The 132,901-nt window shown below is 43.6% G+C and overlaps 1 protein-coding gene across 6 annotated transcripts; it reads right to left on the bottom strand.

Annotated features, from left to right (window-relative positions):
* Positions 1-25,463: 25,463 nt before the first annotated feature.
* LOC108941962 (tyrosine-protein phosphatase non-receptor type 4-like) lies at positions 25,464-119,493 on the bottom strand. 6 transcript variants are annotated; one of them, XM_029247428.1, is made up of 30 exons: positions 118,584-119,493; positions 114,001-114,144; positions 113,495-113,616; positions 113,298-113,383; positions 92,714-92,868; positions 81,311-81,418; positions 80,469-80,511; positions 80,301-80,379; positions 77,733-77,777; positions 77,585-77,637; positions 72,160-72,280; positions 70,668-70,755; positions 64,530-64,618; positions 62,778-62,841; positions 60,541-60,713; positions 60,012-60,080; positions 51,755-51,889; positions 51,520-51,678; positions 42,082-42,241; positions 41,357-41,440; positions 41,209-41,265; positions 39,858-40,014; positions 39,597-39,763; positions 38,530-38,620; positions 36,182-36,243; positions 35,909-36,055; positions 34,165-34,293; positions 33,911-34,059; positions 29,888-30,023; positions 25,464-27,091 (listed from the first exon to the last, which is right to left on the bottom strand). In XM_029247428.1, exons 5-30 carry the CDS (start codon positions 92,849-92,851, stop codon positions 27,014-27,016), a joined length of 2,781 nt encoding a protein of 926 aa, XP_029103261.1. In that variant the 5' UTR covers positions 92,852-92,868; positions 113,298-113,383; positions 113,495-113,616; positions 114,001-114,144; positions 118,584-119,493; the 3' UTR covers positions 25,464-27,013. The 6 variants fall into 6 exon arrangements, with proteins under 6 accessions (XP_029103261.1, XP_029103262.1, XP_029103263.1 ...); XM_029247429.1 differs by having other exon boundaries at positions 113,298-113,616; XM_029247430.1 differs by lacking the exons at positions 114,001-114,144; positions 118,584-119,493 and having other exon boundaries at positions 113,495-113,792.
* Positions 119,494-132,901: the final 13,408 nt, after the last annotated feature.

Raw genomic sequence — 132,901 nt, 5'->3', positions numbered from 1 at the left:
TGTGTTTCGAAAGGCCGCCTGTGTCTGCAGCCTTGTTGTTCTTACCACCATACCAGAAGCTTGTGGCCACTGGGGTGACATACCTACACTGAACAACCTTTGTGTTGCATTCTGCTTAAGGTCATTTTTTTTTCCATTTTTTTGTGTTTTGGCTTTGTTATTTAGTCATTCCAGCTGCAATACTAGGGAAAGCACAGTACCTCCTAACTCATTTCAGGAGTCATAAAAATGAAGTGTGTGAAGCATTGTGTACCATTTTGTGCATTTCAAGCATTCTTAGTAACCAATAATTGCAAACTATTTATGTGAAACACAGAAACAGTTTGGCAAATTACCCTAAACTGACAGACATCCAAGGCCACAATTCCTTTTGTTGGTGTGCCACAATATTTGTTTGTATTCCATTCAGTGTATTCTTCTCAAACCAGACCTTTGAGTTTTGGCAGTTGTATATGACATTATGTGTACAAGTGTATTGTTTACCTGCTGATAAGCAGCCCATAGCACTAAACCAGATAATGACATTGAGGAGGGGAGAGGGGTAAAAAACCTAAATGGAGACATTTTGACTGTTTGGGCCAGGAATGTTTATTATGTAAGTTTCCATACTTTTTGTTGCTTGCAAAGCATGCAGACACATGGGAAAATTATTCAGCTATATAAATGTGTAAATGATTGTAAATCATTAACACCGTAAGCTGCTTTAGAGAAAAAACATCAGTTACATTTCTTCTTCTTCTTCTTCTTCTTATTATTATTATTATTATTATTGTTCTTTATTATTATTATAAAATAATAATATGTTGTTTCACTTCTGGTATTAACTTGACATAACTCAATAGTTGTGATTGGTCTGTTGTGGTTTAACTGTGAGCACTGTGAGTGTATGTCTGTGATTGCAATGCTGTGTGTTTTGTTGTCTCATTTCAGGATCACATGAAACACACACTTGCTGAAGCCACTTGTCCCAAGCAGGGTTGCGGTGAGCCTGAACCTAATCTGGCAAAATCCCAGGGGGAGGGGACACCAGTTGTCACAAGGTACCCCAAGTGGAACTCAAACCCCAGACCCCCCAGAGAGCAGGACCTGGCCAAACCCGCTGTGCCACCGCACCCCTCCTATCACATGAAACATGTTTACATAAGCTGAATGACATAAGGGCAAAGTGTAAGTGTTAATTTTGTAAGCCTACTGTGTTAGAAAAGGTTGTATATTTTTTTTACAGCTCTTTCACACCCACCTCTCTCCCGATCTCCTAACAGCTGCATGTTAGGAAGCAGGTGTATTGGTGGTTATAGCTGCTACCTTGTACTCAAAGGACCTATATTTGTATCCCATCTTCTACTGTTGTACCCTTAACCAAGATACCTGGCCTGAAGAGCTTCAGTAAAAATGACCCAACTGTATAACTACATTGTAAGTTGCTGAACTTTGTAAGTCACTTTGGAGAAAAGTGTCAGCTAAATAAACAATTAACTGATTTGTTGTTATATGTACCTTTTTTATCCCAGTTATATGTTGCTTTGGAGAGGATCATCTGCTAAATTAAAACATATCATTGTATTATTCCTTCATTAGTACGTACTGTATTGTTCACCAGTATGCACGTTTTTTCCTCTGGTGTGGGTAAGATGCATATGTTTTCATGTCAGTATAAACATTTATCAAGATTATGTGTGAGGGGGCTATGTCTTGAAATCTCTGCTCCTACTGTAATACCCTTGGGCAAGGTACTTACCCTGAACTGATATAGTAAAAAAAAATAAAAATCCAACTGTAAAAAAGAGTAAATAGTTGTGAACAGCTCAACATGCAAACCTAACACTGTAAGTTGTTGTGGATAACAGTATCAGCTAATTAATGGGTAATAACTGTGAATAGAGCTAATATTGGGAATACTTTGGATATACTGTATAATAATGTACAGTATTAGAGAATGAGTACACTAGTTCCTCAGGTTACAAACATTGAAGTTACACATTTTCAGAGATACAAACTTTCCCCACTTTATGCATTTTTCATTTTTAGTGACTGTGAGCTACATTAAAATTAAAACTGATTTCAAATGACTGAAAATAAAATACCACCACAAACCTCTATTCAATGTTGACTGTTGACCATTTTATGCCTTAAACATTTTAAAAATTTTCCACATCTTGTTAGTGATCAAAAAAAAAACTGAGGAACGCTGAAAATACTATGGAAGCAAGTTGAATTCTTTTTTGGGTGCTTTTTCCAGGAAGTAAATGGCTTTTTGTGGTAACACATTTTTGAAAATAAACAAGTGAAGAAAAAAAAAATAAACCAAAAAAATGTTGATGGATTTTTCACAGTAACTTACCTTCATGACATCAGGACCTAGTGTAACTATAACTGTTTCTAGAAAGATTACACTTTGCTTTTACAGGCTTTTTGAGTTACAGCTAAGAAGTTCCTGGTTTAATACCTGTCCCATCCTCTCTGTCACTCCGCTGCATGTCTCTGACCACTTCTTCATTTCCTTTAAACCCTGCCTTACCACTAATTCCTCGCCTCTTTCTACACCCGTTGTCACCTTCTGCAGCAACTTAAAATCTCTCTCACCTTCCTGCTTTGCCTCTGCTACGCTGTCTGCTCTCCCTTCTGCTGCACAATTCTCGGATCTATCAACTGATGATGCCACTAACATTTTCCTCTTTGCCCTATCTTCCACCCTGGTCTTCTTGATCAGCACACTCCAGTGCCACCCCATTACTGATTGATACGTTATGAGCTAACGGGACCAAACTCCGGGCTGCAGAGTGAAGATGGCGTAAATCCAAGACTCGCTTGGACCTGGATGCCTACCAGTCACTCTTAGCTGCTTTTCACTTTGCTGTTTCTTCAGCTAAAACCTCCATCTACCGCAACAAAATACAGTCTGAATCTAAAAAACCACACAGACTCTTTGCCACCTTCTCATCCCTTGTGTGTCCTCTACCACCTCCTCCTCCTTCTTCTGTCATTGGTGATGACTTTGCTTTGTTTTTCAGAGATAAAGTCAAAACAATCACTAACAAGTTCTCAGCATCACCCTGCCCAGTTCGCACTGGACCTCTCCTGCAAAGCTATCCTCTCCAAATTCAATCCGCTCTCCGAATCTGAAATCTCTGACCTCCTGATATCATGCAGAGCCACCACCTGCTCGCTTGATCCAATCCCATCGTCACTCCTACAGAACATTTCCCCACAATTCTCCCCCTTCATCTCTAAGATCATCAGCTCCTCGCTCTTCTCTGGCTGTTTCCCAGCTGCCTTCAAAACTGCTCTCATTTCATTTCTGTTAAAGAAATGAAGAAGGCCCAGCAGAGGTTGTACTTCCTTCGTCAGCTGAGGAAGTTCAACCTGCCACAGGAGCTACTGATGCAATTCTTCTCTGCAGTCATTGAGTCCGTCCTCTGCACCTCTATAACTGTCTGGTTCGGCTCAGCTACGAAGTCAGACATCAGAAGACTGCAGCGGATAGTTCGGACTGCTGGAAGAATCATCGGCACATCTCCCCCAGCTCTCCAAGAACTGCACTCGTCCAGAGTCAGTAAAAGGGCGAGCAAAATCATTCTAGACCCCTCACATCCAGGCCACTTCCTCTTCGAACCCTTGCCATCTGGCCGGCGCTACAGAGCACTGAGCACCAGGACAGCCAGGCATAAGAAAAGTTTCTTTCCTCAGGCCATCTACCTCATGAACACCTAAATCTCTCCCCTAGAGAGTAAACCGTGCAATACATATTGCTATTTATATTTATATTTATAACTATTTATCACATTTCTCTTACTCACACTCCCTTACATTTGTATCTAGTGACTATTTTTGTATATTCGGTACTTTATATTTTTAAATATTTTTTATCCCTTGCTCACATACTCTATCTTTTCACCTGTCTTGTCACTGTCATTCTGTCTGTGCTGTGGTAGTTCCTGTCACCAAGACAAATTCCTTGTATGTGCGAACATACTTGGCAATAAAGCTCGTTCTGATTCTGATTCTGATTCTGATTCTGAAACCCTCCCTTGATCCCAGTCTGGTCCAAAATTACAGACTGGTCTCCCTCCTCTCCTTCCTGTCTAAAACTATAGAGTGGGCAGCCTGTGATCAACTGTCTGATTTCCTCACCTGGAACCATCTCCTTGATGGATATCAGTCTGGTTTCAAAGTTGGTCACTCCACTGAGATGGCCCTTCTGGCGGTGTCTGATGCTTTCCAAGCCGCTAAAGCTGCCTCCCTCTACTCAACTTCAAGTTCAAGTTGTTTTTATTGTCATTCCTCTATACAGCTTGTGTACAGTGGAGCGAAATGTTGTTTCTTCGGAGACCATGATGCAACACAGAACATAGTACAAGACAGTAAATAAATACACAGGACAGGACATGGACATGGGTACGGCTGCGAGCTGTAGGCATTTGTGGTGTAGTGTACTGCTGGGTTAACTGTTTGACTGTGCCAGGTGAGCGTTGGGATGCAGCAGGGTGTTGAGTAGACTGACTGCCTCAGGGAAGAAACTGTTGCGGAGTCTGCTGGCGGTAGCATGGATGCTCTTGTACATCCTGCCAGATGGCAACAGGGCGAAGAGTCTATGCGGATGCAGCAGTTATTGTATGAGGAGTCGATGGTGGGAAGAGGAACTCCAATGATCTTTTCCGCTGTTCTTACCACTCGCTGTAGGGTCTTGCAGTCAGAGACTGTGTAGTTCCATACCACACGGTGAGACAGCTGGTCAAGACGCTCTCTATCGTCCCTCTGTAGAAAGTAGTGAGGATGGGACAGGAGAGTTTGGCTCTCTTCAGCCTCTGTAAGAAGTGGAGATGCTGCTGGGCCTTCTTGGCTAGGCAGGTGGTGTTCAGAGTCCAGGAGAGGTCCTCCGTCATGTGCACACCAAGAAACTTGGAGCTTTTGACTCTGTCCACAGTTGTTCCATTGATGTGCAGAGGTGAGTGGTCTACTCAGGTCCTCCTGAAGTCAATAATGATCTCTTTAGTCTTATCAACATTTAGAGACAGATTGTTGTCTTTACACCATTGTGCAAGCTGGTTTACCTCCTCTCTGTATGTTGACTCATAATTGTTGCTGATGAGGCCCACAACTGTAGTGTTGTCAGCAAAACTTGATGATATGATTTGAACTGTTCTTTGCAGCACAGTCATGAGTCAGTAGGGTAAACAGCAGTGGACTGAGCACATAGCCCTGTGGAGCACCGGTGTTCAGTGTGGTAGTGCTGGAGGTGGCGTTGCCGATCCTGACGGACTGTGGTCACCCAGTTAAAAAGTCCAGGATCCAGTTGCAGAGGGAGGTAGTCAGACCCAGCAGGCTCAGCTTTGTAATCAATTTCTGATGGATGATTGTGTTGGATGCTGAACTGAAGTCAGTGAACAGCATCTTTACATAGTTGTTCTTTTTGTCCAGATGGATCAGGGAAAGGTGGATGGAGCAGATATGGCATCTTCTGTTTAACGGTTGAGACACTAGGCATACTGGAATGGGTCCAGTGTGGTTGGAAGACTGCTCTTTATGTGTTTCATGACTAGCCGCTCGAAGCACTTCATGATGATAGGCGTGAGTGCAACCAGTCGGTAGTCATTCAGAGGGGAACCGATGATTTCTTTGGCACAGGGATGATTGTGGTCATCTTGAAGGACACAGGGACAACTTCCTGGCTCAGGGAAATGTTGAAGATGTCCGTGAAGACATCTGCAAGCTGAACAGCACCTTCCATGAGTAGCCAGCCAGGTATGTTGTCAGGACCCACAGCTTTCTGTGGGTTGACTCTGGAAAGAGTCTTTCTGACATCATCTGCAGACAGACAAAGTACCCGGTCGGGGAGAGTTGGGGTGGCCTTACCTGCTGGTATTTTGTTCTGTGCTTCGAACCATGCGTAGAAATCATTCAACACGTCTGGGAGTGAGGTGTTGCCATCACAGACAAGTGATGTATCTTTGTAGTCTGTGACAGCCTGAATGCCTTGCCACATGCGCTTTGTGTCCTTGGAGTTTAGAAAATGACGGTGGATTCTTCCTGCATAGTTGTGCTTCGCCTCTCTGATAACCCGGGACAGATTGGCCCTTGCTGTGTGGTACGCTGCCTTGTCACCAGACCTCAAGGCAGTGTCTCGGGTTTTCAGCAGTGAGCGCATCTCAGTAGTCATTCTCGGTCCTCATCCTCCTCAATCTGTCTGCAGCATTCGACACAGTCAACCACCGTACTACTCTCCTCTCTTAGTCAGCTTGGGATCAAAGGAGTGGCAATAAGAGGGTTTGAGTCCTACCTATCTGACATATCCTATCAAGTGGTCTGGTGGAGTGCTCGTTCTTCTTCTCTGCCTCTTTTAACCGGTGTCCCGCAGGGCTCGGTATTGGGTCCTCTTCTCTTCTCAATCTACACCTCCTTCCTTGGTCTGGTCATAGCCTCCCATGGATTCAAATACCACTGCTATGCTGATGATACCCAGCTCTTCCTCTCCTTTCCACCTGGTGCGTCAGACATTTCCTCATGCATTGCTGCCTGCTTGTCAGACATCTCTGCATGGATGGCTGATCACCACCTCGAACTCAACCTCTCTATCACTTTAAGCATTCGCATTCTCACTCTCACGTTCTGAGTTGTCTGGCTGTCTACTGGTATTATTGTTATTGCTGTTACTGTTTTTTATTGTCATTGCTATTAGCATTACTCACTGTCATTGTCATTGTTTTGTTTGTACAGTATTTGTATTGTCTCTGTCTTGTCCATAGTCTGTGGAGAAACAATCAAGAAGAATTTCACGATACTTGTACACGGTACTTGTACCTATGACAATAAACTTAAAACTTGAAACAAAACAGAGATTCTTCACCTCCCAGCTGGCCTGTCCTCCTGTCACGATATATCAATCAAACTGGACGACACTCCCTTTGCCTACCTCCTCAGCTAAGAGTCTGGGAGTAACGACTGACACGAGTCTGTCTTTCTCTCAGCACATCGAAGCCACAACCCGGTCCTGCAGATACATCCTGCATAATATTCGTAGAATCCGTCCCTATCTCATAATTGACTCTGGACTACTGCAACACTCTCCTGTGTGGCCTTCCTGCTACTGCCATCAAACTTCTGCAGCTGACACAGAATGTTGCGCTGCACGACTTGTGTTTGATTTTCCAAAGCGTTCCCATGTATCTCCTCTACTCATTTTTCTGCACTGGCTTCCTATAGCTACTGGGATCGAATTCAACACCCTGATTGTTATCATCTACAAATACATCAATCACAAGCTACGTGGATGGGCTGTGTAAGATTCCGCAATCCGGTGAGTTGACGGCACTCCTTTTATACTTGGTCAGTCTGATTTACGGAAGTTACAGTCGCTTGGCTTGATGGCATGGGCGTGACAATAGGCATTATGAGTTGAGTAATGAGCATTTTATCATTTCATTATTTATATTTATTGTGATGAATACTGTGACTGTGTTTTTTTAAATGGTAGCTTATTTAAGGCTAAATAACTAAACTCAGATAACTAAATTATAAGTTCAACAAACCACCGTCAAGCGCTGGGGTTGAGGAAAGTCGCCCCCCCGGTGAGTGCCACTTTCCCGGGCAGGTCGGACGACATGCTCGACAACGTGGAGCAGCGCGCCTCGTCTATGGACAGCCACGGATCCGTAACGGAAGTGAGCGAACCCGCCGACGCGAATTCGCCCACAGAGCAAGATTCCGCCACTTTCGTGGAGAAAGCGCCCAACCTGCAAGTACTCCCAACGAGAGTTCTGAAAGAGCGGCGCAGCGGACCAAAATCCGCAAAATGAGAGGGCTGCGATATGAGAAGCAGCCAGTTTTACGAGCATCGCGGTGGGCTTGGAGTGCGGCGAACCGGCAGAGGCGAGAGCGGCAAGCAGGGCGACTTTGCCGGGTCCTTCGCCGGCAGATGGCCGAGCAGCAAGAGTTGCGGCGAGACGGCTGGGGGCGCGATAGGGGTGTTCGCCCCCGACAACGGAGCTGGGGCAGCGCGGAGCAGCTGTGGAGAGCTGGCGTGAAGGTCCCATGGAAGCCGGTCAGCTGCAGGGAGCGCGAAGTGGTCGGTGAGAGCCGTATTGAGTCCAAGGCTGGGCGGAGAAGGGACAAGGATGGCCGTCTTGACCCCCGAGCACGCTGCCATGGCGGGCTGCTGCAAGTGTCCTCGCCCTGACCACCACCGTTAAGTGCCCAGGACCTACACTCCTGACCGGAGGCATGGGAGTACAGCGCCGGACATTGGGACACTTGTTGGGCAGGCAGGAGCGGGGATACTGCTATTCTTTTGACGGGGGGCTATAACGACCCGTGTTACTGGTATTTAGGTGGGAAGATGCTTTGTGTAAATAGTTGTATTGTGGGTAACTTGTAAATAGCCTGTGTAACCACTGGGGGCACTTCAGGGGAAAATGATGGGGTGACTGTGCCTAGGAGTGTAGGAGAAAGAGTCTGGGAGTGGGCTGGGAAGGCTGGTTGTAAGTCCTGAATGAAACAGGGTTCTCAGATCGAGAGCATTATTTCCCTTCTGCTGGTGTTCAAATAACTCGTTCATTATGAATATTGTCTCTGTGTCCTTTGCCCCATTCAAATCCACAGCACACCACAGTATGTTGTTTTACTTGGGTGAAAATGAGCACAAAGATTGCTTAATGTTGTGTCTTTGCAGGCACCTTGGAATAAAATTTGTTCATCGTAGAACACTTACATTTATTTGCTGAGGCACATTCTGTCAGGGTGTAAGGTTAGTTTGGGGCAGGGGCACTATACTTGACGCTAGGATCAAGTTCTTAGATGTTTAGCAGGTGTGTTTGAGAGTAAGCGGCAAGTTGTGAATTCTCTGCCTTTTGGCAGTTTAGCTAGAGCAATTGGCTTTGTGCAGGCAGGACAGAGTAGCACTATGCAAGGGCAGACGTGCCCTGGTAGGTGGGGTAACGCATGGGACTGGAAGCTGTTGGCTGGTGTGGGCAAGCAGCTCCAGGTTCCACAGGTCATTGCTGTTACTTTGCTGCAGCCAGACATGATGTTATATTCGGAGGGTGAGAGTCCTGTGTACTTTGTAGAGTTAACAGTGCCATTCGAGGATGCTATTGGGGAAACATACGAGCAGAAACTGTTAAAGTATTGCTGATCTGGTGGCAGAGGCAAGGGATCGTGGTTGGCGGGCTCATGTGAGGCCAGTAGAGGTTAGTGTTAGAGGGTTTGTGACTAAATCAGCTACAGTATTGTAGGGGGAGTTTGATATTAAGGGCCTCTCATTAAAGGCAGCGGTGAAGGAGCTGTCTGAGGCAGCTGAGAAGGCAAGTCAGTGGTTGTGGTTGAAAAGAGAGCAGGGTAGTTAGGGTTACAGGCTGGAGGGAGGTGTGTGATGGTGGAAAATTAGTGGCAGGTGGTGAGTAATGGGAGGCAGCTGATGATAATTAAGGAGGCGTGGCCTTGTTAAGTAGGATAGTTTAAATTTGTGGAGTGGCACATTAGCAGTTGGTTTGGTGACATGTATGGAGGAAAGGTTAGAAGGTATGTATATCGCTGTGGTTTAACTGGTTGAGTTAGTGGGGTTGCAGTATTTGTTGAAGGTGAAAGGTATCGAATTTGTGTGAAGGGGGGTGTGTCTGGGATGCCAGATTGCACTGTTGAGCCTTCCGGAGGTGTGGTAGGCCTAATTCAACGAAACTGACAAAGGGAGGTGCCCACTTGATAACCTCAGTGAAAAACTCATGTTGGTACCCAGTGGGTGTGGTTTTGTTGGTTTGATTGGTGAGTAATGCTTGGTCTGTTGATTTGGCTTTGTTGGGTTTGGTTGATGGTTTTTTTGTGTTGGTGGTTAGCCCTGGGTTTTTTTTTTTTTTTTTTGTGGATCAGATGTGGTTTGTTGGTTGGGTTTTTGTTAGTGGGTGTGGTTTCATGGAGGGCTTGGTTTACTAGCTTGGTTTTCTGGTGGTATGGGTTGATGGTTCTGAGTTGATGTGTTAGACTTGGTCTGCTTGGTTTGATGGTTAGTTTTTGTGTTTTGTGCAAGTACACTTGGTTGGTTTCTGCTGGTGGTTGTGACTTGGTCTGTAGGTTTTACTTTGTTGTTTGGTTATTGTTAGTGGGTTGGCTGGATGGTTGATCTGTTGGGTTAGGATTGCTTTAGGTGTTTTGTTGGTGGGTGTGGTTTGGTGCTTTAGGCTTGGTTTGGTTATTTGTCAGTGGGTTAGCTCTGGTTTGTTTTTGGGATTAGTTTTGGTTTGGTGGGTGGGTTAGGTCAGTTAAGCATCTTGATTTCAAGGCATGAAGATGTATGTTGGCTATGCTGAGTGTTTTTTCTCTGTGGTTTCAGGGTTGGTGGTTGGACTGGGTCCTTGAAAAATACACACAGGGTACAACATGTTTTTCTGTGTATCCTGAATGAATGTAGCTAACACTTCTCTCCAAAGTGACTTAGGGTATTGAGGTTACAATTATTTACCCATTTATACAGCTGTGTAATTTTTACTGGAGCAATTTAGGGTAAGTACCTTGCTCAAGGGTACTATAGCCAGAGGTGAGGCTCAAACTGGCAACCTTTGGGTCTAAAGGGAGTAGCTCTAACCACTACACTACCAGCCGTCCCCTTTCTAAAAACAGGAACGAACGAACGAACGAACGAACGAACACACGCGCGGGTTGCGGTGAGCCGGAGCTTAACACGTGGTGTAAGGCGACACACCCAGGACGGGATGCCAGTCCATCACAAGGCACCCCAAGTGGGACTTGAACCCCTGACTTACCAGAGAGCAGGACCCAGCCAAACCTGAAGTGCCACTGCACCCCCAGTCTGTATTCAGTAGGTCCAAATTATTTCTGATAAAATTCCTGGGTAAAGATAGGATCTCAATGAAGGTAAAGATCTTAACAGTCTTGGATGGCATGAAGCTGACAGGAAACCTGGAACTAATTTTTTAGCAAGGTAAGCCTCACTGCAGAGATTCTAACATAGAAATCCTCTAGACTAAGTTCAGGGATATTTTACAGTGAAAGGCAAATGTATGTTCTGATTAACTTAGGGGCGGGGGGGAAAAAACATCTGTCTCACCCCTCTGGATGGTTCTGACCCCCCAATCTCAAGTCCTCTATCAGGGGCCCGGGAGTTTGAAGGTTTGGGGCAATATCTTTGCTGTTCCTTGTATTGAGCTCTGGTGGTGTTCTTGGGATCTTTTGGAGCCATTTTCCAGCCTGGGTGTCACTGCTCTAAAAGCTCCCACTGTCACTGGAACTATTTTCCAACTCCACTTGTCAGTCTAGATTTGGATTCCTACAGGATCTTAGCCCTGTCATTCCCAACCACCTTCTGTGGTGTTTCCCACTTGAACCTGGGAAGTTCCAACCCATAATCAGTGCAGATGTTCCTATAAGCTATCCTAGCCACTTGGTTGTGCTGTTCAATGTATGCTGTATGTTTCCACCTGTACCTTGCACCCTGCCACTAGGTGTTGGATTATCTCTGGGGCTTCTTTGCAGAGTCAACACTTTGGGTCTTATGGTAGATCCCTGCTTCTATTGATCTTGCGCTTAGATCCTGCTCCTGTGCTGCTATGATTTTGCCTCAGTGCAGCCCTTCTAGCCATTCTAGGATTTCTGAATGTCAGCCACCGCTGCTATCTGCTGATGGTACCTTTCATGGAGGGGTTTGTCCTGACATGGCACTTTTGTTGATTCTTTAACTACCTGCCCTGTCTGGGACATTCCCAGGTCACCCTTAAGAGCCAATTTCTGAGATTTTTCTGGATGTTCTATGTTTCATCCAGGATTGTGGCCTTGGCACTCACTAAGCCTTGGCCCCCTTCCTTCTGACTGGCGTACAGGCAGTCCCTGGGTTATGAATGTCCGACTTGCGTACAACCCATAGTTATGAACCACCCCCTTACTGATCGGAAGTTTTATTTTTTTTTTGTCACCCTTAAGTAACAATCAAATAAAAACTTCATAATAAACCTATTATATTCAAACTTTGAGTTACGTGCAATGGTTTGTAATAACAAACGAGTGCAACTTTACGACTCGCATCAACACATTGCACGTCTACAGTTGTTTGTCGGTTTGTGGGCGAGGCGTGTCAGTCCAAGGTAGGACAAAGACTTCCTTCTTTTTAATTGGACCACGGCTTTAATTTTTTTTGTTTTTACATTCCTAACCATGGCAGCAAAGCGTAAATACGATGCAAGTGATGGTGATGCATTCATGAAAAGAGAAACAATCACGATTGTTATTTCCACTTTAGTTTCAGTGATTGGAAAAAGGTGAAACACCAACGAACTTTGAAAAAGCGAACATTAGTTTCGCATGTGCGTGTGCACACTCACGCACACATTTTCGGAACCACTTGTCCCATACAGGGTCGCGGGGAACCGGAGCCTACCCGGTAACACAGGGCATAAGGCCAGAGGGGGAGGGGACACACCCAGGACAGGACACCAGTCCATTGCAAGGCACCCCAAGCGGGACTTGAACCCCAGACCCACTGGAGAGCAGGACCCGGTCCAACCCACTGCGCCACCACGCCCCCCATGTGCACACTCTTTCTGTTATAAATACTGTAGTTGTCATGACCATGCCCCACACATCAACCGGCAGCTTCAACTGGAGTATTCTAAAATAAAAGACCCTAACTCAAACCTACTTCTCAAACCTACCTTGCTTTGCTCTTCCAAATTTTGTTCCTTATTGTTCCCCAATCCCATCCCGTCCACGTTCCTTTGATAACGACTGCTTGCCTTGTCCCTCGACCCTGATTTCAGATCCTCACCTCTGTTCAGTTCGCCAATCGAATGACAATTTGCCCATCCTTGACCACAAGAACACGTCTAGTCTTTTGATTCTGAATGAAGTCTTGCACTTGGGTCCAGCCTCCTCAGTGTCCTCTGTCCATCATGACAGTAGTAACATTTATCATCTTTCTATGTCTCTCTATAAATACTGTAGTTAAATTTATTATAGTGATCATTATTATTACTGTACTGTTAAAGATGTTTGTGTATTCAGAAGTGTTTAATGTTTTTTTTTATGCATAGAAAGGTACATGATATACTATATATTTTGACAAACTCACGTTAGATATCCACCCTATCTACCTGTTCCAACTTGCATCAAAAGCTGACTTGACATACTCTGGACACAGAACTCGTTCATAATTCAGATGGAGTCCTCCATCCACCATGAGGAGTTTCCAGGTCCTGATACCAGTAGCATGTATTTCCTGCATTGGCCAGCTCACTATACCCGCTAGGTACCTGATGACTGGTAGGGCATAGGTGTTGTTTGTTTGGATCTTGTTATTCACATTGAGCTGGCTTTTCAGGACCTGCCTCAGTCTCCAGAAGCATTTGGCTGTTGCTGTCTTTCTTGGAAGGGGATGCAGCGGGTTTAGCCTGTGCCTGCTCTCTGGTGGGTCTGGGGTTCGAGTCCTGCTTGGGGTGCCTTGTGGCGGACTGATGTTCCGTCCTGGGTGTGTCCCCTCTGCCTCCAGCCTTATGCCCTGTGCTGCTGGGTTAGGCTCTGGCTTGTCGCAACACTGCTCGGGACAGGCGATTTCAGTCCATGTGTATGTCTGTCTTGTCTTTTCATCATGGTTCCAGTATGACTGAGATCCCCAGGTATTTGTAGCTGTCTTGTATGTCTGCTGTATTGCCTTCTGGTATTTAAATCCCTTCAGTCTTAATTATCTTTCCTCTTTTCACTGTCATGTGGCTACACTTCTCCAGATCAAAGGACATCCCTATGTCCTGGCTGTAGAGCCTTGAGAGGTGGATCAGTGACATGATGTCTCATTCTTGGCATACAGCTTGATGTCATCGATGTACGGGTGGTGGCTGACAGTAACAATTTCTGAATCGATACCCATATCCACTCTTTGTGATTATCTGGTTGAGGGGATTCAAGCCTATGCAGAACAGCAGCAGGGATAGTGCATCTCCTTGGTATATTCCGCAAGTGATAGTAACTTCACCAAATAAAGCTTTCCCCCCCCGCCACTACTCTGGCATTGTATTTGCTTGCTTGTGTATCTTTATATTGTTTTAAAAAAATGGTAGGAGGGTATCGGGATTTGTCTGTTTTATGCACCTACTTGAACGATGAACCTTAGTGCAGCAAATGGAAGGTAACAAACTTGGTTTACTTGAGTCACATGTCTGCAGCTATGTCTTTCTCTTGATATAATGCATAAATTGTACTTTTGCTGAAATGTATGTCACTTTGGACAAAAGTGTCTGCTAAATGAATAAATGTAAACATAAACTTGTGCTATTGCCTTGAAGTTGGCTCTGTCATTTTCCACAGTTCCACTGAATTCCGGATGAAGTTCATTATTGTTCTGTTGACCTTGTGTAGTTCCAGGCATTCCAGGATCCGTGTGTGGCATTGAGTCATAGCCTTTCTTCTAGTCAATCCAGGCAGTGCTCGGTTTCTGTCGGGACTTGCAGTCTTGGGAGACTGTTCTGTGTACCAGTAGCTGGTGTTTTGCTCATGCAGCTTGGTGACTATGATTTCTGATAGAAGCTTCCATTTTGTTAAGAGGCAGGTTATTGATCGGTAGTTTGATGCCCACATTTCCTTATGTGGGTCTTTCATGATTAGCACCATCTGCCTTCTGTTAGCCAGTCAGGATGGAAGCCTGTGGACAGGTTCATCTGCGGTGCTACATTTATTGAGTACTGTTACGCTCTTCAACCAGTAGGCCCTGGTGCTGTCCAGTTTGTCATCTTAGTGACACACTAGTGGATGTCCTTGGTTGTAATGGTAACTGCTTTCTGTTTTTGGAGATTGTGGTATTAGGGGGGTGCGGTGGCGCAGTGGGTTGGACCGCAGTCCTGCTCTCCAGTGGGTCTGGGGTTCGAGTCCTGCTTGGGGTGCCTTGCGGCAGACTGGCGTCCCATCCTGGGTGTGTCCCTTTCCCCCTCCAGCCTTGCGCCCTGTGTTGCCGGGTAGGCTCCGTGACCCCGTATGGGACAAGCGGTTCTGAAAGTGTGTGTGTGTGTTTGTGAGTGAGATTGTGGTGTTCTGCTCTTAGGTCTGCTAACCACTGGGCATTGGTTTTTTGTGTGTGTGTGTGTGTGTGTGTGTGTGTATATATATATATATGACTCGTTCTCCATTATGCTCTTCCAGTACTCTTCAATTTCAGCTTTTGACAGACCTGATGTCTGGATGTTCCTGCGCTGTAGTTGGAAGTACACATTGGATAAAGCTTTGAACACAGCATTTCTCCTTTTGGCCTCTGCTTCTCTGGTGAGTCTTGTATACAGTGCAGTGAGCTTTTGTTTTGCGTCTTCAGGGCCTCAGCTATGGACATTCCCTTGTAATTCTTCAGCACCCGATGCTTATTCTTGATCTTAACACCACTGTGTACTTGAACCAGTTTACTGATGTCCTTGGTGTGGTGCCTTTATCTTGGCCTCCAGCCTTAGTCTCCATAGGGAGGTACTGCTTGTCATTGGATTCCTTCCTGATGTTAGCCAAGCATCTCAAGGGTCACTGTTGCTACCAGGTAATTGGGTTCTGTGATGATAGTGGTGGAGATATTGAGCACTGCTGCATTAACATCTGCTAGCATAGTATTTGATGTTTTCTCCTTATCCTGCTTTGGTAGTCTCTCAGAGCTCACTGGTAGCTATCTCAGCTATGATTTTCCTTCTGATATCAGCCACTGTACCAGGCAAGGTCTGTGGTTTATGCAAGGTTAGTGTACTGTCCCTAGAGTATTCCAGTGAAGTTTGTAGGGGACTAGAAGGTTCATTGTGGTATGTTATTTCTTTCAGCCTATCCATCTCCAATTGTGATAGTAACTTCCTCTTGAAAATGTTGAGATGCTATCTATCAGTTGTTTTGCAGTTAGTGTTTATGTACTGTAGGTCTTTGTCAGCCACAATTCCCATACGTGCTTTATGTAGCCTCTCTACTTGGGCTTGCTGTTGTAGTAGCACTTCATTAATTCCAGGCTCTCTGTTCTAGTCAATGAGAGGTCTGTTCCTGTTCCCCCCTTTATACTAGAGTGTCCTGGGCCCCCAACATCTGGCACAGACCTTGTTAAGCTGGCGGATGTCTAAGTTGGTATGACACAGCCTGTTCTTGTACCTCTGATCTAGAGGTACGCAGTTGTAGCGTTAGCAGTCTTATCAAAGGACCCTTGCTGGTGGGTGGGTCAGACCAGGATTGAAACCCTAGTCTCCAAGGTGTTACAACCACTTCACCATACAGCTGTCTCTATATGTAGTTATATATATATATATATATATATATATATATATATATATATATATTACATTACACATACACACACAAGCTGCTTGTCCTGAGCGGGGTTGCAGCAAGTCAGAGCCTAACCCAACAACAGAGGATGCAAGGCGGGAGGGGGGGGGACACCCAGGACAGGATGCCAGTCTGTCGCAGGGCACCCCAAACGGGACTCGAACCCCAGACCTACTAGAGAGCAGGCACAGGCCAAACCTGCCGCGCCCCCATTAGTAATAATAATATATCAAGAATAATATTGACTCTGTGGTGGTGCAGTGGGTAGTGATGCCATCCCACAGTGCTTTGGCTGTTAAGGTGTAGGTTTGAATTCAGCTCTGTCTATGTGATTTGTCCATATCCTCCCTGTATCAATGTGGATTTCCTCTGGGAACTCCAGCTTTCTCCCACTGTCTGAAGATATGTTGCAGGTTAGAGGGATAAAAATTTTTTTTTTTTTTTCCTCTCTCCCCCCCCCCCCCCTTCTCTCCTCTCTCTCTCTCCCCCCCTGCCACCTGGGTGATTTTTCAGATTAGTGTGGATCCATGGAGAAATTTTAGACTGGTGTATATACAATGGACAATTGGAACTGGGGAAAAGCATGTGAAAATGTGCAAGCTGCCTGTGTTTGACAATCAAGTGACAAGTCAGAGACCAGGTTGTGCTGTGTTGCGAGATCCAAGACAGCCAAGTGCTTGAATATTCAACGTTCTGTAATTGATTAGTCCGACAAGCGTAGTCTTAAGTTTGTGCTTGCATTATATCCCGCAAAAAATGGCTGCAAGAATTTTAGATCGCCAAGATGATGTGTGAGTGAAAGAAATTGAATCGACAAACTAAATCGGATGGAATTGGTTAGCTTAAGTATAAACAATCGAGACTGGAGATGATGATAGTATGGACTGCATGTTGGGTGAGCACATTTGCAAGATCAACCTGCTGGGGAAAGAGCTACAATTCTTGTAAAGGTATTTGACAATCGTGTGACAGCAGTAAACACCAGAATGATAAACAATACTGTGCCTGGTGTAACAGTGAGTGAGTCCATGTATGGAATCCATCCCATGTTCAAGAGTGTCAAAACCAGACCGGAGATGGGTAAAGCAATTGTTTCAGTGGATGAGAGGGCAAGATATTTGGAAGTAGAACATAATGAATAAAATATGAATTGTTATACCATTAATTTTTTTTCTCACCCGTTACACTGACCTACAACTATGAAAATGTGCATTGATATTTTGTATGATGAAAGTATGTGTGGGGGGGCATGGTGGTGTGGTGGGTTCAGCTGGTGTCTGTTGTGTGGTCTGGGGTTCAAGCTCTGCTTGGGGTGCCTTGGGACAGGCTAGCATCCTGTACTGGGTGTGTCCCCTACACTTTCAGCCATAGAAGCTCTGTGAAGTTGTCTCCCCCCCAAAACAGCAGAAATGAAGAAAACCTTCTGATTCGTTAGTGCTGCACTTGTGCCATAAAAATTAGAATTTGTGCCGTTGCAGATTTTGAGATATTAACATTTATTTTTTTCGGAAGTGACATCACTCCAGCCCCCCTACAGTGCTGCAGAAACTCGAATTCGGGCTCATTCGTTTGTGCTACTTTCGTGCCATTCAGACCGCAGTTCTTTTACTTTTTCAGATATAAAGGATAGTATTTCACATGATGTCATCTAGAACCACCAAAGTGGCCCCCCTACAGCACAAATAAATACATATTTCTGGACCAGTGCTACATTTGTGCCATTCACACTGTGGTCTTCTCTCTAACTTTTTTCAAATATAAACGGTGGCGCAGTGGGTTGGACCACAGTCCTGCTCTCCGGTGGGTCTGGGGTTCGAGTCCCGCTTGGGGTGCCTTGCGATGGACTGGCGTCCCGTCCTGGGTGTGTCCCCTCCCCCTCCAGCCTTATGCCCTGAGTTGCCGGGTTAGGCTCCGGTTCCCCGCGACCCTGTATGGGACAAGCGGTTCTGAAATTCTGAAAAATAAACAATGGTATTTCATGTGACATGAAGTCTGGAACTGTGAAGTTTTCCCCCATCCCCAAAAAGGCGCAAATAAAGACAAACATATTAGGCAAGTGCTACATTTGTGCTGTTCGAAACACCATCCCATCTCTTACTTTTGGAAATAATGGAGGTTTACACTGGAAGTGATGTCACCACCCCCCTTATAATGCCGCAGACACTCGAATTCGGGCTCATTTAGTACTACGTTTCAGAATCAGAACGAGCTTTATTGCCAAGTATGTTCACACATAGAAGGAATTTGTCTTGGTGACAAACTTCCACAGCACAGACAGAATGATAGTGACAAGACAGATGAGAAAGGATATGTGAATGAAGGATAAAAACATATAAAAATATAAAGTACCCAACATACAAAAATAGTCACTAGACATTGTACATATGTACAGGTATGTTCTATACAAATGCAAGGGAGTGTGAGTAAGAGATATGATGTGATAAATAGAAATATAAATAGCATTGTGTATTGCATTGGTTTACTCTCTAGGGGGGATTTAGCTATTCATGAGAAGTTTTCCTCAGGCCATCTTTCTTGTGCCTGGCTGTCCTGGTGCTCAGTGCTCTGTAGCGCCAGCCAGATGGCAATGCTTCGAAAAGGAAGTGGCCAGGATGTGAGGGGTCTAGAATGATTTTGCTGGCCCTTTTACTGACTCTGAACAAGTGCAGTTCTTGGAGAGCTGAGAGGGATGTGCCGAAGTTCGGACTGCTGGAAGAATCAATCTGCTGTAATCTTCTGATGTCTGATTTCGTAGCCGAGCTGAACCAGACAGTTAGAGGTGCAGAGGATAGACTGGATGACTGCGGAGTAGAATTGCATCAGTAGCTCCTGTGGCAGGTTGAACTTCCTCAGCTGGCAAAGGAAGTACAACCTCTGCTGGGCCTTCTTCACAATGGAGTCTATGTGGAACTCCTACTTCAGGTCCTGTGAGATGGTGGTGCCCAGGAACCTGAATGACTCCACTGTTGCCACAGTGCTGTTCATGATGGTAAGTGGGGATAATGCTGAGGTGTTTCTCCTAAAGTCCACAATCATCTCCACTGTTTTGAGCATGTTCAGCTCCAGGGTATGACTGCACCAGACAGCCAGCTCTTGGACCTCCTGTCTGTAAGCAGATTCCTCACCATCCCGGATGAGGCCAATAAGTGTGGCGTCATCTGCAAACTTCAGGAGTTTGACAGAGGGGTCTTTGGCGGTGCAGTCGTTGGTGTACGGGGAGAAGAGCAGTGGGGAGAGAACACATCCCTGGGGGGGGTGCCAGTACTGATTGTGCAAGTATTGGATGAACATTTTCCCAGCCTCACTAGCTGCTGCCTGTCAGGAAGTTGGTGATCCACCGACAAATGGAGGAGGGCACAGAGTTGGGTTAATTTGAAGAGGAGGAGGTGTGGGATGATGGTGTTGAAGGTCAAACTGAAGTCCACAAACAGGATCCTCACATAAGTCCCTGGTTTGTCCAGATGTTGCAGGATGTAGTGCAGTCCCATGTTGACTGCATCATCCACAGACCTGTTTGCTCAATAAGCAAACTGCAGGGGGTCCAGCAAGGGTCCAGTGATGTCCTTCAGGTAGGCCAACACCAGTCTTTCAAATGACTTCATGACCACAGATGTTAAGGCGACAGGTCTGTAGTCATTCAGTCCTGTGATTTTGGGTTTCTTCGGAATGGGGATGATGGTGGAGCATTTGAAGCAGGAAGGAACTTCGCACATCTCCAGTGATCTGTTGAAGATCTTTGTGAAGATAGGGGCCAGCTGGTCAGCACAGGTTTTTAGGTAGGCTGGTGAGACACTGTCTGGGCCTGGTGCTTTCCTCGTCTATTTGCGAAAGACCCGACACACCTCTTCTTCACAGATCAAAAGTGCAGGAGGGAGGAAGGTGGGGGTTACTGGAGGTGTTAATTGATGCGTGGAGAGAGGGTCAGAATGGGTGTGGGGTGTGAGACAGGGTTTATCTGCAATAAAACGCATTCAAATCGTCAGCCAGTTGTTGAATTGACCCGGTGCTGGGGGATGGTGTCTTGTAATTGATGTCTTTCAGGCCTTTCCACACTAATGCAGGATTGTTGCCTGAAAACTTTCCTCAGCTTTTCAGTGTAGTTTCTCTTAGCCACTTTGATCTCCTTTGCCAGTGTGTTTTTGGCCTGTTTATGCAAGACTCTGTCCCCATTCTTGTAGGCCTCGTCTTTGGCTTGACGAAGCTGTCTGAGTTTTGCAGTGAACCACGGTTTATCATTGTTGTATGTTAAACGAGTCCTGGTGGGGATGCACATATCCTCACAGAAGCTGATGTATGATGTTAGTCTGTGAGCTCATCTAGATTGGTAGCAGCAGCCTCAAACACTCCAATCGGTGCACTCGAAGCAGGCTTGTAAGTCCTGCTCTTCTTCCTCAGTCCATCTTTTAACAGTCCTTATTACAGGTTTAGCTGATTTCAGTTTCTGCCTGTAGGTCAGTATAAGATGAACCAGACAGTGATCAGAGAGCCCCAAAGCTGCCCATGGGACAGAGCGATATGCATCCTTTGTTATGGTGTAACAGTGATCCAGTATGTTACGGTCTCTGGTAGGACATGTAACATGCTGTCTGTATTTGGGCAGTTCACGTTTGTGGCGATTTGTGTCATCTGAACGGGGGTTCAATCTTTTACTTTTTTTTAAAAACTTAAAAGGATATATTACACACATCACTGTGGTATTTCAGGTTAGTAATAATGACATGTTATTTCTGGTGATATTCACAACATGGATTATGATTTCCTGTTCATATACTGCCTTTTACCTGTCCCACTTCACTCACCGGTCCATGTTGTGGTCAAACACGACGGAAAAGCTGCTGCTATTCAATGAACAGTTCTGATTCATCCAGGTAAACACCACGAGTGAAGAAAAAAAATTGTACAGTTAGGCAAGGTTTTTTAATGAACAAAAGAATTCTGAACATGTACCAATTCACTGCAGTGCTTCCAGCATCCTGTGTACACAACATGTGTGTTCTGTGAAACAACGCTGACTTAACAGAAAACATAAAGAAATAAACGTGCTGGAAAATGGCTCATTTACATTTATTTAGCAGATGCTTTTCTCCAAAGCGACTTCCAAGGAACTCTAGTGTTATCAGCCTACACACCTTATTCACTTCGTAAAGTTGTATTTTTCATTGTCATGCCTGTAATTTTAACTAAAAGTTTATAGGGAGATGTGACCGTTGAAGTTGAATAACTTCAAAACAGGAGCGAGAGAACAAGCAATTTTACAGCACGTGTTTTTTTTTTTTTTTCATGTTTTCTGTTAAGTTGGCATTGTTTCACAGAACAACATCTGTACACAGGATGCTGGAAACATTGCAGTGACTTTGTATATGTTCAGAGTTCTGCTCATTAAAAAAATAAGTTGCCTGTACAGCCCCCCCCCCCCCCCTTCATTGTATCGATCTGGATGAATCAATACTGTTCATTGAACAGCAGCAACTTTTCCGTCGTGTTCAACCACAATATGGACCGGTGAGTAAAGTGGGACAGGTAAAAGGCAGTACTATTATTATACTGATGAAGTCAGCATATCCATAATGTTATGAATAGTCAGAAATAACATGTCATATAATCACTAATACCAAAAAAAAAAAAAAAAAAAACTGCAGTGATGTCACATCCCTTTATATTTGAAAAAGTAAGAGATGGAACCACCATTCAAACGGCACAAGTCGCCACAAACGTAGCACTAATGGAAGAGTCCAAATTCGAGTCTGCGGCATTTTATGGGGCTGGTGATTATCACCTCCAGTGTAAACAACCTCCATTGTCTCCAAAAGTAAGAGGTAGGACGGTGTTTCGAATGGCACAAATATAGCACTAATGAAATATGTTTGTCTTAGTTGTGCTGTTTGTAAGATCAGGAAACTTCATGGATGCAGGTGATGTCACGTGAAATGCTCTCCTTCAAATTTTTTTAAAAAAAAAAAGGGGGGGAGAGGACCGCGGCAGTTTACTCGGCACAAATGTAGTACTAACGAAAATTATGTATTTCTTTCTGTAGGCCGCTTGCCGGGGGGGCAACTTCACGGTTCCGGGTGACGTTGCGTGAAATACTATCCTTTGTATCTGAAAAAGAGAGAGGACCAAACGACAAATGTATCAGTATCCCCAGGTTGAGTGTCTGCAGCATTGTAGGAGGGCTGGAGGGATGTCACATACCATGAAAACAACCTTTATCTCCAGTACCAAAGGAGATGGAACCGTGTTTTGAACGGCGCAAACGAATGAGCCTGACTTCGAATTTCTACAGTGTTGTAGGGAGGCTGCAGTGACATCGCTTCTGAAAATAAATGTTATCTCAAATTTGCAATGGCACAAATTTTAATTTTTTTTCAGCACAAAGTAGCACTAACGAATCAAGGCTTTCTTCATTTGTGCTGTTTGGAGGGAGGCCAACTTAACGGAGCTGGCCATGCAACCCTGTGTTGTCGGGTAAGGCTTCGGCTTGCCGCGACTCTGCTCGGTACAAGTGGTTGCTGATGGGTGGATGGAAGGAAGGAAGGAAACTGTACCAGGAGAAAGCTCGACTATTTGTGGCTCTGCAAAGAGGGACTTGACCTTCTCCCAAGAAATGTTTGCTGAAGATTGCAGAAAGAAGGGAAAAGTTGCCAAACTAAAGATTGGTTGGGGATTGCCACCTGTGTAAATTAATGACAAGTGAAGACTGCTCTACCCTGTTGCTTTTTTTTTTCTTCCTAGAAATGCTGGAGTTGAAATACTTCTGTGCAAACAAGAAAAAAATGTCTTGAATGTTGAACTTAACGTCAACAAGTGTCACTTCAATAAAGTTTTCAGGGGGTGGAAATTTGAAAGCAGCAAATGCAGACAGTCTTGTACATACACAAGGAGTAGTGAACTGGTGTAGACAGTGTCTAAGTGTTCAATTTTACAAATACTACTTTTGTACATGAACAGACAGTACCTTTTTTCCTGTTTTAACATGGTATGTTCTTGATTCCACCCCCTGTGAATACCTGTTAAGATTTCAAAGTGAAAATTCCCAATGTACATGTTTTATTTTAATCTTCAGTTTCAGATATTTTTGGTTTCAGTATGACCCATTTCACTCATGAAAACTATATTTGAACAGTTGAGTACACTTTTGTGGAAATTTGTCCTAAAAATTCTCAATGCTTGTCTGAAATAGCCTCATGTTCCCTCTCAGGGCTTCTGAAATCAAAATTTTCCCTGGGGGGAGGGTGCCCCCTGGTAGCCTTAGCATTGCTGTGACATTCTTTGCCCCGTCTGAGTCCAAACCTATGGTCATTAGTCAAGAACTCAATTAGCAGCTATATTCAAGTATTTAGATGGTGCTTTTTAATATATATAATTTTATAATTCTGAATGATTGTTTTGGGGATGATTTCCTGAAACTGGTTACAGAACAGCCAAAAAACAGCGTACGGAAACACCTTCAGCACCACCCTCATTCAAAGACCTCATACAAAGGAAAATTTTAAACCAAAATAAATGACCATGGATTATTTTAGCACAGTCCTGAAGCAGAAATAACATTTTACTTTACACAACATTGTAACTAAACTGCCATAGTATTGCCCTTATTTACAATGAAAACATAGTGGGGCTACTTCGCAGCTCCTTCTCATGGCCCCGATTGAAGGTTAAGCCACAGATTAAAAGGGTTATTTCACTGAGCCCCTTTCAAATCTGCTCTTTATATATATATATATATATATATATATATTCACAGAAAAGTGTTACTTATCTTTTCACAAGTGGTATTTAAAAATATTTCTTCCTCACAGAATCCAACAGTCAAGTTTCTGTAAAGCCTCCAAAAGTCTCTAATATATGAAACATTGATACATTCAGTGCTTGAACAGCATGACACCAAAGTTTTTGTATGTCCTTTTACAAAGGGTCTATCATATAGTTTCCCAAGAACATTTCAATTATTAGAAGCCATTGATAAAATCTATTGATGTTACAAAGTGTGCAGACTGAGAAATATGCCTCTTACTCCTAACAAATCGTACTGGAGCCAAACAACCACATTCATGGTCATTTAAACAGGATATGTATGTATATATATATATCTAAATTGACCAATGAGATGCCAGGACATACACTCTGCCTCCAGGCCATTCCTGAACATCTAGTATAAGCAGCATCTATAAACACAAAATTGTTCTCTGCAGACAAAAAACTGTCATTAATAAACAGCATCGTAAACATGTTCCAAGCACTTTCAACAACCCCATGAAATGATTCATAAATTAGGCAAACATTTCAATACTATATCAAGACTTGTGGCCCATGAGTTTTGGCAAAGGCAGCCTGTTCAAGATACCCAACAGACAACACGTGAGAGGAGAAGCGCTTCAGCTCTGTGTGGTACAATACAAAAGGTTATGAAGACAAAGACACATTCTTATGGTAAAGTGGAGGGGGTACATAGTAAGCATTATACATCTCAGAACAATTATTTTCTATTAAAAATGCTATTTCCCTTTGTTATTTGGAAGCACCAAAGAGAGGAACTGGTCAGTACTGCAAAAAATTAAAATAGCACAAATAAATCACATATTTATGGAGATACACTCCACAGTGTAACAATGGACATATTAAAGTTTTTTTCAGTTTTAGCTGTTGAAATGCAGTTGTTCTTCCAAAGATCACAAAACAGTGATGGGACTGGGAAAAGTAGTAGCATTTAGATTTATAGTCAGCTCCTGGTGGAAGAACATTCTACCCAGATCAAGACATGGCAGCAGTTTGGCAAAACAAATCAACACACACCTAGAAGGTTCCATTATAAGTAGGTTTTCCCAAGACCTACAGGAGCGCCATAAAAAAATGCAATTCTACATTGACGCTTTTAACCCCCCCCCCCAATTATTGCCTTTGAAGGCATTCTGACAGATCATTGGTTGAGAGGTGCCAAATCTTGAAACCACCACTCAGGAAAAATGTTCATAAAAGGACTGCTGGCTATGTAGAAAGTCAATTCAGCCCCAGGTTCGAGGGATATATATTAAGGTGTGCAGGGTGTATGTTTAGAAATGGAACCACAGAGGGCACTTCATGACAGTAAATATGTTTTCAAATCTTTTAAATTGCTTCCTCATTGCATCAAGGGGAAAAGAAATTTTTTTTTTTTTATATATAAAAATAACATTTAAACTGACACAGCACTTTTCATTTTTATTTTAAAGATTTCTTCTTACTATACAACATTGTATTTACATTACTTAATTTACAGAAAAATAAGTGGCACTGTGTCATTCAAATTCTTCCCTCTAGTTGCCCTTTTTTTAACAAATAGTAGCGTTAAGTAAAATGTCCTTGTATTTCTCCCCATGACAACATGAGAGGCAGTGAAGGCCACACAGCTAGCTGCAAAGTGCTGTCCATTCCCATGAAGAAATGTGTTGATTACAAAAGGTCTTTTTTTCCTTAAATACAAAATCCCATAGCAAATATATAGCCTTTGCTCTCCCAACACTCAGCTAATTAAACACAGCAGGTTGCTGAACATCCAAGATGAAGAATACTGTTGGTCCTGTAGAAGCCAGTCCTCTGATATAGAGTCACCTCTTAGCTGTTTGAAGAACTGTTTTCACAGAGGGTATGGTATGCAACTAATATGGGAGCACGTCCTTAAAATACTGCATCTTGGTTGAGCAACGGCTAATGGGTAGGAACCTGGTGCTTAGGGGACAGGGATACAGTTACAGCGGAACCATGCTCTGTGCTCACAGCACAGAAATCTAAAGCTCAGTATGTTGGCCAAATATTCAGCAGGATGGGAAATAAATAATTCACTCCTCCTTTGTCAGAGCCCACTCCAAAAATCAATAACATAATGTTACTGTATTAAAACTTCAGTGTACTTCTGGTGTAGTATGGTTGAAAGGGACATCCTAATAATGTATAAAACTATTCTATAATCTGAACTTAAACCCAGTAATCAACACATAAAACTTTTTGTGAAAGAAATACAAGTTTCATTCAACTTTCTATTGTATGCTATTAAAAAAAGTACAATTCTTCTAAAAGAGGAAAAAACTTAAATATAGAAAAAAAATCTACAAATTCATAAATTAGGCATCTAGATTTACCAGTACTTTGCTTTAAAAACCATCTTAAAACACATGATGGGTAATAACTGGAACAAGGTAAAGTGCTTACCCCCATTTCCACTACTGTATTTTAACAAAATAAATCAGTAGATTCGCTACTAGCAAGTAGCGTCACCTTCAGCTCAGTGGCCATAGCCCCCAGTTGGTTGGTAATCTGGGCTTCACATGTCATGAAAACCTAAATACCTTCCGACAGAAAACTGCTTATTTTATAGATTCTGACTTAAAAAATAGATCTGGTGGACTTAGGGTTGGCAAAAGAGGGACAACTAGTCATAATTAGTAATTGTAGTCCCATGAGTCTGCCCCTTAACTTATTGCACTACAAAGCAATCTCCTTCCTTACTGTGTTTTTGTTTACCCTGACACTTGTCTCCTGTACTACTGACCATACTATGATTTTTGTTTTTTATTTCAAAATAAAGTGCAACAGTGCAAAGTTTTCTCTGAAGATCCAGTGCAAAGGCTCCCTCCATTTGTTGTGGTCTCCTTGAGAAGTTCTGAGCCGGTTGTGGTGGAGAACATGCCATCAGGGTGCCTGGGGCTCAAAGTTTGAAGGCCAGCCCACCTTCCAGGGGAGCTCTGTCAACATCAAGCCTAACCCCTTTCCTGCTTCACTCCTGGTGTGTAGACTTGAGCAGCCCCTCCTCATACACCTTCAGAATGGCCTCACAGACAAACCTGTATTGGCTCTGGAAAGGGCCAAGAGAAACACACAGGGCATCGTGGAACAGTATGAGTTCCTGGTAGACATTAATGACTTATTTATAGCTTATCTTCTAATGTTTTTTCCTTATTCATTATCAATGACCACGTATCCAGTGTCTGGATTTTTGTGATACTGTAAACACGGTTTGACAGCCAGCTGAAAACAGAGCTATAGAGCTTTTACTCCAGTGAGGGAAATACTGCAGTAACAAAGGAGAAGAGCTGTGTCTTTTTAATATCTTTAATAAATATTTTACTGCACTTTTAAGAAAACTAATGTTTTAAACTATTTCTGGTTGGTTTGTGTTTTCAACTGTCTGGTTATTATTTTGAAGAAGTTTAATTAAAAGCACATTGTGACTAAAAGGCTCAGTCTTTGCAGCTGAAATGGAGCACTGTACACGGTTACTCAGGTCCGTATAGTGCAGAAACTTCAGCAGGACCTGAAATGAACAGTTGATGCTTAAAAACCTATCAGCGTTTCTAAATTTGAACACAATTCGGCGTGGAAAAGTGGGCGAAAATTCCTTCACAGTAATGTTAAGGGCTAATACGAATTATAGGAAGCGTCCGGTTGCAGTCACTGCAGCTAAACGTGCTGCAAAAAGTTGAGTGTAAAGGAGAAATTACTTTTTCATATAGTGCACTTAGTGCATTGTACATTAAATAAACAAAATAAGTAAATAAACAAAACTCCAGTTAGGTGACTGTGGCACACCAAGGTGGATGGGGAGGGGAGCGGGGAGAGGCTCAGGGGTGCTGCAGCTGGGACTAATTAAGGATCCTATTTCTTCCCAAGTGTCTGACAGTAAGGGGAAGGAACAGAGATGGAGAGCACGAGCACGAGCACGGATATGAACACGAAGAACAAGAGAATGACCCCCAGCCCCATTCCCGAACGACCCCGGAGAATCCCCTCCATACCCACTCCCCCTTTTCCTCCCCCCCAATCGAGAGTAGTGTCGATCTCACTCGAATAAAACTGACACAAGAGCAACGTAATTGCGGTCTCTGGCATTGTCTGTGTTACAGTGACCTTTATCAAATATTAGGTTTTGGTTGAATAGCTAAAAACATTGTGTTAAAAAATTTCAATAAGAGTAAATCATAAGGGGGCGTGGTGGCGCAGTGGGTTGGATGGAGTCCTGCTCTTCAGTGGGTCTGGGGTTCGAGTCCCGCTTGGGGTGCCTTGTGACGGACTGGCGTCCCGTCCTGGGTGTGTCCCCTCCCCCTCCGTCCTTACGCCCTCTGTTGCCGGGTAGGCTCTGGTTCCCCATGACCCCGTATGGGATGAGCGGTTCTGAAAATGTGTGTGTGTGTGTGTGTGTGTGTGTGTAAATCATAAATGCAAAAAATATATTTTCTCCACAGCACTGTAAATGCATTTTACTCATTTTAAATACACACACACACACACACACACACATACTCACCGAGTACTTCATTAGAAAGACTATACTAATACTAGGTACAGAAACTTATTGAAACGATGATTGATTGGTATTATCGGGCCCAAAGTGTGCCAAGAAAACACTCCCCAGACCATTACACCATCACTACCAGCCTGGATTGTTGACCCAAGGCATGTTAGGCCCATGGATTCATGTTGTTGATGCCAAATTCTGACCCTACCATCTGTGTGCCTCAGCAGAAATCGAGATTCATCAGACCAGGCTACATTTTTACAGTTTTCAACTGTCCAGTTTCGGTGAGCCTGTGGCTACTGTAGCCTCAACTTTCTGTGCTTGGCTGACAGGAGTGGAACCCAACATGATCTTTTGCTTTTGTAATTAATCTACCTCAGCGTTCGATGTGTTGTGCATTCTGGGATGCTTTTCTGCTCACCACAGTTGTAAAAGGTGGTTACCTGAGTTACCGTAGCCCTTCTGTCAGCTCTGACCATTCTCCTCTGACCTCTGTCATCAACAAGGTGTTTCCATCCACATAACTGCCACTCACTGGATGTTTTTTGTTTTCTGCACCATTCTCAGTAAACTCTAGAAACTGTTGTGTGTGAAAATTCCAGGAGATCAGAATTATTCAAACCAGCTCATCTGGCACAAACAGTCATACCCTGGTGAAAATCACTGAGATCACATTCCTACACACCATTCTGGTGTTTGATTTAAACATTAACTGAAGCTCCTGACTTGTATCTGCATGATTTTATGCATTGTGGTGGTGTCACATGACTGGCTGATTCAATAATTGCATGAATAAGCAGGTGTACAGGTTTTCCGCAATAAAGTGCTCGGTGAGTGTCTGTGTATATCTGTTTTAAAAACCGTTTTAAAATCATTTTAAAAACCTGCCATTAGCTACCATATTATATGAGGGGATAGGGAGCTGGAATTTTTTAATCAACTCTTTTTCAAACTGTTGTGGAAGTACTGACTGAGTAATGGGGAGAAAAGCCGTTGTACTGAACCATAAGCCACTGTAGAGGTTTTTCATTGTACGAGTATACAAAACACATAATGAAGATAGCAGGTAGCATGATGCTTAAGGGTGCAACTCCATTTTACAGCATGCAGAAAATGATAACTCAGTGCCGTATCCCAAGAACAAGCGTTAAAATAATCATGAGTATTTCACCACTTCAAATGGCAAAATAGCTGCATAACTAAGCAGAGAGTTGGCCTCTTGCCATGTGCTTAGATACTTTGCAGACTTTTCTTGATGTACTCTGAAAATACACCTAGAGAAACAATAACTTTTCATGCCTTTCCTGGAAAATGCTAGAAGACCATTTAGGCTTAGATACAACAAGCTGTACTTACAGGGGTCTGAATCATCATTGCCCTCTGATCCCTCATTGTTCTCACGATGTCTAGTGGATAAACAGGCTGACTGCATTCAATCAAGCACATCGCTGTTTCCATGGTGATAAGTACTCCGGTCCGGCCAATCCCTGCGCTGAGAGACACAAGAGGAGAAAGAGAGAGCTGCTGATGATGCCAGGATGCGGTAGTGGGCTGGCAGTGAACAAGGGCACAGGACCAAGGGTTGGCCAACAGCACAGAGGTGGCTGTGGGTGGGGGGTTCACATGAGCATTTGGGGAAACAGAAGGCAACATGCAACCTTAAGATCTGGCTGCAGGATGAAGAGACAGGCTCTGTCTTCAAACAGCACATTTACACTTATTTATGTAGCAGACACTTTTCTCCAAAGTGACTTCCAATGAACTCTATGTAGTGTTATCAGCCCACACACACCTTATTCATAAAGGTGACTTACACTGCTAGATACACTACTTACAATGGGTCACTCATCCATACATTAGTGAAACACACTCTATGGGTGAACCTGAACAGCATGCCTTTGGACTGTGGGAGGAAACCAGAGCACCCAGAGGAAATCCACACAGACACAACATGCAAACTCCACACACACTGAGCAGGGATTGAACCCATGTCCTCTTGCACCACTCAGGCACTGTAAGACAGCAGTGCTACTCACTGTCCCACCATGCTGCCTTGTTGTACCAGCACTTCGCAAGCGCTTTCCACCACTATCAGCCACCAACCAGGGAGGAAATCATTCAGCACTATTGAGGATGATCTCACATTTAGAGCAGGCTGGAAGTGCCTGTTACGCAACATTATTCCGCCTCCTTCACACTTGCGTGCTGGAAGGTTTTCATGTAAAAGAACATTACGCCTCAATCCTGCACTCACATAAACACTCATTACTAAATAACTCTTGAAATGAGATGGGTGTGCACACCCGCTGGAGTACCCTTAAGTAAGGTATTCACCCTGCTTCTCCAGTAAAAATTAGCCAGCTGCATTAATGGATAAAAATGTTGCTTTGTGAAAGGTTTCAGCTAAACAATTAAATGCATCCGATTGTGGTGTCTTTACTGGTCTGTCTTGTAAAATTTCTACTGGTTGTGGCACAGTGGTGACCTGCAGTTCCACTTCCAGCTGCTGGCAGTAATAGTAGATAGAGTATTGTCCAGTTTTCATACAATGCACTTCCACGCTGTTTAAAATGGAGTCAGCTGGTAGTGTAGGGGTTAGAGCTACTGTCTTTGACCCCAAAAGTTGTAGGTTCAATCCTTACCTCTTCCTGTAATACCCTTAAGCAAGGTACTTACCCTGAATTGCTCCTGTAAAATTACCCAGCTGCATAAATGGGTGAATAATTGTAACCTTAACACTGTAAGTCACTTTGGAGAAAAGTGTCAGCTAAATGAATGAATGTTGCACATGTTTATGGAATGAAGTGATGAAATGAATAGGGAAGATACATGGGAATGCTTTGGCAAGTCAACTACAACTACTGCATGAGTTGTTCCCATGTATCTCCTCTACTCATTTCTCTGCACTGGCTTCCTATAGCTGCCTGGATCAAATTCAAGACCCTGGTTATTGCCTACAAATGCATCAATAGAACTGCTCCCAGCTATTTACAAGACTTGATCAACCGCTGACAGAGGATGATGTCCAACTGCCATGACGAACAAGATGTTCCATGCTGAGCTGGGGATCCAAGATACCGTTTAGCAACATTATCATTATTACTTGTTACACTGGCTTACAATTGTTACTTTCTAGAATGCCCAGGAGGGGTGGGCAACCACTGGCCCGTGGACCCCCAGAGGTTTTTTCTCCCTCAACCTTCAGTTTGAAGTTTTGTTCCTCTCCCTGGTGGCCAGTAGGTATACTTATAGCTCTATAATAAGTTCTTCATTATGGTAGCCATTAGTTGACTGTCTTCTTTGTTTGTATCTGTTTTTCTTGCTGTGTGCCTGTGTTAAAGCGCTCTGTGTCTGCGTGAGAAGAGCACTCTATAAAAAATAAAAATAATAAAATAATAATATCTTCCTCATAAGTACTACAGTGAAAGTGAGACTCAAACCTGGGTCCTTTTGGTGCAAGGCTGTAACTACTACAATACAATTAAACACATTTTTTAAACTATATTAACAGTTTTAATCATAAAATGCTTCTTGTAGCATGACTATAGCTTTAGCCCTTTATCAGACAAAGAGTGTAACATCACACATGTTATTATAAGTGTGCTTTACTGCCAACTAACAGCTGGAGACAGAAGCACAGGTTTTGTTCTGTAGCAAACAAAGTTTAGAAAGTATGTAACTCAAGAAAATTCAATATAAATAAATATTCTAAAAAATGTCAGTATCTTCGAAAATACATAACTTCAATGTCTGGGACACAAGGAGTCAGTGTAAATACAAACCAAATGCATTCCTCAATTATAGGATATAGGACTTATTGTAATATATTAGAAAGTATAAATCAGCTGTTTGCGATATCAGCCAACACTAGGAAGGCTCCATCAGGTAATGCAAATATAAACATAATAAATGAAACATGTATGCTCACTGAGCACTTTATTAGGAACACCTGTACACCTGCTTATTCATGCAGTTTTCTAATCAGCCAAACATGTGGCAACAGTGCAATGCATAAAATCGTGCAGATACAGGTCAGGAGTTTCGATTAATGTTCCCATCAAATACCAAAATGAGTAATTCTATGGTGCAGAAAACAAAAAAACATCCAGTGAGCAGCAGTTCTGTGGGCGGAAACACCTTGTTGATGAAAGATGTCAGAGGAGAATGGCCAGACTGGGCAAAGCTGACAGAAAGACTACGATAACTCAGGTAACCACTCTTTACAACTGTGGTGAGCAGAAAAGCATCTCAGCAGAAGATCATATCGGGATCCACTCCTGTCAGCCAAGAACAGAAAGCTGAGGCAGCAGTAGCCACAGGCTCACGAAAACTGGACAGTTGAAGACTAGAAAAGCATAGCCTGGTCTGATGAATCTTGATTTCTACCAAGGCAAACATATGGTAGGGTCAGCATTTGGCGTCAACAACATGAATCTCTGGACCCAACTTGCCTTGCGTCAACAGTCCAGGCTGGTGATGGTATAATGGTGTGGGGAATGTTTTCTTGGCGCACTTTGAGCCTGATAATACTAATCAATCATCACTTCAATGAGCACTTGAGTATTGTTGCACTGGCCATGTGCATCCCTTTATGGCCACAAGTTACCCAACTTCTAATGGCTACTTCCAGCATGATAATGCACCATGTCACAAAGCAAAAGTAGTCTCAAACTGGTTTCATGAACATGACAATGAGTTCAGTATTTTTCAAGGCCCTCCCAGTCACCAATAGAGCTCCTTTGGGATGTGGTAGAATGGAAGATTCACAGCATGAATTTGCAGCTGACAAATGTGCAAAAATTGTGTGATGCAATCATGTCACCATGGACCAGAATATCAAAGGAATGTTTCCAACATCTTGTGGAATCCATCCCACAAAGAATTGAGGCTATTTTGAGGGCAAAGAGAGGCCCTAAGCCAGTACTTGTACAGTGTTCCTAATAAAGTGCTCAGTGAGTGTATAATCTTTGAGGCAGAAAACAAATTATGCTAAAAAGTGGCTGCTGAGAAACTACTAAGGTGAAGAACCACACATGGAGCAGGAGGTGCTGTAAAGTAAATGAAGTTCAATGTGTGTGCCTCGGGGGGTGCGGTGGCACAGTGGGTTGGACCATGAGCCTGCTCTCCGGTAGGTCTGGGGTTCAAGTCCCGCTTGGGGTGCCTTGCGACGGACTGGCGTCCCGTCCTGGGTGTGTTCCCTCCCCCTCTGGCCTTACGCCCTGTGTTACTGGGTAGGCTCTGGTTCCCCGCGACCCCGTATGGGACAAGCGGTTCTGAAAGTGTGTGTGTGTGTGTGTGTGTGTGTGTGTGTGTGTGTGTGTGTGTGTGTGTGTGTGTGTGTGTGCCTCCTCTTAAGCCTAGTCTGGAGTCAGTCCTTACCTACAGTGGACCACCACAGGCTCATCCTTGCTGGTCCTCTTGCTCCGCAACAGGCTCACAAAATCCAGGAAGTCAGTGGAGTCATCAGGTACGCCATGGTCAGGCCACGCCACATACTGGATCTGGGTCAGCTGCCGGCTCTTGTTGCTCTGCGTTGATACCCCATAGCAGAGCTGAGTCAGGGCACCACAAGACATGCCAATCCAGTGTTTTGTAAAATACAAAGGAGGACCGAGCAGGTATGCTGAACCCACCTCGAGGTTGGTTAGAGTCATTTCACGGACAAAGAAGGCAGAGTTCCCTTCTTCAGTGAGACATGCCACCCGAAAGGTGCCATAGGTGGCACTGCTAGATGGGTTTGGCCAGTACTGATGACACTTCACCTAGGTGCAGAACACATTCTCAACAGGTGCTCCAAAGCCCCCAAACACAATCTCTTAAATGAACATGTAGTTATATAGTGAAAGAATACCAGCTAATGCAATGGACAATTTTTTCCTATGCCTGCAGGTAGTCCTCGACTTACGACAGGGTTCCATTTCAATGACCGCATCATAAGTCAACTGTGATGCTGAAAATCCCCTTATACTGTATCATAGGAACCATAAAGACACATAGCTAACCTCTCAAGCTCACGTATGGTGTAAATGTTCATGCACCGCAACTTTATGATCATGCCCAGGTAAGCCTTTACACAACCGCTACTCCTGTATTGTATGTAAATGTTTGTGTACCGGGGGTGTGGTGGTGCAGTGGGTTGGACCACAGTCCTGCTCTCCAGTGGGTCTGGGGTTCAAGTCCTGCTTGGGGTGCCTTGCGACGGACTGGCGTCCCGTCCTGGGTGTGTCCCCTCCCCCTCCAGCCTTACGCCCTGTGTTGCCGGGTAGGTTCCGGTTCCCCGTGACCCCGTATGGGACAAGCGGTTCTGAAAATGTGTGTGTGTTTGTGTACCTTTAAAAAATAAAAAAAAAAATTGGTAGGAAGGTGTGCTCATGCATAAAGTGGAAAAAACAAACTAAGCTCACTAATCACACATCTGCAGCTATGTCTCTTTTTCCTAATGTAATGCACACATTGTACTTCTCTGAGATGTATGTTGCTTTGGAGAAAAGCATGTGCTAAATGAATAAATGTAAATGTAACTTAAAGTGGGCAGTTGGTAGTGTAGTGGTTAAAACTGCTGCCTTTAGATCCAAAAGTTGCTGGTTTGAATCTCACCTACTGTTGTTATACCCTTGAGCAAGGGATTTACCCTAAAATTGCTCCAGTAAAAAAGATCCAGCTGTATATAAATGGGTAAACAATTTTAATTTTAGTATCTTAACACTGTATGCTGCTTTGGAGAAAAGTGTGAGCTAAATGAATAAATGTAAATCAAATGCATGAATGAAAGATATAATAGGGCTTTGTTATATTTTGCACTAATTTCACACAGTCATAGTAAAATAATAGTAATATAGAACAACACAGACACAGTTTAGTATTATATGTTCATGCTGCACTATTATTTTCTTTTCTACATCTATTGTCTTCTTTCTCTTTCACCAGAATGCTCATGTTTTTGGTTTCTAGCTACTGTATAAAAAAAAGAAAGAAAAATGAAAATGAACTTGAATGGAATCACAAACTAAACATTCTATCAATCAAATGTTTTTGTAAATAAATTGCTGATCAACACACTGACTGAATCACCGGCCACTTGATGTCATTGTGCAGCAGATGGACCAATAATTATTATGTGTTACAACCAAGCATCTGGTCTCAAAAATAAGGTTCATGGGACGGCCATTGTAAATCCTTGCCGTTATAAATCAGATACGTTGTAACTCGAGGACCACCTATAGTATGTTGTTTTTCCCCCCAACGTATTTGTAACAAATTCAATATAAAAAGCATATTCTTCAAAATTAACTAGTGAGGAGGCCATGTAGAAGCCAGCGGTGACAATCTGTCAGACTTTCATGGCGATCAGGGATGAGCAGAGGAAATGGGACATACCCGACCACGTTCCACCTGGGTAGTAAGCATGACTACCATGGAGGAGCCCTGCTCCCAAGTCATCTGCCAGAAATCCAGACACGTGTTGGGCAGTGGTCCCTGGCAAGCAATGTAGCGGTTAATGAGCCCAGAAGTAGGTATCTCCATCTGGAAACAAAAAATTGAAAAAGTGAATCATGAGCCAAAGTGACAGGGTAATTTGTGGTTTCCTTTGTAAAGTCATTACATGGTGTTAAATTCTTCACAATGACACAAATATAAACAAATGCTTACATTGATATAATTTGCATTGATATAGTCATCCAGGCCTTTGAGAATAACCCGTGTCGCATCATCTATGACAAGAGACAGAATGTGTTCACAAATTACTTCACTTGAAAGGAAATAGTCATCACCCAGTTATCATATGCAGCAACGAGACACTTTCACAACCATGCAATTTTTAGACCATTTTCGCTTTAACGATCATGTTCATAAGAACTTTTCATTAAAACTCACATCTTTGAACCTGTGTGACCTACCATTAATGCAGGAGGTGCAGCTCATGCACATGCACTACTTGCAGGCATACAATGAATACATAGTTTAATGCAAAAGTATGGGCCCCCTCGGCAAAAAATACATATTTAGTTAATTTTATAAGTGAAAAGTAGTAAGAAATGCTGTAGAAAACAGTGTGTTAAAAAACAACATATTTGCAAATGTTATTGCACAATTACTTTTTATTTAATAAGCTGGAAATCATAGGAACAAAGACAATAGTAATTGTGGCCTGTGTAAAAGTTTGGACACCCCTCCACTTGTGCAGTGATAGACTTTTTTGCAAGGTCCCTGACCCTTATAATCTCATTAGGCCTTAATAGCCATTAGGAGTTGTCACCTGTTGACAGCTGCAGAGCTTAATAAATTCCCTGACACTCCAAACTTTGGGCTGTCACTCAACAACCATGAACTCCTCTATGCAATTGAGTGAGGATCTGAAAATGAAGGTAACTGATACCTACAAAGCAAGGGAAGGCTATAAAAAGATTGCAAAGCACTTCCAGCTTGCAATTTCCACTGTTTGTAATGTCACCAAGAAACTGTAGTTAAGGGGAACTGTAGATAATCAAGGCAAGATCTGGAATACCAAGAAAACTTTGAGAGGACTGCTTGAACGCTGGTCAGAAAGGCAAAGGAAAACCCTCATATGACTGCAAAAGACCTGTGGGAAGGTTTGGCTGACACAGGAGTGGTGGTGTACTGTTCCACATGCAGCGTTACTTGTGCAAACATGGTCTGCATGGAAGACTGTCATCAGGAGGAAGCCTTACCTGCGACCATCACAGAAGTCAACATCTCAGGTATAACAGCATGTAGGCAAGTCAGAGGCCTTTTGGAAAAAGTGCTGTGGCCCGATGAAGTAAAAATTGAACTATTTGACCACAATCAACAAAGGATTGTTTGGAGAAAAAAAGGAGCAGCATTTGATGGAAAAAACACCTTTCCAACTGTTAAACATGGGGGTGGATCCATTATGCTTTAGAGTTGTGTGGCAGCCAGTGGCACAGGAAACATTGTACTGGTAGAGGGAAGAATGGATTCCACTAAATATCAGCAAATCCTGGATGCGAGTCTTAAACAGCCAAGAAGCTGAAGCTGAAAAGGGGTTGGCTTCTACAAGACAATGATCCTAAACAGATCTTCAGCATGTTGCGCATGCAAGATGGCCCAAGAATATCTCATAATTAGAAGAGATCTGCAAGGAAGAGTGGGCAAAAGTTCTTACAACAAGAACTTACAAGACTCTTAGCTGGATATAAAAGGCATTCACAAGCTGTGATATGTGCCAAAGGGGGTGTTAGTAAATACTGATATACTAGGGTGTCGAAACTTTTACACAGGCCACAATTACTATTTTCTTTGCTCCTATGATTTACAGTCTGAAATATAAGTAACTGTGCATTAACAATTTCAAATATGTTGTTTTTTGAACACTGTTTTCTGCAACAGTTCACTACTTTCAATTTACAAGTAAATATGTAATTTGGTGAGGGGTGCCCAAACTTTTGCATAAAACTATATGGTCTTCATTAACTATTTGTAAATGAAGACATATTATAATGTTCTTTATGTTCTGTATCATGTGACATGGGAAAACTGAAGCATTTATTAGACAATAAAAAAATAAAACTCTGCTTATTTTCCATGTGTAATTTGTTACGTGGAGGGGGAAAGGTGGCGGAGCAGGGTTGGTTGGGTCCTGCTTTCTGGTGGGTCTGAGGTTCGAGTCCCACTTGGGGTGCCTTGTGTCGGGTTGGCGTCCTGTCCTGGGTGTGTCCCCTCCCCCTCCAGCCTTACGCCCTGTGTTGCTGGGTTAGGCTGTAGTTTGCCGCGACCCTGCTTGGGACAAGCAGTTTCAGACTGTGTGTGTGTGTGTGTGTGTGTGTGTGTGTGTGTGTGTGTGTGTGTGTGTGTGTGTGTGTGTGTGTGTGTGTGTGTGTGTGTGTGTGTGCGCGCGTGCATTTGTTACGTTACAAGACAGGTGTGATTATCGACAGTGCTCCAGAGGCTGCCCAGGCAATGACAAACTAAATTAGAAGGAAATAGATGAGAAGCTGTCATTCCAAAGCTGTACTCACAAGGTGAGATGTCTCTGTATCTGTTTTTGGAAATATTCTGAGGTAATTTGGCACACACCATAGTCATTCCAGGTCTCTTGCGGTACAGTTGCTGAAACACAAAGCATGTTTTGAGCTGAACTTCATCCTACTAGCAGTGTGGCCACACACAAGGCAGACGCAGTAACACAGTATGGTAGAGAGTGCAGGCAGATAGCAGTGAGCCCCGTGAGCGCACTCTGCATGGCCTGTAAGCACACCAGCTCATCACTTGTAACACAGCAGGAAGGCAAACAGGAAACTGTTGGGGCTCTTCAAACAATAACAGGAAATAATAGGATTTCTCTTAAATATCATGTTATCCTTCCTGTCACATACAGCAGCAGCGTCCTTTCAGACCAGTGAACTGAACACCTGCAACTTGCCACAAAGCTCTCTGTTAAATCAGCAAAGAGCTGAAAAGAAAGGAAGAAAAATCCAAGAAATGCAGATCATGCCCACAGGACCAGACTAGCAGGCGGAGGGTGCAGTCATGTGACTGAGCACTCTGCAATGTATCTTATATGTGATTTTTTTCAATCATTTTGAAATGGCAGCCATTTTGTTACACATAAAAAAATCTTTTATTCTACTTTAAAAGCTGCACGCTTAAAATAAATCACTATTTGAAAAAAAAAACTGTTTCATTTTGCAGATAAACCAACAACCAAAAGAAACAATTATGAGTAATTCTGATGCCATGATGGTAGATGGCACGGCATTTACAATACTTCCTTGGCAAATGCATTTATAATAAAATATTTTAAATGTTATTGAAAGTTTTACAAGTGAACCCCTGCAAATACTGAAATAAAGTGTCTATTTATTTTACCCATTTGTTTTCTACTCTGCCAAGTTTTTTCAGTCATTGAAAATATACTTTTTAAAAACTGTACTCTGATGTACTGGACATTCCAATATGTTGTCACCCAAGGTCTGGTCATGCATAGACAGACTATGCAGACATAAATTCAAATTAATATTCACAGCGGTCTGCTCTTTTGCATGAAGAATGCTAAGATGTAGCTAAAAAGTAAGCATCAACTCACATCAAACTGGGTGAGTATGGCGCCACTCCTCAGGCCCTCCTTCAGCTGTTGCATAGAGTCCCTCCAAGCGTCCCCGTCCAGCTGACTTGAGTCCAGCAGCGACATCTCGGGGATGTACTGGAAGTCTGGTTCTGCCTCCAACTTTTCTTCCACCACATCGTAGATGGCTGCATGGAGCAAAGCCAGAGAAGAAAGAAAACAGCTGACCGTGCAGGAAAGTCAACAACCGGGCCCATTGTGTGCTCCCCTGCAGTCACTCACCATTAGGACGCACTAGCAGGACAAGCTCCCCAGAGTGGCTCTCGCAGCTGGCCTTGATGAACATGACTACCTGGTCATGTGTGTGCTCTGAGATGTCCCGTCCATTAATCAGCATAACCTGGTCACCCTCGTTCAAACGGGGCATACACATGTCAGCCTGCGGTGGGTGGGGCAGTGGTTAATTCTGTACACAACTGTTGCTCTAAAACCAACAAGTTTTACACACACACACACACACACACACACACACACACGCACGCACGCGCAACCACTTGTCCCGAACAGGGTCGCAGCAAGCCGGAGCCGAACCCGGCAACACCGGGCGAAAGGCTGGAGGGGGAGGGAACACACCCTAGATGGGACGCCAGTCCACCGCAAGGCACTCCAAGCAGGACTTGAACCCCAAACCCACCACACAGCAGGCTCTGGTCAAACCTGTTGCACCACTGTGCCCCCGGACCCAACCACTTTTACCCAGATGGATATTTCAACAGTATGACATATATGATCACACTTGTCTAATGCCTGTGTCACTGCATTCATTTTAATCTATTCAAAAAGAGAGAGCAGTATAAAGATTGGAACTGCTGTCTTTGTACTTGGAGGTCCTGTTTTAACTGTTTAACATTTCTGTGTTTAGAATTGTAGAATAATGGATAAACATTTCTGCAGCTACTCATGTGATGTATACTGGTTCATATGATGGAATGTGACAAATAATGTTCTTTAGAACTACATGTCAGCATCTAAGTCTTCATCTGTTATGTAATGCACTTATTGCATTTTACTGAGATGCACGACACTTTGGGGAAAAGCATCTGCTAAATGAAAAAATGTAAATATGTCAATGTAAAAAATAGCTTGAAGAGAATCACACACATAAAGCTAGATACTCAAGCAGTGAGACCTAAAAAATAAGAAATATGATGTCCTGTGACAGTGCATTTATCCAACTGTATCATACACCAGATGGAATGGTTATTGTTGGGTATTACAGCCAAGCCTCGGGACTCAAAAATAATATAAGGTTGATAGGACAGTCGCCTGAAGCCTGGGTCATCCCAAGTCACATATGCCATAAGAGGAGGACCACTTGTAAGCAAGAGCAGTAAATTCCCTAGTCCTGCTTTTTTTTTTATTCTAAAGTCTTTCCTGCAGTCACTCACCTTAGTAGTGGTCCAAGCACCTACCTGCTTACTGTGATTTACCAGTAAAAGCAACACTAACAAGGTAAATATTTGGTGTTTACTGCTGACCTTACAGAAGTCTTTACCTAGACAGCATGAACAGACACAGCAGCCAAGGCCACAACTTGCATGCATAAAAATAGGGATGAACACCAGAAACCTACCGGTGTGCCAGGCGCCACTCGAGACACTATTACGGGCATCTTCTGATCTGAACCACCCTGAGAATGAGGAAACATTCACACTTTAAAATACACAACTAGGCACATTGGAAGAACATTGCTCTATTTCTATTAAGGGCTATTTCTGTACCTTCACGTTGAACCCAAATCGCCCATTTTCATCTGGCCTAATTTTAATCAAGACGAGGTTATCGTGCGGGACTGCTCCATTCACCTGTGGATTGGGGGTTGTCAGACATCAGCATGAGCATTGCAAATGCAAACCGCAGAGTTACTGAACTCAATCACTATGCAAAATGTTGTGGTTTCCAGTCCCAAAGAAGGGCCCTGCTAACAGTGTTCATCAGGGTACCCAACTGCTTCAGACTGGTATGTACAGGACCTATAAAATGTATTCACCTACTTCGACATTTTCATGTTTCATTTTAATTTTACTTTTTTTGATACTGATCCAAAAAAAAGGTCAAAATGTAAATGATTTTTGCTTTTGCAAAAATACAAAAGTACTGTGTGCATAAGTATTTACCCCCTTTACTATGACACTCCTAAACTAGCTGTGGTGCAACTATCTGCTTTTTGAAGTCGCTTAAATTGAATGGAAATCAACTGTGCAGTTAAGGTAATTCATGCAACTTTGGGGAGGGTGTCAATACTTTTTACAGATGCTGAATGAATTACTTAGCTTTCCATTGGCAAAGCCAAGCTGAAGGGAACCACACAATTATGAGACCAATAAAACATGAAACAATGACAGATGGAAGCATTTTTCTAAAATGCAGTCGTGCCTTTATCATTCAGGATCTGTGGCTGACACCTCCAGAGCAGGCAGGGAGTGATGGCTCTGAACACACTTACCATGGACTTGTCAGGCACCACATGGACATCATACATCTCACCACCACAGTAATCCATGTCCTGTTGTGACTGGGACAGAGACATCTGGGAGTACAAGCTCTTCTTGGACAGCTTGGGTGGGAGGGCTGGGGGCTGCCCATCAAGGGTCGATTCGGGAGATCTGCACATATGAGAAACATTCATTAAAGGTGATTAATGTTGCATCATGTGAGTGAAATAATGGGGACTTCATAGTGGGTTACATTCACACAATACATTATTCATAACTCCACTACAATAACATTTTGCTTGTTTGAAATAGCAGACAATTTAAATAAAATTTTTTAAAAAAAGAAAGAAAAAAAACTACCTTGTGAAATACCGCACTTGAACATGCCCACAAGGACTATTTTTACAGATATTATTGCTGTGGGGACCTTTTCTCAGAAAAAACGACTCAGATGGCTAAGTGTAATGTTCTCTGCACGCCTTTATGAAGTAACACATATGCACCTACTAGGACTAAGTGATTTTCAATCTATGTCAAAGTTACGTTCCGATGACCTTGTATGTCAACTGTCATGAATCGCAAAGCCCCTTAGTGTCTTGCACTGCATTATGTAAATGAGGACATAGTAGTAATTGCAGTGCATCAATTCTATACTGTATAACAGGGCTTTGTTATATTTTTCCCACTAACTCCACAAATTACTCTTGTTAAAATAACACTAATACAAACACAGTATGGTATTATATGTATCTTCATGCTACAGTATTGACTTTCTAAATGTGTTTTGCTTTTTCTTTTCAGCACCAGCACAACTCACGTTTTCACTTGTGTGCCATTGTAAAACTAAAAAGTAACTTGAATGGAAACACAAATTAAATAATCTCTCAATCAAAGAATACTTCTATCAGAAAAACACAATGAACAATAGACAGCCAAACATGACTGAGACCCAAGCAACCGTTACAGTGTCTTAGAGCAGGTTGAGCTCTCCTTGTTAGACGTTACGAACAAACATCGGGACTCAAAAATTAAACAGTATAAGGTTGATGGAACAGTTGCTTTAAGTGCAGAACATCGTAAGTGACATTTTCAAGTTTCACATTTCAAGCTTTATAATTATGTGTACTTAACAAGTATATAGGGATATATTCATACCTAGCTGTAGAAATAGGTAAATAATTGCAGGTAGACTAACATTGTAAGTCGCTTTGAAGAAAGGCAGATGGAAATGTAAACAAGTACAGTGAAATTCGTGTGCTACAGTTCTCCTGCTGTACTATATGTACTGGGAGGTGGGGGGTGAGTTGAGGGTTATAAACAAGAAACAAAGGGAGTGTTGTGTATTGATTATAGTGAAAACTCCGGGCTAAGTGTTAATAGGCCACTCTTAATAGCACCATGGGTTAGAGTTTGGTTGGCCGGCAATATGTACAGAAAAAGGGTAGAAGAGTTGTTGCTGCACGTGGTTCAGTAAAAGGAAAAAGAAAACATTATCCATCGCGTCTTATCTTTATTTGTGTTCGAGTGTAGTTATTGCACCCGTAAACACAACAGTTGACATTCTCGACAACCCATAACAATAACACAACTGCAAGTCCCCTTGCATGACGTCTTCGCCTCGGTAGGATTCCAAACCCTATAAAGTAAGACGGTCTGGGGGTTTCCGTGTACGGGTAGGGTAACGTTTCTCCTCACAAGCTGGGATAGGCATTTGTGGCACTTCCTGTGAAGACATCGCGGCATCCTGTGGTGTAGCTGTGTCACTGCCATCGGAAGGGGCAACAGTAGATGTGGATGGCACATTTCCTGGAACACCTTCCAAAGAAATAGCTGCCTTTCTCAACTGATCAATATGCCGTCTCCAGGTGGTGTCTGGTCCAATCTCTACTGTGTAAGAAAATGGTCCTGTTCTTTCTTTTACCTTCGCAGGCATCCACTTGTGATCCCCGCGGTAGTCCCTAGCGAGCACACTCTCACCAATTTCCAACTCTCGTACCGGTCCGTCTCTTTGCACCTGTCTCAACTGGTTGTCCCGCACAACCCTCTTCACATTCGGTCGCAACAGGTCCAGCCTTGAACGTAAAGGTCTTCCCAAGAACAACATAGCTGGCGTTCGATTCGTGGTAGCATGTGTTGCGTTACGATACGCAAAACAAAAACCTTTGCAACTTATGGGTTAACGTAATCTTGTCACCCAACATGGCACGCAGCGCATTCTTCAAACTTTGTACAAATCGCTCCACTAATCCATTCGTAGGGGGATGGTATGGGGCAGAGATCACGTGCCTGATCCCATTGTTCTTTAGAAAGATCTGGAACTCCTCAGATACAAACTGGGGTCCGTTGTCGCTCACCAGGTGTTCTGGGACACCAGTCCTTGCAAAAAGTTCTCTCAGCACTGTTATAGTTTGGGTAGCGGTTGTGGACGACATGTTAAACACTTCTGGCCAGTTTGAACATGCATCGACAACCACCAGAAATGTAGTGCCCATGAAAGGTCCTGCAAAATCAACATGAATCCTTTGCCACAGCACAGCAGGCCATTCCCAAGGGTGCAACGGTGCAGGTTTTGGCATATTTTGAACCTGTTGGCATCCTGGGCAATGCATGGCGAGCTGCTCGATCTGCTGATCGATCCTGGCCACCACACAAAACTTCTAGCGAGTGATTTCATTTTCACCACTCCTAGGTGACCAGCATGAAGCTCCTCCAAGACTCGAGCTTGCAACTTCGGCGGTATAATAATCCTTAATCCCCACATGAGGCAACCTCCATCCAGCGTCAGTTCATCTCGGCGCCGATAGAACTGCGGAAACTGTACCTTCTGTTCTTCGTTCCAGCCAGTCTGAGTAGCTGTGTAAACTTGGGACAATATTGGATCTCTCCTGGTTTCCCTCTGAAGCATTTCAGCTGTAACAGGGGAGCTCTCAAGCTGAGCAAGAGTAAAAACATCCAAGGGAATGCTTCCTTTTGCCGGATTTGCATCATCATCACCGCCTAATGGTAGCCGTGAGAGTCCATCAGCATTTGCATGACTGTGAGTTCTTTTGAACTCAATCTGGTATCTATGTCCTCCCAAAAACAACGCCCACCGCTGCATTCGCGCTGCTGCTGTCAGTGGAACGTCTTTCCGTGGATTAAAAATGGAAACCAAGGGTTGGTGGTCAGTAACCACAGTAAATTCGTTTCCATACAAATACTGATTGAATCGTTTCACACCCCATACTAGACTCAAAGCCTCTTTATCAATTTGTGCATAATTTCTTTCTGCAGCACTGAGAGAGCGTGATGCAAAAGCTATGGGGCGTTCAGTTCCATCACCCATGACATGCGATAACACCACTCCAATACCGTACGGCGAAGCATCACAGGCTAGCTTGATGGGTTTACGTGGATCAAAATGGGTCAACACTGTTTCTGATACCACCAGTTTCTTCGCTTCCTGAAACGCTCGTTCACACTGTTTTGTCCACATCCATATCTGTCCTGCTCGCAATAACGCATTCAAGGGGTGGAGAACAGTGGCGAGGTTTGCCAAAAACCGGTTATAATAATTAACAAATCCAAGGAACGACCTCAGTTGTGAGACATCTTTTGGTCGTGGGGCCTCTGCGACAGCCCTTATCTTGTCATGACACTTGTGCAAGCCGTTTGCATCAATTTCGTGTCCACAATATGTAATAGTACTCTTGAAAAACTCACACTTATCACGCCTCGCACGTAGTCCATAACTTCTTAGTCTCTGTAGAACACGTGTCAAGTTCTCCAAATGACTGTCGTCATCCACTCCAGTGACTATAATATCATCAAGGGAGCACTGGGTACCCCGACATCCTTGAAGTACCTGTCTCATCGCTCGTTGCCATAATGCTGGCGCTGAGGCAACACCAAAAACCAGTCTACTGTATCGATACAAGCCTTTGTGAGTGTTAATGGTCAGGAACACCTTTGAGTCTTCCTCCATTTCCATCTGAAAATATGCTTCTGCCAGATCTATTTTACTGAAAAACTGTCCTCCTGATAAGGAAGCAAAAATATCCTCTATTCTTGGTAGTGGATATTGTTCTGCTTGCAGTTCAGAGTTGATGGAGACTTTAAAATCCCCTCACAGTCTTACAGTTCCATCCTTCTTGGCAACAGGAACAACTGGTGTTGCCCAGGGGCTCCAGTCAACTTTGGACAGTATTCCTTCAGCTTCTAACCGATCCAGCTCCGTTTCCACTTTCTGACGAATAGCATAGGGGACTGGCCGCGCTTTGTGAAATTTGGGTACTGCACCCTCATTCAGGGTTATTTTCCCTTTAATATGCTTCAACGTTCCTATTCCTGGTTGGAATACCACTGCAGCACCATCCAACACCTTTTTCAGTTTCTCTTGAGTGCCTGACAAAACAGGAACTGAGATTTGTAGACTTTTTATGGATTTCCAGTCCAACTGTAACTTTCTCAACCAGTCACGTCCCCAAAGTGCTGGTCCTGCCATTGGAACTATATACAGATCTAGTTCGCGCTGTTGATCATTGTACCTTACAGTCACTGGCATCACACCCAGAGGAACTATGGGCTCACCAGTATATGTTTTCAATTTAACAGGCGATGGCTTAAGTTCGGCTTTTGTGAAATGTCTTTCAAACTCAGTCTGTGACATGACAGATACGGCAGAGCCTGTGTCCAGCTCCATTCGGATTGTCTTTCCATTCACTCGTGGTGTTAGCCAGATCGCTTGTTTCAAGTCACCTTTCAGACTGTAGATTTCCAGAGTTGCCAACCCTGTGTTGCTTTCTTCATCAGATTTTTGAGCAACAGCATGCACATCTCTACTTTTCTTTCTCTGAGCCTTGTACTGTTTGTTCTTCTCGTGATGTGAAAGATCGGAGCGACAAGCTCTTTGTATGTGTCCAACTTTGTTGCATTTTCTGCACGTTTCAGTTTTAAATCTGCACTGGTTTGCTTTGTGTCCGCCCTTGCCACAACGGTAGCACAATTCTGCATTTTGCACTGTCCTTTTTAATTTACACACAGTGGTCACTTTGTTCACCAACATTTTTACTCCGGATCGCAACTCTACAGCGTCTCTTGCTGCTGTTTCCATGGCGACAGCAATTTCAACTGCACGTTTGAATGTGAGATCCGACTCCGTAAGCAATCTTTTCTGGATACTCTCTTGTAAAATACCACAGACTAGACGGTCTCTCAGCGCATCACTCAGTCCATCTCCAAACTGAGAGTGCTCTGACAGCTTCTTTAATTCAGCCACATAAGCTGCGATAGACTCCCCTTCGTTTTGGTTACGTTTATGGAACCTAAAACGTTCCGCTATAAGCAGCGGTTTTGGCGCTAAATGATCCCGCAATGTTTGCACAATATTATCAAAGCTGAGGTCTGTCGGCTTTGTGGGGGCAGTGAGGGTTCTCAGCAACGCATATGCTTTTCTACCCATCGCACTTAACAGCACCGACACCCGCTTGTCGTCGGCAATGCCGTTGGCTTTGAAATATTGTTCGATTCGCTCACAGTACATCGGCCAATCATCCGTAGCACTGTCAAACGCATCAATTTGTCCGAAATATCCAGCCATCTTTCCTATATATTATTTCACGTTACAGGTCTGTATTCACTCAGTTTTGCTGTCGCACGTCTTCGTCCCATTCGGCTCCCAGGAAAGAAAACGTCCATCCACAAAAAAAAACTAGGAGAAACTTCAGGGCAATATCCGAAAAAATCCTCGTCGCCAACTGTTGTGTTTACGGGTGCAATAACTACACTCGAACACAAATAAAGATAAGACGCGATGGATAATGTTTTCTTTTTCCTTTTACTGAACCACGTGCAGCAACAACTCTTCTACCCTTTTTCTGTACATATTGCCGGCCAACCAAACTCTAACCCATGGTGCTATTAAGAGTGGCCTATTAACACTTAGCGCGGAGTTTTCACCATAATCAATACACAACAGAGAGAACAATATAACAGTGCAAAGACAGGACAATCTAATACAACAGTGCACTTTAGAGTACTGGGGGATATAATGCAGTGAATGGATATTTATTTAGGGGTGCGGTGGCGCAGTGGGTTGGACCGCAGTCCTGCTCTCCGGTGGGTCTGGGGTTCGAGTCCCGCTTGGGGTCCCTTGCGGCGGACTGGCGTCCCGTCCTGGGTGTGTCCCCTCCCCTTCCGTCCTGGGTGTGTCCCCTCCCCTTCCGGCCTTACGCCCTGTGTTACCGGGTAGGCTCCGGTTCCCCGCGACCCCGTATGGGACAAGCGGTTCTGAAAATGTGTGTGTGTGTGTGTGTGTGTGTGTGTGTGTGTGTGTGTGTGTGTGTGTGTGTGTGTGTGTGTGTGTGTGTGTGTGGATATTTATTTCATTCAGGTAACTGGTGTAAGAGTGCAAGGAGGCCGTGGCCTCAACACAAACTGACAGCAGGAAATGACTATTAATGTATAAATGGAAGAAGAGTTTGGCAGTAATCGTTCAATGGATGGGGGATGTGATGGGAGCATGGTGCTATATCACCGGTGGATCTGTGGGAAGAAGCTGTCTCTGAAGTGGGAGCTATGTGTAGAGATGCTAAAGCAGCCTTTACCAGAGGGTACACGTGTGAAGAGGGCATGAGCTGGATGGCTGGTGTCCATGATGATACACAGAGCCTTGCTCTGACAGTGGGTGGTGTAGATGTCTTAGAGCTGCGAGACACTTGAGTGAGTTATTTTTTCTGCAGTCCTGACAGGTAGAGCAGTTGGAGATCGGGGGCAGCCATGCTACCAAACTACAGTGTGAGCTATCTTGTCAGGGTGCTCTCAAGAGAGTAGAAGTACAAGCATACGTGGCAAGTGAAGGGCTGCCTGTGCATCCTATATAATACCCTGCTACAGTATTCATGTGGGACAATGAACAGTAATGATGTGTGAAATAACAATACATTGCTAGCGGGGACACTTCAGACTGACACTCACAGTAAAGAGTACGAGTAGTGTTTACAAGGAAGGCCCACGGGGGGCCAGAGAATTGTGATCTGAACATGTGCCTGACACGTAGTGGAGTTTTAAACCTGGAACCCAAATGACCTCTTGACATACAGCGTACAGCAACTTTATACTGAATGATTTGGAAGCACAAAGTCCACCATGACTCCACCAAGACCCTCGGCATTATTTGCCCTGTGAAAATACTACACCAGCAAACCAACAGAAATACACCTGTTACATATACAGCAGTTCAATATAACTAGTTTCCACTGGTGAGAGGACAGCATTACTGCTTCTAGTAAAGTTCATTTTCTAAATATTGAGCAGCCAAACGTATTACAGCCTACGTTTCATCATTTAAATTCATTCATTAAGCTGAAGCTTTTCTCCAAAGCAACTTACGATGTTAAGCTACTTATAATTATTAACCCTGTTTATACAGTTGGTCAATTGTGGGTAAGTACCTGGATCAAGAGTGCTACAGCAGGAGTTAGATTTGAACCCAGGTCCTTCAAGACTGTGGCTCTAACCAGTAAATCGCCTGCTGTCCCTTTTACACAGTTCAGCCCTTTTAGATACACCCGTCAGATACAAAAGCATCAGATGGATTAATAAATGTAAATGTCTCTAACACACACAGTTTAGTCCCACACACACAAAAGTGGTCTATGGCAAAGCAGGAGGCTACTGCTGTCACAGTCGATAAACTCAGCTGGAGTTGTCGATGCACACGCGCGCCTGCGCCCACACGCGCCCCGCCCGCCCGCCCGCCCGCCCACCCACACACACACACACACACACACACACACACACACACACACACACGTCGCAATCACTCACCAGTATCTAACAAAAAACTGCACACTCCCCTGGCACAGGTGGGGGGAGGGTGGATGTGATGTTGCAGTGAAATAAAGAATTTAAGGCAGCGTCCCATTGTAGCACATCAGCATAACAAGCTGTGAGTATTGGCCAATTTGCATTATACATGCTTAGATGACAACGGTGAAAGCGGACCGTTCTGCAGGCTGGAGAAAGAGCTCGTCATTACAACCCACGGCCATTTACGTAATAAAAACAAACAGTGTAGAAACACATGCGGTGTAAACTAAACAGTAAGGTGAAAATCAAATGCAATGATGGCCCATGTGAGGGACCCGGGTCTGAGGCCGCTCTCTCCGTGCAGGACAATCTGGACCCTAGCGGCAGCAGTGCATGTGTCACCATATGCATTCGCACTTGAGCCAGGAGTGTGTGACAGCTACAAACAGCAAAGCATTTGGGCAGCTGGAGATGCAGGAAAACCAATGGATGTGGCCTCGGGGGCCGAGCACAGTGTCTCGCAGGACCACCAAATAGTGTGACAGCACACCAAGCCATGCGGATTTCAGCTGAAAGGGCTCAGAGGTGCAGACGGTGAGGGAGTCTCTTTCCAGGGCAAGATAAAAGTGGCACAGTGGGGCAGCGAACATTACAACTGCCATATGCACTTCCCATCATTGCGGCGCCACTGTGACTTATGCTTTCTCAACATCCCTCTTCTCAAACGGCACAACTGTAAGATCAGAAGCTTCATACACACTATCTTCCCAATAAAAGAGAATTTTAGAATGACGAACAAATCTTAATTAATGGAATGGAATTAATAATAGTGCACATATTCATTCAGCTGACACTTTCTCCAGATACACTGATTTACCCATTTATGCAGCTGGGTAACTTCTACTGTCTCAGCTCAGGGTAAGTACCTTGATCAAGGGTACTGCACCATGAAGTGGGATTGAACCTGGTGCCCTTTGAGTCCAAAGATGGTGGCTATAACTACCAAGTCCCCTGTTGCCCTGTCTATTAACTGCACAGTATACACTAATCTTTCTTTTATGCAGCACCTTTAAAACTAGCTTTTCTAAACACTTTGAAGAAAAAGAATCATATATAGGGTGCAATAATAAAACAAAATAAGCATAGTCAAAAGTTATAATCAGACATCCACAAAAGACAACAATAATTTAAAAGACAAAATAATAGTGAAAAATTATGAGGGGAAAAGGAAGGAACTGGATTAACAAACTGCAGTGTGCTAACTGACAGCACGTTAAATATAACAAGATAATGTTCCAGTAACAGTTTTGCCTAGTTCAGTAATAAAGCATTTTGAACTGATCTTCACTGGGTGGTGTAGTAACTGCAGCTGAAGTTCAATACTCACACATTCGCTCCTTCTACAGTTAGTTCATTACAAGATTGAGCAGAACAAGAAACACTCCCAGGGCCTCAAAATCCATTTATCTTGAACATGGGGGTTCACTGGCAGCTCACATCATGGGCAGCCAAGCTAGAATCATGATACTACACTGAGAACTAGAATAAGATTGTATTTGCACTGTGCAGCACTGCTAGGCAGACAGAGACAGACACACAACGGGAGAGACAGACAAACAGACACACAGCCAGACACGTGGAAAGGCAGGAGGTTCCCTTACGGAGAGGAGTCCAGACTGATGCTGTTGGCCTGGGTGGACGAGGCTGACTTGTGGTTGGAGAAAACCTCTCCTGGCGAGGCCTGGACCATGTGGTCCACCAGGTGACCGACAGAACATGGCCGTGGGCGGCTCCCTTTTTGTGTAAACATGGAGTTCCTGCTGAAGAAGAGCAATTACCTCAGGGGGGATACATTTTAGTGCGTGTGCGAGTGTTTGTGTGTGAACAGGCACTCACTTGTTGGGTGTCCCAGGTGGGGATCGTGTGGGCAGGCTCTGGGTCTCCAGCCGCTCCTCTGACAGCGAGTTCCTGCTCACCGTTTCCCAGTCCATACTGCTCATCAGCTTCCTGGCCATTGGTTTACTGGGGGATCTGTGGGGGTTAAGGCTGCAGGGATCAGTTACATGACCGCACAATCCTCAACACACCGCACAGGATGTTCCATGATCACTGAGTAACTGTTGACGTAGTTAGACCAACTGGCCCCTTCTTACAGAAATCACCAACAGATTTATGACAATGAACAGACTAAACCAGTCGTGAGACGACAATGCCCCTTCTCATAGCCACCGATTTAGTGCCTGGATCTCCAGCGTGCCCTCAGTTGTGGTGCTGGTCACATCTGAAAGATCTAATCACGATCTCTAGGAAACTGTAAAACTTAGATTCAGAGGGCCATAAGCAGGACTCAAGAGTCATTGATCAGCTGAGCACCCGTTCAAGTACATTATAGATAACAGTAGTGAACAAAATTGAACTTTTTTGTCCCACGAACTAAAATGTGTGCACTTTATAGTACTTTTTACGCTCAATTCAGATCTGTTTTCAGTATTTTTCTATTAGGCAGGGTTTAAAAGTTACAAAGCAATTATTTTTGAAAAAATGTATATTACTTATTCAAAAAAAAGGCTGTTATTACACCTAAAATATGTACAAACTTACTTGTAAAACGCATAAGTGTCTGGTTTTCGGCTGTATTTGGCCTCAGTGTCCAGCAATAGTCTGCCAACATATTGAGACTCCACTTGCCTTAATACCCTTTTCCCACATTCAAAATGTCGTGGTGAAAATCTTTTGTCAATGTGATTTGAAGAATAAGCTATTGTACTTCATAAACAATGAAAATAGCTGTGTTTTTGCAAACTTTTTGTTTCGCATGCACCATATAATACCAGTACCAATATACTATACAGTATGAGGTGTAAATATGCTGGTATATAAAAACTATGGGTGACAGAGAAATTCTGAAGACCTATCTGAATTCAGCGTGCAAAAATAAATAGAAGAGAGGCATTTTTTCATGGGACAAGAGACTTGTTCACCGGTGTAATGAACTCTTATCTGGGAGGGTCGGGCTGCAGCAGTCTCCCCGGTTGTGAATGTGAGGAAAATTAAATTAATTTGCACCCAGTGTCCTGTTTATTGGACAGTGTCTTTAAATTGTTGTAGATGACCTTGGGAAGAGGTGATAATAAAAACATCTGTAGAACATTAAGACATGTTGGACTACACTGTTATTCAGTGCTTGTCTTCAGAGTGACACTTTTAACTTTGCTTTTAATGTCTGAATTTGAACAAGGTATTTATCTAATTGCTTCAAGCACATTTTTTACGGAATTCAATTTTTTTTAAAATTTAAGTTTATTTCTTAGAATTGTATGCATTGGAATTGATACTTTAATTTTTTTTAATAATGGTAACTTGTAAAATCCCAGTTTCCACTGAAATATTTTATTGTACATCTCATATATGGCATAAAAACAAATTACAAATAAAAAATCCAAAATGAAAATTAATAATTCGGGTATTAGGGTTAGGACACTTTTTTGTAAAACCACAGTTTCCACTGAACCATTTTTACTATAAATCTTATAAAACAGAAGAAAAGTTATGATACAGGCATCTGTCGATTTACTAACTCTTTACTTGAAATTTGCTATAATGTCCCTTGGCTTCTGATACCCAATTTTTGATTTCTGTAACAAAAAAGAAAAATCTGGGTAATAAAATTCATCAGTAGTGTGCCCAAAAAATTTGAAAGTGCATTAATGTATTCTAGATGGTATTAATGTGCCACCAACATTTTCCTGTTGGTTTTCTGTCAAACGTTCCCTTTGTTTCCATGCATCTGTGCAGTGGAAGTGCAAGAACGACTGCCAAGACTTCTACCACCTCCACCCACAACTCACAATTAACAAGGCGGCATGGTGGCACAACAAGAAGCGCTGCTGTCTCTCAGTGCCTGGGTGATACAAGAGGACATGTGTTTGAACCCCACTCAGTCTGTGCAGAGTTTGTGTGTCCTTGCTGGGTCTGCATGGGTTTCCTCTGGGTGCTGTGGTTTCCTCCCACAGTCCAAAGACATGCTGTTCAGGTTAACCCATAGTATGTGAGTGACAGAGAGTGTGTTCCACTGATGTATGGATAAGTGATCCATTGTAAGTGGTGTATCTAACAGTGTAAGTCATCTTAGTGAATAAGGTGTGGGCTTCAGTGGAAGTTCCTTTGGAGAAAAGTGTCTGATAAATGCAAATATACTGTAATGTTATGTGAACACTTGGTGAGTACAACAACAGTTCATTAATGAAGTGCCTTGTTTTTTATTCTAAACTGATGTCTGCACTTGGTTTTCAGATTAATTTCATAACTGAATGTTTGTTGCTGTCTACTAAAAACAAGGAAAACACAACTAGTTTTCAAAACATACTGTCTAGAAATATACCCATTAATGACCTCATGAAGTGTTTCATAATCATGAAGTGATTATGGTGATATTTGTGATATTTCGAAGTGATATTTTGGCTCAGCTACGAAATCAGACATCAGAAGATTACAGCAGATAGTTCGGACTGCTGGAAGAATCATCGGCACATCCCCCAGCTCTCCAAGAACTGCACTCGTCCAGAGTCAGTAAAAGGGCCAGCAAAATCATTCTAGACTCCCTTACATCCTGGCCACTTCCTCTTCGAACCTTTGCCATCTGGCCGGCGCTACAGAGCACTGAGCACCAGGACAGCCAGGCACAAGAAAAGCTTCTTTCTTCAGGCCATCTACCTCATGAACAGCTAAATCCCCCCTAGAGAGTAAACCAGTGCAATACACAACGCTATTTATATTTATATTTATCACATCATATCTCTTACTCACACTCCCTTCTCCCTTGCATTTGTATAGAAGATACCTGCACATACATACAATGTCTAGTGACTATTTTTGTATATTGGGTACTTTATATTTTTAAATATTTTTTATCCTTCATTCACATATCCTATCTTCTCATCTGTCTTGTCACTGTCATTCTGTCCGTGCTGTGGAAGTTTCTGTCACCAAGACAAATTCCTTGTATGTGTGAACATGCTTGGCAATAAAGCTCATTCTGATTCTGATTCTGACTGATTTACATGTCTGCATCTAGATCTCCGTCTGTTGGTGTAATACATTGATGTACTGCTTCCTGAGATGTACTTTCCTCTGGATAAAAGCATCTGCTAAATGGATGAATGTAAGTGTTACATATCATCTTGAAATAATGGGTTCATAGTTATATGGGTGTTTTGCCATGTTTTAGTGATATTTGGGAAAACTGGTTTTGGGTTTTCAGATGGGACTGGATACCCATTATTACTTTTCTCATTTAAAACAATGGGAAATAGAGCTTTGATGTAAAACAGTGGTTCTCAACCTTTTGGAACAAAAGCCCCCCCAAACCTCTCTTATTATGTGGCACACCCCCCCATGACTAGATAGATAGATAGATAGTTTTTTTTTTTTAGATTTTTTGTTTTTGTACTTTTTCTTTAACTTTTATGTTTTTTTTCTTTTAAAACTATATAAAGGACAATAGTGGAACACGCCCTTAATTTATCAAAAATATTTTTGAACAATATAGAACTAATTTGTAACATTACGTGTAATGTAATGTGATATGCAAATTGGGGCGTAGGGTGCGTTTCACTAGCCATGTCATTATAAATTAGTGGGAAACCTGCGCTTGCTTCCTTTTACAAAGAAGCACAATGCGCGGTTCAATGCTGGACAGCGCAAGCCTGAGATCATCCTCCACCTGCAGGCAATTTCGGTATTTTGTTTTCAACGCAGTTAATTTTGAAAACCCGGCCTCGCATAAATAAGTTGAGGCGAATGGAAGCAGCAATTTAACAGCGGAGTCAGACAACTGAGGATATTCAGTCATCACAGTCAACCAAAACGAAGGCAGAGAGCAAGAGCTATAGAGATGTCTCAATCTGGTATCACTCTTTAATTCAACTAACTGCTCCTCCATGTCAATTGATAGATCTTTTCCTGGGCAACTGAAGGGGTCTCTGACCGAAGCAAACAAACTGAAATCTTCACTGAAGTAACAGACAAACTGTTTTTTCAGTCCATCAACATGTTGAACGACTGTATTAATCAAAGGGGAGATATTTCTCCCTGTCTCTTGCACACAGTCAGCGAAGTCGGGAAACGTCAACATTTTTATTCATCAACCGATCACGCCAAGGATCCAATTTGCCAACAAATGCACTGACTTTTTCTGAAAGAAGCAAAATGTTTGCATCTCTCTCTTGCATCGACCTATTCAACAAATTCAACCTTTCGAAAATGTCTACCAGGTATGACAACAACGCTAACCACACGGGGTCATCCAGGTAACATGCAAGGTTGGACTTCGCATCAACTAGAAACACCTTCACTTCTGAAGGCAATTCATAGAGGCGATGTAAAATCCGACCTCTGGAGAGCCAGTGCACCTCAGTGTGAAATAGGAGCTGCTCATGTTCGGCTCCCATTTCCTGACAAAGCAAGGAAAACAAGCGTGCATTTAATGGCCGTGCTTTGATTAAATTGGTCATTTGCACTGCCTGTTTTAAAACGGATTCAAGAGACTCGGGCATTTGCTTTGATGCAAGAGATTCGCGAAGAATCATACAGTGGGTCCATTTGGCTAATGGGGCTAAATGCAGGACACAAGTAACCAGGCCGCAAACCCTCCCCGTCATGGAACACGTTCTGTCCGTGCATATGCCAACACAGCTATCCCATGACATGTCTGCATCCCATGTATATCCATCCAAAACGTCAAATAGTGCCTCGCCAGTTGTGTGCACTGGAAAAGACCGACAGAAAAGAATGTCCTCCTCAATATTGCCATTTTTAATATATCTGACATACGTAAGCAACTGTGCTAGCCCCTCAACATCAGTTGTCTCATCAAGCTGCAGTGCATAGTACTGGCTTTGCATGATGTTAGCTAGCAACTGCTCCTTAATGTCATTTGCCATGTCAGATATGCGGCGACTAACGGTGTCATTAGAAAGGGGGATGTCACCAATCTGTTGTGCGAAATTCTCCCCAAACATGACTTGGCAGATATCTTTAGCAGCAGGTAGGATAAGCGCCTCGGTAATTGTGCGAGATTTTCCTAATCTATCTAGCAACTCGTTGCAAGACACAGTAGGACGCTTTGAGGCACTTGTTTGACACTGACGTGTGTTTGCTGATGGTGCGTTTCTGCTGTGTAAGGCAAGATAACTTTAATTTGAAAAAGTCTAAGGATTTGTCTTTAAGTTTTGGGTGTTTAGTTTCTAAATAGCGCTTCAACTTACATGGTTTCATGCTATCATTTGCCAGCAAATCTGTGCATATAACACACTGGGGCAGCGGCGATAGCTCTTATCATATTTTTTTGTTTTAGACTTTTTAGCTGGAGGTGCTGATGACGGACCATTGCCACAACTCCTTTTAGCACGTGTGATGAACTTATCCATACCAACTTATCACCATGGATTAGTTCGACTGGTATCTCTGACGTTCTGACTCGTGTCTACACTGCCAGCTATACGTAAAAGGCGGGCTTAAGCTCCGTCTCTCCAACTCAGAAAGAAAATGCAGAGGGAGAAGGAACGTGTTTTTAAAATATTTTTAATTATAATTATTCTTAAATATTTTTTAAATCATATTTTTTAAATAATGAAGAGATTTTTACATAGATTTTTATAGGTTTTTCATTTTATGCACATTATAATTGAAAAGCAATAAAATACAGAGTACCCAAATGATGACCTGTCTCTGTGCTTTTTTCTTGGAAACAATTTGCACCCCCCCCCCGTTGAGAACCAATGGTGTAAAACATTTCAATGTCCACACCTTTGTACCTTTTTCAGGAACAGATTAATTTAGTAAATCTATATAAGAATATAATCAAAAATGCAAAAAAGGTTGTTAACAGGTTAAATTCATTAAGCCTGGCCAAGTGTCACGATTATGTATGGACCAGGATATAAACAAAAAGCACAGTTAAAGACCCATCAAAGGTGGAGCATCAATCCATGGTCATGTTCAGTCTCTTTCAGACTTAAAGGGGTTTCAGCGGTGGCTCACAATTAAACAGCTGCTTGATGCTCTCATAGGGAAACTATACCAATATAGGTTTACTACCCCTTATCTGCAACGCCAAAATCTGAAAAAGTCCGAAAACAGAGTTAAGTGCCAAAGCTGCGAAAACCAGAGCTCCATGAAGCTGGCCCGCCTACAAACAGCACAAATGAAGAAAACCTCGTTAGTGCTACATATGTGCTGTTTTATGGCATAAAAATTAGAATTTGTGCCATTGCAGTTTTTGAGATATTAACATTTATTTATTTTGGAAGTGAGGTCACTCCAGCCCCCCTACAATGCCGCAGGAACTCGAATTTGGGTTCATTCGTTTTGTGCTACATTTGTGCCATTGAAACTGCGGTTCTGTCTCCTTTGGTTATGGAGATATTAAAGCTCATTTACATGGTACGTGACATCACCAGCACCCCTACAATGCCACAGACACTCGTATTGGGGCTTATTCATTAGTGCTACATTTGTGATGATTTGTGCCATTTAAATGACGATCCTACCTCCTTTAGTTTTGGAGTTATATAGGGTTGTTTACATGGCACATTACCTCACTCCAGCCCCTCTACAATGCTGCAGAAACTAATTCGGGCTCATTCGTTAGTGCTACATTTGTGCCAATTTGTGCCGTTCAAACCGCGGTCTTATTTCTAACTTTTTCAGATATAAAGGATAATATTTTGTGTGACGGCCCCTGAAACCGTGAAGTTGGCCTCCCTACAAACATCACAAATAAATATATTTTTCGTTAGTGTTACATTTGTGTCGATTTGTGCCGTTTAAACCGCAGTCCTATCTCTGTTACTTTTCTTCAAAAAAAAAAAAAAAAAAAAAAAAAAAAAAAAAAAAAAAAAAAAGGACTGTATTTCTCGTGACCCCGACCTCACAAAAAGCACAAATCCAGATCGGGGATTTGGCAGGCAATCTCAGGAGCAATGCAAAAGACAGAAATGACAACCAGGTGCAGCGGCTGAGAACATGCTGCAGTAAGTACACTAAGCAGCCAGTGTTCCCATGAGGACTAACCATAAGTCCTCCAGCCACAAGAACAGGGAGCATGTACATCAGGTGACGGTGCCACAAAGAGAATAGACTAAAAGCAAGGAGAGCACACACGCAGGGTTACAGCATAAACACACCTAGACACCGTACCATGAACATGGTAAAACAGCCCCTTGTGCAAGAAGCAGTTGCATTAAAAACCACAGCTTTTCCGTTCCAACTTGTGGCCAATCAGGCTGATCTTCTGCAAGTACAAGCGAACAGCAACTTTCATAAATACCTCCACCCAACACAGAATGCAGGGTTATGGCACACAGAGAGTATCGTGAAAGACAAGCCCCATCGATGGAACCTCCATGCTGCCTGAAGTTATTGCTCATTAGCTGAACAACAGGTTCTATCCAACACGTGTATACACACACACACACACACACACACACACACACACACATGCAGTTTCTTATATAAAAGATGACACAGCCTTTGCGTTGCCCATATCCTCAGCAAACTGTATATCCATACAGTACATACATCCATGACTGACCATTCAATTTAGACAGGTGTTGGAGGTGGCCACCTGATGAGCCTTGCCCACCTAACCCCAATACATTACCACTCCAGCACCATCTCATGGGAATTGCAGCAAACGTGAACACCCCTTCCCCAGTGTGAGTACCTGGCCCAAGCATGCTGCACCTGCTGTCAGCTCCCCTCCAATCCCCAATACCAAGGAGGATAAAGTGCTTTTAACAGCTGGCTCTGCCCTCGTTACCCCCACCTCAGAGGCAGTCATTGCTTCCTGTGCAGATCGTGTGCATTTCTGAGAAAGTTCGACCACACCGCACGCCCTCCAGGCACCCGCGCATCCTGGCGGGGTGTGGTCTGCCACCCGATTGGCCCCGGGTGATAGCATGAGCCTTGCGTCGACCACAAGCAGCCATCAAATAATTCTGCTTGTATGCTTCACAGCAGCCACATGGGGCTGCACAGTGAGACCCAAGAGATGGGCCTTCTCTTGCGAACCTTCTTGAACAGAGACCGAGGTGATGCTTGCTCACCTGTTTCAACAGAGGGACAGGGTGACACATGGCCATTTCCCATTTACCTGGCAAATACTCGGTCCTTGATCGCCTTCTCCTTCCCATACTGTACAGACTGTACCTCCGTCCGCCCGCTGCAAAACACAATCCATGCAAAAGGGTGTGTCACGCTGTTACATTTATGACAGTTGTTTAAATTCATTCCTTTAACTGACACTTTTCTCCAAAACTTCATACAATGTTTAAGATATTTAAAATGATTCATCCATTTATATAGCCAAGTAATTTGTCAAATCAGAGAAATTTGGGCTAAGTGCCTTGTTCAAGGGTGCTAGAGTAGGAGGCAGGATTCGAGCCTTGGAGCGTCAAGTGCAAGGCAGCGGCTCTAACAACTACACCGCCTGGTTCCTTTAAACCAGCAAGGGTTACAAAATGTTTCCTTCTAGGACAGTGAAGCATTTCAGAAAAGTGGTCAATAAAAAAGGGATAGGTGACTATGCATTCTTAAAGAGCTTCTCCATTTCTGGTGCTCTGGGGTAAGGCACGTGATTTCCTCTACCCCAGCATAGAGAGCACCACCATCTTGACCCTCACCAGTAGCGGAACTTGGAGCCCAGGGTGAAATACTGTGTGAAAAAGTTCTTCTGCGGGGACATGGGCCGATCCAAACGGAAAAACGTGTGGTGTTCCACGCAGGCCTTCCACAGGTTCTTACAAGCACGATAGCTGACCATGTTGAACCCCAGCAGTGTGTCGCAGCTCTCATGCTTGGGGACATCAAAGCAAGAATTAGCACGAGTGGGTGAGAGCGGGCCTTGCTGAGTCAGACAAACACAGTTTTACCCATCAGTGGTAAGCAACCATTGGCATGCTTGGTAAGCAATCATGGCAGCCACCATTGCTGTATGACAGGTTCTACCACATTCAACCATGAATGTCTATGTTATGAGCCAACACAGCTGATTTAGACCCCTGTGCTTTGACCCATAGGATCAAAGATGCATATTATAAACAAAATATTATGTATCATTATGTATATAATAATAAATAATCATGAAATATAATACAATGTTTAATGTCTAAACAGTTAATTTTTCATTTAGTCTTTTTACTTTTTATAGCAGTATGTCTTTTAAATGATATCCACTGGCATACTTACACGTGGTCAGTTTGACCCTGCCATGCCTGATTTTTTTTAACGAGTTAAAAGGTAAAACACCCAGAAATACAGAGACAATTCGATGCTTTTCACAAGTAGTACATTCAGTGTTTACCCATGTCCCACTACAAGAGTGCCAGGCCACAGCTTAACAGAACCAGACCTCAAGTTTCTTGCTTCAACTTTGGATGGTACTTAGCAGAAACAAAGTGTACAGTCTCATTTTTCATCATTAAAGTCTTGCACCTAATTAACCATGCTAATATTATGCAGACTTCCCAGTATGCAAACACCAAGCCTGTTTTCCCTTGTTGCCAGCAAAATGCTCCTCATGGCAGAACACTTTTCACATACAAATGAATGTATTAATCCACATGAATATTCGCACTGCTATGAATGGCAGTAATGTTGCCACAAACAGAAATAATGACTGCTGTAGACTATGTAAGAAATACCGCAGTGTAGCGAGGTTGAATTAGGCAGTACAGTAGATGGTGGAATATTTCTGGAGGGAGACAGACAGTAGCTTAAGTGAAGACATTGTTTAAATTAATGTCTCTCCACTTGACAACTCCCGCCCAAAAACCGTCACTCCTTCACAAAAACCCTATCACAGAAATCAAGCAGAGTATCGCACCCAATCCTCCCATCACATGACCATGAGGGCAGGGTTTCAGTGGTGGAATTGATTTTCTATAGAGCCCTTCAAAATGTTTGCCTCTGAGTAAACACTCACAAAGACATGCAACAAAGTAGTTCTTTGTTTACCCAAATATAATTATTTTACTATACAGTTAGTATGTAATTTCCCTGGCTACCAGAGTTAAACTTAATGCAAATAACCTGTTTTATTTCATTATAGTATTAGACTATGGTATCATTTATGTTTAACGTGTAACATATATAACAAAGTGACTTTATGTTAGGCAGCTGGTATGCATTCCTTAGTCCACAACATCACATGATAAAATTAAGAAAAGCCTAAATTGTAGGATATTAAAAGCAAGAAAAAACTAACTTTTTATTTTGTAATGTATCATTATCATTACCAAAATTTGTGATAAAAGACTTTGAAGACAGTATCTGATCATAACCAAGAAAACAATGTTACAGTTCAACAACAAGGAAAAGAAACACCACAAATGGTTCTGTGTCCTTTATGGTAATACTTCATTCGGTATTTTACTCCCTTTATGTGCTTGTAATAATATTCAGAAGCTAATCCTGATTATCCTCAGTATGTGCAACAATTTACAGGAAAAGGTAACAAAGAGCTATCTGAAGCGTAAAGCAATTTGGCACACACTACATTTGTTAAATGTTTACCTTTTCCATTAAATCTTTAAACGTGATAATTACACTGTAATAAAACGCAGAATCCTTGTCATCTTCTGTGAGCTTTACAATTTAATCAGAAAAACCAGGAATGCTAGAAGGATCAAAGTATCAGGATGTGTTTCTGCATAACCCTACCAAGCAGACTACAGCCCAGCACATAGTGCCATCCTGCAAACCCTGCCCCTTTATTAAAAACAGCCTTTTGTGCCACCCCATTTTGCACAAACCATGCCCACCAACAGAAACCCCATCCTGAAAGCACCACCTCTCCCCATCCCTTCACACAAAGCCACCAATCCAACAGAGAGCCAACGGTAGAATATGAAAGACTTACCATTTCTCTTCTGAGTTGAATAAAAAACTGTTTACATTTAAAAGATATTTTTACAATCTTCAACCTACAAAAGACACAAAGGGAAGTGTTATATTCCACAAGTCAAAGCTAGCTTCAATCCATTAACAAAATCTGACAATCTCGCTAATGGTATGTAAATGTCTGTTGACCCATTTTTGTCCTCCCACAGAGTGAGTCAGGGATATTCTAAATATATTTTATACTTTAAAAACTGGCATAACTGCTGTGACTAATGCCTGTTTCAACAGAGCACTGAGCACTGCTGGCCTATAAGATCCACAAATGGTGCTAAATGTACCGAGGATTATTGACATTCAAGCCAAAATGTGCAGTCTATTTGAAGCCGTAAAGTGTTTTTCTGCTTAAAGAAGAGCTGGTGAATTAAAAATGAACACTCTGGAAAAATAATAAATGCCAACTTGGTATGACGCCACACAGCAGGGGGTGGTCTCCAGCACTGGTGGCACCAACTTTAGCCCCTGCAGGAGGCTTCTCTACAAAACTTGTATAAAAAGTAGAAAGTCACATTGCAACAGTCACACAGTTTAAAAGAATCAGTGGTGTGTTAATATCAGATCTTACTGGGGTTGGGGTGGGGTGGCTGAGGCATAAGCACAAGGATTCAAATAGGAATCAGGTGTCACTGCGACATGCCATGCATTCAGCACAAGGTTGTGAGTTCTCTGGATGCCATTTACAACATCCTGGCTTGACACACGGCAAACCTGCACTGAGCTGAAATGCCACTACACTGAGGACCAGATGGTAACACTCAGCAGTGCATATCAATAGTGCATATGTATTTGAATAAAATAGAAAATACTGTGTATCCTGTTAGCCTTTAACAAAAGCCTCCCACATACCCAGCATGGTATGGTACAAACCTTGAGAACAGAAGAGCCCTATACCTCGCAATCTTTTTTCTTTTTAAATTTTCCAAAATTTATTTACGTGTTTCTGAATATTATTCCTCTAAAACTTGCTTTCCTCGAAAATCCCTATGTGGAAAAGAAAAAGTACCATATCATATGAGAAATGGAAAGCTTTAAATAACAATATATTGTACATTGTGATACTATATTAATCTCTTAAAGAAACCTTCAGTATGTAAAACATGTAAGAAGCTTATTTTCCACTGATCATTGACTTGAGGGCACAACACACAATGTCCATAACCACTTGTCCCAAGTTGGACCGCAGCGAGCTGGAGACGAACCCGGCAACACAGGGCGCAAGGCAGGAGAGGAAGGGGGCACACCCAGGACAGGATGCCAGTCCGCCACAAGACAGTCCAAGCAGGACTCAAACCGCCGACCCACTACAAAGTAGGCCTCAGCCAAACTTGCTGCGCCATCGCGCCACCCACTTTCCCCAAATAACTACTGAATAAAAGTTCCACATTAAAACTGTGATACTTACTAAAGCATAGGTTTAAAAAAAATCCATCATTACAAATTAATATACGGAAATCATCATATTGCTATGATGCTATGACATTAAAAAGTATATGAAACTGTACATATAACTTCTAACTTATAACTTCTAAATAAAACACATCCATGTTAAGACAAATCAAAATAATCAAATCACACTGAGAACAAAATCAATTAAAATGAATGAATAAACACAATGGAAATAACCATTGCACCTGGTGTGCCGGCACCTTGTGACTGACTCACTCACTTTGCGCTTTGAGAACATGGCATTGTTCAACACCTCAGAGGTACTCACCACAGAAAGCAGTTGATTCGTATCCTGTTCTTGTAAACAACGATCCCTGCTGACATTACCCCAATTAAAATCTCTGTGTTGCTTTGATCCTGAAGGAAATGAAAGAAAAGAAAGGGACGTGATGGGGGGACATGGAGCTTACAAGTAAAGCAACAGCAGTCACCTCAACTCACCATGAGGTCTGAGGTGACAAAACCACCCTTATGTTTGTTTATTTAACCTTTATTACCTGATACCTTTGTCCACATAACCTTGAGTATTAGATAAGAAGCTTTGCAATGATTTGTCCATTTGCATTGCAAAAATACCAGCAGGGTATTCTTATTGCATCAGTTCAGGGTATGTTCGCCCATCCCTCACCTAGCAGGGTTCGTTTGCTCTGTGAAATCACCCCATTCGTGAGGGGATCAAATTAGCATTATTCCTAATGGAGTAAGTCATCTGTTGCCAGACAAAAAATGTGTTGCCTAAAATTAATGTAAAGACCAGAATAACGGGTATTTTTTGGGCAACAATGGGGTGTTCAAAGCAAACCTTTGACGCAAGATGGCCTTCACTTGAATTTGAGATGAGTCTTTACACTAGTCCAACACAACCAGATAAACAGCTATGAAAAATACCCTAACACTAGTAATTAATTAATAAATACAATAATAGTACAAAATCTGTTGTTTCAATTGTGACAGACTGGCATTACCCAATGATTATAATCAGCTGAGACTGTCAGTTTAACAGGACATTCCTTTCCTACTGTACTGTTCTCCCTGCGTGTTATGCACATCCAGTACGTTAACGCAGTTTAACAGCAAGCCAAACTCTATTCTTACGAGCCAGGATATGAGCGTCTTGCTCCTTTATTGTCTCCAAATGACAAGTGAAAATGCGAGTGAAACTATAAAAAACAGAAACAGTAAAGGAAACTTAGTCTAATTACAACAATCGTTATAATAACCAGTTAACTCATTTGCCAATAGCACACTTAGCATGACACAGCGCGAACTCACACACGCGTTTCACAAGGACAGTAACGTGGAGTTATGGCTGAATAAACAGAGTTTACATTACAGAGGTCAAACTTAAAGGCAAGTAAACATTTTAACTAATGTCTGTAAGAACTTCGCAACTTACAGTTATTGTTTCCACGGGCGTAGGAAAAGCACACAGAACTCAAGACGCTTCCACTATGCCTATCCCAACAGTAGTGCATCATAGAAATAGCGCATGTGAACAAATTGCGTATTAACTTATGGAAATAAAAGTTCCGCTCAACAAAGCAATTAATCACATGAACTAAACAAATCTGCGGGCAGAACACCTACTGTATGTTGCTTTACGCCAATTCGTCATGTTCTCTCCTGTCCTTTTAAATGTTCCCATCGGTGTTTATTCCTTGTTTGCTTTGTTGTTGTATCGAACGATTGCTCCGAACCAATAACCAGGGATGGAAATTTTGTGGAGATTCACTCGGTGTGTTTGTTTGTCACGTAGGTGTGTAAAAATGACATTGTACGAGAATCTAGAATACTTCCACAAACCGCAGCAGTAGTTATTTTCTACTTGGAAAGGACCCTGTTATTTGAGGGAGGAAGAACGTTGATCAAAGGTTCGTTCTACCAGAGTGGGATTCACGAGCAAGTCAACAGTTGGAACTACTAGAGCACCTGCTGCCCCTAATCTCAGTCAGGAATAAGGCAGAAAGGTGGCTGCAATGGGTGTGACTGTCAATGCACAAGCACTTATTTAAAATGGATAGATGGATGGATGGATGGATGGGATTTTTCATCTAACTAGTGTTTCACAAACCCCTCCGTGAACCGCCACCTTACCGTGGTGGAGGGGTTTGAGTGCCTGAATGAGTCCGGGAGCTATGTTGCCTGGGGCTATATGCCCCTGGTAGGGTCTCCCATGGCAAACAGGTCCTGGATGACAGACGAGACAAAGTGCAGTTCAAAAGCCCCTTGTGATGACAATGAAACCAGGGCTTTCGTTTACCCCGCCCTGTATGGGGCCACCGGGGCCCCACCCTGGAGCCAGGCCTGGGGGGGGGGCTCGCATGCGAGCGCCTGGTGGCCAGGTCTACGCCCACGGGGCCTGGCCGGGCTCAGCCCGAAGCCATAACCTGGAGCCGCTCTTCGGTGGGCTCACCACCTGCCGGAGAGACCGTAAGGGGCCGGTGCATTGTGATTTGGGCGGTGGTCGGGGCCGAGTGCCCGGCCGACCCAAACCTCGGGCGCCAACTCTGGTTTTTGGGACTTGGAATGTCACCTCACTGGCGGGGAAGGAGCCTGAGCTGGTGCGGGAAGTTGAGAGATACCGTTTAGATATAGTCGGGCTCACTTCCACTCACAGCTTGGGTTCTGGAACCACTCTTCTCGATCAAGGGTGGACTCTCCACTATTCTGGCGTTGCCCAGGGTGAGAGGCGGCGGGCGGGTGTGGGCTTATTAATAGCCCCCCAGTTTAGCCGCCATGTGTTGGAGTCTACCCCGGTGAATGAGAGGGTCATCTCCCTGCGCCTTCGGGTCAGGGAACGGTCTCTCACTGTTGTTTGTGCTTATGCGCCTAATGGCAGTGTAGAGTACCCGGCCTTCTTGGAGTCCCTGGAGGGCGTGCTGGAAAGCGCTCCCACTGGGGACTCTGTCGTTCTACTGGGGGACTTTAACGCCCACGTGGGTAGCGACAGTGACACCTGGAGGGGTGTGATTGGGAGGAACGGCCTCCCTTATCTGAACCCGAGCGGTGAGTTGTTATTGGATTTCTGTGCTAGTCACGGTTTATCCATAACGAACACCATGTTCATGCATAAGGGTGTCCATCAGTGCACTTGGCACCAGGACACCCTAGGTCGGAGGTCGATGATCGACTTTGTAGTCGTTTCTTCTGACCTTCGGCCATATGTCTTGGACACTCGGGTGAAGAGAGGGGCTGAGCTGTCAACTGATCACCACCTGGTGGTGAGTTGGATTCGATGGCGGGGGAAAAAGCTGGACAGACCTGGCAGGCCCAAACGCATAGTGAGGGTCTGTTGGGAACGTTTGGCGGAGGCCCCTGTCAGAGAGGTCTTCAACTCCCACCTCCGACAGAGCTTCAACCAGGTCCCGAGGGAGGTGGGGGACATCGAGTCTGAATGGACTATGTTCCGCGCCTCTATTGTCGGGGCGGCTGTTCGGAGCTGCGGCCATAAGGTCTCCGGCGCCTGTCGCGGCGGCAATCCCCGAACACGGTGGTGGACACCGGAGGTAAGGGATGCCGTCAAGCAGAAGAAGGAGTTCTATCGGGCCTAGCTGGCTCATGGGACTCCTGAAGCAGCTGACGGGTACCGACGGGCCAAACGGAGCGCGGCTCTGGCAGTCTCCGCGGCAAAAACTCGGGCTTGGGAGGAGTTCGGTGAGGCCATGGAGGAAGACTTTCGGTCGGCCTCAAAGAGATTCTGGCAAACCGTCCGGCGACTCAGAGGGGGGAAGCAGTGTTCCACAAACACTGTTTACAGTGGAAGTGGTGCTCTGCTGACCTCAGCTGAGGATGTCCTCGGGCGGTGGAAGGAGTACTTTGAGGATCTCCTCAACCCCTCCGACACGCCTTCCGTAGAGGAAGCTGAGGCTGGGGACTTGGAGGGGGACTCGTCCATTACCCTGGCTGAAGTTGCTGAGGTAGTCAAAAAACTCCTCGGTGGCAAGGCTCCGGGGGTGGATGAGATCCGCCCCGAGTTTCTCAAGTCTCTGGATGTTGTGGGGCTGTCTTGGCTGACACGCCTCTGCAGCATCGCGTGGAGTTCGGGAACGGTGCCTCTGGACTGGCAGACCGGGGTGGTGGTCCCTCTTTTTAAGAAGGGGGACCGGAGATTGTGTTCCAACTACAGGGGGATCACACTCCTTAGCCTCCCTGGGAAAGTCTATGCCAGGGTACTGGAAAGGAGAATCCGACCGATAGTCGAACCTCGGATTCAGGAGGAGCAATGCGGTTTTCGCCCTGGCCGTGGAACACTGGACCAGCTCTATACCCTCACTAGGGTGCTGGAGGGTTCATGGGAGTTTGCCCAACCAGTCCATATGTGTTTTGTGGACCTGGAGAAGGCATTCGACCGTGTCCCTCGTGGCATCCTATGGGAGGTACTTCGGGATTATGGGGTTCGGGGCTCGCTGCTACGGGCTGTTCGTTCCCTGTATGACCGGAGCAGGAGCTTGGTTCGCATTGCCGGCAGTAAGTCAGACCTGTTCCCGGTGCATGTTGGACTCCGCCACGGCTGCCCTTTGTCACCGATTCTGTTCATTATCTTCATGGACAGAATTTCTAGGCGCAGCCAGGGAATGGAGGGTGTCTGTTTTGGTGGCCGCGAGATCTCGTCTCTGCTTTTTGCAGACCATGTGGTCCTGTTGGCTTCATCAAGTCAAGACTTGCAGCGTGCACTGGGGAGGTTTGCAACAGAGTGCGAAGCGGCGGGGATGAGAATCAGCACCTCCAAATCCGAGGCCATGGTTCTCAGTCGGAAAAAGGTGGATTGCCCCCTCCGGGTTAGGGGGGAGTTGCTCCCTCAAGTGGAGGAGTTTAAGTATCTCGGGGTCTTGTTCACGAGTGAGGGAATAATGGAGTGGCAGGTTGACAGACGGATCGGTGCGGCGTCCGCAGTAATGCGGTCATTGTACCGGTCTGTTGTGGTGAAGAGGGAGCTGAGTCGTAAGGCGAAGCTCTCAATTTACCGGTCGATCTACGTTCCTACCCTCACCTATGGTCATGAACTCTGGATCATGACCGAAAGAATGAGATCGCGGATACAAGCGGCAGAAATGAGCTTCCTCCGCAGAGTGGCTGGGCGCACCCTTAGGGATAGGGTGAGGAGCTCAGTCACCCGGGAGGAGCTCGGAGTAGAGCCGCTGCTCCTCCGCATCGAGAGGAGCCAGTTGAGGTGGCTCGGGCATCTGTTCCGGATGCCTCCTGGACGCCTCCCAGGGGAGGTGTTCCGGGCTTGTCCCACTGGGAGGAGGCCTCGGGGCAGACCCAGGACACGTTGGAGAGACTATGTCTCCCGGCTGGCCTGGGAACGCCTTGGGGTTTTCCCAGAGGAACTGGAGGAGGTGTGCGGGGAGAGGGAAGTCTGGAGGACTCTGCTCGGACTGCTGCCCCCGCGACCCGGCCCCGGATAAAAGCGGAGGAAGATGGATGGATAGTGTTTCACAAAATCAAAGTCAGTCTAATTTAAGAGCCAAGCAACGCCAGGAATGTGAGCCTCGCGCAGCCTATAGTAATGCCTTACAGTTACCAGAGTAAATCACACAGTAAGTCACTTCCCCAGAGATACAGAGGGACAAAATAAGACATCAATTACATAAAGTGAAGTACATTACTGTTTCTATTTCTAACCTAATGCCTACTCTCTCTTCCCATTGCTCTTCTGCAATATGTGGCAAAAAAGCAAACCATCTGATAACCACACATGACACTGATGTTATGGTTGACCAAATACAGGATAAGAATGAAGACATTTTCTGCAATGTCATTAACAGTTCTCAGTACAAAGTCTGCTTAAGATGTCAGTCTGCCATCTGTGTCAAACTTATGCTATGAAAGAGCTGTAAAGAGTGCGAACCAAATTTATTTACATTTACTCATTTAACTGACACTTCTCTCCAAAGCAACTTTAACTGTTAAGATACTTAGTGATTTACCCACATTTTGGTCATTTTTACTGATGCAATTTAAGGTACGTACCTCAATCAAGGGGATTACAACAGGAGATGGGATTCAAACCTATGACCTCTAAGCCCAGGGTTGGCAGCTCTGTTATCTGCTGCCCAATTATTTAAATGTACATGTGTGTATATGCCTATAATATGAATATTGAACAGTTTCATCAAAATTATCGCCCACTAGTTATCTGACATTTCCGTATCTCATTTCATAAGCTATACCACAAACACCATACTTTTTCCCCCATTTGGAACAGATCTTCTCTTGAATGAAGGGGTTATGTTTTAAATTTATGTTTTACACATCAGGCTACACAGAAACCATGTCTTGAATAAACATACGAGACTAGAATGTCACATTTGACAGAGTGGTGGTCTGTACTGCTGTTCCAGATACCCATGGAGTCAGGTGCACCACAGTGCATGTTCAGAGACTACATCCATACAGCACTTACCCTTGCATAGTGCAGTTCGACTCCATAGAGCTCTAACGTCCTTGCGGTGTTAAGGTAGTTGAACTCTGACTGGGCTGGAGTTAGTCCGCTGCAAAACCACATGAGGAGAAGGTTCTTCAGGGCAGCTTCTGGATACAGTACACGGGCAGTGAAAAGAAACCACAACCATCTCTCCTGGCCAATGAGTAAATATACATTTTAGCTGATGCTTCTGTCCAAGACTACTTACAGGCAGTCCCTGACACACGATGGGGTTTCGTTCCAATGACAACATCCAAGCCTCAAACCCCCTTTCACTTATTTGAACCTTAAGGATATATAAACTATTAACATGCATGAAAGCTACCGTGGATAATAGGGTTTTGTCATCTCTCCCATGTATTCATGTTAAAATAAAACCAATATAGAATAATACAAATACAGTACATTATATTTTAATGTTGCACAGTTATTTTCACTTTCATTTGTAAATCTATTGCCTTCTTTTTCTTTTATGCACCACCACAATACTCAAGTTTTGGCAAGCTAGCTATTATGTGGAAAAATTAAGAAGTTACTTGAAACGTTAATTGTGCTCGGATAAATAAGAACGGTTTTAATAAATAAAACACAGCCATTGACAGACACTGACTGGGTTTATTATAAATATGGTCCCTTGCAGCCATCTGGCCAGTCAATGTTATTCATAGTACAGCAAATAGAAAAGGGCGTTGTTAGACATTACAACAAAACATCAAGACTCAAAAATAAGGGTAACGGGGTGACCATCATAAGTCCAGATTGTTGTAAGACACACAGGTCATAAACAAAGGAGCACCTGTATAACGGTTTCTAACTTGTGTTTAGCTTACACCTTTGTGTAGAGGGACTTGCACTATTGGATGCAGAGCACTAAACTACCTACAATCATTCACCCATATATAAACTTCAGCAATGTAACACACTCTGTCATGCATGTGCATGCACGCACACACACACACCGGCAATTTTGAATCACCAATTTGCCTAAAAATACATTTTTGAAGTGTGGAAGGAAACCCAGATAAAGAGAGGAAGAACATTCAAACTTTACTCAGACTGAGGTGAATTCAAACCCATGTCCAAACACTCAGCTCAGGAGCTGCAATGCTACAGATAATAGCAAATAAGAACATATGCGTTATAACACATAATATCGCAGCACTAGTTGCTATTTGAGAAGTGGTGGATGGGCAAAGGGAACAATGCAAAGCCTCCCAGACAGCACAGAAAAGGGAGAAGATAAATCCAGTTGTATGCACCTACTACTGTATATTAATTGACACATTTGTGTTTGTGAGGAAGTGTATGGAAAATGTGAGACAGCTGAATCTTGGGTGTGCCAGTGTATTTGTGTGTGTCTCAGCAACAGAGAAACAGTAAAGATGCAGAAGAGGCTGAAGAAACAGTTTCTGCACAACTGGAGGTTTCCTGTGGGGGGTGGAGGGCATGGATGGCGGACAGGCGTCCCTACATGTGCTGCTGATGGTGCTTGGCAACCTCCTTCTCAAAGTCCTGTGGTGGGTTGGGAATGAAGCAGTACTCGAACAGGTAGCCTGGCACGTGCTCCACGTGGCTGTAGTCCCCCAGCTCAGCTGCAGCCAAACATAAGACAAGGGTGGCAGGGTGAGGGTCATTTCCACCAAACAGCATCAGCAGCATGTGACCCAGCCTGGCTATGTACTGCCTGTTCTTGCTAAGCTCAAACTTTTGTAACGAGGCCAGATCCAAGCAACAAGAGGAAAAGTATTAGATAAGGGCACAAATACTGCTGGAGGCCCCCCGCTCTGAATGGACCTTGATATTAAAGCACTGAAGATGGCCAACAACAACCCTCAGCACAGAAAGTACAACGTGCCATGGACACAGTAAAAGAGAGAATTCCCTTTGGTTTGAAGCATATGAGCAGAGAGAAAGAAAAACAAAGAAACAAAGCTCTTAGATGAGGCACACAAGACAGCAGTGTCCTTGTGCAATACCTATAAGGAGCATTTTGTCAGCTCATACTGCAGAAACACCACCCATCTAGGTATTATGAAAATAAGCTTGTGAAGTGCAGCTCTTGGGCAGTGAAACAGTGGCATATACAGGTACTCATTACAATGGAAGGACTTGGATGTGATATATAAATATAAAAACAAGGAACACCATACATCTGAGGGAACAGGACATACAGCTGCAGTATCTTTATACTGGCAACCTTGCACCTTTTTGCAAATAACACAATTTTCTCTTAAAGAAAGTTGAAACTGATCAAAGCATTTGGTCTCCACAACCTTTTTTATTCAGAACTTAACATATCATTTTAAATCAGAAAGTACAAAGAAATTACACTGACAAAACTAGTGAGACCCCAGACACAATACTGGGTAATAGCCTTTGGTCAAAATAAGCGCAAACAAGTGCTCCTACAGTCACTGATGAGGTTCCTGTAGCTTGTGGAGGAAGATCGGTGATTATCTTGGGTTGCTTTGCTGCCTCTGGCAACGGATGCCTTCAAAGTGTGAACGGCATCGTAAAATCAAGGCATTTTGGAGCATCAGAGAGCGTTGGAAAGCTGGATTCCATTTAAAAAAACCACTGATTTTCCAGTGCGACAATGACCCCGAACACACTCAAGTTTCAAGTTTACTGTCATAGGTACAAGTACCGTGTGTACAAGTATCATGAAATTCTTCCTGAATGCTTTTCCGCAGACTACGAACAAAAACAATAAAGCACTGCACAAAACAAAACAATGACAGTGAGTAATGCTAATAACAACAAATAACGGTAACAATAATAACAATAAATAATAGTAGACAGCCAGAAAACTCAGAACATGAGAATGCTTAAAGTGACAGTGTAATCTACCAATGTGCTTGGAGGAGCAGTCCAGCTCTAGGTACAAAAGGTGGCACATTGGTGAGTGTTGTATACTTTTACAGCAGTGGGGTAAAAGCTGTTCCTGTACCTAGCAGTGTGGGTTCGAATAAATCTGAGCCGCTTTCCAAACAGCAGAAAAGAGAAAAGTGCCCGTACAGGGTGACGATGATCTTTCATGATGCGCATCATCTTTCTGATGCGTCTGGTGTAGGTGTCCTGGACTGCTGGTAGCTGTGTGCCGATGATTTCCTGAGCTGTTTTGACCACCCTCTGTAGGGCTTTCTTGTCCTGTATGGAGCAGCTGCCACCCCAGGATATAATACACCCTGTGAGGACGGACTCCACAGCACACCTGTAGAAAGTGGTGAGGACTGTAGTGGACATCCTGGCTTTCTTCAGACGCTGGAGGAAATGGAAACGTTGACGGGGCCTTTTTGATGGTTGATGCTGTGTGCTCAGTCTATGTGAGTTTAGCAGTGAGGGTGACCCCTAGGAATCTGAAACTGTTGACCCTCTCTACAATGTCCCCTCCTATGTAGATGGGTGCATGAACCGTATCCTGTTTCCTAAAGTCAGTCACCAGCTCCTTAGTTTTACTGACATTGAGAGACAGGTTGTTGTCCTGGCACCACTCTGCCAGGAGCCTCACCTCCTCTCTGTAGGCCGTCTCATCGTTGGTGATCAGACCCACAATGGTGGTATCGTCAGCAAACTTTATGATGGTGTTGGAGCTGTGACTGGCCACACAGTCATGTGTGTACAAGGAATACAGCACTGGGCTCAGGACGTTTCCATGTGGAGTGCTAGTGTTGAGGGTCAGTGGGGAGGGGTATTTCTGCCAATCCGCACATGCTGGCGTCTGTTGGTGAGAAAATCCAAGATCCGGCTGCACAATGTGGCACTCAGCCCCTGACCTAGTAGTTTGTGGATCAGCTCAGTCATGCACACAAGCATCTAGGAATGATTCAAGACTAAATGCTGGACTGTTCTCAAGTGGCCAGCAATAAATGCAGATCTAAATAGAGTTCTGAAAGCAGCAGCTGGTATAAGAAATCCCTCCATTGTGGAAGAACTGGAGCAGTTTGAACAGTACAGAGCTGCAGGATGCTCATCGATGGCTACAGGAAGCACTTGAGTGCAGTTATTTTACCTGGGCCACCAAATATTGAGTCTGGGGTGTCAATTTTGTCAGTGCCGATATTTTGCCCATGCCTAATTGTGAGAAAGTAACATATTTGGCTTCTACAGTCTCATTTAATGAGAATGTACAAACATCACTGACTGTTCCCTCATGCCTTTTGTGATTTAGCACACTATACATGAATTACATTTAATTCACACTGTTTTATAGTGCTCTGTTGTGACTACATATTTTTTAAGAATTATACTGACATGACTGCCTGAAATTTGAGTTCCAGCACAAACTCTACCAGGCACAACTACACACTATAGTCATTTATGTAGCCAAGCACCAGCTTTCTATTTAGACAACTACCCTTGATGCAAAGGGCCACTCACTCTGTTCACCTTAACTATGTGTCTTTTAGGGGGTTACACAGAGTAGGGTTGAGATTACATTTAGTCATATAACAGACACTTTTGTCCAAAGCAACTTACAGTGTTAATGTTACAATTACTTGGCCATTCATACATTTGGGCAATTTTACTGGAGCAGTTCAGGGTAAGTACCTTGCTCAAGTGTACTACAGCTAAAGATTGAACTTGCAACCTTTGGATCCAAAGGCAGTAGCTCTTACCACTGTGCTACTAGCTGTCCCTAAAGACTTGAAGATGTTCAGATTTCAAACACTATAAGACACCTCTATAGATTCAAACACTGGACCTGCAAAGTAACAGCAGTAACCACCTGAGCCACTATGAATTCCCCCCCACCAGAATGGGGCACTGTCACACCTCCAACAGTCACAGCTGAGCAGTAACAATAATGGTGCAAGAATTTAGAAAATTATTTTTCCTGCAAAAAATGAGTTGTCTGCCTTGCTGATTTACATTTACTTAGCAGATGCTTTTCTCCAAAGCGACTTCCAATGAACTCTATGTAGTGTTATCAGCCCACACACCTTATTCACCAAGGTGACTTACACTGCTAGATACACTACTTACAACAGGTCACTCATCCATACATCAGTGGAACACAGACTCTCTGGCACTCACACACTATAGGTGAAGCTGAAGAGCATGTCTTTGGACTGTGGGAGGAAACCGGAGAACCCAGAGGAAACCCACACAGACACGGGAAGAACATGCAAAGTCTGCAGAGGTCGAGTCGGGATTGAAGCCACGCCCTCTCGCACATCCAGGAACTGTGAAACAGCAGTGTTACTCGCTGTGCCACCGTACCACCCATGATTTCATGAAAAGATCTTCTGAAACTTGGAAGATACAATTAAAGTTTTCTTTTTTTATTTTTTTAAACTTTTTTGAAATTGATGCCCACATTTGGGGGGCGCAGTGGTGCAGTGGGTTGGACCGGGTCCTGCTCTCCGGTGGGTCTGGGGTTCGAGTCTCGCTTGGGGTGCCTTTACGACGGACTGGCATCCTGTCCTGGGTGTGTCCCCTCCCCCTCTGGCCTTACGCCCTGTGTTCCTGGGTAGGCTCCAGTTCCCCGCAACCCCGTATGGGACAAGCGGTTCGGAAAATGTGTGTGTGTGTGTGCCCACATTTGTAATACGGGCTATTTCTGTCATACTGGTGGAGAACATGGAGAGCTCAACAGCCACAGAACAAGGCAGAGAAACCAAACAAAAGTGGTGGTGGCCTAAGAATGCCTTTCCGTTTTTATCTGAATGCTCCACATTACATTTAGATTCTTGTTCAAACTGTTGAAAAAGGACCCAATTTTCAATCATGTTAAAATATTTTTCTGTTGAGGAATGCTTCTTATAGCTAAGGTGTTTGAAAATTGCTTCAAGCGTGTTTGTGCAAATAAAATAGGTCTATGTTCTATTCACATGATCATTCGGAACAAATTACCACACTATAAGTAATGGAATCTAAGAACTGATTAATCTCAGTTACATAATTGACCAAAAGCCTAAGATTGACAAAAAATGAATAAATGAACTCAAAAACATAATTTTCTGTACAATACGAAGCAAAAATATTTCCTTATGACTTCCCATTTGCAGGTAATCCATAACTAATGTAATTATAAACAGCACCCACTAATGCTTTTAGATTTGCATGATTTGAACTATGCCATAAATTCAGCATAATGAAAGTTATTATTTAGGACTACAAGAAAAAAATAGGGGGTTGCTAGGACTTCTACAGTGTATTTAACACAATAATAATAATGATAATAACAACAACAACAGCGAAATGTACTCCAGCCATACACTTTTTTGGTTTTCATACATATTATTTTCACGGGTTAAAGAAGAGCAGAAGCACAATGAAACACAAGAGATGAGAGAGATGAGGGCCAGCAGACAGAAAAGAGTCAGAGGAAGGTAAAGACAACACATCAAGAAACATGCATGACAAAAATTTTATTTTTGACAAATACCTACCTTCTTTGCAACTGAAATTGCAGGCTTCAGCAGTTATCAACTGAGTATGAAACAATTTACAAAAAAATATAGGCCACACTGACATTCATAACTTTGTCAAAAGTTTGTCATAGGGGAACGATTACAGATGGATCCAGTCTGCTGCTCATCCACATGGTCAGAAGCAAGAAACAACAGTGAACATATTGACTCAAGAGTCATACAGAGGAAAACATGCAACTGTTAATAATAATCAGTTATTAATGCACACAATGAGTGGCTAAGTGGACAGCAGGGTAGGATTACTTATTTTAATAGTCTCAAATAAACTTCTCTGACAATGCACGAATATGCCGCGTTAGGTAATTAACATTGGTATCCAGGAAAAAAAAAAATAAAGTAATAAGCCTTTTTTTGGTGCCAGGGGGCATAATGGCAAATTAGTGTGCAAGTAACACAGCAGCAGAACTAGATGAATTAGCTGTTCACTTGAACGCAAGCACTTGGTGACGTTCTACTTACACTGTACGGCAAATGAGGCGAGGAGAGCGGCAGTGTTGTGCGGACAAGGCAGCCTGGGGAGTGACACAGAGTGTGTGAGCGGCATGTATGGCACAGTGCCCCTGCCTGCCACATGAAGAGCTTATGGATGGGTAGAGATGGCGCTCACCTTCCACTGAGTATGTCTTGTTTCAGATGTAAAAAATACAGGTACCTGCAAAAGAGGAGGCAGCAATGTCCCATTTCTCAATGCCCATGTTCACATTGAGCAATTTCCTTCAGCATTAATAAAGCTTCTGTCCATCTGTCTATCTCTATGTACCCACTTACTCGTCTGTGCTTCTAACTGTATGACAACTATCTGTATTTCACTATACATACCCATCTATATTTATCTGACTATATATACACCTTTCTATCTATTCTTCTTCTATTTAACCTTATTTAAATATATCTATAATTATATCAACCTCTGTGTCTATATATGCTATATACAGTATAATGTATCCATCTAATATAGTACCTATCTGTATCTATGTAGTTATCTAGAATACATATCTATTTGTGCTTATGTACCTCTATACACCTGTTTATCTATCTATATATAGACACAGTCCTGCAATTACAAGATTTAGTCACCTGGAATTCCAAACTCACTATAACTTTTATTGCAGGTGAAGAAATGCATATAAGTTTATACTAATTCAATATGCCTTTCTGATAACATAAACAGTATAAAAATTGCAGTTTTAAAACACATAATGGCTCTAGCAGTGCTATTTCTGTGCCTCTACTGCTGATATAGATGTGCATTAAAAAAAGACTTTCTCATTTCACTCCAGATCCAGCCTTGGCTTTAAACAGCCTGTTCGCAGCAAACATCAGCAATTCAATAAACATCTCTGTCCCAGATGTCATGCAACTTAAGGCAAAACCCTCTTTTTGAGGTTTCAAGAGCACAGCTTAATCCCAGATAAACCAAAAGCATAGACGCAATCTATTATGACAAGGCACACGAGTCGCATTGCTGCTGGCCATGGGCTTGGAGTCGCCTTTCCTTTTCAGAAGCTTCAACACAGTTGGCAACACATTGATAAACTTGAGAAAGAAATATTGGCTGATTTTGGAGAAATTTGAGAGCAAACCTGGTGAAAGTAGAAAGTATCGTTTCTACATGCTCAGATCCTTACCAACGGCTGATGATGTGAGACACGTCCATTGTTTGCTTTACAGAGCACTGTGGTGAGCACTGCAATCCCATGGCCACTGGCCAGAGTGCCATAAGGCTTTCAAAGATGTAAAATTGAAAAGCAGGTCAGGTGGAGGTGTGGTGCACTGCCAATGGCTGCAATCAGATGAACACTGCCCAGGGGACCCTGCTGGGTGAGGTGCTGCCTGTGCGCACTTTCCCACAAGCAGCTCCCACATTTGTTATTGCCAAACTTTCAAACTGCAAACTCCACTCATCCCATGCAATCTCCGCACAGCACTGCAAGATCATTGCTCAAGGGCAAATTTTTGTTACAAAATACTGTAAGAAACTGGGGAAATAAAAGAAAAAAGAAACACTACATTTTCAGGAAAGCTTGCAAGCTGCGCAGTCCAACAACATAATCTTTGTATAGTGTATTTCTGACAAGGTGTACCCATTACTTCCACTTATCACTACAAAACATTTACATTCATTCACTTGGCTGATAGATTTCTTACAGTGATTTACCTGTTTATAGACACACAAACACAAACACACATACATACACAAACACACACACGTTCACACTCGCTTGCCACGAACGAGCAGGGTGACGGCGAGCTGGAGCCCACACAGGGTGCAAGGTTGGACGAGGAGGGGAGACACCCAGGACGGGACGCCAGTCCGTCATAAGGCACCACAAGCAGGACTCGAACCCCAGACCCATCACACAGAAGGCCCCCAGCCAAACCCGCGTTTATAAATCTCTGTAATTTCTACTGTATCACTTAGGGCGTACACAATGGGGGACGGTTTATTTGGGATTAAGCGGGGTTTCGAGAGGAATGAGGCTGAGGTTGCGCCTCACCTGGGAATGGCCTCTTATATTAGGCTGCACGCACAGGAGCATCAGTCCTGCGGGAGACCAGGCATTCGAAAAATTTTCAGAGTGCTGAGTCTGTTACAGGCGAATCGCACCTAATGACAGTGTTTTAACCTCCCTACCAAGAATAAAACTAAACTCTCTAAACTTTAAAATTCACTTAACCACTCTGGGCTAAGGCCAGAGTGAGAGGAATGAGGCCAAGGCCTTGCCTCATCTGGGCAGGGCCTCTCATATTAGGCTGTGCGCTGGAGCATCCACCTTTAACCCGTAGAACCCTGATTTGATACAGTAGGGACCTGGGCCCGCAAAGCACATTCAAAGTGTCGATGACCAATGTGTCCTGAAATTCACATTAGTTCTTGCAGCTAGGTGCGTTCTTCATCGACAGGTAAGTACTTGCTCAAGGGTACATCACCAGGAGGTGGGATTTAGACTTACAACTTCTGAGTCCAAAGGAAACTAACCACTATGCTACCTGGCACCTGTAACATCACAACTCCATCAGAAAGCAACATGGCTCCTCCAGATAATTTTATTGGATGTACACAACATGTCCAACAACCATATGTAAATCCAAAAGAATAATGTCCCGAGGTCTGAATTATATTATGTAGACCCTTGTTGTCTGCATGCGGAGAAAGACACAAATGTGTGCTTACCTCGTATACTCTTCCTGGAGTTTGTTTGGGTCACTTACAAAAAATTTCACTCTAAAATGTAAATTATGCGGAGATCCCCCTGCAATGCATAGTGTGAAACCATTAATGATTTATTCATAAACAAATCTGATTTTAAAAAGATTGATTTTTTTAAAAAGTTTCACATACTTTTTAACTGCTTTCTAATGGGTTTATTGGGATCCAGCCACCCCTGAAAAACATATAACAAATAAATCACAGTTACATAAATCCATCAGTTCAGTAGAACAAAAGTCATAAGTCATAGTTTCCACAAAATTAATGATCCAGCTCAATCTTGTCTTTACTCTTTAGTATATATAGCAATAAGGGCTGAAAAGAAATTAAGGTTAAGAAATGAGAACGGGACCAGTAGCCTTGCTTTTAATATTAATATGGTAAAGGGCTACAGTTAGAAAAAAAAAAATGTTGAAGAGCAATTGAAGGAATGCACTTGGTGATGACAGTGAGACCATAAAAAACACTGACAAGTCTACTCACAGCTGAAGAACAGAAATCTCATTTGAATGTCAACAGTTGATATTTTCACAAATAAATATTAACATTTACATTTATTCACTTAGCAGATGCTTTTCTCCAAAGCAACTTCCAATGAATTCTATGTAGTGTTATCAGCCCACACACCTTATTCACCAAGGTGACTTACACTGCCAGATACACTACTTACAATGGGTCACTCATCCATACATCAGTGCTCCACTGATGTATGGATGAGTGACCCATTGTAATTTTTTAATTGTAATTGTATTTAAAAGGCCAGCTCTGATTATGGCACATGTTAATTTCTCAGACTTCATATGACAGAGCCTGGGTGCCATATCTGGCTAGAATTTAAGGCTTTTGCTCCAACCTGGGCCTCAGCTGTCTGCTGTGTGCAAAAATCCTTCTCCATAATGTTTGACACCGTGTGTCGCGCAGGTGATGGTTGACCAGGCTGAGCCTGCGGCCAGTTCCGAGGGCCGTATGCTCACCGGACTGTCGGAAGAGTCGTCCGCCAGCTGCAGCCCGAAATAGTCTCTCTCGGTCAGCTCCAGGTGTTTGAACACTATATCCAGCAGGACATGTCCTTGATTGTGCTTCTGCATGGGAGAAGAGACATGGAACATGTGAGATCTAGTTACATCGCCCCACTCAAGTTAAGTGCACAGTCTCCATCAGTCAAAAGGGATATTTTTTCCCCAAATCCCATTTTCAGTCTGAGGGACTTTTCTGGCTGGCAGTAGCCACAGTTACGTTGCGTAAGCGGTTGCTTCAAGTCACTCTGCGAGAAACAGGATGGTGGGACAGTGCTACTGGAGTTGAACCCAGCAGAAGAAGAAACCATGGAGCAGCACCTCCATGAATCTACAGTCCTCAGCAGAGCCCACCTGCAACCCCCCTGCTCCTCCACTCAGCATCACAATCTCATCCCTTTTCCAGAAAGATATTGTCTTCACTCATGGCATAATATGACTGGAACAACATTATCGAAAATTCCGATTTTAAAATCAAAATTTAAACACTTAGTTGAAAGTAATATAGCTAATATGATTATTCATTCATTCATCTTCCTCCGCTTTTATCCGGGGCCGGGTCGCGGGGGCAGCAGTCCGAGCAGAGTCCTCCAGACTTCCCTCTCCCCGCACACCTCCTCCAGTTCCTCTGGGAAAACCCCAAGGCGTTCCCAGGCCAGCCGGGAGACATAGTCTCTCCAACGTGTCCTGGGTCTGCCCCGAGGCCTCCTCCCAGTGGGACAAGCCCGGAACACCTCCCCTGGGAGGCGTCCAGGAGGCATCCGGAACAGATGCCCGAGCCACCTCAACTGGCTCCTCTCGATGCGGAGGAGCAGCGGCTCTACTCCGAGCTCCTCCCGGGTGACTGAGCTCCTCACCCTATCCCTAAGGGTGCGCCCAGCCACTCTGCGGAGGAAGCTCATTTCTGCCGCTTGTATCCGCGATCTCATTCTTTCGGTCATGATCCAGAGTTCATGACCATAGGTGAGGGTAGGAACGTAGATCGACCGGTAAATTGAGAGCTTCGCCTTACGACTCAGCTCCCTCTTCACCACAACAGACCGGTACAATGACCGCATTACTGCGGACGCCGCACCGATCCGTCTGTCAACCTGCCGCTCCATTATTCCCTCACTCGTGAACAAGACCCCGAGATACTTAAACTCCTCCACTTGAGGGAGCAACTCCCCCCTAACCCGGAGGGGGCAATCCACCTTTTTCCGACTGAGAACCATGGCCTCGGATTTGGAGGTGCTGATTCTCATCCCCGCCGCTTCGCACTCTGTTGCAAACCTCCCCAGTGCACGCTGCAAGTCTTGACTTGATGAAGCCAACAGGACCACATGGTCTGCAAAAAGCAGAGACGAGATCTCGCGGCCACCAAAACAGACACCCTCCATTCCCTGGCTGCTCCTAGAAATTCTGTCCATGAAGATAATGAACAGAATCGGTGACAAAGGGCAGCCGTGGCGGAGTCCAACATGCACCGGGAACAGGTCTGACTTACTGCCGGCAATGCGAACCAAGCTCCTGCTCCGGTCATACAGGGAACGAACAGCCCGTAGCAGCGAGCCCCGAACCCCATAATCCCGAAGTACCCCCCACAGGATGCCACGAGGGACACGGTCGAATGCCTTCTCCAGGTCCACAAAACACATATGGACTGGTTGGGCAAACTCCCACGAACCCTCCAGCACCCTAGTGAGGGTATAGAGCTGGTCCAGTGTTCCACGGCCAGGGCGAAAACCGCATTGCTCCTCCTGAATCCGAGGTTCGACTATCGGTCGGATTCTCCTTTCCAGTACCCTGGCATAGACTTTCCCAGGGAGGCTAAGGAGTGTGATGCCCCTGTAGTTGGAACACAATCTCCAGTCCCCCTTCTTAAAAAGAGGGACCACCATCCCGGTCTGCCAGTCCAGAGGCACCGTTCCCGAACTCCACGCAATGCTGCAGAGGCGTGTCAGCCAAGACAGCCCCACAACATCCAGAGACTTGAGAAACTCGGGGCGGATCTCATCCACCCCCGGAGCCTTGCCACCGAGGAGTTTTTTGACTACCTCAGCAACTTCAGCCAGGGTAATGGACGAGTCCCCCTCCAAGTCCCCAGCCTCAGCTTCCTCTACGGAAGGCGTGTCGGAGGGGTTGAGGAGATCCTCAAAGTACTCCTTCCACCGCCCGAGGACATCCTCAGCTGAGGTCAGCAGAGCACCACTTCCACTGTAAACAGTGTTTGTGGAACACTGCTTCCCCCCTCTGAGTCGCCGGACGGTTTGCCAGAATCTCTTTGAGGCCGACCGAAAGTCTTCCTCCATGGCCTCACCGAACTCCTCCCAAGCCCGAGTTTTTGCCGCGGCGACTGCCAGAGCCGCGCTCCGTTTGGCCCGTCGGTACCCGTCAGCTGCTTCAGGAGTCCCATGAGCCAGCTAGGCCCGATAGAACTCCTTCTTCTGCTTGACGGCATCCCTTACCTCCGGTGTCCACCACCGTGTTCGGGGATTGCCGCCGCGACAGGCGCCGGAGACCTTATGGCCGCAGCTCCGAACAGCCGCCCCGACAATAGAGGCGCGGAACATAGTCCATTCAGACTCGATGTCCCCCACCTCCCTCGGGACCTGGTTGAAGCTCTGTCGGAGGTGGGAGTTGAAGACCTCTCTGACAGGGGCCTCCGCCAAACGTTCCCAACAGACCCTCACTATGCGTTTGGGCCTGCCAGGTCTGTCCAGCTTTTTCCCCCGCCATCGAATCCAACTCACCACCAGGTGGTGATCAGTTGACAGCTCAGCCCCTCTCTTCACCCGAGTGTCCAAGACATATGGCTGAAGGTCAGAAGAAACGACTACAAAGTCGATCATCGACCTCCGACCTAGGGTGTCCTGGTGCCAAGTGCACTGATGGACACCCTTATGCATGAACATGGTGTTCGTTATGGATAAACCGTGACTAGCACAGAAATCCAATAACAACTCACCGCTCGGGTTCAGATAAGGGAGGCCGTTCCTCCCAATCACACCCCTCCAGGTGTCACTGTCGCTACCCACGTGGGCGTTAAAGTCCCCCAGTAGAACGACAGAGTCCCCAGTGGGAGCGCTTTCCAGCACGCCCTCCAGGGACTCCAAGAAGGCCGGGTACTCTACACTGCCATTAGGCGCATAAGCACAAACAACAGTGAGAGACCGTTCCCTGACCCGAAGGCGCAGGGAGATGACCCTCTCATTCACCGGGGTAGACTCCAACACATGGCGGCTAAACTGGGGGGCTATTAATAAGCCCACACCCGCCCGCCGCCTCTCACCCTGGGCAACGCCAGAATAGTGGAGAGTCCACCCTTGATCGAGAAGAGTGGTTCCAGAACCCAAGCTGTGAGTGGAAGTGAGCCCGACTATATCTAAACGGTATCTCTCAACTTCCCGCACCAGCTCAGGCTCCTTCCCCGCCAGTGAGGTGACATTCCAAGTCCCAAAAACCAGAGTTGGCGCCCGAGGTTTGGGTCGGCCGGGCACTCGGCCCCGACCACCGCCCAAATCACAATGCACCGGCCCCTTACGGTCTCTCCGGCAGGTGGTGAGCCCACCGAAGAGCGGCTCCAGGTTATGGCTTCGGGCTGAGCCCGGCCAGGCCCCGTGGGCGTAGACCTGGCCACCAGGCGCTCGCATGCGAGCCCCCCCCCCAGGCCTGGCTCCAGGGTGGGGCCCCGGTGGCCCCATACAGGGCGGGGTAAACGAAAGCCCTGGTTTCATTGTCATCACAAGGGGCTTTTGAACTGCACTTTGTCTCGTCTGTCATCCAGGACCTGTTTGCCATGGGAGACCCTACCAGGGGCATATAGCCCCAGGCAACATAGCTCCCGGACTCATTCAGGCACTCAAACCCCTCCACCACGGTAAGGTGGCGGTTCACGGAGGGGCTAAAAATATGACAATAATTAGCACATTAATAATATGACAACAAATTAACATAATTAGAATTATTACTTAGTCTAAAATGCCCAGGAAAGGTGGGCAACCACTGGCCCTTGGACCCCCAGAGGTTTTTTCTTCCTCGATTTCCAGTTGGGAGTTTTTGTTTCTTTCCTCCGTGGCCAGTAAGCATACTTATAGCTCTATAAAAGAATTACATTATGATAGTCGGTAGTCAACTGTCTTCTTTGTTTCTTATCTGATGTATTTGTTTTTCTTGCCTTATGCCTGTGTTAAAGCGCTCTGTGTCACTGCGTGAGAAAAGCGCTCTATGAGAAATAAACTGAATTGAATATATAAAATAACATGTAAACTAATCCGCAGATGATACAGTTAAAAGCTATCCAAATATTAAACAACTGAGACAAATTGCTCTTTTTGTGATACCTGCTCAAAAACTGCACAATGTCTGTTATGCAACTGTCTACTTGCACAAATACTCTACACTGACTTGTTCATGTTTATCCTTCAATGCTTTATTTTTCAAAGATGGCTTGCATAGTTTTAAGAAAATTAATAATAGAACAGAGGATTAGTACATGATCTATCATCTTATCTCACTGGTGATGTTTCAACTGATTGAAAAAAATTCAATAACACTAATCAAGTATCAAAATGATGCTAAGCAGTATCATGAGTGCCATCTTAACCACCAATAACTTCACCAGTGAAGCCCTCAAAATTACTAGACTACATAATTATTTAAAAGATTTTTGTAAAATGAATTCAGCTGGTATTCTTGTATCACCACATTGCATTTTCCTTGCTGAAAACATAGTAACTAAAAGAACAATCCTTCACTGGGGTCTAAGACACTTACAGTGATAAGTGGATGGAAAGTAGTCAGAGGAAAAGGTAGAATGGAAAAGAAAGGTTTTTTTTTTTTTTTTTTTGTTTATTATTATTAATCGCTTTGGCGAAGCGTGAAAACCTTAGCACATCAGTTCACAGAGAAGGGAAAAGAGAGTGCATACTTCACATTCAGAGATGTGGTACTAGCAGAGCGTGCAGCCCAGCCCATGTTCACTGGTGTTACAGGCAGCCACATTCTCAACTTACCAGCTCTGCATGGCACCCAGATGAGACGTCACATTCTCAGGGCTCTCTTCAACACATTTTGCTGGATGGTGACAAAAGGTTGCACTGGAGCAGACAATCAGTAATCCCCTCAATAATAACCCTCACAGCATCCCCAAGTGGAGAGGAAGCAGGGGATCCACAGACAAACACTTTCAGTTCATGTAGAGCCAAACCCAGAGACAGGCCTGCTCAGGTTAAGACAATGTGACTTCATGAAGAGTCATTTAATACCCTACTTCAGCATTTCATTGCATAAATTTATATTTTCCCATTTAATTTTTACAGATCGCTCTTCTCACACAGTGACACAAAACGCTGAACAAAGGATGGTTCAAATACAGGAGATCCCCGATTTACGATGGGGTTATGTTCCGCGAAACCCATTGTAAGCCGAAAACGCTACAGATCACAAAACAAGCAGATACAAAAAGTTTCTTTCCCCATGTTGTTATGTCCAGCTGATTGTTGTTAGTCTGTGCAATACTTTCTCCCTCTTACTTATTCACTCCCTCTTTATTTATTTGATCCCTCATTATTTATTCCATCCCACCCCTGCAGTATGTATGTATGTATGTATGCATGTATCTTTATATATGTTTTTTGTCTATTTTACACTATGAGCCATTGGGAACCAAAACCAAATTCCATGTACGTGTGTGCATACTTGGCCAAATAAATCGGATTCTGACTCTAAATCAAATTCCGATGTAATTTTCAGTGGACAAGAAGCAGACGGGTTAATTTTGGGATAAACCCTAACTTGGCCAAGTTAGGGTTCCCACCTGATAAGTGTATCCATGCAATAATGTGGGAGTGAAACGCACAATGTCTTCATCCAGACCAAAGTAGTTCATAGACTAAACCTGTGAAAGACCCTCTGCTGTACTTGCATCTTTTCACATACCACAAAAGGAAATAAACATAGCCTTTATATAAAAAAAAAAAATGTTTACAATACAATGGTTAATTAAGAGGAGAAAGCATTGTTTTGGCCCTTGTCCTTGAACTTTCATTTCCTTTTCTGCCAGTGGAATACCCACAAGTCACTGCAGAGTAGCCAGGTCGAAGCAGTGCTCAGGCTCAGCGTTGCGCTTCGGTTTTCTATAAAAGGTCTCCTACCTGATCAGCTTTGGATTTATTAAAAACATCATGATAGTGTGAATGTGGTCTTTCAGAACCAGCAGCTAGCAGGTAGCAGAGGGAAGACACCATTGTCATGGTGGGTCGGCCAAGTGTACCAGCAGCGACGGTGCAGCGAACCAAAACAAGGATCAATGGTCTCCAACAGCAGTAGCTAGGGTCTCACTCTAATTTGTTTACTTTGAGGGTGAACAGGTCCAGCAATCCTTAATTATCGCCAGCACAGAGATGATTAGATGGGTGACGAACACACAACATAAGCATCATTTTGTATGGATCCTCCTCCTGACCCAACAGTCACACAAAGAACAACAAACATTTCACCATATACGAATAAAAACTGAACACTTCCTGTCTGTATCAATACATAATAGATGAAGATGTCAGTACAGAATGAGTGGAGTTTTAAATAATTTTTTTTTTTTTTAAAAAAGGTTGCACTGGGTCATGTGGTCAACCAGAGACCCCTGTAGCACAACTGCACTTTGGCATTTTACATAAGGAATGTTCAAGATGCAATTTAAGAAGGCAAAAACAAAAGTTCATAACTTCCCACAGCTACCTGATAACACAATGACAGTCACAGATCTTTCGCCTCCCAGTATGCCGTAGACTTGTGGGGAACTGTCTGTGAAGCTGGACTCATTTCACTCAGCTTCATCAGCTTCATTAGTTAAGAGTCTAGGAGTAACAACTAATTCAAGTCTCTGCCTCTATCAACACTTTGATGTCATAATGCGGTCCTGCAGATTCCTCCTATCACATTCATAGGATCTGCCTATATCTCAGAATAAGTTCAACACACCTTCTGGTCCAGGCCATGGTGATATTTCACCTGAACAACTGAAGCTGTCTTTTGTCTGGTGTTCTGGGATTTTCCATCAAACCTCTCCAGCTGAGACAGGATGCTGCTGCAGAAGCTGTGTTTGAGCTACCAAAGCATTCCCATGTATCACCCTCTTCATATCTCTCCATTGGCTTCCTGTAACTTCCTGCATCAAGTTCAAAACTGGTTATGGCCTACAAAACCATCAAGGGATGTGCAGTTATCTCCCAATACTTGCAGGGCCTGATCACTCCCTACACCCCAACCCGACTACTACAATCCTCCACCAGTGGAGGAGGTGGTCACATGCACAAAATGTCTAAAATCAAAAGCCCATAGGTTCTCAGTTTTGGATTTCATGTGGTGTAATGAGCTCCTTGTGTCCCACAGAGGTACTGAATACCTTCTAATATTTTCTTCTGATCTCCTGTTTGCTGCATAAACTAGAACTATATTATGCATTTTAAAACTTTTGCATTCTTTATCAGTTGTCTAGGCAACTGCAGAAATGTGTTATTGGACAAGCAGATTCTGTTTCAAGAATTAAATGTTATATAGATCTCTCCATCTATTGGCGAAATGCAATTCTGTTTACTTCGACTTATACTTTGCTATGGAGAAAAGCACTTACGAAATTAATTCATGTCTTTATGACACAGCTCCGTTTGATGGTACACATACTGTATATAGCTGGAATTCCATAACTCAGTTCCATTCCACTAGGTAAATGCATGTCTTTACATGACTCATAAATGACACAGTAACATTAACCTTGCCCAAATGGCAAACATGAAGCTCATCTCTGTACCTAGTTCTGAATGCTTTGCAGTCGAGAGTGGGAACAGCAGTTTTGGCTCCCTTAGAACACATCACAAGCAGCACTTTGCTAAAAATATAGAGGGTGATATTGTACAGTATCAGCCGTTGAGCTGCACATTTCTAAAATGGCTGAATCATGGTGGGGAACTTAGTGTATTTAGTGTACAGTCTCCTCTCACTTAGCATCTGTCTAACACTTTTCGCTGGAATTTTTTTACTTAATGTTCAGCTTCTCAGGAATGAATTTGTGACATTAACTGAGGAAGGGAGGTCTCTATATAGCATTGTAAATCACCTTGGATGAGCATCTCAGCCAAGTTGCTACCATTTCGTAATCATTATGGGATAGCAGGTGGTGTTGAAGTTAGAAGTGCCACCTTACACTAGGAGGAGCAAGCTTGGAACCCCTGACACTGCAAATTACTCAGCTGTTTAAACAGGCGATTCATGAAGCAACTTTACACTAAATTTCTTTAGAGAAAAGTTCCAAATAAATACGTGTAAATGCTACAAAAAACAGCAAAGTACCACAATTATTGAAACAGGAGGTTTGTTGTTCTAGACATACTGTACAGTGCAACGAAAACGTCACACTCGGCCTCTGCGAGAACCCCTCTCCTTCTCCTGACCTTCTCAGCTGTCCGAGCCAGTCCCTTCTGTCCAGTTCGACGGGGAAACGGAGCTACATGCTGCGTCACAACAATGTCGTGAATCTAGAGATGCTTCAGCACCAAAAGCTATGTGAGCTCTGTGTTTTGTCACAGGACATTCATAAAGGCCCCAGAGGTTTTTCTATGAGATGTATGTCACTTTGGAGAAAAGCGGCTGCTAAATGAATAAATGTAAAGGCAAAACTGGAAGAGATGCGCAGCTTCTTTCCTGGGTGAGCCATTTCGCATGTGTTGAAGCATTGTTCAGAGGAACCCTACAGCACTTGCAGCAGAAGGCACTGCCCCCACTCAATATTTTACATTTATTACTCACTCATTTCCATCTGTTTCAGCCATTTCTAAATTAGTCTCGCCACATATATACTGTAAGTTTTACCATTCAAAGCTGAACTAATGGGTTCGAAGGACTTGCCAAAGACAGAGTAGGCTCATAGTCTCACCTTTATGTATGATCTGTTATACAATGTGAACAGGTGTCTGAAGGACACTGTGACCAGTCAACAGATTCAGGGTACAGAGTTATTTGCTACAATGTTATTTACATTTATTTAGCAGAAGCTTTTCTCCAAAGCAACTTCCAATGAACTCTACGCAGTGTTACCAGCCAACACACCTCATTCACCAAGGTGACTTACACTGCTAGATACACTAGTTACACTGGGTCACTCATTCATACATCAGTGGAACACACTCTCTCTGTCACTGAGAACATGCAAACTCCACACAGACTGAGTGGGGATCAAACCCACGTCTTCTCACACCACACAGGCGCTATGAGACAGCAGCACTACTTGCTGTGCCACTGTGCCACAATGTGTCACACAGAGTGAGATATACTGCAGAGAGCACATCAAAATAAAACTGGTGATGAGACGATGGAGGAGAAATGGAGAAACCCAGAAGTCCATAGTTACTGTGGGATGCTGGGCTCTTCTTCACCTGCCACCCCTGGCTGCATCTGTAATTGGAAAACACTATTTCTCTGGAACGCAGTAAATAATGAGTCTAGGACTTTTCTTTATTCCTTGCAGAAATGACACGTCTTTATGCTAACTGAAAACGGCTCCTTAAACTATAAATGAAGGGTCTTCTGAGAACTAAAACAAACCAGAGGCTCTGGTTACAGAATCAGTTATTTGCCATTCTAATAGAACTGTGTACTGACACATATTCTGAGGGGTTCCCAGGCCTAGTATAGACAGAACCATGTCCCTGCCAATTTCATTTCAATTGATTCCAGGTCATGTTGTGGTTAGAGCCACCACCTTTCAAACACTAGGCAAGGCACTAACACTGAATTTATACAGTGAAACTTACCCAGCTATAAAAATGGGTAAATCATTATAAGAAATAGCAGAATCCTGAAATTCGATTTAGCGAAAAGCATTGCGCAAATGAATATATACAAATGTTCATAAAGACCTATTCCCTGAATAAAATGCAGAATTCAAATGATATCCAACTGTATGAGTACAGGACTGGTTAAGGTTTCAGTGGTGTTGAATGGAAAGGACGCTCAAGAAGAGACTACATTAGGTTCTTGCAAATGGTCTTCATCCAGTGTGAAGAGTCTGTAGGGAAATGTGTTCAGTGCAATGCGAAAGAAAAAAATGATAAATGTACATATTTCAATAAATTTTCTTGGAATATTTTCCAGGATTGATTGTTTAATAAAAAATATTAAAACAACTTGTGAGAAATCATTAATATTTTTTATGCCAGGATTGGATATCAAGATATTTTATTATCCCTTTGACATAATGTTGTTAATTGAAAGTTTAAAAAGCACCATTGTGTTTATATTTATTATATTTATAACAAATTATATATTTTTTGAGTATATCAAACAAGTAGCCCTCTAGACTATTTTATCCCTTCACGGAGCCTTCACTCACAAAAAGGTTGGAGACCCCTGGACTACATACTGAATGCATAGTACTAAAAAAGAGAAAAGACCAAGAAATTCAAAATGATAACTTTGCATAGCTTCCCATCTTTAAAGAGAACTTTCAGCTGAACATGATAATAGTGATCCACTGAATAGGTTAATTATGGCTAAATGATTTGTGCCTTACATTATGATTTTATCTAAAGTGCCAAAGAATTTCATCTATTATACCAGGAAATTTGGGGTAAGTACCTTGCTCATCTCAAGTTAGTTCATTACCATCATCTGTTATTGAGCAAATCATGTCTACAATTCAGACTACAGCATAATTGGGGAGTGGGGCTTGAACCATTAATTTTATAGGAAAGCTGCAGTTACAGTACACTCTACATGTTACAATAATGTGATGTGAAATTGCTGCATCTTAACATTCAGGCAAAGAAGGTGCACAAGATAATAGAGCTGGAATGTCATGAAGGTCTTCAAACTTAAATATTGAAAATTCAGTCAACTACCTCAAAAAAATGCAGTGTGAAGAAGACTGCAAAGGAGGAGAGAGGAAAAAAAATCTTAACTAAATCAGTTAAGAATTTAAGTTAAAATTCTGTAGCACCAAACTTTTCCTTTTTGTATAAAATGCACTCAGCTAAGATTTCTGTTCTAATAAAAGTGTAAAAAATGTAGCAGGAAAAAATGCAGATGCAATTGCATTGCCTTAGGTGTAATTCATAATATACTTGGTCAACATACTGTATTTTTTAATGCTCTGCTGGCTGGCTACCAGGATACATACATTCTGGACCACCATGACCTTGCATGATGACAAGTGCTGAGAGATAATAAATGAACAAATTATTATTAATTAAATCATTTTGTTGGCATGAAGCTCTATTTAAAGCAAATTTAAAAAGATACAAAGTATTAAACCAACTGTTTCCAAATGTATGTGAACATGAAACACGGCTCTTTGTAGCTTGGTGGGTGGGGATGCAGGGTACTTACATCAACTTTGAACGTATGAAGAGTGTTATCCAGGAGAAGTATGCTACAGAGCACCTCTGCTTGCTGCCTGTCTCGTGCCAGCTCCGACGCCCGGACATTGTAGGATCTGCCAGCAGGCAACCGGAAACGTGCGGTCATTACTGTCCACACAGGGTCTGCAAAAAAGCAGACACACACACACAGATTATTATATGAGATGCAAGAACAGAACAATCCCCAGCTATTAATACTTGTATAGCCTTTAACGGAAATCATTATTTGACATGATAAACGAATATAATAATACTTCTGCAGAAAGTAGGACACATTTCTAGAGCAATGGAAGACAGAAGTATTTCACAAATGGATGCCAACAATAAAAAAGAACTCGTGCTAATTCCTACCTATTCCTGTCAGTCCCCTTGCACAAAGGTGTCAGCTAAATAAACAAGAGCAATACCACTTCTGCCACCACAACAGTAGTACTTGCATACTAATCATTAAGTAAAATCAGTATGTACATTACCTGATTTCTTAAAGGTAATGTAATGTACTGTAGGCCTCAACATGCTGTTTAGATCATTCAACAACAAGTCTATTATTTTACTGTATTGGTACAAGTCTCTTTTAGTGAAAAACAAAAATCAAACAAATTTCCCACAAGAACTAAATGCTACGTGAAATTGGAGTGTCAAAGAGACGCTGCCCTTTTCAAGTACCACACCAGTTGATTCATTTAACATTTACAGCAGTGAATGGAACAGCAAAGTGCTGCCAAATCAAAGTGTTACGTGAACATGGTGCAAGGATGGGCACACTGGCTGTGTGTGAAACAAATTCTCAGTAGCAACGCAAACCCCGGAGGCTCCTGCAGAAGACTGATAGTGGTGTGGGCTTCCCGTAACCCCCAGCCATGTCTGAGCGATGGGGGGTTAGTCATCTGTCAGCGGAAGCCTGGTGTTTTCTGGGCCAGCTACTGATGGCTGATGTACCGACTGATGTACCTTCACAATTGAGTCTCAATTTTACCACACATATACAGAGTACCAACATTACATTCAAGATACACAGAACAAAATGTAACACCCCATGTGTATATTACACACAACAGCTGTACACAAAGAACCAGTCTAACCAAACTCACCATGGAGTCACAGAGAAAAACAACCTCTATGGATGGCATCCAAGAAAAAAACCCTTGCTTGCTCTTCGGCACAAAACTGCAAGAATAAATTTTGCTAAAGAACATGAGAAGAAACCTGATAAATATTGGGAGGACATTCTTTAGTCAGATGAGACCAAGATAAATTTGTTCAGCTCAGATGGGGTCAAGCATGTTTGGCATGAACCTGGCCAGGACTATCACAGTGAATGCATAGTCCTGACAGTGAAGTATGGAGGTGGGAGTGTGATGATATGGGGTTTCATGAGTGTAAAAGGTGTTGGGGAGATGACATGTATAGATGGCACCATGAATGCCTGTGGACATAACAAAATACTGGCTGACAAGATGACTCTCAGTTTCCAGAAGCTTGGCAGAAGAGGAATATTCCAGCATGTTAATGATCCAAAGCACACTGTCAAAATCAGGCAAGAGTTTTTACAGAAGAAAAAAGCAAAAACTCTGACCTGGCCAACTATGTCACCTCACTTGAATCCAATAGAACACCTTTGGGGTATTTTAAAGAGAAAAGTAAAGCAACACGACCCCTCCAAAGAGCAACTGAAAAAAATTCTCTGAAGAATGGCAGAACACCTCTCCAGAAATGTGTGCAACACCGGTATCACCTTCATGCCAAGAAGGATTGAGTGTCATCAAAAATAAAGGTGGACATACAAAGTTTTGAAAAAATAAATGATTTCAGTCTCAGTGATGAAAGTTGTACTGACTTTTGTTGCATTCAGTTCCTACTGTGGGACCTATATTTTTAGTATAGTAAATCTAAATGCGTACAGCAATTGATTTGGAGATGAAATTGAAAATAATAAGTAAGTTTAAAGGTGGAAAAAGACTATCATATATAGTACGGGAACTAGGTTTAGCTGTATCGACTGTGAATACGATAGTGAAGAATGCTGCACGTATAAAGGAGTACATGATGTTGACTGGTGGGGGAGGAGGGGAATCTGACATATGTAACTTTTGACTTAAGTAAGGAGATGAAGTTATGCGGATTGGATATGCACGAGCAAATATACCAGTTACTATTGACCAACACCAGATTGAGGAGGTTGACAACTTCACATACCTAGGGAGCGTACTGACTACAGATGGAGATGCGACACACGACGTCCAATGTCGCATTGGAAAGGCAACTGTAGTCTTCCAACACCTGAAACCGATGTGGCGCACTAGCACAATCAGTTTACAAACAAAAATACGACTTCTCCATGCCATCATTGTCCCAACAGTGATATACGCCTGTGAGACATGGAAGATGACAAAAAACATCATCCGACGGATAAACGTCTTCCAACAACGTTGCCTTCGTCGAATCCTAGGCATCTCGTATCAAGAACATATCACAAACCAAGAAGTCCATCAACAAACATGCACGCGCCCACTGTCGGAAACTGCGGCTGAACGACGCTTCCGATTCGCAGGTCATATCTTACACCAACCACTAACCCAACTCCTAAGGACAGCCATGAACTGGATTCCATATAAGAGCAAGCAAAAACCAGGACATCCAAAGATCACATGGAAAAAGAACTTCATTGAAGACCTAACGGCCGTCAACCTGTCATGGGATGAAACCGAGGCTGCCGCAATTGATCGAGTACGATGGAGAGCGCTTACTGCCCAATGCACCGAACGGCATGGGAGGATTTAAGTCTAAGTGAGGAGATGAAGAATGGTCTATTTGTGTGACTATCATACAAGTGCTACTTAGAAATGGGTATCAGTACAAGCTATGTACAATGCTTTGAATGAAAGCACCTGTTAAGCAATTTTTATAAAATATAGTAAGAGCAGGGTCTTTCTTGCCAGAAGGATCTGTGGAACACCCATGAAGTTGACTGCTGTACAGCGTTTACAGTCCTGCACCTTATTTTGCTGCGCTGAAACAAAATCTGATCTTTTCTTCAAGAACTGTTCTGATGTGCAAAGAATGTTCATCCTTTCTTTACTTGACTAAGGAAAGGGGTGTGGTCATGATACTCATCTAAAAACTGTTGTGTATTCACATTTGTATGCTTGCAAATCCTGTAAAGTATTGAAATAAAGTTAACATTTCGCATAAAATCCTACCACTAGGCCCCTAGGACTTTCCCCATTTGTTCAAAATTTTGATAAATATTTTTTAAAATTATTCTTTGATGCACTGGACTGTAGGTTATGGTAATATTGGCATCCAGTCCAAGGTCCCACCCAAGGTCCAGAGTTGAACTGTGGAATTATTTTATTGGACATGAAGCCAGCATTACTGCTAAGTTATAACAAACAATGATCAAGCGGTCACCGAGGTAGTCAGAAAAATTGTCAACATATTTTTTGATGCTCTGCAATCGGCTGGCTACCAGGATACATACACTCTGGAGCACCATGACCTTGCATGATGACAAGTGCTGAGAGATAATAAATGAACAAATTATTATTAATTAAATAATTTGTTGGCATAAACCTCTATTTAAAGCAAATTTAAAGAGATACATTCAGAAACAGTCTGTTTAATACTTAGAATTTAGAAAAAGAGTTCCCCCTGACAAACTTGGAGACCCAAAGACCCCTTTACGGTGATGGTGGAAATAACCTTAGCGAGACACAACTGGTCCTTCCACATCCGAACCAATGACCACCAGAGAAAGCAAGCTATAAGGATCCTCCAGTGGGACCCCTGATGTCTGGGGGCCCCTCCTTTATCACCTCCCAAATCACTAGCTGGTACCAGTCAGAAGCCCTGGAGTGCTAGTTCTGACACCAGGGGTGGCTTTCAGGACCATCACGCAGCCCAAACAGATCCACTGTTTGCCTTTACTTAGTTTTACGTTCAGACTCCATTGTTTTTTAGCATGGGGGTCTTTTTGGAAACCTCTCCTGAGTACCGCTTGTCACTCTACAATAAGGGCATTATGCAAATTTATTCACGGACTACTCCAAGCAGCTGTTGGTTTTAAAAGGACATTCACAATTAAATTTAAATGACAAGGCAAAAAGATCCGCAGTTTGCCAGAGATGCAGAGGAAAAGCGACTAAAAGGAGCGGAGTCCAACTCTTTGAAAGGACTCCATCGTTGACAGCACCCGGGTGTCAGTCACATCTGATTGGCTTTAAAAAGTGGGCCACAGAGCTCAGCCCCATCCACTTCAGTGGCTGCTCAACAGACCCTGCAGAAAATGGCTAACTTGCATCCGGGAGTGGGGGGGTAGGGGAACCCCATTCTTTTACGGCAGCAGTTCCATTCCAAGAACATCAGTTTAATGAATTCAGAGCACATGAACTGTGTGCAAAGGTCAACGTGGTATTCCATCTGGGATATCTTCGTGTACATGTCTTCTGTTTATCCGCTGCCACATTTCATGCACTTTGTGTACCAAGAAAACGCTCAATACCTTTCTTTCTCTTTAATTCTTATTCATTTTCCTCTTTGGTCAGTAGTGCTCCAGATCATGTCTCAACATTAATGGAGAACTCTTTGCAGGATGTAGACCAAGTATGTCATTCTGTAGAAAGATGATCAAGTTAAAACATCATGTTATTTTGAGACAATGATTAGAAGGAATCTGAAGAATATTACGTATTATTCCAACAAGTGGCCTTTGGAAGCTCTCAGAGAAGTCCACCTGCCTCTACTGTGTTTTACAGGAAGGATCTCCAGCCCACAGGGTGCTAATCCAAGGGTCTGATCAGCTACAGCAGCAGCAACTCACAAATGTCAATTCCAGCCCAAAGAAACCCAAACGTACAGTATTTATTTTTCATCTGGACCATATTGTGCCTGTGAACCTGTGAAGTGCACAAGATAATCCATACTGAAATCAACAGTCATTGAGATGCCACCGTTGGCATGTACCCAAAACCTGTTTCATTCGGTCCTTGTGTACAGTCGTCGTAATACATACATGGAGAGTAACATCTTGTCCTGTGTATCTTGAATGTCACTACACCCATTAATTTACATTTATTTATTTAGCAGATGCTTTTTTCCAAAGCGGTTTCCAATGAACTCTATGTAGTGTCATCAGCCCACACACCTTATTCACCAAGGTGACTTACACTATTAGATACACTGCTTACACTGGGTCACTCATCCATACATTTTAACCCATTTGGTGCTCTATGCTCATATTGTTAAAATATGCCTACAAATAATCATACTGTATTTTCAGCACTGGCTATATTTTACTGTTTATTGATGGCATCTTAAAAATGTAACATATGACCCTACCACTTTTGATGATGTTATGAAGGAGCATCCACCACGTCAAATTCCTTGTACGTGCAAGTGTACCACTCCATTACAGTTATCTTTTACATTCCTACCCTGCTCACCAGTCTTGGCTACCAGAGTATCCTCAACCATCCCACGTGAACTGCCACAGGCATTGCTTTGCTTGGAATACATATCTATAGTACCTTGAGTTGGACAAGAGGTTGAAAAGTATGTGGATGGACCATTGTCCTTATGTTCACACTGTCATGCATTATGGTGCTTACACACACCAAATGACTCAGCAAAGAGAAAGTGGGCAGTTGAAGTAAACATGAATTTAAAAAAAAAAAAAAAAACAGCAGCATCTCAAAGCAAGTCAAATGTCATGGAAACAAACAGCACTTTATCGAAGGAAGCATAATATTGAAACACTGCATCTCCCACACACACTTGCGTTTGAAAAATCTGATCTGCAGGAAGCTCTAACCATCCTTGGCAACACAACAAAAAAAGGCTTACGTGGCTTTTTGTGCTGTAAGAAGGAACAGCATTAGTTCAAGTTCCTATGAAAATACCTTCGGAAATGTCCAGATCCCATCCCAGCAATAGATACTCAAATGAACAAAAAAATTTGACTTCACGTTTTCAAGGTTTACAGTGACAGTCCGAAGGCAACAGTGCAAAGGAGGCAACACCTCTAACCTAGGGGGTTTAACCGGGAGTCAATGAAATGTAAATGAAGTGCCTTGAAATTATATAAATCTAAAATAAATTAAAAGTTAAATAAAATATTACTTTACTTGCTATGGTGTTTAATAGTAATACTACTTAATATTTGTTTCTTAATATTTATTACTAATTATGTAATACCTGTAAATTAATATTACATAATACTAATTATGTAATAATTACACTAGGGAGTTTTGAACACCCTACTTTCCTATATGACGGTGATATTAAGTTGAGGCGTCTTATAATAATCGCTGCTAAAAATCAAAAAAAGAAAAAGAAAAGAAAAATCGGCTACTTGCTGTCTTGCCTCAGGTTTGTAACTGGGCAACTACACTTTAGCAAGCCTGTTTTTACTTTTAGCTAAGTTTATTACTTTTTAGGGTAATTTATATTAAAACAGGACTATCCTTATATTTTCACATTTTGTCTAATATTCCTTCCTTTCCATTTACCATACATATACTACATACATTTATGCATACAGTACAGGAATGGCTAGACTAAAATATGTATGTAGTGTAATTATTACAGTATTTCTAAATGTTTAATAAAAATGTAATAGCTGTTGGCAATTTTGATAACCATTTTCAAGTTTTATTGTAACAGGTATAAGTACCGTGTACAAGTATCATGAAATTCTTCTTGACTGCATCTCCACAGGACTACGAACAGAAACAATAGATAATACTGCACAAAACAAAACAACAGATATAAGTAATACTAATAACAATAAATAACGGTAACAATAAATAACAGTAGACAGCAAGAGAACTCAAAACATGAGAATGCTTAAAGTGACAGTGTAATCTACCGACGCGCCTGGAAGGAGCAATCTCCGGTGAGAAAGGAATAACATTTATATTTGGATTTTTCATCAATTTTTGGATTTACTTTTGTCCTGCATAGAATACTGTAGAAATTTGCCCCATAAAAAAAAAAAAAAAAAAAAAAAATTACATTCACTTTACATTTATTCATTTGTGATTTAATATTTTAACCTAATGAACAGATGAATTTCATTTATACACCAAGAACCAGGTGAATCTGTGGACTCAAAAAGAAAATCAATATTTGACAAATTTGTTCTGGACTAAATTGTATAAAACATCAGTCTTGGGCACTAGAGTCAGACCAGTTGTGGACTTTTCAGGAATTTTAAGCATTTATATTTTCAGGTAGTAAGGGGGGGTATCTATCTGTATAGCGACAGCGTGGCAGACTGGGAGATATGGATTGCTGCCACTGCACAGCATCACAAGAGTATCGCACCACATTATTTTTGAAATTTTAAAATTATTTTTGGATCCACACAACTCACACCAGCCCATCATCATTTACAATAAATCTATAAAGCAGTCCTCATCCTTCAAATATTTGGGAGTGTATGTGAATAATGCTTTATCTTGGTCATATCATGTGGATTACAGATGTAATAAGGTCCAACAGAGCTAATCTACTTTCTAAGAAGACTTAGATGTTTTGGAGTCAGTAGGGAGATTCACTATTTATTCCTCTGCTCCACAATTCGCAGCACTCTGCTATATAGAAGCCCGGTCTGGTTCTGTGGCCTCTCGGTTCAGCTGAAAAGCAGAATTTTAAGACTGCTGAATATCTGTTCAAAGATGGTGGGTCATTGCGTGGAAACTTCTTTCCTAGATAGTTGCATCAAGCACACTATCAGACTGGCGGAGAAGATCAGTTCAGATCATTCTCATGTTTTACATGAGGAGTACCAGCTTCTGCCCTCTGGGAGGGGCTTTAGGGTGCCAGATTGCAAGAAGAATAAGTACAAACACTCCTTTATTCCTCACTCCATCACACTACTGAACCAACACAGCAGGTTAAGGAGGTGACTATTTCTTCTTCATGCACACATACACACATATATACACACACATACATACATACAGGTACACATACATCCCATGGACTGTTTATATACAGACTGATGTACCTGCACTAAAAATGCAAATGCAGATTTATCCATGCTGTTTTTGGGATTATGACAAGTTGTTTATGTTTTATTTGTGATGTAATAAGGTGGATAGATTGCTGAGCTGGAGAAGCAAGATAACAAGATAAGATAAAGTGTTATCTTATCTTATCTTATCACATATTGCTTGCCCGGGGTGGGGTTAAGGAAACAAAAAAACAATCAAGAAATCAAAATTTTGAATTACAGTTTATACTGAATGTCTAGCGCCAGCTCACCATCCTAAATACGAAAAATTGTAAGTCAAACCATTGTAATTTGAGGATCATCTGTATTCATTTAGCAGACCATTTTCTCCAAAAGCAACTTCCAACGAACATTACGTAGCAGTATTCAGCAAAAAACATCTACCAACAAACGTAATTTTCAAGTGATACACTCGCTGGGGATTCTAATAGGTGGAAGGAAGGGTGAAGACAGTACATTTCTGGACACTGTCTGGTCATGGCTAAAGGCTGAAGAGAGCCTATAGGAAGTAATGAAAGAAGACAGTTGAATTTGGGTGTAACATGGCAGGTAGTTCAAGGGTGGCCAGTACTGCAAAATACTCACTCTGGACAGTACAATAACCGATGTGGGAATAATGTGCATGCTCTTTGCAATGATAAATGGATAGTGACCAGTACAGCTTTTGTTTGCCACATTTCCTAGGGCACAGCAAGACAAGAACATTGTTAGTTTTACCTGTTATCCCTGGTGGGGTACAGGCCACCAGTTTTCACTTGCCAGGGACTTGAGTCCTGTGCCATTTCTTTCAGTTTGGTTCCATGTGTGGCCCATTTTAGCTCTGAAATCTCATCACCAGGTGTTTCCTGAAGCTTTGTAAGTTCATCAGTGTTATGGTGTACCTCACCATGGATGCAGACGAGACTGGTGTAAGGAGCAGCTAAGGACCAGCTTCCAGTTGGCTAATGCAGGGATTACAGCAACACTGGCATTGCACTCTGTTGCTAGCTCAGTGTATCTCGGGCTCCTCCAATCTGACTGAAAGTTCCATGTCTGGTCCTAGAAGACTGCAAGCCCTTTGACCCTGACCACTATATCGAGCTGCAATTCTGGGATACAGATTTCCCAAGGGAACTACAGCTTCCAAGGTCCTCCTCAATGTGCACTCCACTCCTAGTATGCAGAGTTTTGATGCTGTCCTCTGTTTACATTTAGCTGTCTTTGGCCCCAGCATGCTTCAGAAATGCCAGCGGGGGAACTTCTTCCTTTGTCCTTCATTTTAGACTTGTGCTTTTCCACTGGCTCTGGTTGCAGTGCCACTGATATCAGTTGGAGCCTTGAAGAAAAGTTCTGCAAAACAGGGACAGCTGGTAGCATAACAGTTAGTTACTGCCTTTGGATGCAAAGGCTTCAGGTTTGATCCCCACCTCCGGCTATAGTACCCTTGCTATTTACCTTAAACCGCTGCAGTAAAAATTACTGAGGTGTATAAATGGGTAAATCACTCTGGAAAAAAGTGTCAGCTAAGTGAATTAATGTAAAATGAAGCAAGCATCTGTTAATTATACAGAGTAGCAAAAGCCCACAAGGCACTGGGGCCTGCAGGAACAGCAGTGTAGTTCACTATCCATGTTTCAAAGTATGGCGTGAAGGAAAGCACTATAACCTGCCTCACACAAGTTCATGTCTTTCAGGAAAGCAGAAATGTCTGGAAGGGATGACAGCACAGAGCCGTGACCTGTACTTGCAAAAGCTCGCATTCCTTTGTGACTGTCGATGAACCAAATTAAACATCTAGTGAATTACATTTTCTAAAGTACTACCGAGATGCTTTACTTTTTAAAAAAAATGCTTAACTTTCTTAATCCATGTGTGGCACCTTAGACTCCTCACCCCTCACAATTGGTACGAATATTTATTTATTTATTTTTTAAAAAAACCTCTCGAAATCTACAGGATATTTTGTTTAAAACACAAACACACACACACACACACACACACACATTTTCAGAACCGCTTGTCCCTTACGGGGTCACGGGGAACCGGAGCCTACCCGGCAACACAGGGCGTAAGGCCGGAGAGGGAAGGGGACACACCCAGGACGGGACGCCAGTCCGTCACAAGGCACCCCAAGCGGGACTCGAACCCCAGACCCACCGGAGAGTAGGACTGCGGTCCAACCCACTGCGCCACTGCACCCCCCTGTTTAAAACACACACACAATATATGTAAAAATGTTTAGCATAACCAGTTCATTTATTTTAATCGCTAACCATTTAACTGTTGATATCCCTAAAGCAAAACGGCCCAGGCACACTTCAAAGAAAAAGCCTCACGAATTTTACAAGAATGTTTTTACAGCAGGGTGCACGGTGGTACAGCAGGCTTGGCCAGGTTCTGCTCTTTGGTGGGTCTGGGGTTCAAGTCCTGCTTGGGTTGCCTTGCGACGGACTGGCGTCCCGTTCTGGGTGTCTCCCTCCACTTCCAGCCTTGCGCCCTGTGTCACCGGGTTAGACTCCGGTTCGCCATGACCTCGCTTGGGCCAAGCGGCTTCAGACAATGTGTGCGTTTGTGTGTGTGTGTTTTTCTTCCCCAACAATAAATTTCATTGTTTAGAAACAGTGTTGCAAAAATGACATTTCAATAATTCAAAAAAAAAAAAAAAAAATTTGAATTTGAAAAATATTTCATGCAAGTTAATGGAATTTTCTTCACAGCATGAAGGGCTTTGCTCATTTTTCACAATGCTATGAATCAGCATGAGGTACTGGATACCAGTACGGTCAACTCCAGTGTCAGTTATAAGATGTTTTTTTGTAACATAATATACACTTCCGTTTGATGCACTGGCAGGAATGAGGAAATTTTGCTCCATGATAAAATACTGAAATAATCAAACAATAGGACACTGAAGAATGGATCAATGAGCAACAGACATGAGTTGCTTAATTACGCAAGCATACTATCAGTTCACGGTAAAGAAAAGAATACTCTCCACTCACAAACATGCTACTTTCAACTAGAGGTGCAAATTGCAGAGAGTTTTCTGTTTCAGGCAGCGTAGGCTGACCATGTGCTTTCTGCCTTACCCTGCCATCAACAGACTACATGGCAGCAACGCAACTGTCCCAACATCCACTTGTCTGCCCAAGTGCACACTGGGACTACTGGAGGAAACCTGTGGAGCATGCCCCAGTGTGACCCCCCGCATGACACGACGATACCAAGATGTTTATGTCTGGGATCTTCGTCAGATAACATGAAAAGGGCTTAGGGGTTATGTCTTTACAGTTTACAATGGACGGAATACTTTTGCCACTGTTCCAGATCAGTCCATGGTGAGAGCTATAGTGACCTGTCAACAGTAACTGGCGTTTCAGGGACCAGCAGTCAGGAGAGGAAATGGCACATCTGATGTCTTTGGTTAAGGGCAAGTGGCATAATGGCTACAGTAGTTTAACACTGTACGATGCGTTGGAGAAAAGCGCCCGCTAAAGAAATGTAAATGAGGAACAATTACAGATCGACCTCGACGCCAAAAAGACTACTGGAAAAAGCAAGACTTGGTTTGCAGACATTCTACCTGCCCAGAAGTTTCTGTAATAACTGCTCGTTTTCCATGTCAGTTTTCAGTTGCGATAAAAACAAATAGACACATTTAGTTTTAAGAGATTAATTACCCCAATAACTGTGCATGGGTCACCTGAGTGCTTACCAGTCCATTATCTTGAGCACATAAGGAAAGTTTATAACTCAGATTCAAAACAGCAGAGTTTTACAAAACATGTATTAATGTTTAAGCTTGTTATTTACAAAGCAGCTACACAAGTCAAGGTATTTTTAGGGCTAAATGCACTGCGCTGCTAATCACCTAACCCTAGAATTACAGTTGAACACAAACATGCATGATGCGCTTGACCATGACTCTATACAGCAAATGACTAGCATTAATTAGTGCTTCACATTATAATACACTAATAAAATGTGGTTTGCTTTTATAATCCAATCACAAATTAGATGGTTTATTTATGCTTCCTGCAACTACACCAAAACATTTAGCAATGGGGAGAAACTGAAGGGCATTGTAAGACGGACAAGACTTGATCAATCCCCCAGTGGTAGTTCTTACATATCCGCCTTATTTTACACACCCATCTGGTGCTTAACCCATTGCTGGTGCATGTTATGGAGGAAACACTGAATTGTGTATGTGTTATGACAATGGAGAAGTACTTGCATGAGGAGTGGCTACAGAAAATTGTGCTGAGCAATATACTGTAACTGCAGGGCAGGATGTTGTTACTCAGGGATGTTGTAAAACTGAGATGTATAACACCTGCAAGACAAAGGCCAGATAAGTGGGGGCTTAGCAGAATAGGGAACAGGCCTCAGGGTTGGGAGATGAAAGTATTCCTAAGGAGAAGAGGACCTTCCACTGCCAGAACTGCATGTGTAAATTAAATGTATCCAATGGGAAACGGGTAAACAACCTTACAGCCAATGGAATGAATGTTCACCATGAATAAATGTATCCAATGGGAAACGGGTAAACAACCTTACAGCCAATGGAATGAATGTTCACCATGAACTGATCATGTGTCAAACATGCATGAAGTTCACTAGAAACTGAGTTTGTTTTTGGGGAGACTCCCTTTTGTCTACCCAGAGAGCGGCTCTCCCTTTGGCCGAAGTAAAAGATACCGTTAACGAAAACTTTTTCCTGTCTTTTGTTCTGTCTTTTTATTCAGCTGGTTTGTGCAAATTTCTTCCACAGCAGCTTCTTTTTAAGTGTTGGCAAAACCACACAGATCTAAATGTAACTGCATAAAGCCATCGCACCATAAAAGTACATGCATTAAACAGTGCAACCATACTAACAGCAGCACATATAAACTATCCATTACTAAAATGATGCCCTAATAATCTCTGAAACCAGCAGAAACTGAGTAAACCATTTCCATTATTCAAATTCAGTGCAATTATGTACAGTTTAGTTCTTCATGGAGCTACAAGGCACCATGGGTATGAGCGACTGACACTGGGGCAGCAGAGGAATAATCCACCACCCCATAACCACGGCTACAGTGGTCACATCCAAGACCAGACCTGCAAACTGTTGAGAATTAACTTCAGCTCTAATTCTTATTTGCCATTTTTTTTTACAACAATGTGCTAAACTCACTTAAAATGTTCAAACCACTTTGTGAAACTGCCCCACTAGACTATTCTCATCTGCTTTCTAAACAGAAAAAGACCAACAGGCTTCAAAATAACTGTGTTCGTGACAGAAAATACACACCACAGCTGTTCGGCTGCACATTAAATCTGTATGACACACATTCACCAGTATGTTTCCTGCACTGACCAAAATGGCAACTAGAAGCCAGTGGCACTGGTGGTGTCCTCCACTTACTGCTCTAACAACATCTATCCCTGAATCCCATGAAACCACCAAAGCGTGTTGTCATTAGTGTTATTCCAAGCATTCTTTTGCGAGATCTTCAGCTAAAGCAATGGCTCTCAAAGTCTGGTCTACACATGTGAGTGAAGTAGTCAGGAATCGCTGAGCGTACTCTTGTTCCTGTATGAGAACAGCAAGTTCATTATGGACTTCAGAGAGTAAACACGCCTTATACCCGTTCACTCACTTTAAACCCCTCCACTGAGCAAACAGTGTCCCGGAATGAGGATGGTTACCACCGAGCCACCGTGCTTGTCACTCTTTCAGAGGCAGTACAGTGCTTCTGTATTTCTGTTGTACGGTGTCAATAACATCACTGTTACCCTTGCTGCAGAACAGTTATGTTTTATCTTCAAATTTTAAACTCAGTCGCCAAATGTATGCATTTGCTTGCTATAGGCCATTTTAACCTGCTTTACTATAGTAAAAGTTAACATGAACTAGAAGTGATGCCACCAATTTAAAACATAAGGGGAAAATGAATGAATACTGAGCCTGACATGACAATGAACATCTTCAGCTTTGATCCAGATATCACCTCCTGGACATCTCAGCAAAAAACAAAAGCGATTTCACTCTTCACCTAAACTTTTTAATTGGAGAAAGACTTGATGAAATATGTATTTTATGTGACAGCATCAGCATTTTTCCCCATAGATTGATGTTTCGCTAAATCTATTTCCACATGAAATTGTTGCCAACAAATGGCTGTAGACCACAGGTTGTCTGTTACATCTTTAACTTTGGCAAAGTGGTCCTCAGTTCAAACTGCTGCAAGTCACTGACCTAAAGTGACTAATGAGTTGACCTACAGTAAGCATACAGCTGGATAAGTACATGGCAGGTGGTGGTGTGGTGGTTAGAGCTGCTGCTGCCCTGCAAGGACCAAGGTTTGAATCCCACCTCTTTCTGTAGTACCTATGACTAAGGTATTTACCCTGAATTCATACAGTATACATTACCCAACTGTATAAACGGGTCAATCAGTGGAAGTCGTTTAATGCTGTAAATTGCTGTGGAGAAAAGCATCAGCTGAATGAACAAACGAAATTTATACAAAGTACCTTACTCATGCTCAGAACGTGGAAGAGCAACTGGGATGCTACTTTGTAACCACAGTGTCCGGGTGGAACAGGATGTCCTGGGATCACAGGTAACCCGACAACATGTTAGTGCAACGCTGTGAGACCAAAGGTCGGCTCCTGCACTCAGAAACAGGTGTCAGTGCTGCTGCCTCCACTGCTGTGGAGGTGTAAAAAGCCAAGGCTGCAGGCCAGGTGGGAAACGCTACGTGCTGAGCCAAAAGAAGCTGTCACTGTTCGCTGCCACCACTTTAACCACGAGTGTCAGGAGGAGGAGCCCAGAACTCAAAGACGGGGTACACGACATGGCCAGGGAACACTGGGAGAGGTGCCCTGAACTCACAGCATGGGAGAGCCCTGCCTACATGTAGGAACCAATAAAACAGACCATCCATGTTTTCTTTTGGGTCCAACAGCTGCAGCTCTAAGCACTACACCACGCCATGCCCCCCCCCCCCACCCCACCCCACATACTAACACATCAGGTTCTCCTTCTGACCAGCCCTGAATGTGGTGTACAGTGCAGCGATGTGCTGTGCTGTGCACTGGAGGTGGGGCATTCAAGCTGCACAGGTGCACACACACACTCACTGCTAAACTATGTACACAGGCAATGTGACTGCTTCCACCAGCCTGAAGGTTTTTACAGCCAACACACACACACACAGTGGGGGGGGTGCTTTTTTCCAACAGTTACACTTAAAAGGAGTGAGGGTCTTAGCTGTGGAGGTGGGGGAAATATTGTAAATGAGTGAGTGAATGGTACCGGAGGAAGGAAACTCAAGGTCACATGTTTTTTCAGGTACAGTTCATGTGCACATGATCAGCCCTTGGGTGACCACATAGTGGAATGACCGCACAGTGTGGAGCATCACAGCATTACTAATACTGTGTAATTTCAAGAATTTTTAAAGAGGGGAAAAAATTGGTGAGTGTAAAACACATTATTGCTAAAAAAAAATTGTCATTTTAAGTGATTTATTGATAGAACTTAAGTGGCTCTTGAACTGGTACAGTGAAAGAAATTGTTTTAGAGAGAATAAAACAAATAGCTTTAAATATTAAGTGATTTCCAAGCATACAACTCAGAACATGTTAATTACTGTTACACAACTTATTTTAAAAATCTCATATACTAAAGCACTCAACTGATCATTCAATCGCACAACCCCTTCCCTCACTAGTCTGTCATGAGACGATGAACTGTATTGATCTTTTTGAGAAATAGAGCATATGAGTCCCATACAATGAAAAACTGCTACAGGAGCTTATGAAAATATTTACCCTTTTGAATATTATGGGCTCATTCAGAAGAGCAGCATTTTCTCCCTGATGCCTACAACTGGTATTAAAATGTTTCTTTTGTGGTCTGAAAAATCCAAAAATCATTCACACTATGCACAATCCATGCTGCCACTTTTAATAGTTTGATACAAAGTGAGAGAATTCTTTTATTCTCATTTCTTTTATTCTTTAATTCTATATTTAATCATTTTAGGTACAAATTGTATAAAATGTCTTGATAATCACATATACTGTAAACATAAAGTAACATTTAAAAATGTCAATTTATCTGGAAACAAGCTAGAATGTTCTTATGGAAAACAAATGGTAAGTCTACTCAAATGCAGACTTTAGCCATGGGGTGATTTCATGGAAGGAGTGTATTAAATTCATGCTACCTTTGCTTGTCTCCTTCAGGAATGTGCATTTCCATGTTTACAGACAAACAAAGGGTCCCCAGGCAAGAAGAATGCAAGAGAGAGAAGCAATAAAGCCAGGTCAATATACTTTTCACAGACAATTACCAATACATTATGTTCAAATATAATCAATGAAAGTTTCTTACTGTAAATGTAAATAAATGTAATGAATATGAAATTCTCCTAGCAAGATTTCATGTAACTGATGCTAATTAATAATTATTACTTTTATTAAAGCCACTATCACATAGTTGTACGTCTAAACGAAAGGACATTTACTACATCGGCATGTGCACCTTATGAAAAAGAAAAAGCAGAGCCAACATGGGGACTTGAAACTGAGCAGCCTGTCATCAAACAGGAGATGACTCTCACTCCACCCAAACAACACAAAGGCCTCAGCAGAACCATACCAAAATACCTTTTTGGAAGAAGGCGGACACTCGGCGAGCGACACAAGAGCAGCACAAAAGCCCGTCTGTAAGGGCAATGACTAATGGGGACACATAGTATGATGAGTAAACAGCACTGTCAAAATAAGTCTTTGTGCCCTGGAAAAAATGACACGTTTCAGCGAAAATCTCAGATCATCGCCTTCTCTTTAAACAACCCAGCACACACAAACGCCCAACTAAGTTTTCTGCTAGACAACGTAAACAAAAACACAGCAGACCTGAAAAGCTTCCCATCTGTTAGCCGGTTGGGCCTTGCCATTGTACCCCTTGAGCTTAAACAACTGCTTCTTTTAAAATAGCAGAATTAGCAAAGCCATAAACTCTTTCGTTAATGCATGGCTTAGCAGTGAAATGGTAAGAATAAGCACTTGGTAACCAGGAGAGGTGAGCAATTGGAGCAGGTAATCAAGCAGCATGTTGGTATGTTGACGCAGGTCAATTTTAGTAAAGGGCTTTGCAGAATCACATTAAGGTGAAGGTTTTGTCAAGTAAAACAGCAGCAATAAGAGAAAGTGCAACATAATACACCTCTGTTCTATATATTGGCAGAAGTAGATTTTTGGAACATTAAATTTTAAGGTTACATATTTTACCCACTCCATTCTCCAAATCTTACTGTGGACCTTATCACTTCATAAGCTGCAGGTACCTATGGACAAGAAAACAGAAAGGAGAACAACGACGGTGATTTTCGCAGGAGTGGCGATTCGGAACAGAACATCTCCAGCTGCACTTGGAAAAAGGCATTAAGGGTTCACAGTTAATAGATAGCATAGCAGGGTGACACGGTGGCACAGCGAGTAGCGCTGCCGTCTTACGGCAACTGGATGGTGCAAGAGAAGGTGGGTTCGATCCCTGCTCAGTCTGTGTGAAATTTACACATTCTCCCCATGTCTGCGTAGGTTTCCTCCCACAGTCCAAAGACATGCTTTTCAGGTTCCCCATAGTGTGTGAGTTACACAGAGAGAGAGTGTTAAACTGATGTATGGATGACTGACCCATTATCTAGCAGTGAAAGTCATCCGGGTGGATAAGGTGTATGGTCTAGCAACACTACACAGCATCCACTGTAAGTCGCTTTGGAGAAAAGCATCTGCTAAGTAAATGTAGTGGTTACTCTATACTGCTCCAGTAAATTACCTCGTTGAATAAATAGGTAAAAAAAGTGCAGATACCTTAAATTTTGTGTCACTGCAGAAAAAGCCTTAGCTTAAAAAGAAAAAAAAAAAAGTGTGAATAATAATGTAATAGTTAGAGCTGTTGCCTTTGGACTCAAAAGTCACCAGTCTGAATCCCATCTGCTGCTGTAGGTTTGAGCATGGTACTTACCATAAATCATTACAGCAAACCTGGCCAGCTCTAAAAATGGGTAAATAATTGTAGGTAGCTTAACATTCTAAGCAGTCTTGGAGAAAAATGTCAGATAAACGAATAAATGTTACACCGGTTAAATACAGGCTCCGAGAGATACAGAAACTCGCAGCTACTAATTTGTTACCTCTGCCCTGTAGGTGAGCAAGAATGGCTACTGTGGCACAGAGGGGATGTGATCCCAGGTGTGAAGTGGGCAATATTGCAACATTCCAGCACATCGATCTCATCATCTGAAATCCTCTTCCATTATCAGCTGAAGAACTTTAGCTGCTTTATTTCCCTTCTTCAGCATCACACCGAATGCTTTTCAAATCCTCACCAAAGCAATTTAACATTCATTCAAGATACACAGTAAAAGATGTGATACCATGTGTGTATTTTTCAACAGCTGTACACAAGGATCCAGTCCAACCACCAACCCAAAGCCACAGAGAACACCCAGCATAGCCAACAAACATCTTCATGACCTGAGACCAAGAAGTTTAACTGACTTCTCCAATTCACCCACCACACCAAAACTAATCCCACCAACAAATAACCAAACCTAACCCACCAACACAAAAAACCAAACCAGACCTACCAACAAAACAGCTAAACCCTGCCTAACCCCCCCCCCCCCCAAAAAAAAAAAAAAGCCATCAAGTCATCCCACTAACAAAAAAATCAACCAAAGTCAAACCAACAGACCAAGTCTGAACCACCAACAGAAACAAACCAAGCCTACTCCCGCCAACACAAAAAACTAACTAAAAAACCAAACATGAACCGTACATTTATTAATTTAGCAGACTTCTTTCCAAAGTGGTACACATCTTGCAAAAAAATACAATAAATGCATTATAATACTGTGGATATTATAAAAATTCACTGTGATAAAAAACATACAGTACAGTATTTTCATGCTGAACTAATTTTCACATTCATTTCTAAATCTATTTTGTTTCACGTTTTCTTTTCAGCACTACTAAAACAATCACGTTTTCACTTGCTAGATTATTTAAAAAAATAAATACATACATACATACTTTAAAGGGATCGCAGATGAAAAGTTCTGTAAACAAAAGATTCGCTGCTATACACCCAAACACCAGCTGAGACCAAATGAGTAAGAAATATAGTGCCTCACAGCATCGCAGCCAGTCATCGTTACCATACAGTCAATGGAGCGGTCAGGTCAGTGTTAGACGTTATGATCATACATGAGGACTTGGAAATAACACAATAAGGTGGATGGGACAACTGTCGTAAGTCCAAGTCATCCTAAACCATATATGACATAAGAACTAGCTTTATTTCCCCATCTATACAGCAGGGTGATTTTTACTGTCAATTCAGGGTAAGTACCTCCCTCAAAGGTATTACAGTAGGAGCTGGGATTTATACCTTGGTCCTTTGAGTGCAAGGCACCTGCTAACTACCCACACCATGTTCCACAACGTTCTTAGAGAATCATGTGGCAAAGGTTCCCGTCAGTCCCTTCTATCATGTGGAAGATGTGCCGCTGTAACCACCTGACCTATAAGTGTGTCACTGTTTTTATTTCTTCCCTTCTGAAAGCCACAGGTGCTACATGTCTCCTACGCATCTCGTGCACAGCTCTGACAGCCACAGGATGTGGCTCTGCAGCGGAGCCAGAGCATGTGTCACCAGGGGTACTTACTGGAGACTGCACATTTCCATCTCAAATGTGGGGGGAAGAAGAAGGAAAAATAAAAAATAAAAAAAACCACCCTTACCACTTTGACCCCAGGAGCAAAGTGCCCCAGCCTCACCCTATCCTCACTCCACCCATCCTCACCAAAGTCAAGCTATTGCTCTCAGCACCCCTACCTTGTCCACCGACAGCTCTCTTAGCACACAAACCTAAAGCTGACACTTCACACAAGTGAACGCCACTGCAGTGTTCATTTTGCTTTTGCAAAGTGCTCCACCATCTACAAAAGGGTCCCATGCAGAAGATATCAAAAATCAGTGGGTATCACGTGATGCGTGCCAAGTTCCACTGACCTTTGTAAAAGATACGCAACACGAGTGCTTCAATGAGGAAGAGTAACGACACCCACTGCAAAGGGTGTGCACACCACTTCTACTACTAAAGCACTCAAAGCCCCCCACCCAAGTCATCCTTATACTTTTCACTTAAATATGGTTTGTTTTGAGATTTTATTAAAAGTCAAGAAAGGTCTGACATGTCTTGATTTCAACTTGTACATAAAACAACTAAAACTTCAGGGTACATACATTTTTGCTATCCACTGCACATCCCACCTCAACAGCTCATGCTTCTAGGTTGAAAAGAGCACTATTTTGAGGTTACTGCAGCTGCCCTCTCTCCTGGGCCCATCATAGAGCAGCCTCCACTCTGGGTTCCCCAGCACAAGCTGGAGTCGGCCGAGAGACCAAGAGTCCTCGCTTGGACACAAACGCTGACGGAAAAGGCGTAGCGTGACATGACTGTGGAAAGATGTGCCAGCAGCACCATACCGATGGGCAGGACAAAGCATCGGCCTTCTGTTGCAGTGATTTCATAAGCGCCTCCGGGACAAATCGGGCAGCGGCTACTGTTCTCCCTGTGAAGTGAGAGGCAGTAACATAGTCCACACGGGGGAATGCAGCAGTACACACTGGATGTAATGAGCTCTAAAAGCTAAACATTGTTTCTTTTATTTCTATATACGTACCTATATTAGTTTGCATAATAGCACAGGATGCTGAGATCTCAACATGCCTTTCCTCATTGTTCTCCTCCTGCTGCTGCTTCCAATTAATGCATATTCAAAAGGTTTACAATTTAAGGGCCCTCCTGTTCCAACAAAGTCAAAATAACAAAGGGGAAAAAGACCATTCTATCATAAGAAGGTTCAGTAAGATTTGCTGAAGACTAATTTGACTTGTAAAAACCTTGTCATTCTTTTTAGAAGAAAAGTCCTAGGTAATTGTTTATGTGCCTCGCCATCTGAGTGCTATGACCCCCTGACGTCACAATTCACACAGAACACTATAAAAGTGCCACGCATTCTAGTGGAAGGCAACATATCGCCTCCTTTCAAATATAGTGTCACTGCACATGGTACGCAAAGGTGGAGAAAGGACAGTGAATCGTAGTATTTCAAGCGGCGCTTAACCATCATTTCTGGTAAAATGTCCTGCCATTACTTTCTAAGGAAAATATCAGCTGATGACTCACTGCACCAGACACTTGCACTGCATGAACACCAAAGCAGTCTTTCTGAATCTTTCAGGGCATTGGAAGGGTGGAGAACACAGTTATGGCCAGCCTGTGTTTTTGCTGCACCCGGTAGGTACTTCTCCTGACCACTAGTTCATCTGCCTGAGAAGAAGAAAAAAAGAGAGAGTCCATGTGCATTAAACTGCAAGTAAAAACTGATAACGACTTGCTTATCGATCTATATATGTGAGACTAGTAGCAAAGCTAATATACCCACCGAGGATCGCCATATAACATTAAGCCACTTATACCAATTTACTCATTTATGCAACTGGGTAATTTTTACTGTGTCAATTCAAGGCAAATACCTTGATCAAGGGTACTATACAAGGAGACAGGATTCAAACCCTTCAAACCCCAAGCTCCTTCGAGTGCCATAGGGAAGCTCTAACCATTACGTCGTATGCTGCCCTGACACACAGGGTTAGAGAAGTACCCACAGTGCACTCGTGTACATCTGTTAAAAGAGCATCAAACAAGACCAACTGCTGGCCCACAGATGCACAGGGGGGCCTGAATACAAGTTGTTCCCACATCATCTGTGTTGCCTAGGAAAGAGGACAGCTCAGATTTTTCATGAGGCCCAAGAGTGCAAGGGAGCAGAGGGGTGCAAAAGTCCCACATATTTATTCTTTAAAAAAAAAAAAAAAAAAAGCCTTGTCCCCTTCCTTTGATGTTAACATTGTAATACCGCACATTACATCTGCAAGAGCTGCCCTATCATATTCATCTCCACACCTGTATGCACACGAGCCTACGAGTGCTGCACTACATCACTACATAGCACTTGTCTGTCCAGCAGGCTGAATAAAAGGCCTCGCTGGAAACAGACCTGTTACAAGCATTGAAGACAAAAGCTGGATTGCCATTGAAGCTCTTAACAAGGCTGCCATTGGATTGCGAGCCATGGCCCCTCAGCTGCTTCCTCCTTCATAAAAACCCGGTCTATTTAGGGCCTTGAAGATCAATACATCAGTGTCCATTAGCTGTTCAAATATGGGGACAGGACACAAATCTAGAGACACTTTGGAATATGTCATGGTCCCCCTCAAAGTAAAGTGCCAAATAATTAATATAAGCATAATACATCAAGGCGGAGTACTACTCATACTTTGATTATTCCTTCAATATACTCTACTGTGTTCTCACAACAATAATTATCATCTTGAGTTCATGAGAGCTGAAGCTGGATTATAGAATGGAGATGAGGCAACAGAACAGCAAGTTTTCTGCCCTGTAGAATATTACTTTATTACCTCTCTTCTGAGCATCATGTCACCCACAGAAAAATAAAGAATTATACATTGCTGTGGCAACCTAGTATGGGCTTTTACTTTCTATAATCAATAGCCAGTGAAATACTTAGAAGATCAGGGACAATTATGGGAATATGGATCTTTCAAAGAAAATAATTAGAAATATAGAATGAGTTCTGTGAAGTAGTCTTACAGTCTCAACTGGTAGGATGACACAAGGAAGATCACACACACACACACACACACACACACACCAGTTGAAACCGCTTGTACCATACGGGGTCGCAGGGAGCCAGAGCCTAACCCGGCAACACAGGGTGTAAGGCTGGAAGGGGAGGGGACACACTCAGGATGGGACGCCAGTCCGTCACAAGGCACCCCAAGGGGGACTCAAACTCCAGACCTACCAGAGAGCAGGACCCGGTCCAACCCACTGCGCCACTGCACCCTCCTTCACAAGGAAGCTATTTTGAATAATTTTCCCAGGTTCAATAAACACAAAATTCACTGCTATAAATCTGTGGAAATATAAATTAAATGTAAAGCATACAACAGGATTCCAATCATTTGCAAACATGCAATTACAGAGCCGTTCTCTTTTTGTGATAGGAATTGTCCTTTAAATTGCACACATGTGTACTGTAAATGCCTTCAGAGGGCAAATACATAGTTTGCACAACCTATGGAAAGAGCTCAACTGGCAGTTGTACTACTACCCTGCTAACTGAGCTGTCTGTGAGCCAAGTGTGATCGGGGTGGCCTTAATAATTGCAAGGGATAACTTCTCCTAGACTTAAAATCATTCTAATTAAGGATCAAGAATATATAAACTGTTGTATTATAAACGAAAAATACGTATATTTATCTATTCACATGCTGATATAGAACATGCTAAAATTATACTCTCTCTTCTGTAAGGTGTTACTTATTTTGCAAAACTGGAGGTGGAAACCCTAGAGCTGGGCCCCCAGCCTGTGGATGCTGGGCACCATTGAGTCAAACAGGTGTGAAATACACCCCCAAGTACGAGGGCCCAATAATACTTTTGTGCTTGCACCTGAGTCCAGAGAGCTCACTTGTCCAAGGGAAGATGCTGCATTACCCTTGGCAATGTTCAGTACTGCTGGAGTAACTTCTGTACTGAGTTGACCCAACACACACTAAGTTAACTCGATGACAGTACCTATGCCGGTAAGGGTTGGACAGTAGTTCTGTGCAAAAGAACAGGCAACAGCATTTACTTAATCTCACACTAAGAATCTCTTAAAAAGCACCAAAAAAAGCTTAGTTGCAACACACTGCTGTGAATTCATACCTGAGGTATGTTTACATTTATCAACTTACAGGATTACGCTACTTAAAATGCTTTACCATATATACAGTCGAGTCATTTTTACTGAATCAGTTCAGATTAAGTTCCTTAATGAAGGATAGTTAGTGGTGGCTTAGACGCAAACCTTGGTCGTACAAGTGGAAGGTGCTGGTCCTTCACCACCATCCACTTCACCACCAGGATTCCTTGCATTTGCATACATGGTTACGATGGTCCTCAAAAATATGGATCCAAACAAGTTTGTATGGACAGATGTGTCTGTAAAAAAGCTGCGTGTTTAGCACACGGAGGGGTGGACGCACACCTTCACCCTGGCCTTCAGCACACCCTCAGTCAACTCAGAACCATTCAAGTGGACCAGCGGGTGCCTAATAAAAACCCAGGATGACCCCAATAAATTTACACCAGTTTACTTATCTGATGCCGTTTTCCAACACAAAGTACAATGTTAAGACACTTACATCGATTTACCCATTGTAAAGCTGGGTCATTTTTACTGCATCAATTCATAGGGACAGCTGGTAGCATAGAGATTAGAGTTGCTGCCTTGGATGTGAAGGTGACACGTTCAATTCCCACCTCCAGCTGTAATGTCCTTGAGCAAGCTACTTACCCTAAAATTGTTCCAGTAAAACTACCACAAATGTATTATTATTATTACTATTACAACATATAATATACTGTAACAACAACAACTGTAAGAAGCTTAAGATTGTAAGTCACTTTGAAGAAAAGTCTCAGCTAAATTAATACAGGTAATAGTTAAGTACCTTGATTAAGGGTACCACACCAGTGGAAGGATTTAAACTCTGGTCAATACAAAGGTGTCTGTGGCACTGCATATACACACACACACACACACACACACACCAGGGGACAATTAGGGGTAATGTGGCTCACATCAAATATAGGAACAGTGAGAGCGTAATAGCTGTCAGAGGTGAAATAATAAGAGCAGAGTGAACACCCATAAACCAAACATGCTCCCAAATGAGTGTGAGGGAGCCCCAAGGTGGAGCCCACAAAAACTCAACCTCTCTTGCGCACCTGATCGCTGAAAATCCACAATGCAGCAAAGAGCAGCAGTCAGCAAGGAAGCAGCCAGAAATGATTTCATCTACTTCTATAATTATGTGCACTTCAATAACAATGCATCGACGATAAGACACTGTCCGTTACCATGATTAAACCAGTAAAACAGGTACAAGCTGATGGTTCAAGATGACAAACAGTCCTTCCTTCCTTCCATCCACTTGGAGAGAGAAGGGCCTGGTGTGAAAGTGCTTTCTGATCTAAGGAATAAAGTGTAAACACCATGGAAGAGCTAGTAAGTTAGAAATGTTAGAAAGCTGTCAGCAGACAGCCATACTTATTCTGTATGCTATAGTATGTGTGACAGTAAGGACAGACCACTGAGAACGACCCGATGCAAACGTTAGGGAGAAGGAGACAGACAACTAAGGATAATTTGAAGAACCTGCTGTTTTATTCTTTAAACTTAAGGGATCGTCGCTGTTCCTTGCAGAATCCCGCAGCCTAACCTGGGTACAGTAACCCATTTTCCACCGAGCTGCCCCAGATAACACTCTATTCTAATGCCTATTCAACATGATCATCACCACCACCACCATCAGAATGAGCGATCCGAAGGTCCCGTTTGCAATCGGATCCCGCCCAGGTGGCCGAGCCTGCAACACACACAGCAAACACACCGCCTACAGGGACCGGGGCGCGCAGTTCTTTCATTATGAACTTGAAGCCGCGCGTGGGTCCCTAGTACTCGCGCTGCCGACACTCAATCACGGATCAAGTCCCAACACACTGTTGTTGTTACTACACGCCGGTTCGCGAATTATCCACATAATTAATCGTGAGTACACACATCACATGATCACACACTAGCACTCGACTCGTGTGAGAGATGGCGCGCGGGGCTCGCGTGTGCCGCTAACCTTCATAAATAGCTTCAGCAGGAGGGTCCGGGTTTCGGGGAATTAAATGTTCTCAGGGAAAGGATGTTTTTTTTTTTTTTTTAAAGACGAGGGAAAAATATGATAACAGAACATGAAAAACAAGATTCAACCACTGCAGCGCCGCTGAAACGTCGTCATCTTCATGATCGTCGTCGTCATCATGATCATCATCGTGCTCGTAGAGGTGGTCGTCTTCCCGGGCGGTACCGTACACACACTTCAGTCAGTGAGCCCTAGCGGGACCTCCCGGAGGAGATCCCACACGGCCGAAGCAAACATTAAGCCACGGGGAGCCGCCGTCGAAAGGGCCGAACAACGGTTGTAAAGACACGTCCGTTCCTCCCTGTTCGGTGGCAGCGGCACTATACAGCGAGGTCACCTGCTTCACCTCCTTCGCGTCCCAGTATTTCACTCGCTCCCACTGCAGAAGCAAAAGCTCGGCGACGAAACATGGCGCTACTTCCGCAGAACGCGAGCGCAGAGGGCGGAGCTGGCTGGTAGGGGGCATGGCGGGGAAGAAGTGGCGAGGAAAAAGGAGGCGTGGCGAAGAGTGTGAGCACGCGGGAAGATGAGTGTTGTGAGAGGGCCGTGGCCCGGGAGGTGGAATCCCTTAATAGGGCGGTATCACAGTGAGTCTCAGTAACGTTAGGGGGAATGTTGAGAGGGCGTGTCAATCTGTTGGGGGAGGAGTTTAGACATTAGGAGGCGTGGTTCTAAAGTATCTTACTTTTATGTTTTGATTGGAAAACAAGCATGAATAGATATCGCAGTACTTGTACGTGCGTTTTTGCTATTAGGATGGAAAAATACTTTCCATATGTACCATATTAGATAATGTGGCGCGCAGCACCGTGGGTTTGGATGGGGCGAAGAAGGACGCGGAGGCAGCGTTCATAACGAACGGTTTATTTGAACACCAACACAAAGGGAATAATGCTCTCGGTCCGAGGACCCCTTTTCCTCCAAGCCCTGCGCTTACAGCCAGCCTGCCTTAGCGCCCCTAAGTTCTCGCCGCTCGGCCGTCTTTCGGCGAAGGACCCGGCAAAGCCGCCCTGCTTGCCGCCCCCTGAGCCCGCCGCGACGCTCGCAAAAATGGCCGCTTCTTGCTACGCAGCCCTCCTCCTTTCGCGGCGTTTGCTCCGCCGCGCCGCTCTTCAACAACGCTGGCCTGGGCTTCAGGCAGGCTGGGCGCTTTTTCTCCGAAAGTGCCGGACTCCCGTTCCGCGGGAGAATTCGCGTCGGCGGTTCCGCTCCTCTCCGATACGGAGCTTTGCCCGTCCACAGACGAGGCACACTGCTCCGCGTCGCCCAGCACGGCATCCGTCCTGCTCGAGAAAGCGGCGCGACTTTCCTCCGCGGTCGACGGCGGTTCGCTGCCTCTTCCTGCCGCTCTTTCTCTGGGCGCAGGGAGACCCCACTCGACCTGCTCGCCCATCTCCAGCGGCACCTCGCAGCTCTTCTCCGCCGTCCTCGCCCTTGCGCACGCTTCCCCAGCGTCCCCCTGGACACCCGTGCTCCGCCACGGCTCGTCCGCCTCGACCTCCACCGTCGTAGGCGTTTCTCCCGCCGGACACCGTCCCTCCGTCCCGGTCTTCTCTCCTTCCCGATGCTTGGTGGTCAGCTGTTCCCTGATCCAGCCTCTCATCGTCCTGCCCCATCCACTTCTGACACCAATGTGGCGCGCAGCGCTGTGGGTTTGGATGGGGCGAAGAAGGACGCGGAGGCAGCGTTCATAACGAACGGTTTATTTGAACACCAACACAAAGGGAATAATGCTCTCGGTCCGAGGACCCCTTTTCCTCCAAGCCCTGCGCTTACAGCCAGCCTGCCTTAGCGCCCCTAAGTTCTCGCCGCGCGCCTCGCCGCTCGGCCGTCTTTCGGCGAAGGACCCGGCAAAGCCCCCCCCCCCGCGGTGGCTTAATTTTCATGGACAATTTCATCATTGCTTTGAGGGTTAGTATATAAATATGGGATGAACAAATCAGGCTTGCTTTTATAGGGGGCTCCTCTCAATTGTGCTTATGGATGTAAAAATACTGTACAGAAGTGCAGTATGGTTCCTGCACATTAAGTGGTATTGTGAGGTTTTTTTTTGGCCTGCAGATATATTAGGTGATTGCCATTTGTTTTGTTTATAACATTTGTTTTTGAGGGGGATTGAGAATTGTTTCTTTGTTGGCAGAATAGAGAAAATTCCACAGCTTATAAGTGTGGGATGGTTGATCTTGGGTGTTGTTTTGATTCAGATTTTATCACTATGGAGAATTTGTTTTATTTGGCTTAATAAAAGACACACACACACTTTCAGAACCGCTTGTCCCAAACGGGGTCACGGGGAACCGGAGCCTACCCGGTAACACAGGGCGTAAGGCCGGAGGGGGAGGGGACACACCCAGGACAGGACACCAGTCCGTCGCAAGGCACCCCAAGTGGGACTCGAATCCCAGACCCACCGGAGAGCAGGACTGTGGTCCAACCCACTGCACCACCGCACCCCTATGCTTAATAAAACATTTTTTTAAATAGAAGGTCTGAACAGAAGTACTCTGGGTTGCCCAGGAGAGACTTAGGAGGCCTTAGCTTGTCACTTTACATGAGACATCATAGCATATCTGTAATGCAGTTGTTTGCACCAAAATAATTTATAAAGTTACTCAGCCAAGTCTGTGCAACCATTTACATTTGTTCAGCTGACACTTTTCTCCGAAGCAGCTTATAATTATTTTTCCATTTATACAGCTAGGTAATTTTGCCCAATTTTACGTAAGTACCTTCATCAATGGCACTGGAGCGGTAGGTTGGACTTGAACCTGGGAACTTCGGATCTGGCAGCTCTTACCATTATACTACCAGCAAAACTCAAACAGCTTCTGTCTGGAAATTTCCATTCTATCATATGGCTGACTTTTTTTTCTCCAAAATGACTTATAATTTAGGCTACTTAAAATAGTATACCATTTATGCAGCTGGGTAATTTTTACTGGAGTGCTTCTAGGGTAAGTACAGTACATTGCATGCAGGCAGTACAACAATAGGGGTTATTTGTACCAACACCCTTCAGATGTCAATGTCATCAACTGCTTATCCCGAGCGGGGTCATGGCCAGCTGGTGCCTATCCTGGAAACACAGGGCACAATGCTGGAGGGGCAGGCAAAACACCCTGGATGGGATGCCAGTCCATCACAGGCCCTTCAGTTGTAAAGAAAATATTTCTAACCACTGTGTTCCCAGAGTATGAAGATATTCAACTTTGCAGATCAGACTGTATCCAAATTTAATTATTAACCTTTATTTAGCTGCCTCCTTTATCCAAGGTGACTTACTGTGTTAGATCATTCTCTTGCCTGCTACAGTAATTCATTGTTTTCTGTGTGTCTTTTGTGTAGTGTTTCTTAGTCACTTTTTGTGCTACTATGCACAACTACATTTTTGGACAAAATTTTTTCTCCTCACAATAAATATAGAATGACGGTGGAGTTTGTTTATTAGTCTTTGTCTCTTCTCTTGAAACTTTGTCTCACCAATTGTTGTAAACACAGTAATTGCAGGTTTGTATATATCAAGTTGATGGGCCTTTTTGATGGTTGCTGCTGTGTGGGGGATATATGAGGGTTGAGCGGGATTATTTGGCCGTTGACTTCACGCGGGATTTTTTTCATAGACAAGATGGAGAGTTACGCCCATGTATCGATTATAATGGATTGAACACGGTAACTGTAAAATACCCACACCCCCTGCCTCTCTTCACTGTGGCCCTGGAACAGGTTCGCGGAGCTAGGGTGTTCACAAAGCTGGACCTACGTAGCTCCTATAACCTTATTCAGATAAGGGAAGGCAATGAGTGGAAAACCACTTCTAGCACCTCCCTGGGCCACTATGAGTATACTGTCATGCTGTTTGGCCTGTCCAACACACCCTCTGTGTTCCAGGTATTTAATTATGGGCTGGGGGACATGGTCAAAAATGGGATACTGGTTTACTTAGACGACATCTTGATATATTCTAGCACGATGGACCAGCACATATGGCAGGTGCGTCAGGTATTGCAGAGGCTTTGAAGAACCACCTTTATGTGAAATGGGAAAAATGCTTGTTTCACCAGTGGCAGGTTACCTTCCTCAGCTTCATCTTGAGTGCTGAGGGAATGGTCATGGATCCGAAAAAGATCCAGGCCGTGCTGGATTGGCCCCGGCCCACGTCTGTCAAGGCCTTGCTGCATTTCCTGGGCTTTGCTAATTTTTATCACAGGTTTAGTCGAGGTTTCAGCTTGGTGGCCTCCCAACTTACTGCTCTGCTGCAAAGGAAAGACACGCAGCTAATGTGGACCACTGAAGCCATGGACACTTTTTGGGCCCTCAAGGATAGGTTCACATCATCTCCAATCCTCTGGCAGGGGCATAGCCAGAACCTTTTTTCAGGGGTTGCAAGGTAAGACCCAGTTATTTCATTGGGGTGGCCAAAAAAAAAAAAAAAATCACAACTGATTGTGACATGATGTGCCAAAAGCAAATTCGACAGACAGAAATTCTATAAATTCTACAGAATTTATTACAACTTTATACAAGAAATTACAGTGGCAGTACTTAGAAATGTCTGTAAAAATAAACACATGCACACGCACACTTTCTGAACCGCTTGTCTCATACGGGGTCGCGGGGAACCGGAGCCGAACCCAGCAGCTCAGAGCGTAAGGCTGGAGGGGGAGGGGACACACCCAGGACGGGACGCCAGTCCGTCGCAAGGCACCGCAAGCGGGACTCGAACCCCAGACCCACCGGAGAGCAGGACCCGGTCCAACCCACTGCGCCACCGCACCCCCTGTCTGTAAAAATATTATTTAATATGATCCTCTTTCTACATTATTTGTATATTTAGATGCTAATGATGCAAATTGTGTATTGGAAATTTTTTTTTATGTTTCCAGATACAACTGATGTAACCTACATACCTGGTGGGCAACGACTGACTACACGAGTATTTCTGCTCATCTCTGATTCTGGTCTGATGTGTGTTGTGCCTGTAGAGCTTCTCCACAAACTCCCTCTCAAACTTTATCTCTGTGTCCTCTTTGTCTCTCTTAGCAGCACACATTTCCCCTGCTTCCTCCCTCTCTGTACTATTCATTTCCCTGCCTCTTTCTTTATCATTTTCAGTTTTACTGCTTCTAGTCCTCAGTTTGTAAAAAAAGGAAAGTATCTTCCTATCTTCCCCTGCTTTCCTTTTAATGCTTTACAGTTTAGACAAACACACCTATCACGAAACACTTTTATTATTACAGTATTATTAAATTAAATAGCTGCTTACAAAAAACAGTGAAAGACTCATAATAATGTAAGCGTATGATGTGGTAACGTTTATGTGGTAAGATTATTTTAAAAAATTAGCTAGCTAGCAGCTGCAGTAACTTTAGCTAACAGTAGCCTATTAGCTAAGTTATGCGATATTTATGGTAAGCTAACATTTGTTTGTCATAATGAAACATCGCAGTACCTCAACTTCAACAAACTTTCACGAAATGGTAGTGAAATGTAGGTAAACAACATGTGTCCTTGCGTTGCTCACTTGTGCTGGACTTGGCTGGAATAACGGTACCGAAATTCAGTTTTACCGTTCCTAGTCCTCCCTCCTACACACAGAGGTTTGTGCCATGCGGGAAGTTTGCGACTCTTCAGCCTAATTTATCCTTTATTCACATATTCTATCTTCTCATCTGTGTCTTGTCCAGGTCATTCTGCCTGTGCTGTGGAAGTTTCTGTCACCAATAAAAATTCCTTGTATGTGTGAACATACTTGGCAATAAAGCTCGTTCTGATTTTGATTCTAATAGCTCCGCACGGAACACTATATGCGTCGCACAAGTTTGAGTGGCGAAAAAAGTCACCTGTCGGTGTGGTCAGAGTACTTTGTACAACAGGGGTGGCCAGAGGGGTGGCCGAGCTTCAGTCAGGAGTGGCACTGGCCACCCACGGCCACCACGTAGCTACTCCTCTGTCCTCCGGCATCCAGACCCCTCGCTCCCGTTCGTGGTGGAAGTGGACGCCTCACAGGTAGGAGTTGGCGCAGTCCTTTCCCAATGACAGGGCACCCCACTGAAACTGCACCCATGCGCATACTTTTCACATATGTTGTTGCCAGCGAAATGAAATTATGACAATCAAGACAATTGAGAATCGGGAGCTGTTGGCCATAAAGTTGGCATTGAAAAAATGAAGGCACTGGTCAAAGGGCGCCGCACACCCATTCCTAGTACTCACAGACACCGAAACCTAGAGTATCTGCAGAAGGCGTGACACCTGAACCCCTGCCAGCCCGATGGGTGTTGTTCTTTGCCAGGTTCAGGTTCACAATGTTTTACAGGCCGGAGTGAAAGAACACCAAGGCGGATGCCCTGTCTCGCGGGTATGTTAAGAACCACGGCCCAGGATCCCCGGAACCTATCTTACCAGAACGGAGTGTGGTGGCTCTGACCAGATGGCAGTTTCTAGCAGGAACTCCAGGTGGCCCAGGAAAGGGATCCTGGGCTAGCGGAAAAGCCGGCAAGTAAGGACTACGTTCCTGCCAGCCTGCTACCCTCTCTCCTTCACTGGGCGCATGACTCACCAGCTGCAGGACACCTTAGCCACCGGCGGACCCTCTCCCACCTCCAAGAGCAGTATCGGTGGTCTTCCATCTGGGAGGACGTCCAAGAGTACGGAGAGGCCTGTAGAACATGCGCACAGCCCCGAACTCCGGAACCAGATGCTGGCAAGTTTGCTTGAGCCCCTACCTGTCCTAACACGGCCCTGGTCCCACGTAGCAATCGACTTCTTGGTGGATCTGCCCATATGAAGGTAACACCGTTATCCTCACCAACCATGATTGGTTTTCAAAGGGGTGTCAACTTGTTCCCCTACTACAACTCCCATCTGTCTCAGAGACTGCAGAGGCCTTGTTTTACACTGTTTTTTACATTTATGGCCTCCCAGAGTACATCGTGTGTGACTGAAGCCTGCAGTTCACCTTGCGGGTTTGGGAGGCGTTCTGGCGGAAATTCGGGGTGTTGATGAGTTTGAACTTAGGATACCATCCGCAAGCCAATGCGCACATTGAGAGACTGCACCAGGACCTGGGTACATTCCTGCGTAGCTATTATGGCTAGAAACAACAATAATGGGCCCGGTTCCTGCCCTGGGCAGAATATGCCCACAACTCGCTCCAGCCCTCCTCCACAGGACTCTCCCTGTTTCAGTGCTTCCTAGGTTATCAGCCTCCCCTGTTCCCCTGGCACCCAGGTCCCAAAGCGGTGAAGAGACATGGCGGGCAGTGAAAGACCACCTGCAGTGAAGCGTATGCCGTTACAAACAGCAGGCTGATCATCACCAGTATCCCATCTCCTTCCGGCCAGGTCAGTGGGTCTGACTGTCCACCAGGAACCTTAAACTGAGGCTCCTGTCCAGGAAACTCAGCTCATGCTACATTGGCCCTTACAGGATCCTTCATCAGGTGAAACCAATAACACATCTTTTGCATCTGCCCCCAAATCTCCGTGTCTGTCCTTCGTTCCATGTATCTCTCCTCAAGCCGTATAAGACAACCCAACACCAGGCCCGTCGAGATGCCACGCCTCTCCCACCGGTGCAGGTGGATGGATCCCCGACGTATACGGTACGGAAGCTACCAGACAGACTCAAGGCGTCGGCACAGGGGAATGCAGTATCTGGCTGATTGGGAGGGGCACGGCCAGGAGGAGAAATACTGGGTCCCGGCACCAGACATTCTGGACCCAACCTTAATCTCTACTTTACACAAGGATCATCCAAACCGGCCCGTGCCACAGCCCAGGGGATGCCCATCCAGGGCTAGGAGGATGGCTGGAGCTGCCTGTAGGGAGGGGGGTACTATCATACCCACGCCATCAAGCCAAGTGACCGCACCTGCCTCAAATCAGACCAGCCAGGCATGAAAGGAGCAACGGCAATGCACCGGGTTGCAGAATCTTACAGAGCTCACCTGCTTAGCATGTGATTCAGTGTCTCAGCTTCCAATCTCTATGTCCTTATCCCTTGTTCTGAGATTTACTGGCTTTAGACCTCCTGCATGTCCACTCGGTTTTTGATTCTAGCCTAGCTCCTCGGAAGGGGGCATGACACCCTCTTTGCAGTTTGAAAGGGATATTATTTTGGAAACAAAATATAACATGACTCAAATGCAAACTCAAAATCTACATTACTAGAACACAAGGGCTACGCTGGGTTCAATACTGGCCATACACAACAGTACTATACATGTTAAACACAAGTGCCTCACAAACACAAGAATAACTATTTCAGAGCACAAAATTACTTTGAGACGCTGCTTTGAAACATTAGTGTAGTGAATACTCTGTGAACCACATGAGGAAGATATAGGTAGGTGATTGAATATTTGATCACTTACGTCACTTTCTGTGTGGACACCATGATACCTACCAGTACTTCAGGCTGTTTACAGTAGTCAAGTGAGTAGAAGACTAAAGTCAGAAGAAAAGACTCTTCAGGCTCTCAAGGAGTGGGGGACAAAATGAGGGATGTGGAGAAAAGGTTGAGACTGAAGATTAGGGTTGCTAAAGACACCTACAAGTAGAAATCTGATGACTGTGGCCCATCCTTCTCTTCTATGGATCAGTATGGTGTGTTTCAGGACTGTGTGGGATCCATTATTGCCCTCATGCTATATGTTACTATTAGGTGATATTATTTGCAAACATAATTTAAGCTTCCAGTCATATGCTGATGACACACAGCTATATGTTTTGTTTAACCCTGATGACCCATCACATGTGGTGTCTTTAGCAAATTGTTTTACCAACATAAAATTATGGATGAGTAAAATTTTTTTATATCTGAAGAACCAGTAAAACAGAGGTACTTGTGGTGTGTGGTGATGCCAAAACTCTTGACACAATCACACCAGTCTTTACCACCAATGGTAAACGCTTCAAGTGTACAGATTGTGTTAAGGACTTGGATGTTTTGTTGGACGAAAAGCTTTCCTATATGTCTCATGTTACTACGTTGACTAGGTCGTGCATCCTTCAGTTGAGAAACATAGCTAAATTAAAGCGATTCCTATGTAGGTAAAATGCTGAGAAATTGGTTCATGCTTTTGTTTCAAGTAGACTGGACTATTGTAATGCTTTATTATTGGGCTGTTTGTACCAGACTGTATCCAGGCTACAGTTGGTACAAAATGCTGCTGCAACAATTGTCACTAAAACTGGGAATTATTAAAATATATCACCAGTACTGAAATCGCTACATTGGCTCTTGGTTACGCTTAGAGTTCATTATAAAATCCTTCTTCTGGCCTATAAAGCAGTAAATGGCATTTGTCCATCTTACCTTTGGTAGATTATTGATTCTTATATTCAAAGATGGTGTCTTCATTCATTGGATTCAGGTTACCTCAAAGTACCTGTAATCAGTAAGATCTCAGTACTAGGGCATGCCTTTAGCTATAGAGCACCTAAACTCTGGAAAAGTCTACCAGTTACCGTCAGAATGTTCCGTCTGTCTCAGTCTTTAAATCCAGACTAAAGACTTACACGTTCATTCAGGCATATCACTAAGCAATGCAATTCCAGGTAGCATCCCCTCTTGTGTTAACTTGTCTAATCTCTCCAAGCCATCATTTAGCAACGATTTCTTTCTTGTTGAGTATTGTTCCGCTAATGATAAGACCTGAGGAGGCCGGCTGGCTATCATACCAACACCCCATGCTGACTTAAGCCGATGACCACCTGCCATGATGGACAAGACATACCTTTTTGTTTATTCTTTTTGTTTGTTTGTTTTGTTGTTTATTATTATTTATTGTTTTGTTTTTGTGCAGTACTATCTATTGTTTTTGTCCATAGTCTGTGGAGAAGCACTCAAACAAGAATTTCATAGTACTTTGTACACGGTACTTGTACTTATGACAATAAACCTTGAACTTGAACTTTGTGAACTGGCACATCAAGTTAACACTCAACTACAATGTTATTATAAGCTGTAAATTGACTTAATAGTCTTTTATTAATTTAGAATGCCCAAGAGAATTCATGTGAATGATGTGTAGGAGGTGCGTAAAGGCACGAACAACATCACTGGCTGTGAGAAGATAAATAGCCCCCTAGTAGAGTCTGACTATGATCAGGTCAGATCAGACTGTAGTGGTAAAACCACTGGCTACCACCTCTGGACATTTTATGCTGCTATAGCTCCACTTCTCCATCCATCCACCTCCGTCCATCCATCCGTCGATCTCCATCCATTTATTTTCTTACCCGCTTGTCCTACTAGGATTGTGAGAGCAGAGCAGCCCAGATGTCCCTGTCCTTCAACTTCCTCCAGCTCAACCTGTGGGATCCCCAGCTGCTCCCAGGCCAACTGGGAGATATAATCTCTCCAGCAGGTCCTAGACCGACCTCGAGGTCTCGTCCCAGTTAGCTGTGCCTAGTATATCCCCAAAGGGAGGTGCCCAGGGAGTATCCTTACCAGATGCCTGAACCACTTCAACTGGCTCCTCTCAATGGGGAGGAGTAGCGGGTCTACTCTGAGTTCCTCCAGGATGGCCGAACTCCTCACCCTGTCATGGAGAGGGAGTCCCACCACCCTGCGGAGAAAACTCATTTCAGCTGCTTGCATCCGTGATCTTATTCTTTCAGTCATCACCCAGAGTTCATGACCATATGTCAGGGTAGAGACATAGACCGACCAGTAAATAGATAGGTTTGCCTTATGGCTCAGCTCCCTCTTCACTACTACAGCCCGGTACAGCGACTGCATTACTGCTGCCGCTGCTCCTAGTCTGCAGCCGATCTCACGCTCCCTTCTCCTCTCACTCATGAACAAGACCCAAGATACTTAAACTCCTCCACCTGGAGGAGACTACACCCCTTACCTGAAGGGGGCATGCCATCGTTTTCTGTGAGAGAAGCATGGACTCAGACTTGGAGGTGCTGATCCTCATACCAACCGCTTCACACCCGGCTGCACACCATTCCAGCACATGCTGAAGGCATCCATGTGACGATGTCACAATGTCTTTAAATTACATTAAAAGGTACTATATACTCCTATACAGTCCTCGTAATCATTGACCAATGAGCAGAATGATAACAGGACACATGAGGTGGGGCTGTACTCAAATCTCAGCTTCTGTTCATCATGTGATGCACTTTTTGCATTGTTCACCAACACATATTTTGGAGAAATGCATATACTAGATTAATAAATGTAAATATGCAATAAACCAGCCAATATAAATATCTGATACTTTAATATACAGTAAAAATAATCCCAAAACTCCAATAAATGTATCTGGTGATGCACACCACTGCAGGAGAGTGCCTCCTAGGGGTTTTTCCCCTCATTGAACATCATAAAATAAAGTTAAGAAATTCCACATTACAACAGGCCCAAATACACACACAAATATTATCATTTCAATGCATTTATGTTTAGTAAATAAGTTTAACAAAGTATGAAAACCACACCAAATAAACATCCTCACAAACGCACTACATCACGAGTAAAAACCATCATAAAAAATGTTTAAACATCGGTTTAATATCGATGTAAGGTGTATAAACCTGGGAAACTAAGAGTGTACTTAAGCTTCCAGCTATACTGCTGCTCTGTTGAGGGCCTCTCACCAACACTGAGGTGTCACTCTGTAGCTGCTTCTCAGACGAGTCAGGACCACACAGCATCACTATCCTTCGTGTGTGTGTTACATGCTGTCCGCGCGCTTTCCAGCCAAAACGACTAATTATCAGTGTGCTGAGCTCTCCAGCCACCGCACTTCGCTCCTGCTTCAGAACCACCCCTCAGTTCTGCACTCTCGCGCAACCGTTGGGAAATGTCACTGTTGGGGGAGCGTCTCAATATCAATATGTAACACACTGGATTCGTACTTAATACTTTCAGTCTCGATTCAATTATCTGAGCTGTCCCGCTGTTTTTTCCCCATTGTTCTCCAAAGAGCGCAGTCCAGTTTGCCCATGGCCAGCAGTGGAGAGACACAAACAGTTGAAACTCATCAGGAACACCCCAGCATGTTGATACAGCCATTAAGTACACATAACTGCGAAGACTGTGAGCACATCACAACTATTCATTTCAAGCACAGAATGGTCATGCCTTTCCTTTAATGTTGAAAAATGTTTAGTTATTTATGAAACGGTTTCAGATATAATCATTTCTCCATTTGTCTAAAGTAATATTCGAATTCAGAGCTGCATGCTTCAACTCGGTGTGGTGACCGCACATTTTAATGCACTGAGTTTTGCGTCATCTAAATGAATAAATCATGTAAATGCATCTTAAATATTTTTTAGCTTTATAAAAATGTAGCTCCTACCCAAGTCTTTGCTAAGTTGATTCATATTTGTAGTTATGTGCGTGTTTTGGAGCCTCGTTAACATTCATTCTACCATGGCTGTGAAGGTAGATGAAAAAGAGTGGGGACATAGTTAACTTAACCAGTCCTAAACAATATGTGGGGGGCGTGGTGGTGCAGCGGGTTGGGGGGTGGTGACCCTGTCTTTCTCCCTCTGTTTGCCTCCCCCACCATGCAGAGGAAGGACCTGTCAACCCACCTCTGTTCCTCCCTTGACTTGCCTTGGAAACCACACTAGTGGTCGCTATGGGTCGGCTCCCACTCTGCACCACCTGGCATGCAAACAATATGCAAGTCTTTTCTGATAAACAAAATCAATAAGGAAATTAGGCGAGCAACCTGAAGGAGAAGAAATAAAGGAAATTAGTTATTTTCATGGTGTGTTACTATAATAAACATGCACGTGGCAATGGGATCAGTGGGCAGGTCTTGCATTAGTCAGTACGTCCTGGATGACGTTTCACAACTGTACGTTTACGCGATAAAGTTGCTTCTGAAACAAAACCCTGTATTTATTGTCCGAGGAATATTAAAAAGTCTCATGCTGAAGATGTGTTGAGTCGGTCTCTTTTTCTCTTTTTTTTTCTGTGACATTTTTGCTATTGATTGTCTTTACTTGTCCTCTTATAATATGTTGTTGTCTTGTAGGAATATGTGGCATCTCAAAGTCTTGCACTGATTTAGTTCAATTTATTTTTATACTACAGCACTTCTCACACAGTGACACAGCATGCTGAATAAAGGCATAAGACAAATAGATAGTTAGCTATATACTAAATTACTACAATATTCATGCAGGTATTAAAGCTGTAAGTATGCCTACTAGTCATAGAGGACAGGAACAATAACTCCCAACCGAAAAAAGCCAAAGGGGGGCACTTCTGGGGGTCCGAGTACCAGTGGCTGCCCACCCCTCCTGGGCATTCTAGATTGAAAAACACACACACACACACACACACACACACACACACACACACACACACATTGTCTGAACCACTTGTCCCATATGGGATCGCAGGGAGCCAGAGCCTAACCCGGCAACAGAGGGTGTAAGGCTGGAGGGGGAGGGGACACACCCAGGATGGGACACTAGTCCGTCTCAAGGCACCCCAAGTGGGACTCGAACCCCAGACCTACCAGAGAGCAGGACCTGGTCCAACACACTGTGCTTTTAAGTAAATTTACAGCTATTAATAATATTGTAGCTGAATGCTAATAACTTGATATTCCGGTTCACACAGGTACGTCTTGTCCACCATGGCATGCCGTCATCAGCTTCAGTCAGCATGGGGTGCTTGTATGACGGCCGGCCGGCCAGCCTCCTTAGAGTTTTAAACGGAAGGAAAAAAACAACACAGCAAATAGGAATTATACTGGCCATTGATATGCCAGAGTGAATATATAAGTCGTAAGCCTGGGTTTAATGGCTGACACAGTCGGGGCATTCCTGACAATAACATGCAAACTATTCCCAAAGTTTAGGCACTCTATAGCTAAAGGCATGCACTCCTACTGACGTCTTATTGATCATAGATAATTTAAAGTAAACCACATCCACTGAGCGTAGACAACATCTTGGAATATAAGAATCAGTACTTAGCAGGAGCAGTGCCATTTGCTGCCTTATCAGTCAAAACTTAAATTTAATAATCAACTCTAAACTTAACTGGAAGCCAGTGCAATGATTTAAGTACAGATGTTATATGGTCGTACTTCCTAGTTTTTATAACAATTCTCGCAGCAATATTCTGTACTAGCTGCAACCTGGATACAGTCAGGTACGGACAGCCTGATAATGAAACATTACAATAGTTGGCACAGTGGCATGCTGGGCGGCACAGTGGAAAGCGAGCAGTGTTGCTGTCTCACAGCACCTCGGTGGTGCAAGAGGACA

Source organism: Scleropages formosus, chromosome 21 (genome assembly GCF_900964775.1).
Source record: "Scleropages formosus chromosome 21, fSclFor1.1, whole genome shotgun sequence".
NCBI lineage: Eukaryota > Metazoa > Chordata > Actinopteri > Osteoglossiformes > Osteoglossidae > Scleropages > Scleropages formosus.
This window is presented reverse-complemented; position numbering and strand designations above follow the sequence as displayed.

Bases quoted from the DNA above. Each gene is read 5' to 3' on its own strand.
- LOC108941962 (XM_029247429.1), bottom strand. From the start codon at position 92,851: ATGACCGCACGTTTCCGGTTGCCTGCTGGCAGATCCTACAATGTCCGG. The intron at 77,778-80,300 runs GTAAGCACACAT...CCTCTTTTGCAG, and splicing joins CTCCAGGAAGAGTATACGAG to GTACCTGTATTTTTTACATC. The intron at 41,441-42,081 runs GTAAGTGTGTTC...CCCAATCCACAG, and splicing joins TGGTGCCTGACAAGTCCATG to GTGAATGGAGCAGTCCCGCA.